Below are 140,752 nucleotides of genomic sequence, written 5' to 3' on the forward strand. Positions count from 1 at the left end.
GGACTTTCCCGAAAAGCCCAAGAGAAAAATGCATTTAGGTGTCATCTTCCAAATTTATCCGCTGAGATAGCGTGACTGTCTCTGCAAAACCCGACAAAAAGCCTTTTAATTCCTTTCATCCATTCTCGGAACCTATCAAATATTTAGGACCGTAAAGGAAATATCCTGTTCTCGAGGAAACTGCAGGCTGCGAGGGGAGCAGTGGGGCGTGGGGCTAGAGGCCTGAAGTGGGGCTGGAGGAAAGAGACAGCAAACACGTCCCCAAAACCATCCATGAGCCCTGAGGCTGCTAAGAGCACCTGCCTGACTTTGGGGACATCGACCAGGTGATGGAGATGGCCCGCCTGGCTCCACGTCCAACTGCCCATGGCCACGTGGCCACAGAGAGCCCACACCAGAGTCCCAGTGGTTGGCACACCACACAGGCAAACGCACACATGTGCAGACAGACAGGCACTGCCATCCACTGAGTGTCCCAAATTTTCCTTGGGGTTAAGTCCTAATCCCAAGTAGGCAGGGCTCTGGGAGGTGATTAGGTCACCTGAGCAGAGCCCTCGTGATGAATGAGTGCCCACCCCCTGCGCCCTGCGAGGACACAGAACCAGGACGAGGGTCCTCACCGGACACGGAGCCCCCAGCGCCTTCCAGCCTCCAGAACCGTGAGAAATAAACGTCTGCTTATGAGCTGCCCGGTGTCCGGTATTTTTTAACTGCAGCGCCACCACACACACACACACACACACACACGTGCACAAACACCTCTCACACACTTCAATCACGTACATCACAGAAACACGTGACACACGCCTGCGCACACGCGAACCACACACAGGCACACTGCACACACCCAATGTCACGCGCACACACGTGCGTGCACACTCCTGGTTTCAGACTCCCCAACCCCGCTCTGCAGCCCCAAACCTTTGAACGCCCTGCGAGCCCAGCACAGAGAAGACACCATTTCCAGGTGGCCTCGGTGCCCAAACCGCACATCCTTGGCCACAGAGCACATCCCAACGCGGGGGGCTGGAAAAATAAGGTCCCCACACACAGTGCGGGGGGAGCACGGGGTCACAGCACAGCTGCCCAGTGCAGAAACCAACTTATAATAAAACGACCTCTCTGTTTGAAGGAAACACAGCACAACGTCAGCCCTGCGTCACCTGGGGGATCGGCAGTGACCTTGATCCTCTCGATGGCATCCCTGTGTGTTCAGAATGCTCCATGTGGAGCCTCTACGTTCGTAGTCTGAAAATGGTTACTGGCGCTCCTGTCTGAGCCACGCATCAGCGGAAACGTGCTTGTCTTCCACCAAGACGACTCCTTGTGCTCCTTGTGAATCTGTGCCTACGTGGCCCTCCGGCCCCCCGTCCTCAGTCAGGAACCTGCTTCAAACCAGGAGGTGGGCGGGAGATGCCCGGTGCTCCGGGGCCCCGAGACCAGCACGAGCCGGAGATGGTGGACCCGAGGCAAACTGCCCCGGTGGAGGGGCACAGACCAGAGTCCGAGCCCTTAGAAGCTCTCTCAGCCTCAGATCTCGTCTGGTCGGGCTGGACCCAAGCCTCACGTCATGGACTGAATTGTGTCCCTTCCCTGCAAACGCACACGTTGAAGGCCTACCCCCCTCGTGGTGGTATTCGGAGGCAGGGCCCGTGGGGTGGTTAGGTTCAGGTCAGGTCACGAAGAGGGGCCCTGGTCTGATGGGATTAGCACCCTTATTAGAGGAAGGAGACACCAGAGCTCTCTCTCTCTCTCTCTCTCACGTGAGAATGTAAAGAGGAGGCCGGTCTGCAAGCCAGAGTCCTCCCCTGCAACGGAGTAGGCGGGCACCTTGACCTTGAACTCCCTGCCTTCAGAGCTGTGAGAATAAATGTTTGTTGTTTAAGCTGCCCCGCTGGGGGTACCCTGCTGTGACAGCTCGAGCTCAGACAGCCCACAGAGTGAGTTATCCGCACCGGGGGTCACCCAGCCCTGTGTGACCCACCCGCGATGGGGCCTCACTGTTTCCCCGACGCGGGTCGTCGTTTACATTCACCTAACACAGAACTAACAGTGTTACAGGGAACAATTTAGTACTTCCACAAGGTTGTGGAATCACTGTCTTTCCAGTTCCAAAAGGCTTTCATCTCCCCAGAAGGAAACCAGTGCCCACCAGCAGTCACCTCCACCCCCACCCCAGGGCCTGGCAACCTGCCGCCTGTCTCTGGGGGTTTCCCTGCTCTGTACGTTTCCCATACAAGGGATCACACAACATGCAGTTCTTGCGTCTGGCTTCTCTCACCGGCATCGTGCTTTCGAGGCCTTTTTTTGTGGCTGAAGGATACTCCATCGTGTGGAGGTGCACACTTTGTTTCTCTCTCCACCTGCGGGTGGACGTGCGGTTGTTTCACCTTTTGCACGTCGGGAATAATGCCCCAAGACTGTTCGCGTACGAGCCCCGGCGTGCCCGTTTCCAGGGCTCTGGGTGCACGTGCACAGTGGGGCTGCTGGGTCGTGGGGCCCTGCACCACACTTGTGTTGAGGACCCACCAGACCTTCCACGGCAGGGCTCCGCCGACGTCCCCCAGCCCTGCACGAGGGGCCCTGTGTCTCAGCAGCCTGGCCCACTGTCCCTGTTTTCGATGACCGCCATCCCAACATCGTATCCTCCAGGGGCAGCCCTTTGGGTCTCTGAAGGGGGTGTGCGGGTGCCTCTCGGCTGCGTCCGCCTTCCGGGCCGGGTTCCGGCCCCCTCCTCACCCTCGGGGTTGTGTTGCGTTTGAGGGTGGCCCAGGCATGCCCAGCCAAGCGGCTCCGGCCAGCGCCCACCCCACAGCTCAGCCCCTCGCCTGGCGGCCAGCGTGGCTGAGTCACGCGCTCACACGCCAGCCGGGGTGCTCACCTGCTGGGTTTCTCCGGGACCTCCGCCAACGCGCCCGCCACCACACTTGGGGATGCTGGCCCAGGGACCCAGTCGGTCACAGGCTTCCTAGGGACCGCAGGCCACGCCCTCTGTTGTCATCAGGCCCAGGAAATTGCGTCCCAGGACCACTCTGCTCGAGCCCCCACCCGGGCCCAGGCTGCCCCCACAGTGGCCCCAGGCTCCCGACCTCCCCCTTCCTGGCCGACTCAAGAGCAGGCGCAGGACAGAGGCGACCACAGAGCAGGGCTTGCAGAGCCACTTTGTCTGGTCCCAGGTGTCACTGAGGCCCCCTCCCCCCCAGCGATGACATCTCCCTTCCACTCCCCCAGCCCCGGGGATCCTTCTCCTCCCGCTGTGGGGCTGTGGGCTGTGGTGACCAACTGGGGGCTGCCGGGCCTTCCCTCCCTGCCCCCACATCAGTCCTGCCGGTGGGACAGGAGCCTCTGCGAGGAGGGAGGCCCCAGACAGGCCTCTGAGTGTGCATCGCTGCCTCTCAGGGGCCAACTGGGCAGAGGGGAGGGGCCTTCCAGGGAGAACCCCTCCCCCCCCCCCCCCCCCCCCGCAGCCACCTGCTGCCTTTGGGGAGGGTGGGGCTGAGAAGGGTTCTGCCTGGGGTGTGGGGTGAAGGCGAGCAGGGCTGGTGTAGCAGGAGAAGTGGTGCCCAGGGGAGGCCTGGCCTTACAGGCTGGACCTGCTACCCTACCTGGCACTCATGGCTGTGTGTTCTCACACGGGTTACTCACCCTCTCTGAGTCTGTTCCTACAACAGGGACAGCTATGCCTCCTGCCTCATGACGCTGAATGAGGAAACACACCTAGTGCCAGCAAGTGTCTTGCACGTAGCAGGTGCTCAGTAAGTGGAGACTGGTGTGTCGTCAGGGTGTCACCGTTGGTCCCTTCAGTCCACGCTCAGTCTGCAGTCCTGCTGGGGTGGTCAGCGCAGCGGCCCAGGGAGGGGCGGGGAGGGTCCTGGGACTGGCAGCTGGGGCTGGGCTGCAGGGGCCTCCACGTTTGGCGTGGGGCAGCCCGTGCTCCCTGCCCAGGCTGTGTCTGAGGTGCTCCTGACGGCGGCCCTGCAGTGGTGCCCACCCACCAGCTGAGTTGGCTCAGCTTTGAGGTGCACGCAGCGCCCTGGTCCGGGAAGGCTCTCCGCGTCCCCATCCTCTCTGTGCTCCTGGGCCAGATGCTGTGCGATCAGACCAGTCCTGAAGGAGGTGGACGGAGGCACCAACACCCAAATTCCTCACAATGATGGAACTGGTCCTCTGAATTCTCAAGGGCCTCTTGGATAAAAATTATCCAATTATGATGTCAAAAACGGCCTCATCGTCTCTCCCAGGAGCCTGGCGGCTTTTACAGATTTAGGAACATTTCCTCCACCTGGCCAAGCCCTCCCTCCACGTGTGGGACCCCAGACCCTGGGAGCTCAGCCCGCCTGCTGGAGATGGGAGGGAGGGAGCTGACCGCACACTCCGACCGCGGGCAGAAGGAGCAGGAACTAACCTAAGCTCACCAGGACGAAGCGAAGCAAAAGAAAAGGAACCGGAAAAGGCTCCCCAGACCCTCCAAGCGAGGGCACTTGGCACAAGGCACAGTTTCTCGGCTCAACAGGCCAGGCTCTGCCCTCGCTGCCCTCCCAGCCCGCCTGCTGCGCCTGCTTTGCTGGCACGGCGACAGGTTGCATCTCGAGAGCTGGCAGGATGGAATGGAGTTTCCCAGGATGCATCTGCTCATGGAAGCCAGGATGTAAATGACCACCAAGCTGGCGAGAAGCCAGGATGCAGGGCTGGCGTCAGGCTCCACGTGACCAAGCTGTCTCCCAGGAAGGCAGCAGGAGCCCCTCTGGGGAAACAGCAGTGATGGAGCCCCAGGGGGAGGGCCATGCAGGGGACACTTCACACAGCATTTCCGGGGGGGGTGTCGCATAGGGGAGGGGGAGCGCTGTCTGCCTCCAGCATGAGGTCACAGCATCCAGCCAGGGTGACAATCAGAGGTAATCTCCTTCATCTGAGGGGCTGGGACCCCCACACATTTCATTTTTAAGTGGCAACAGATCATATCCCCTCTTGGGTTGGGCAGGACTGGAGACAGACCACGGTGACGTGAGGTGGCCCCCAGCAGCTGTGGGGACAGGGGGCGTGGGGACAGCCAGTGGAATGAAGTCACCCTCTCAGCTCTGCCGGGAGGAGAGCCGCCTTCAGGAGCGCACGGTGATGCCCGTGTCGCAAGGTGAACGCAGCCGGGTTTCCTCCTGCATGTTGGAAAGCCAGGCACCTCCCGCATCTCCTGCGAGTTACCCCAAACGGGCACCCCGCCCAGCACATCACCCCAGGCAACCCCACAGACAGGCCCCCCGTGTCCTGCAGCCTGGGGGCCGAGAGGAGGAGGAAGGCAGCAAGGCGGCCTCCCCTTCTGTTTCTCGCAGTGCTGGTATCTGTGCCCTGCGGAGGATGTCAGGAAAGCGGGTGGGAGAGCACATCAGGCCTGGCCTCACCGAGGGGGTGGTGGGCGGGGGACGCCATGGGGCGCCTGGAAGGAAAACAGGACCTTATCCTGAGTTCCAGGGAAGAGCCCTAAACTGAAGCCTAACTGTAAACCAGAAGATTTTTATAATTTCAAATATATTCACACTTTTCATTTGGAAAAGGGCATGGCAACCGCAGGACAAGAGAACTCGGCACGCTGCCCTCGCAGGTGCACCAAGAGGGCAGAGGGGGAATTGCGAGGCTGCGGGAGCCCCAAACCCACCGGGCCGAGCCCCAAACCCGCAAGGTAAGGACACGCGCTTTGCCTCCCCTGAAGCCGCCCGCCCCGCAGAGGGGAGATGCGGAGGTGGGTCCCTGGGGAAGCACAGGCAGCGGGCCCTGCCCACAGCAGCATCGCTCCTTCTGTTTCCTGCACGGGCTGCGCCCGTCTGAGAGGTCACGGCCTCCAGCTCCCCACGCCCTGGCCGCACCCAGCTGGTGACAAGGCCAGCCTGCCCTGACGCCTCCTCCCGGGCGGCCACGCGATGAGCGAGGACCAGCTGCACCCAGGGCCACACGGGGCGGCAGCGCAGCTGAGAGCCGCCCCGCGGTTGCTCCCCGTCCCTGCGGAGGCCGAGGGCAAGGCTGGCGCTTGGGTGCTGTCTCTGAGAAGCTGGTTTGCACCGGGCATCCCAAGGAGGGCATCAGGTCAGAAGACGGAGGCTGGAGTTTATCACCCCCTCTGCCTAGGATGCACTTCGCCTCCTCATGTCGGGGGCCCTCCCCCCCACAAGCCCAGCGTCCTTACAGCCGTGTGCAGGTGGTGGTGAGGCCCTCCCTCCCCCACGGCCCGTTCCCCGGCGGGGGGAGACACGACAAGGCGCTACCTCCATCAGGGAAGGTGGACAGTGACGGGGCAAGAGGACCTCGTCCAGGGAAGACAAGGGCGGTACAACACCACACTGCTCTTCTCCCCATCACCTGCCTTCATGCTCCCTCGAGGAAAACACCTGGCTGTTCTAAAGGAACTCAGTGACCTCTCTGGGTTAAGCCTCTAAAAAAATAATTTAATACGGTAGGAAAAAGCCACAAATGCTCTCCCTTTGACAGGAACCGAAATCAGGAAAGATTCACGGAGTCTCATAAGAAGTACAGGCTGCCCCGGCGTCTCCTCCAAGAGGCCGGCAGCCATGAGGGGGCGGCTCGAGGAGATCAGTGACGCAGCTCCAGCAGCTGTGAGCCGCCGGCCTGCCACTCTCCCCGGCTGGTGTCACTGATGCCTTATTCAGTAGTGGACACAACACAGACATTCCTTGGTTTTGATATAAAAGGAATGGATTCTCTAACCCGGAGGGAAATTTGTGACAATGCAATTCTGGGCAGAGGGATGTGCCCCAGGGACGTCCCTGGCGTCCAGTGGTTGGGACTCGGCGCTTCCGCTGCCAGGGCCTGCGTTCCATCCCCGGTAGGGGAAAAAAAAAAAGGATGTTCCCTTAAAGGAAGCCACCAAACTAGCCCTGGCTGTAAAGTAACACTTTAACCAAAACACAGACGCGAACAGAGTTCATTTGTCCTGTCTCCACCTGTCACACACAGGCCAACAATTCCCACCGACAAAGTCACACTGCCGCGGGGACACAGGAGCACATACCTGCTTAATCCCACCATCCTGTGACACGTGGGGTTTTTATCATCTTTCAGATGAGGCCAAGATTTCCAGCAGAAAGAAGCAGATAACCTATTTCACAAAGGACAAGAAGCAATTCTGGATCAACAGCTTTATGGGATTTCAGTGGGGCTGCGGGATTCCGCTATTTTGCTATAATATTCTAGGTACAGTGACAGTGCCGTTAAATATGGTACAAATGAGATATACGGTCTGTGATTAGGCAATAAATGCAAAAAAACCCCACAGATTTTAATTTCTTACTGCAGTTATAATATGCCACCGGCATGAATGGGTTCTCTGCTCCAATCTGGTACGGAATGTAACCAGTAAGCACACCTGCGGCTTAGACATGTACATTCTCTTTCTCACACAGACACACACACACAGAGACACTGGCAGCAGATACAACAGGCTCACTGATAAAGGAATAATTAAACTACATCTCAGTTAAGAAGGAAAATATAGGGGTGAGGAATTAAAACAGTCTCTCTAAACTCTGAGCTTCCAAAAGATTTAATTCTCCTAAACTAAAGACTTTTCTGGTCAGATCCTCAGGGAAGGCTAAGAGCTGGTCATGCCTCAAAATCCAGTTTTTTTGTGTGCTTCACAAAATCCACAGAATAAAGAGGTACAACATGGGCCAAGGGTTTTTGACCCGGGGAAGAACTGAAATATACAGCAGTCACATCTGTCTGCTTGGCCATGAGCAATCATTACACATTTTCAGTAAGAAATGTTACTCAGGAAGAGGATCCTGTATAAAGTGCCCCCAACAGAATGCCAATGGCTCGCGTGCACTTTTTCACATTTCTGACACCCAGACCCAAGCCCAGGTTTTCAGCCCGCCCACCTTGAGCTGAAGAATGATTAAGTACACTTGTAAAATAACCTATTTGGATTTTCAGCTGTTACTGACAGTATCACATGTACATTTAAAACCAGAGATCCTATCATTCCCTGCATGCAAAAGAGGATCTACAGAGACTCTGGGGGGGCGGGGACAAACACCACCCCCGAGCACGGCTCGCGGGCAGCCCTGCACCAGCGCATCACCCACACGGCAGGTGCCGGCGGGAATCTGCCGGGAAGACAACCCCATCGCTGGTGGTCCGTCCTGTTTTCCTTTGCTAAGCGGCGACCCGGGCACTTCTGGTCTTTTCCGCACGGAGTCACTGTTGGCCATGGGGGGGGGGGGGGCCGAGATTCTCTCTCCCCTCCTCCCCAAGTGCACCCATGAGCAGGCAGAGCACGGCTGCCCACCCCTGGGCTGGGAGCTCTGAGAGAGCGCAGGGCTGGGCGCTTCAGGTGAGGCCAGGAAGGCAGGAGTTTGTGTCCCGTCTTGGCCAGGAGGGGGTTCGAGCCGGGATGAGGGTGCAGGCCCCGGGGCCCTGGTGGTGGACTGTGGCCACACGGGTGGTGCCAGCCTCTGGGACTCGGCACGTCTCCAGCCCCCCAGATGCACGCCCACATCTGCCCTCTTGCTCTTGGCGTTCAGGAGTGGGGCGGGCGGGGACGAAAGGGAACCACACGGAACCTGGTATGTGAACGTGGTTTCATCCCTGTTCCCACCAGCTTTGTGCTCAGCAGCCAGAGCTGAATGAAAACGATGTGTTTGTTCAGTTCTGTGAGCCCGGTTTCCGTTTCATGGCTGGCTGGGCGCCCATGGCGAGCCATGCATCATGAGAGCCGCGAGGCAGGGGCGGCTCCCGCTGCCAGCCCTGAGCCTGGGGCTCCAGGCCCTACCGCCAGCAGGTAGTAGAAGCGGGGGCTGAACTCAGGCTCCTGCAACTCCAGATTCAAGCCAATGCCTGGCTCCATCACTTAGGAAGCACGAAAGGTCTGGACCTGCCTGATCCACAGGAGTCCACTCAGTAGGTTCCCGGCAGTGAACAAGTCATCTTTCCCTCAGTTCGGAAAACTGACATAGAAAGTTAATCTTGCTGTGTAGTTTGGGCTTCAGCCAATGAGGGCACGTGCTCTGTTGCGTCCCTTCTCTAGTGCGGCAGCAAGAGTCCTGCCATCGACCGGGCGGCGGCGGCCTCTGCCCCTCCTGTCCCCGCCTCCTGCAGGGGCCTCGGGCCAGTGACGCTGGGGCTCAGACCCCCATGGAGCAGAGGAAGGGGTGCTTGTGGCATCGGAACCGGCAAAGGGAAGTGGAGGGGCACTCACACCCTGCCCTGCCCCCCCACCAGTGGCTGGTCAGCAAACACCCATCCTTTCAGTTCTTCTCAACCAAAAATCCTGGGACCCCCTCTTGAAGCTGCACAGGTTACACCAACCTGGGTGACCAAACGGCTCTCGTGTCTGAGAAGACAGCGCCTGGGCTGGCCAGGGCCCACGGTTGGGGGGAACTGACGCTGACCCTGTCTGCTGGGACAACGGACCCCAAAGGAAGACGAAATTGCGGGCCTTAGACGAGAGAAACCTGGCAAAACAGATCTGATTCCCCCGTTCACCCCAGCGTGGAGGCAACCAGCTGAGCTGGGATGAGTCGACAGGGAGGCTGTTCTCTTCCCGGTTATTGGGCCCCACAGTGGCCACGGACAGTCCTGACACGAAGCAGACAGAGCCCGAGCCTGGTGCTGGAGATGGAGAGGGAGGGAGCTCCAGGTGTGGCCAGGTGGACCGGGCTGCCGGGGCCCTCCGTCCTCGCTCAGGGCTCAGCAGGGGCCCGGGTGCCAGACCCATCGCCGGGGCTCCCGTCCCACCAGGGATGTGGGCAGATGTGCCCTAGGCTTTGGGGAAAGCTGACTCTGTTCCCATCTTCACCTCTGACACAGCACTTCACATCGCCGCCATCACCAGCGTTTCTGCACATTTCTGCTGCGGTCACACGCGCTGGGCACCTCTTGCATGGGGCACCTCAAAGCCAGCAACTTGACAAACAGCCTGAGGCTCGGGGACTGACCTTGGAGCTGGGCACTGAGAGGGCGTGTCAGTCTGACAACGGCTTTCCCATCGCGAGCCACTCGACAGCCACGACCCAGGTACACACACAACCGGGAACAGAGACCGCAGACCCCTCCCCTGTTCAGGGAGGGAAGGCAGACACTGTACTGTTGCTTTTCCACTCCCACCCTTAACTGTCACTGTCCAAGAATCCAGAAGCATCTTTCATGCCGTCAACTCCACTTAAAATCCCTCAAAACGTTAACTGCTGTGCACCTGGGTTTGGAATGCAGAGTTCGAGGTATTCGAGGTTGTTTAAATTCTGTAAAAATGAGAAGGGAAGCCAGGCAAACACTGGAGCTTGTGACCACTTTTGCTGAACAGTTTTGAAGATGAAAACAGAAAGGCACAGGTCACCCTGTAGACGAGGCGTCCACCGCCAGCTTCCTCTCTCCTTCTCCTGACACAGGCAAGAAGGGCCCCCACAGACAGTGGAGTTCGAGGTAAGGACACCATTCAGGTGCCCCACACATTTGAATTCTGTGCTCTATGGGCAACGGAACACCTACAAATGTTCCTTAAAAAAACAAAAACAAAAAAAACATACAGCTGTTCAACAGGAAGGTTGTTCAACAGGCAAAGAGCGGGTGATTTAACTGCATGACTCTCCCCAGCTCTGGTGCTCCACCGCGGCCTGTCTCTCAAGCTCACACGGCTGTCAGAGGAAAAGGTTTTCAGTGTCAGGAAGAACCTCTTCTTCTAACACCCACAAGGAAAACAAGACCAGAAACAAAAAATTCACCGCAGATGAAACCCCAGAAGAATCCAATTTGGAAAGAATTTAATTAACAAAATAAAACAGGGAAAATGGTCCCAGAGGGGCTCTAGAGGGAGAGGACCCCCCCTCCCAGGCTGCCGCCTGGCCCCGCCCAAGCAGGACCAGACCCGTTCCGCTCGCCGCCTCCTCGGCTGCTCCTCACGCTGCACAGGGAAGCCCAGATGCCTGCAGCTGCTGTGACGCGGCTCGCGCTCTCCTGAGCTGGGCTGGCACACGAACACATGCAAGGCAAGGAGGTTTCAGGGTTTCACCAAACAGTTAATTTTGGCAAAAAGAGAAAACCAACAAAAAGCTAAAGTTCATAAGCAGAATTAAAAGCCACTGAAGTGAAAACAATGTATTTCTCGACAGTATGGAATGCAACTACAGCTACATCTTTTTTCTTCCTTTTGAAGTCTGCCATCCTCTTCCCCAGCTCGGGTCAAAGTTCATAGCAGCACGCCGCGACGTCCTCTGTCCGCCAGTGTCCTCTGCCTCGGGGGTCTGAAGAGCTCACCGGTCACGCTCAGTCCGTCCGGAGAATCATGGGAGGGTGCTCGCTGTCCTCCTCCAGCCGCAGGGCGCTGGCCTCGTCCTCCAGGCCCGCGCCGCCCACCGCGCCCAGCTCGTCCGTGTAGGCTGCGGAGAGAGTGGGCGCTCAGGCCAGGCAGACCCCACAGGTGGGCCGACCCCACGGGCGGGCCGACCCTGTGGCCACGCCCGAGGCGGGACGTGGGCCAGCCAGGAGCTCGTGGCCCACAAGACTCGGAATTCTCGCCTCTCCCCTGACCAGCGAGCTCTCTGCAGCCTCAGGCAGCTGCAGAGGAAGCTGTTGACTTTCCAAGACCCATAAAGGTCAGAAAGGAGCCGGTGCAGTAACGGGCCGGTGGACAGGCTGCAAACTGCCCTTAGTGAGCGGGTGGGACGCTCAGAGCCTCCTCTAACTGGTTGCAAAGGCCCTCTGTCTCCAAGCGTGAAACAGAGGGCCAGTCCAGCGCAGTGAGCGCGGCTACAGCAGCGTCCAGGTGAGGTCCCGGCGAGTCTGGCGGGAGGCGGCTCACAGGGAGCCCACGCTCTCGGCGGCGTTGCACCCTCCGGCCCCACCCGGCAGGGCCTGCTTGCCAAGTGATTCCACAGGCGGCAGGGCGGAGGCCGAGGGTCTAGGGCAGCATTTTAGCTGAGAGGCGCCAAGCAGGGGACAACCACGTGCACCCGGAGCCACAAGGACTGTTTCCTTCCAAGATGAAGACAACGAACTCCGGCTCGAGGGGCCCTGAAAACCGCTCTGCACGACCGCCGGCCCGCCTGGGCGCCCAGCATCACCTGCCCTCCAGGCTCACCCGCAGCCCTTACCCAGTGCCGTTGGGGACGAAGGCACGTGAGGACCCTTGGCCACAGCCGTGCTGTATGTCTGCGTCACCAAGGGGCAGTCGTGGGACGTGGAGTCTAGGATCTCGTTGGTCGTCTCCATGCTGCCATCCAACCTGGAAGGGGAGAGGAAAACGACAATAGGGACAGTCAGGGCACGCGGACGACATGCCCCACGGGCGGGTCAGGCCAGACCTGCAGCCACAACGCGAAGGGCCCTCACGGGAGGGACGCACACGCGGTCACCGCACTGTGCAGACTGCGAGGGATTCCCCCGCGTCTGTCCACTGGGACGTCTACACACCAGGTCTGGTGAAATGAGCTGGGCCTGGCGAGGTGACCGCATCGCACTCTCGAAGGCTGACGATCGTAAACAGAACGCGCCAAACCCCCAAAGCACGCCCTACGTCCACCCTGATTACGCGAGTACTGCAGCATCACCGTTCAGGGAAAACGCGACAACAGGAAGCCGAACTGCGCTACCTCCCAATGAACTAACGTTCATCCCTTCTTTTCAAAGAGAAAGGCTGCATCTCTGAGACAGCAGGCTCTCGGAGAACGTGCCCCATGTCGTGGACGGCACCCTGGGGTCGTCCCTCCTGTGTGAGACCCTGAGCGACATCCTTAGTGGATCCGGTCCCAAGGAAGAAACCCCCGAGGCCCCCCGACAGGGAGAACAGTGGGCACCGGCCACGCCCGTCTCTGCCCGGCCACGAGCCAGACACACGCGGAGGCGTGGAGGGTGGGGTCAGCACCCACCTGGGATTCCGCCTGGCAGGGCGCAGCTCCCGCACAGCACGGGTGGCTGCGCGGGGACGCGTCCCTCCGTGTCCCTGGCTTTTGGGGAAACGAGCAAACCCACCGCAGGCGCCCGGCAGCGGCCTGACCGCTCAGAGGAGGCGTGGCTGACTCACTTGTGCTGTTTCATCAAGGTGCACTCGCCTCCCTCCTGGGGGTCCAGGTTGTACATGTATAGGTACCCGTCTGAGGCTCCCACCAGCAATCGGGGAATCTTCTGGATTCTAGTGAGGATAAAAAGCAACCAAGTTCTCGGGAAAGAACTTTCACAGAGTTCTTGTGAAACCAGCAGCCTCCCTGTTAGCCTTGCCAGAGAAGAACCCCCTGCCCCAAACAAGCAAGCTGGGTTTTGTGCGGATATTGTCTACATGTAAGAGGATAAAGACTGCACCTGCTGTGCTACCTGAGGCCGCAACACCAAGGTCAAGGGGCACCTGGTGCGAATAAACGTGGAGGCCACAGGGGAGCAGGTGGAAGCAAAATCAGCTCTGTGGTTTCCCTGATTACTAACAGCAGATATTTTCATAAACTTTTCAATGATGCCAGGTGGGTAAAAAGGATGTAGAATAATGCCACTCAGATCTACGGAATCACACAGACGCCCTGTGCGTCCTGCAGCTGACCTGGCTACGAGGGAGCCTCCAACCACATGAGGCTGATGGTGTTAGAGGCCTCAGGATAAAGTACTGCACTCGCAGAGGTGGCATCGGGCCCACGAAGCCACGGTGCACCATATGGCGCCCTCCACTGCCACGTGACTCTCGCCTAAACCAAAGGTCCAAGTGTGCAGGCTACCCCGGGCCACACCAGCCTCGGCCCCTGGTGCCCTGCGGCCCAGCTCCCAGCTGGATGCACGGCGGGGCAGAAGCAGCTCCCCTTCTACTCACGTGGCCAGCGCACAGATGTTCTTGTGGCCACAGAAAGGCAGGCGGACCGTGGCGAAGGCTCTGCCCTGGTTGAACATTTCTGTCACCTGGGAGGGCAAGTAGCTGGTGGACGCCATGAGAACTTTCCCGAAGTAGCCGGTCCAGGTGGTGGGCTCCTCCTGAGGCCTGGAAGGAGGGAATGCCATCTGACACACACGGTGGGGCCCTTTGCTGAGAACGACCACGTCCCACTCACACAGAAGAAAGAACCAGCCCCGAAACTCAAGAGGAATTTCCCAGCCTTCAGGGAAGAGGGGGTGCAGAAAACGATGACCTCCTGGGACTCTGGGGATGTTACACACCGTGTCCTTGGAGGGTCTGTAGAGAGGCCCTTCAGGCCCCTCCCTAGTGGCCACCTCAGACGACGGCAAACGCCCAGGTCCCTGCTCTGAGCTGACGTGAGAACACGAGGCCAGATCCAGGACCCGCTGCCCCGCTCCTCCTAATGGGAAGTCCCCAAGAACCTCACGAGCACAGATTTCAGCCCCTGCTCCCTCGCAGCCCATCTCCGCTGTAGTTTATCTTGTATACACACTCGTAAGTCACCCTCAACGCTCCTTAGGTAAGACACAGTGTAAATAAACAGGAGTGATCCTGGCAGGATGCTGGTCACGTCTAAGAGAAAAGGTAAGAACCACGCCCCCGGCCATGCACACCCACTGCAGTCACACAACACTTAATTCAACCACATCACAAATGGAAACCGTCTCTGTGCAGGAGGGCGGCAAGTACCCCCTCCCAGGGCAGCCGTCTCAGGCGCTGTGGGAGGAGGTGCTGAGGGGTCCACCACCCCGCCCAGCAGGCGCCCCTCCACCCGAGAACTCCATCCATCCCACTGCTGAGCCCAGACTTGGTGTCGCTCAGTCCAGAGCCAGCTCCCGGGCCGCCAGTGGCAAAAAGTGTCTACAGGCAGGACCGCGCCTGTGTGTCGCTTCCACCCAGTGGACAGCGTGCTCTGTGTTACTGACACTTTGACCATCTCTGTGACTCACTTTTCTTTCACAGTCTCGAGTTTGAAGATGTGCACAGTCTCAGTGTTGCTGGAGGCCGACAGGAACATGCTGTCCATGCTGAAGGCCAGGGAGCAGATGCTCACACACCTGGGCGACAGGGAGGGCCCGAGTCATGCTGTCGCGCAGGCACACGGCAGAGGGTGGCCAACAACCCCCCCCCGCCCCGCCAAGGGAGTCATACAAGTCACAGCGAAGGCAGCTTCCCCGACAGGTGCACGTGGGCTACTGGTACCTTTCTCATTCCTTTCTAGTCACCTTCTCAAAACATGTGTTTAAGGAAGGAGAACGTCTGAAGGGCGACGCTAAGTACGAGTCATCCTTTGACAGATCCTTACACGGCCAACTCTTCGCAATTCCAGGTAAGGAAGGGAATCAGGACTTCACTAAACTGCTTTTAGCTGAATTAGGCTGGCGTTACAGCACTACGCTTAGGAAAACCCAGTAACTGATATTACAGCAATTCTTAACATGGAAGAAGGGAGACTGGGAACCTTGACAATGCTTAAGAGCAAACTTTCAACATACTGAAACTCTACAGTTCACCTTAAAAAACACTGTAAAAATCCCAAAGCCACCAGATAAACCTGCATTTCCTCAAAACCCAAGAAATACAAGGTGCACGTAGCCCTGTCAGCAGTCATGGGCTTTATTCAACTCAGTACACATTTACGGAGCTCAAGGTGAACCCAGCTACACTAAAGCCCGGGACACCATCTTGCCTCCAGGAGCGTGGAGGCAGGTATGTGCAGGACTAACCTCGCAGCAAGCAGAGGACTAAGAAGTGAAGTGGAAGGCGCTACAGAAGCTCGGGGAGGAGGGCTACTTCCGCGCGAGATCAAGAAAGGGGGCCACCTGACAGACGCAGAGGGTTCAGGAGTTGGCAGGTCACAGCCATGACCTCCATGGGGACAGGTCCCTCTCTTGAGGAGCTGAAGTGACGGGGCAAGGGGAACAAGCCACGGCTGCAAAAGCAGAACCCAGGAGGCCTCGAAACCCAAGGCATTTCAGGGTCCGGAGCAAACCCCAAGGCAAGGGGAAGTCCCAAGACTCCAAACAGGGCAGTGCGTGCACCATACGCTCACCTTCAAAGAACAACCGGGCTCAGGTCTGAAGGATGGAACCCAGGGGCCAGGAGCAGAGACCAAGGTGAGCGCAAGGCTGGATGGTGATGAGGATTGGGGGATGGGGGGTGGGCGGGCAGCCCTGCTGCCTGATTGGGTGTGCAAGTGACAGGAAGAGGTGGCAGCAAGCCCCTCAGAGCCCCTCTGAGCACCGGGTGGAAAGCTGGGATGTTTACTGAGACAAGGTACATGCAGAATGGTGAGCAGTCAGGCCACACACTAGCCGGTGGCAGGAGTGACGTGGGAAACCTCGTCAGGCGGCCTGGGCGCACAGACGACGTGGCCGAGGGGGGTGGGCTGCACAGAGCCGGGCCGCGAGAGGCTCCAGGGCAGACACATAGATGCAGGAGGAGGACACGGAGCAGGAGCAGCAAGAGAAGAGAAACCCGGAAAAACGAGGTGTGAGGAAACGCGAAGGAGAAAAGGAAGGGAAGAGACAGGAGGCAGGCGACCGCGACGGGCTGCAGCGAGAGGCACGGAGGCCCGAGCATCGTCCGCAGGAGGGACCCGGAGGAGAGGGCGTGGGGCTCCTGCAGGAGGGCGGCTCCCGGTCCCAGGAGACAGGTACCAGATGCGGAAGTGGACGGAGCACAACACATGGCTGTGGTTTGGTGTTTCTTTTAAGAAAGGGAAAAAAGGGCCAAAGCCGTTCGCCAGAGTGACGGGGAGCTAGGGGCACTGGTTACAGGTTTCAGAGCAGAGAAGGAGGGGAGGAGCTCAGGACCCCCCAGGAGGCAGCCACTTGCCCAGCCCAGCTGGGCCAGCTCTTCCTTTCATGCCTCTAGGGGACCCAGCCACCACTCTGTGTTCAGGGGGAATCAGGGACACACAAAACCCAGTTTGCTTTTATAAAAATGCCCCTTTACCTCCCACAAGACTCCTAAACCCCACCTGACCACCCAGCTGGGCTGAAAATGCTGGTCGCTGAACTGGGATCCCTGGTGCTTGAGTTTCCATTGTTGGTCACAGAAAATATAAAACTGAAATCCAAACAGAAGCTCCAGAATCAATTTCGGAGATTCATATACTTTACCTCTTTACTCCTCTCCGGAACTCGAAGAGTTTTTGTCCTTCTGGAATGGAAAAAACCCTAATCACGGTCCCCTGTGACAGTGGAAGAAGGAAAGGAAAAGAATTTTAGCTGAGTAGAATTTCCTGCACATTAGACTTACTGGACCGAGTGATGAGAGCTGCCTTGGGCCACGTGGCCCCGGGCCCTGCACTATCAGGACACACCCTGTTCTACTGCTTACTTCACGACTGTGTGAAGTCAACTCACTTTAACTTACTACTTCCTCTAACCACTAAGAGCCTTGAAGTCAAAACCAGGATACGATAGTTCTACTTTCCTTAAGTCATCTGAGATTTAAATGATTAAAAATACATCCTTAAGGGACGTTCCTGGTGGCCATGTGGTTAAGACTCCATGCTCCCAATGCAGGGGGCCCAGGTTCGATCCCTGGTCAGGGAACTAGATTCCACACGCACACCGCAACTAGGAGCTCACATGCCACAACTAAGGGGCCCACCTGCCGCAACTAAGACCCAGTGCAACCAAATAAATAAATAAACAAATATTAAAAAAAAAATTACACTCTTAAGCATTACTTAGCATGGACCTGGACCTCACTCGGCCAGCTCAGAGCCTGGGGGCCCCTCTGATGTCCTTTCCTCCCACTTTAAGTCAAGATCAAGGGCTGATTAGCAACTGATTAGCTAGAAATGTTACTTAATTGCCTAAAAAGGAATGAAGCATTTCCTTTAGGTCTTACAAAATGGCAGACCTATATACCAAGAACATGTCTACGACTAGGACAGAAGGAAATATGCGTAAACGGCGAGCTGCGGCACATCCCAGCACAGGAGTGAAACACTGTGAAGATGTCCATCTCCCCACCCCTCCCCCAGCTTCCCGGGGCATGTGTGGATGGGGGGCAAGACCTGGGCGTCTGGGAGAGTCGACGAGACAGAACAGCCAAGTATGTGAAAATGAGTGGTACTTTCAACATCTACATGTTAAAAGAAAACTACAAGCTACAGTAGCAAACTAACAAAAAGAGACACAGTCTGACAGGGCAGAATGGAGAAACCTTAAAACAGGCAGCATTTTATTAAAATATCTATGGGGTAGGAGTTAGCTGACATTTAACTTCATACTGTACAAGTTCTAGAAGGTTCAAACTGTTAAACATAAAAACCATTAAGATTGACACATCTATAAATAGAAAGAAAAAAACCAACAAAACCCAACCTATAGACAACCCAAACAAACAACACCAGGAATTGTTTTAAATAAATTGTGGTAAATTCACAAAATGGGATACTACCCAGCCATTAGAAATTAGGCTGGAGATAAAAAGGGTCCCTTTTTGAAAATATGAATAAAGACAGTGATTCTCTGGACAGGACACCAACCAAGTTCGTAATTCTCCAGAATTAGGGGGATAACACAGTTACTGCCTTCATATCCAAAAATAACATGGCAAAGGTTTTGCCTTTGCAGCCTAAACGTTTAGGTTTAGATACAGTCCTAACGGCATACCTACTGTGCAAAGCTAATTAAGAGCTGTTGGTCACAGCTCGACTGCAGTTCTCCGAAAGCAGGATCAAGCCACACACCTCGGGAAGCCCCGGCACCTAGTGCACAGCAGAGCTGAGGAGGCCGCTGGTGGTCTAAGGCCATAAACTAAAAGTCTTCTGTTTAAACCCAAATCAAGAGTTTGCATTTTAAAGTCCAGTAAAAAAAAAAAAAAGGTTCTATTTTTACTAGCCTTGATATTCCATAAAATGCTTTAGAGCCTCTTAAGACCTAATAAAAACCATGAAGATAAGACTTTGATTAATCAAGGGATAACAGAATTTCATGGCAGTTGTGATCCTCCCAGGGAAGAAGAAAAGGACAAGGTGACACTGATCACCCAGCTCAGTGTCTGAAACAAAGTCAGGCTTGGAGTCCAGTCCCTTTGTCGCTGCCCAGCTGCGTGACCCTGGAGCACTGACTTAACCTCTCTGAGCCTTCAATATGAAGCAGGGAAGGGTCTACCTTGCCGTGGGGTTCAATGTGGTAAATGAACAGCACGGGTCTAGTGAGGGACCCTAACCAGCAGCACTGTCATCACAGGCAGCGGGTGTGAGGACAGGCAGAGGAGGAGCTGACGTTCACGTATGGCATCTGGGCGGCTGGTTCGAGGGGAGACATGACTTAGGAGGGGCTACTTCAGGTTTTCGGTGAGAAAGCATCCTAGTAAAATTAGGCAGCGGGCACGGAGAAGAGAGGAACAAGCCAGGAGAAGAGCAAGGACGCAGAGGAGGAAGAAGACGCAGCAGCTGAGCTGGGAGGGACGAGGGCCCGCCGAAGTCACGGGGCCCAGAGACGGGGCGAACGGAAGGGCTGCCCAAGCCGTCGTGTCCTACATGCTGGGAGCCTGTCCCTCTAACCCGGAAATCCTTCTCACTGGAGACTCAAGTTAATGTTTACAGGTGACCAAGGAAAGCTTAGACGTAAGACTTAAATACACTGCCTGTATTCAGGTTAGTATTATAAACACGTTTATATATCCTAAATACGAGAGACGCTACAGATGTCCCAACACTGTAGTCACTGAACGTGTTCCACTTCGGCGAGCGTGGCTGTGGGGCCCCCACTGTCTCCCCCACCCGCCCCCCCAGGCCACAGGCGGTGCCTGGCTGCCAGCTGGTCGGGACTAAAGCTGCTCTGTTAGCCTGCCTGGGTGCAGGCAGGTGAGAGTGTGTTGGAGCCTCTGACCCAGGTTTCCAAGGAGCTGCAGCCGCCTCACCTTCTCAGAAGCAGTGGCGAGCTTGGTTCCGCTGGCGTCAAAGGCCAGCGCGGCTAACGGGCTGTCGTGAGCCGGGATCATGTTCGCCGCTCTCTGCCAGGAAGCGTAAAGCAACAGGTGAGTGCTGCGCGAGGCCCGCCGGCCGTAACTGAAACACCAGCACTGAAACACCGGTGTGGTTCATACAGACGCGACCCTCCCGCCCCGACCCGATTAACCAGGGGTGGGGCTCCGAGGAAATGCGGCTCAAAACCTTTTTAAAATAAGTGAAGCCATGTCTCTGTGGAGTTTTATAGTTTTCTCCGTTCCCTCCGGCACGCGTGCTGTGGGCACTCAGCACGGCTGGAGGCGGAAAGACCCCGATGTGCCCGGACAGAGGGTGGCAGCGGGCATCGTGCCGCTGGGCCAGGAGGCGAGTGGGTCAGAGGCGCGGGGCCCTCGTGTCAGGAAGCAGGGGCTGTAAAGCACTCCCCGGGACCGAAGAACCTCACCAGGTTGATGGTGTCGAAGACCTGCACCTCCCCGATGGTGGCGCTGCCCGGGTACGCCAGGTAGCAGTTGTCGTTGTTGATGGACAGCGCACACAGGCCTGCAGCAGGGCACGGGGCAGGGCGTCAGGGCGGCCTCCCGGCGCTATCAGCTCTGGGCACTTGCCCCGCAAGAACGCAGGGATGGCGGAGCTCTGACATGACCCTGGTCGTCCCACCGCTGGGTTTTTTAAGTCCCACCCCCCCCCCCCCCCCAAACCGCCATCGTAGGTGACAGCAGGACTGTAAAAACAGACTAAAGGCCTCTGGCTGGAATGATTAGAAACCTCAAAACTGGAGGCTGACCAAACCACCGATTTACGTGGTCACAGGACCAGCGTCAGAAGGACGGCGGCCAGCTTTAAGGCCAATACTTTTAAAATCTGTGAAACCTAAAATGAGAAAAAAGCCTCTCACCGACGGCTATCTTTAAAAGGCAGAAGCAGAAGGCAGCCTGTCCTGTGCCCAGGCTCACCTGCAGGGTTCGGGGGCGTCTCCCGGATGGTGTGCAGCACCTTCATGTCCCGGATGTTGTGTATATACAGGGACTCCTCCAGGCACACGATCAGCCTCTGGAAAAGACACAGGACACGTGACACCAAACATAAGGCAGAGCCCGTGCGGCGCTCGCTCTGCTCCTCAGTTAGCGGACTCCTGCGCTAAGGTGCCGTGTTCCTTCCAGAATCCGCAGATGCACGGCTCGCGGCACTGTCTGGGCGCCTCCCGCAGCCCCGCTGCCCACGCGCCAGGGGTGTGCTCGGAGCCGGCCGCGCCCATGACTACTTCCCCTGGTTGCACCAGGACCTCTAACTGTGTGGTTTAATTCCATGTTATAGAAACTGGTCTCCAGCTGAGAAAAGTGTGATTTGCTCTTGTTTTGCTCTCGGCTCTCCCCTCACGAAAACCAGAGCCTGGGACAGGTTTGGTGAAGGTTTTCTGCTTTCAAAAACCAATGTTGAATGACACACGGCAGGATGAAAGTAAAATCTAGGGCTTTTAATAAAGTGTAAAAATTCTACACCCAGACTGTTTTGCAGCTGTCGAAGTTCTCGCTCCCTGTGGAAGAAGATGGACGTGTAGCTGGTGCACCAAGGGGATGACTCCTGTAGGAGAGACAGCTGCCCACCCTCCAGCTGCGGTCACCCAAGGGCCTCACCCAGCCACCTGCTGCTGACAGAACATGCTGAGGCCCTTAAGGACAGGGCTGTATCTTGTGAGTGAGCCAAAGCCATGTGACCATCTCGCGGAATACACTCAAGTGCCGGCCACCAGGTCCACGTTCCCGGCGAGACATTCTTGTGGGTTTTGGGGAAGATACAAAAAAGTAATAAATCCTTCACCTTAAATTAAAAGTTACATTAACAGTTAAAAAAGGGATAGGGAAGGATCTCCTTGGCGGTCTAGTGGTTAGGACTCGGCCCTTTCAACTACCGGGGCCTGGGTTCAATCCCTGGTCGGCGAATTAAGATTCCACAAGTTGCGGGGTGCAGAAACAAACAAAAAAAAAGACAAACGTGCTCATGCTCACAGGTGTCTGAAAAGCACCATCTATAAAAGCTCAAGAAGGCGCACGTCTCCAGGGATGAGGGAAGCGATCGGCAGGCGCCAGGGCATCGTCGGGAATGGGGCGTTGAGACGAGAAAACAGAGTTGAGTCTGGGCTGGGGGTGAGGTGAGCAGGTGCATGGCCAGAGGGACCAGAAAACACCACCTAAGGATGGCCGGCTGTGTCCGAGGGCCCCCACGGATACCTCGGGACACGGGCCAGAGCCCCCCACCCCCACCCCACCGCTGAGTGGCGTGAGAGCGCAGCCCACCTGCCTGTTCAGCTTCACGGCCAGGATGGTGTTGGAGTAGCTGTAGTTGCAGATCTCGGTCCCCTTCTTAAAGTGGCAAACTTTCAGCTTCCTGGGAGCTTTGAGGCTAACGATGGCCACTAAGCTGCTTGAGAACAATCTTTCCACGATGCACACATCTTCAGTATCAGCTGAAAGTAGGAAAAAACCCCCATGTGTGTGTATCCCCGTCAACAGGCACAAGGTGCTTGCGCACACGAACATGTGTCTACGGGCGGGCTTCCCACCACAAGCTCTGGGACAGGTGGACTGAGTCAAGTTCACGGCCTATGAGGCCCGGTGAAGCCACTGCCAAGTTGCCCTGCATTCCACAAGAAGGGCTTTCTCCTCAGAGGCCGCCCCCCACCCCCTATCCTGGGCAGACCCCCCCACTCCACATGTGTCACCCGTCACTGCCCCCGGGGGTCACCGCAGCCGCCCTCTGCACCTGCTCACTGCTGCTGCCTAGACGCACTGGAAGGTGAGCCCCACCCAGACAGAGGCCTCATTTTTGGGCCCACAGCTGCATCCCCGGCACCTACAACCGTACCTGTCATAGGATGGGCCCCCAAGCAGTCCCTGAGTGACTCCATCTCTGGGGGGCTTGCTTTCCTGCCTGTAAAGGGGGGTCACAGCTACCCTAGTGCGAGGAGGGACTTACAGACACCTGTGCAGTCAGCTCTCTCACCCCTTCGCTTCCTGCTCCCCACCCCCACTCAGAAGATGCTGGACTATAAACTGTGCACAGCACCCCGCACAGAAAGGAGCGGGCACAGCAGGCCCTGCACTGCTATTACTCCCCCGCCCAGGCTGCTCCCACACACCCCTCTCTCTCCTCACTCCCGCCTTGGTTTCGCTGGTAATGACCTGCGGCAATTTCAGATGCAGGAGCAGAGAGAGTTCTGGAATGTGGGAAAATCCGCGAGCCAAAAATCCAGATGATGCCCACGGGCAGCCCATCTCCACCTGCGCTACGAAGTGCGGCTGCGCCACGGGGAAGCACGGACCGCCCAGCACCCTAACAATGACCCGGGGCCGTCCTCTACCCATCGGAGCCAAGCACGAGGACTGACGCCCAGAGGGGACCCCGCCCAGGGGGCCCGCGCCCCTGTAAACATCCACACGCGAGACCAAGGACGCTCTGTCACTGAACCGAGTGGTGTAAGTTAGTTTAGAAACCAAACTCCCAAAGTGAGCAAGAAAGCTCTAAAGGTCCCTGCATCAGGACAAACTGTTTCTAGGGAAACGCACAGTATCAGTCATCTCAATATGGGCTTGATAGCTCAATGTGCTCAGCACGGGGCCTAACTACTGGGGTCAGCCAAGAGTCACAGCCAAAGCGATGTGACTCATATCTGTGGAAAAAAACTAAGATTTCACTATTAGGTAGAATGGAATAAGTGATAAAATCAAATGCATGAGTCCGAGCTCTTCGCAGCAGTCTAGTCATAGCTGCTGTCACACAAAATGGAATTCCTTCTTTGCTGCAGCTACAAACTATCCTTTCTTCAAAAAGAACACACACCAGCATCTCAGGGGAGCTGCCAGCACCTCAGGGGAGCTGCCAACCCCTTCCAGGACTGAGCCTCGACCTGAGGGCACAATCAAGCGTGGCCGCCGGCCCCGGGGGACGCGGCCTCGGCCCGTCTCACCGGCGGCAGCGTCTCCAGCACCCGCACGCACAGCGCTCCAGCAGCAGGTCACCCGGCTCCAGAGACCGCCCCGCCCCCTGGGATGCCCACGGCCTGCAGCGCAGCCCAGCTCCCTCCGGCCCAGAGCCTCACCTTCCCCATCAGCCCCTTTCCCTCAGGAAGCTGACGGGGAGGCCCGAGTGCACCCTGAGCTGGACCCGTGGACTGGGAGCAGCTGGGAGGGCCGTCTCCACGGACAGGGACGCCGGCGGCCGCTGCTCAGGCCTGTCCTGCCCACGTCTCGCCCTTCAGGCTCCAGCTTCCCAGTCACCTCACTCTCCTCTCCCCTCAAGGTGGGATGACGGTGGGGAGGCGTGCAGCCTGACGGGTCTCATCCTCCCCTTCTCATGCAGCCGCTGCCCTGTCCTCCCTGGGGACCCGGACGCCGGCTCAGCAGCGGCGACCCCGCCCCTGGCCCAGTTCCCAAAGACAGGAGTGTGCCTGCCTGGTCACACTGCCCCCCGCCAGGTCTGACGCCGGCTGGCACACGGCATCTGTAACACGGACGCCACCTGAAGACCCCGACGGGCTCTGACGGGAGGTGGAGGCGGATCGCAGTGTGCAAGGGAGGCGAGCGAGGGAGGGGACAAAGAACTCGGGCAGGCAGCAGGAGGAGCTGTGTAACGCAGAGAGGCCGAGATGGGGGAGGGGCGGAGGCCTCTGCATGCCCACGTGGTCGGTCACATGTGGGACATGCACAGTCACGTGTCGGACATGTATGGTCACGTGTGGGGTGTGCATGGTCGCGTGTTGGACATGCGTGGTCACGTGCGGGACATGCATGGTCAAAGGAAGTTTCTGTCTTGAAATAAGTGCGCTACCAAAAGGTACTGATGGAGACTGGCAATGCAGTGGAGACAGGACAACTTCTGAGAAACTGGAAGGCAGGAGACCCAGCGGGACTGGTTTCAAGAGGCAGGAATCCCCCTTCTCTCCCTCTGAAAGGAGGGAGATGAGAAGATGGAACAGATGGGGTGGGGGCCCGGTCACCGGAGGCAGGAAACAGGGAATTCCATGCGGAAAGCATCCGTTTCTCTTTGAAGCATGGGCGTGGTTATCAGCTCTGGGGGCACAGAGGTGGGAGGGTTCGGGAGTGGGGTCACCTCACAGAGGAAGCAAACAGTTCTCAGAAGAACATCGGATCATCAGCAGGCACTGGCCAGTCTCCAGCTGAGGCTGTGGTGCTCAATTCAAATCCACCAGTCAGGAAAATCACAGCCACGCAACAGATGCAGAAAAGCACGACAAAGCTCAATGCCTGCCCATGGTGAGAACTCAAAAACCTAAGGACAGGAAGAAACTCCTTCAGTCAAGAAAGGACATCTGTGAGAAACCTCACACCAGCACCACACTTCATGGTGGACTTAACACTGAACTCTTCCTTTTAGGACTGGAAACAGGGCAAGCTGCCACTTTCCTCACTCTGCACTGGAGGCTGACCCACGGTCACGGGCAAGGAGACATCAAAGGCACAAGGACCAGAAAGGAAGACGGCAAACTCTCTATCACAAGCTCATGGAACCTACTAAGCAACTATTAAAAGCAATGAATGAATTTAGCAAAGTCACAGGATACAAGGTTAGAATACAAAATCAACTGTATTTTTATACATTCGCAGCAAACAACTGGGAAGTGAAACAAAGAAATTCCATTTACAACACTCTCAGAAACCAAAACATCAGCAATAAATTTAACAAAAGATGTAAGACCTCCATGCCAAAACCCACAGAATATTACTAAGAGAAATTAAAGAAGATCTACATCAATGGAGAGATATAGCACGTTCCCAGACCGGAATACTCAATATTGTTAAGATATCAATTCTCCTCCAAATGACATCTAGGTCCAAGGCAACCCCAATCGCAATCCCAGCAGACTTTTTTGTAGGCAGTGACAAACATTTTAAAGTCAGAAAGGCAAAGCATCTAGACTATCCAAGGCTATCCTGATAAAGAACAAAGCTGAAGGGCTTACATCATGTGACTTCAACCTCAGTATATAAAGTGACAGGAAACAAGACCTGTGCTACCGACATAAAGTGTAACAAATAGATCAACAGAAGAAAATAAAGTGCAGTAACAGATCCATGTTTACAGGACTGTTTTTAGGCACCAATGCAATTCAGTGAGGGAAGAAAAATCTTTTTGACAAATGGTGGAACAGGAATTCCTAAGAAAAAAAAATTAACCTGACTCATACCTCACACCACACACCAGAATTAATTTGAGAAGGAGTCACTGAACTAAACATAAAAGTTGAAACTATAAAGCTGTCAAAGAAAACATAGGAAAAGATCTTCATGACTTGACAGTAAGCAAAGGTTTCTTAGAAAGGACACAAAAAACAAAAATCACAAATGAAAAAATAAATCAGACTTCATCAAAATTCAAAATATTTGCTCAAAAGACAAGTCAAGCCACAGGCTGGGAAAAAATATCTACAGAACATATCTGACAAAGGTCTGGTATCCAGAATATCTAAATAACTCTGACAACTTGATAATAAAAAGACAAAACAATCAAATTTTTAAAGGGACTAAAGACCTGAACAGATATTTCACAAGATATACAGATGGCCAACAAGGATATCAATGTGTCCGACATCATTAGCCATCAGGGGAACTGAGACTAAAACCACGAGACATCATTAGCCACACATCAGAATGCCCGGAGTGAAAAAGCCTGACACTGCCCCACGCCGGTGAGAACACAGAGCCGCCAGTCTGTCACACGGCACTGGTGGGACGCACAGCCATGAGCACGACCTGGTAATTTCTTACAAAAACGAAACACAGGTTCCACTGCTACTTACCTAAGACAAATGAAGACGTGTCCACAAAAAGATTTCTACAAGAATGTTCACAGCAGCTTTATTCATAATAAGCAGCTAAAAATTAGAAAAAGCCCAGATTCCCATCAACAGCAGAATGAATATACAGTCAGTCGTATATTCGTACACTGGGCAACTGAGATAGAACAATATGGACACATCTCAAACACATTCCTCTGAGAGAAAGAAATCTCACTAAGAGAGCACATGCTGCATTTATATGATGGAGAACAGGCAAAACTACACTACCGCAGAAAAACCCAGAACACTGCTTGCCTCCTGGCAGGCGGAAGGGAGCTGGGAGTGATGGGGGGAGGGGTACGAGGGAACTTTCTGGAGTGATGGTAAACCTGAGAAGAGTTCACGTTACACAGATGTCTGTGCGTTTGTCAGGACACAGTGTTGACTCAAGATCTGTGCATCCCACTGGATGTAAATTTACCTCACAAGGAAAAAAGGAAAGCAACGCTCGCTGCTAACATGCACGCGGCAGTATCTCAGGGAACTACGTGTACCGATGCCTGCAAGGTCCTGAGCAACACAGGCTCAAAAAATAGGGTGGGTGGGTGGGTGGATGGAAGGACGGATGGACGGGTAAGTGTAGTGAAGTGCTAACAACAGACCCTAAATGCTGGGTACATGGGTATTGGCTGTAAAATTTTTTTTCAACTTTTCTGTGTGTTTGAAAATTTCCATTAATAAAATAGTAGAAAAAGAAAAGCAATGTATCGTTCATTCGCTTAAACCAACTGTAGAGAAAGTAAAGAAATAATGGGTTTAGGGTGTCTGCCTATCTTTCCCACCCAACTATAAGTCTGAAAAAAAGTTTTTTTTTAAACTTTAATGAAAAAAAGCAGAAGAGAGTCCTTTTAGAATTTTAACAACAGGGGAAGTATGGTGTGGAGGCAGCAAAGCTATTTTTAGCTGCAAACATTCATAAAAGAGACATTATAATGAACCTTCATATACCCATCACCTAGATGTCATACGTGTTCTCTCTGCCATTTAGCTTCAACTATCTTTTTCACTGCTGAAGTTTCAAAGAGAGGCTCATCATCTTGACATTTCATCCCTAAATACTTCTGCTAAGTAAATAAAGACACAGGAAAAATGTCTTTTCCAGCTCATGAATAATGTGGAAAACTTCTTACATCAAAGTCAGTTGCAAGTATGGGACTTCTTGCAAGTGCGGGACTTCCCTCGTGGCACAGTGGATAAGACTCCATGCTCCGTGCTCCCACTGCCGGGGGCCTGGGTTCAATCCCTGGTCAGGGAACTATATCCCACATGCACGCCTGCCTGCTGCAACTAAGGAGCCCTGAAGCCGCGACTAAGAGGTGGTGCAACCAATAAATAAATAAATAAATAAATAAATAAATAAATAAATAAATATTTCTTTAAAAAAATCAATTGCAAGTAGACAAGTATTTAATGTAAAACACAAACCCAAAGAACCAGAAGAGAACACGAGAGAACGTCTGTGCATGCCCGGAAGAGGAAGAGCCACCCCAGTACTCAGCGGCCTGCCGAGAAGAGCCGGCTACGTCTGACGCGGACAGTCAAGACCCAGGAGGGCAGAGAGCGTAACGAGGTTAAGGAGCAAACCACCCAGGAGAAACATCAGCAACGCACACCAATGGCCGATTTGCTTTAAACCCGTCAGAGACAGACAATCCAACAGAAGAGCAGGCAACGGGGGAAAAGGCAATCAAGGAAAAGGAAAAGCAAATGACTACCAGCCGTTCCACTCCTACAGTGTCCCTCGATCCAAAGAGGAATGGAAACACATGTCCACATGGGAACACGGACGTTCACAGCAGCACTATTTCAACAGCCGAAAGGGGAAACCACCCAAGTGTCCCCTGAAAACGTGGAGCGTCCACACCCTGTAACACCACTGAGCAACAAAGGACAGGAAGGGCTCATCTACGCCAACACGCTGAGCCGCGAGAACATTCCAAGGGAACCATTTATCTGAACTGCCCAGAGTGGCACATCGACAGAGGCAGAGAGGAGATTAGCGGTTACCAATGGCGGGGGGGGGGGGGGGGCAGTCACCCTAATGGACTGGGGAGTTCTTTGGGGAGTGACAGAAATGTTCTAAAATTACATCAAGGTAGGCTGCACAACTCAGTAAATATACTGGAACCCACTGAACTGTATACTTTAAACAGGTGATTTTTATGACATCCAAATTACACCTCAAAAAAGCTATTAAAAAAAACCCCACACAGGCAGACACCTGCATAAATTTGAATTCTGGCCAACATACTGAGATCTGACATATGAAAGACAGGGCAGCAGGGTCGGGAAACATCAAGCTGTGCTCCTGTGAGCACTGAGCGATGGTGGAGGGCCCCTCTCCGGAATCCTCTCCAAGCCCACAAGGCCCTGGACCCGGGAACACACCCAGGCCTCCAGGGGTCTCTCAAACTGCCAAAGTCATATTCTAAATATGGGGTTTTCTCTGGGAAATATCTGCAACTTCCATCACATTTCCAAAGGAGACAGGAACCAGACAACCGTGAGGCTCCTGTGAAACGCAGGTGAACTGCCCGTCACCCCAGACTCGCCACATTTCTGTCACCACTTCCACAGAAAACCACCAACAGGGTTCACCCCAGAGATCCCTTGACCTCTAGGAAGCAATCGGCCTCGATCTTTTCAGGAACACACCTTTGTAAAGCAACCTACCTTTCCACGCTGCTAGTGGCTTAGGTTTGTTATGTTTCTGCTGCGCTACTTCCAGCTCTTTAATTTTATGTTCCATCTCACCCAGAGAGAACTCTTGAAAACAGGCATCCACAGAACCCATGGACCTAGATGGTCACGTCCCACTAAACCGGCGCACGCGGCTCAGCCCGGCCATGAAACACCAGGCATCAGGCAGACAACTGAGGAGCAGAGCGCCTACAGCAAAAGATGCAGGGCGGCCGGCACACAGGGCGACCGCGGAGAAAGCCTCGGTGCACAGCCCGGGGGCCTCGGTCTCTAAGGCCTTGCTGCCACAGCCCTTTGCGGTGGCTCGGTCACAGTTCCTGCCGAGCTTTCTTCCTAGAGGTTGCTCATCCAAAATTTAAGAAGCTACTTCACTTAAGAAAGAATGTTGTTTTGCTTCTGCTGGTGCTGTTCAGAGCCGGCGATGATAAAACTTTCCACAGTGGGGGTGGCGGGGGGGGGCTTTGCACAAAGCCATGAACCAACAGAGCACGCTCCCCACCTGGGCGTGTCTGCGGACGCCCGCAGCCCTGCACAGATGCACGGGTACAGACCACCCGACCTTCCCCCACAACACACTCAGGCAGAGAGGCTACTGGATTTCTCCCCTGGAAGATCCATTACTGCAAATTTCACTGAGATGAATACACCAGTCAGTCTGCAGAATCAGAACCCAGTCAGACAGGCTGCTTACGCTGAGTTTCAGAATGAATGCTTTGTGAGGTATGACTTCCTAGCTCAGAAACACAGAATGCAAAGATGACACATGATGTAGAATCTGAAAAGGCCAACTTTTCCTTCTACACATCTGTGATATTTTACAAACAGTAAATCTACAACCTTTATTTACACTGCCTAACAGGGTAGGATTTCGCTGCAGTAATGTTTCAAGGAAGAGAACCACATATTTGCACTTTATATACCTTCAAATAAATTAAAAAGGACACACAGAGAGGGTAAGAGAGAATGATAAACAGGGCAAAGCACACAGCGGAGTCCTGCTACTTGCCTTAAGTTTGAAACTATAATATAGAGAGTTGGAAAAAAAACCTTCCAATGCGTCTGGGCAAAGGTTTTTCTTGTTTGTTAAATAAATGAAACAGGACAAGCAGTTGTCATTCTTGCTTTTCCCAAGACCAGCTCTGGCTCATTCTTTCTGTAACAGCAGCAGTGACAGACAGCGAAGATCCAACGTTAGGAGGGACGGTCGAGAGTCACGAGGGGACAAGCCAACTGGGCCGGGCTAAACATGGAGGCAGTAAGTCCTCCTCAGCTCAGAACCTATGCGCAGAAAAATGCCAGAAAATGATCTTAACTCAGTAGCTAATCTGTTTTCTAAGAGATATTCTTTTATCCGCTTGATAAAAGAATATGAAAGAGGAAAGGTGGATAATGTTCTAGGAGCAAAAGAATTTAACAGCTTCAGGGTCAAGTATTAACCCTCAAAGAGTTGTCTGTCCATTCCATCACCTAATTTTAAGGCCAAAGTTCACTGAGAGGGACAAAGAAATCTATATACCACCTCACCATGCTGGCCAGTAAACACCCACTCTTTTAATGATGCGATCAAGACATCACATTTTCTTCCATCAAAAACCTTTGACAAACAAAGCGCCGACAACCACATAATAAACTTGAAGGAAATAGATGAGTCACTGCCCTGACCCAGCCGAGGAAGTGTGGAGAGCAGGCCTTGCTGCACTCACGCCCTGTCCACGCACGGCTCTCCACTCTGGATGGGGAGCCCGAGGACCCTCGGCACCCCGGCAGCCGCTTAACAGCACGAGGAAGGCACGCGTGGGGATGCAGATTTCATAACGTTTCAGCCATTCATAAAAGCCCAGTGGAATCCTGCTTCCGGAGATAAGGCTGCCCTTCTCTGAAGGAATTCCCTACAGGAGACACTCCCACGTGGGATCCAAACACCCACTCGAGACAGGCGAGCGCGCTAGTCAGAAAGACTTTATCACCCAGACCACACCTTCCCGCTACCCATGGGAGAAAGGCTTTTGAGGAGGTTTAGTAAGTAGCAGGGGGCAAGTCTGAGGGCAAAAAAAGGAGTAAATCGGCAGCAGGAGCCATGAGTCAGGGACACGTGGTAAGAATCCCGCTTCCAGCCACCTCCCTATAAAGGGCCCAAGCGCTGGCCTTTGGGGGCGGCAACAAACAGGGGGCTTGCTGGGGAAGGCCAGACACCTGCTGCTGGAGACGGGGGCAGCTGCGGGCTGACCTGGAGGGCGAGCGGGGTCTGCAGGCAGCCTGGTGAGCCTCTGACCCCTGGTGGGAGCAAGAAACGACTTTTCTCCTGGGGTCCTCGCCTTATGTGAATGGAGGTGGGGTGGGGGGTGGTATTCACGTCTGTGTTTGTGCCACATTGTGTCTCCAGCCTAACATCCGACACAAGCATATTTACTCGTTCTTTGTCTGCCTCCGTTTAAATATAAGCCTCACGAGAGCGGGAACTCCGTCACTGCGGCGTCTCCATGGCCAGAACAGGGCTGGCGCAGAGCAGGTCCTCAATACGTGTTTCCGGAGTGAATGGAACCAAGAATGAATATGAGATGTCTCTTCACATCAACTCACGGAAACAACTCCTTCTTAAGAGATATTAATAGGCAAAGAAGAATTCCAAAATGGAACACCAAACCACAGTGAAAGCAAAGTTAATAAGCGTGGAACATTCAGGAAGGAGATACTGGCATCATTAATAAGGAGAAAACCCAATTCCCACAAACTGCATGCTCACGTAGATAATTAAAATGATAAATATTAAATCTATCCTTGAATCCATTCCCCAGTGTGACTAATTACAAGAATACTGACCTCCTCAATTCTCCGCAACAAGAGTTCTTAACTGGCTCAGGCCATGGGCAGGCTTCAGGGCTATCATTACGTACAGAGAAAATATTTACAAACCACGTATATGACACAGGACTAGTACCTAGAATATGTAAAGAATTCTCAAAACTCTACACTAAAAAACCCAAACAACCCAATCAAAAGTGGGCCAAAACATGAAGACATTTCACTGAAGAGAATGGTAAACAAGCACATGAAAAGATGTTCGACATCATTAGCCATCAGGGAAATACAAGGTAAAACCACAATGAGACAGCCCTGCACAAGCCCATCAGAGAACACCAACTTCTGGCAAGGACTCCAAGGAACCGGATCACTCACACACGCCTGGTGAGAATGTGAAATGGTACAGCCGCCCTGGAAGACAGTTCAGCACACACAAAACCCTGTACACAGCAGCTATATTTTCAACAGCCCAAACCTGGAATCAGCCCAGATGTGCTTCGCCAGGTGAAGGTTAAACAGCTGGGCTGCATCTGCACTTGGAACCAGCTTCAGCAACAGAAAAGACGGCAACAAAATTCACTGGCAGCTTGGGTAAATTTCCAGGGAAAGATGTGGAACAAAAACAGGCAATCTCAAAAGGTTACATGCTTCTATTTATGTAACATTTGTGAAATGACAATATTTTACAACCAGAGGACAGATGAGTGGCTACCAGGGATTAGGGATGATTGGGGGTGGGGGTGCGGCGGAACCGGGACTGGGAGGCAGGCATGGTTACAAAAGGGCAACAGGAAGGACCCTGTGGTGACAGAACTGCCCAGTCTCTTCACTGTGGTAGACACGGGAAGCCAGATGGGTGTTCAGACTGTACAGAACTTCACACACACAGGTGGACCACATCCATGTAGCCTTCCTGGTTGTGATACTGTACTACACTTTGGCAAAATGTTACCATTGGGGGAAACTGGGAGAAAGGCACAGGGATCTGTATTATTTCTTACAACTGTTATCAATGGAAAAAAAAAAAAGGTGTGTGCAGAAAGTCACAGCTTTCCAGCCTATTCTCATTGGGAGAGGGTCTGTACCTACTACTATTTATTCAGAAAGTACTTTCTCTCTCTCACACACACACACACAAAACAAAGAAACTGAGGTCCATGAGGCAATGTATGTAAAGTCACGGCAGGTGCCTGCGCAAGGTGTCAGAGCTCATGGCCCTCCTGTGACCCCACACGCCTCTGACACACAGCTACTCAAACGCCATAAATGCCAATTGGAGAAAATAAATCATTCCTAGGAGGATATAAAATTTTCAATTTCTGGAAGCCCTGTGTGACAGAAATCTAAATGGTTTAAATGACATTAAGAGGAGAAATTAACAGAATAATGCCATTAAATAATATTTCTACATGTACATCTGTAAGAATGCAAATGCACAGAAAAAGATCTGGAAGGACACACACCAACTGTTTACAGTCACAGACGTCACCTCTCAGTAAGACAACGCTGAAAGGTTATTGGGCAAAGGGTATTTGGATTTTAGCCATAATGTTTGAATTTTAGAATGCAACCTAATTCCAGTATAACTTGTCTATTTTAAGAAGGGGGAAAAATAAAGCAAACACTTACTGCATTCATAGATCTGTTCCAGTTTATCCACAGAAGAAAGGGAGAAAAATTTATAACCGGATTTACTACCAACAGCTAGAGACCTGCAAAAAAGCCAAATTCAGAAATAAGAGCTGATGCATATGGGCAGTGATAACGCACAAACTAGCTCCACGTTACCAAACAGCCAGCACCACTCCACCCAAAATTAGCACAAACAAGTTCACGCAGTTTATACCAGGTGAGTAGTGGCAGAGCCAAAAATAGGAGAGTGGCGTGGAAGATGCCACACCTCACAGCCAGGAAACGGTGAATGTCAATAAAATAGACAATATTCTCACTGAAAATTTATAAAACTTTAAAGTTAAGTTTGACTTTTTAAACAAAAGTAATCAGCCCCAAATTAATGATCCCCTCAAAACACAGCGGGGTTTCTCATGTGACCTGATATACATGCATGGTGTATGCAAGAGTACAAAAGTTAACGCTAAAAATTTTAAACACAGACATTTACCACCTTGGTGGATGACAGTGTCTTCCCGCACTGCAGTAAGGCCAAAACGAGTGCAGCTCTGTCACTTACGTTATGCTACGGCTGGGAGCGGGATGGAAACAGAACAGACCAAAGAGCGAACTCGCAGCCTGGAATGGCCTTGTGTGTAAGATCCCACAGTCCTCACCCAACACCGCTGCTTCTGCTAAGAGGCTTGGCGGGACCTCTGTCCGAACCCTCCAGATTTCTGGCGTGGGAAAGCTGTGACACTATGTGAAGTGTCTCCTCACAGATTATCACTACGGTCCACAACGTGACTGACCAAGGTGGGGAGAAAAAAGAAGCAAGCACGGCTTCCAGAAACAGAGAGAATGAGAGAATAAAGCAGGCAGTGGGGGGCCACGCAAAGACTTGGGCCCTGGGATCGTTCTGCTATTTAATGTCTGGGAAGACATGAGAACAAGTGGAAGCAGAAGGTAAACCCAAAGCCTGGAAACAATGAGGACTGACATTTCATATGATGAGTATGTGTACTCCAAGGTAACGACCATTTCATCTATTAGAAACTTGAGATTTCCAACCTCTTTCACACTTATGTAGAAGAAATACATTCCAAGAACACAGCTGCTATAAGCACTATTAATCTTTCAAATTGCAACTGGTTCATTCTAGAAGTATAAACAGAAGCGAAACTCCTTCTACCAGCTCATGCAATTTTTTCTCTGCAAAAATACTTCACTATTTTGAATTACATCAATGAAGTAATTAGGCATTGTTACCTATAAATATTTTGAAAAGCGATAAAGGAACCAACAAAAACACAAGAATACCCAGGAAAGCTAAAAGCGAAACAAAATCTCAACAATTCATAACTTCTGGAAAATTGGTGTTCAGGAAAATGTTTTCCAGATAACTAAGGGTTGCTATTTTAAGCACCAAAACTTTTTTTCCCCACCATTTCTGATTTTTTTTTTAAAGTCATTCTTATATAGTTTTCTGCATGGGATGGCAAGTCCTCAACATTTGACTGGACTCACATCATGAAACAACTTTACTATCGTTAACAGCGGCCCTCTCAGACCCTAAGAAGGAGCTGAGGGTTCTGTACACCCGCATCAAGTGGCAGACTGTCTTGCTGGGTTATCGAGTATCTCCTGGCTTCTGTTCTGCTGGCAGTTGTCACTGTCCTCAAGCATCCTACTGGCATTAACAGCCCTCCCTCTTTCAAGTTTCCTGTTGACTTGGAAACCAAGTCACCAAACTTATTAGTTTTACATGTAAAATGAGCTTAGAGAAGCCTTCTTCCATGGGCAACATTAACGAGCTTGAATTAATGAGAACCTGGATTTTGATACACCTAGGGTTTCAGCTGTACTCCAAACAGGAAGAATTTGTTAAAACTCATCAAATAGTAGCTTTCTGATGTTCTTCCAGATATTCAGAAACTGATTCGGTCTATTAAATCCTTCGCTAGAGTTTTAATCACGTGGCTTCCCTCGTGCGCACCACAATCAGTGGAACACGTGAGCAAAAGCAGACCAGCTATTTTGGTGTGCGCACGGGGGGCAGTGAGAGCACACGCGTCATGAGAAAGGCAGATGCTGTTAAAGGATGACACGAAATACAAACAGGTCTGATATTTACATCTCAAATACCAATGCTCAGGTTCACACACCCCTCTTTGGAGATCAGCTTTTTTTATTTTTATTTTTTAATTTATTGGTTGTGTTGGGTCTCTGTTGCTGCACATGGGCTTTCTCTAGTTGCTGCGAGTGGGGGCTACTCTTCATAGCAGCGCGTGGGCTCCTCACTGTAGTGGCTTCTCTTGTCATGGAGCACGGGCTCTAGGCGCGTAGGTTTCAACAGGTGCAGCTCACGGGCTCTAGAGCACAGGCTCAATAGTTGTGGCGCACGGGCTTCGTTGCTCCGTGACATGTGGAATCTTCCCAGAGCAGGGCTCGAACCCGTGTCCCCTGCATTGGCAGGTGGATTCGTAACCACTGCGCTACCTAGGAAGTCCGAGTCAGCTTTTAATAACATCTCCTGCTTCACCTGACCATACTATGGCTGATATTCACAGGAGAGGTACAGTGCAGATAAGCGTGAGATTCCCCTAATAAATAATCTCATTCCGCGTTAAGTGTTTATGTGGTAAGGTTTCTGTTTTGTCTTTTTAAGGTAATACAGTGAGATCTTTTACTGACAAAGGGAAAAACCAGCAATAACAGAAAAAAGGATGTATTTACTTAATCCATTTCACTACCACACCCCTGCCTTCAACCGTGCCTGGTGTCGAAATTCAGAGACCATGCTGTACCCTCTGGAGACAAGGCCCAAGTCCCACACCAGGGCAGGAGACTGACTCCTTCTGAAACTTGCTGTGGGCCAGTCCTCTCAACCTTCAGCACACACAGCTTTACTCCACCGTAGAGCTCCCGAGACTGCCCGTCCTGAGCCTCTGGCAGATCCTGAGGTTTCAGGTAGGGTGGTTCTTCTTCCCCACTAGCAATGCTGGATCCACTTTCCTTTACCACTTGTGGCTTCCAAAAGTTTGCTGCTAGTGTCTCCTTTCTCATTCTCCTCATTCTATGAGTTTAAGCCTTTTTAAGTATCTTTTTGATATTTCATTGATTGACATTTTATTAGGGTTCTAAGAGGAGGCCAAAATCAATGCTTGTGTTTAATCCACCATCTTTAACTGCAAGTCTCTGCCACTGAATTTAAACTTGAGTGCTTAGTATCTAAAAGACAGGGATTTCCAATAAACAAGAAAATTAAAAAAAACAACAACACCATAAAAGCATTTTAAAAGAAAAAAATCGTTTTCTTAACTCCCTTTTCTTTACCCTCTTACCCGTGTTCAGTCCATTACCGTTCTCCCTTTTCACTATCTTCATCAAACAGCACTACTCAATGACAGGGTGACGTGGAAACAGCCCATGCCCATAAAAAGGAAGCCACGTGACGTGCTGTTGAGACCTGGCTGGCCCTGGGGCCCTACTCAGTAAGTGCATGTCCATCCCGGACCGCCACCTGGACATCCCTAAGGCCTTTCAAACTCAGTAGCATTCAAAGCAGAGTTCTTCTTTCCTCCTAAGCTGAAGCCCCCTCTGATCGCTCTCCCATAGTGTGCTGTCACTGCTCGTCTAGAACCTAGGCTGCGGACTGGGGAGTAACCTTAATGCATCACACACAGCTCATGGGTCACACCAAATACTGCCAGCTACTGCCGCTGCACAGCGACTGACTGCCCTGCCTCCTCAAACATCCTCCACACAGCAGGCAGAACGCTCCACAGCTTTAAGGTAGAAGGATCCTTACTCCCTCAATTTACTGATGAGGGAAAAGGAGAGAGGCGCCCTTCCCAGGACAGCTGCTCTAACCTAGAAGAAACCGGTTAAAGAAAGCAGTAAATTCAGACCAGTGCCTCCTTACTGTCTCTATGCCCGTAACACGCAGACACGGAACAACAACAGTGCTGCAAACAGAAGACGTGGGAAGGAAGCTCCCGCCCTTACTCTAACCCTTTTAGAAATGCAGCTTCTAAATGATGTGGACACTGTCCAATCAACAACCTCCCACAAGCTGAGTGGGGTAGCCTGCAAGTACTTAGTCCCTGATATTTCCAGTCAAGATTCAAGTGATACTCTGCACTTACTAGTTTAACTTTGATGTCAAAAAACCAAAAATTCCTCCAAAATAAGCCTTCTGAAGTGTTACTTTCAGAAACTAGGGTTGGAACTAACCAGCCAAGAAGAGGGAGATGACGGGGACCAGCTTTTCTTGATGCCTTTTTCCCAATTCTAGTTAAAAAAACAAACAAAAATGAATGGTAAAAGAAAGTAAAATAAAACTAAAACATTCACACTTTTAGGATAAGACTCCCAGAAAAAAATACTACAACATTTGAAACCATATTACCAGGACAAACAGACAGGACAGATATAGTTTGGTGTGCAAGGGATACTGCTGTTCAAGCATTACTGTATAACACAATATGTGTTCTATTAAGTGAAATGGCCTCCAGATTTTTTCACTGAATACTGTGAATGTGGATCCAATATTCTCTGCCTTGTGAAAAACTGTGTTCCTCTATTAAAGTAAATGCTGGAGATGGACAAGGGAGGGAAAACAGTAAACTAAAGCCTCTCCCCAGAAACTTTTGTGTTTCTTTCAGGTGTAGATTTAAAACAAATTAGTCACTTTACTCAATAAACTTTTAGTATAATCCTAACTTACTATTCCTTACAATTTATACTCCATACTTAAGGTCTCTTTAGCAAGTCAAAATCATGACACACAAATCTTGTCTTGAATGAATAACTTCAGGACTCACCGAGGAGTGGGAAAGCACATGATTTCCAAGTAAGAAAAGACCTTATTTCAGGCCAGAGTGGCATTCTTCTCTTATATAGGGAAACTGGCAGTTGAATGCCATTTGAAATAACAGCAAAAGAGAATGCTTTCTCATATTTGATTTCCTTTCAATATAGATGATGAGTAGTAAAAAACTGAAAGAATGGTAGAAAATGTTTTGGAACTCTTTAATTTATGCAAGACATTAAAAACAAAAGACATAGAGCTACCATTCTTACTGGTCTCAAAGTACTAAGAGCTTAAAAAAGGAATCACAGTTGGTGTGAAATGTCTCTTCCCTACCTGGATTAGTATAACATAGTCCATCTCAGTTATAACCTCCTGCAACAGGTGGTCCAAACTGTTTTTGTTGGACTGGCTTTTGGTCACACAGAACGCTAGCATTCAGTAGTTTTCATCTTTAAAGATTGCTATGGTCCGTTTTCTACATTCACTGCCCTCCATCCAGATTCTACTCTGTGGGCAGAAACAACAGGACGGCAGATTGGAGAGGACACTGGGAGAGAATTCAGGAAAGCCGCCCCCGCTCCACCATCAACTGAGAGTAAGATCCAGGTTCTGCTCTGAACCTTCCTGAACTTTGGTTTCCTCCCCTGTAGTTGGAGCAGGTGAGCTGCTCCCTTCCAAGTCTCAACAGAGGCCCCCTGTGGGGCTGCCGCACGACCTTCCCAACTTTGGAAGGTGCTACCGAGCACCCACTGCATCCCACTGACTTGGTGTCTTGCCATTCTACAACTGACTTTTAATTCTTAAAAGAACCTCATGTTCTACTTTGATGCTTCCATCCAGCCAGCAACGACTCAACCTGCTACTTAATATGAAGCCAATGCCCCACTCCTCCTCCCCTCTTGCATCACTTCCTCTTACTTCCCAAGATGGCTCTCCTCCCTTCCAGTCCCACAACGTATCCTTCCTTCTCTGGAAACCTCATCTAGTGACTATCCTCACGCGTCACCGGAGACAGCCCGCGAAGAATCGGCTGCAAACCCTTAGGGGTTTGGACGAAGAGCGTTCCAAACCCAAGGGCTGGCATCGAGGGCCTCTCTTCCCCTATGAGGATGGCCCACTCCCCGAAGCGCCAAGAACCCTCGGGGGTCTCTCTGTCACAGCCCCCTTGGCTCAGCCTCTCCCCAGGTCCGAGACCAGGACCACCGCTAAGGTTGCTTCTTGCTCGAGGAGGACGTCAAAGTTACCTGTCAAAAAGAACAGCGAGGCGGGGAGAGAGGGAGATCAAACGGACCCTGAGACCACAGGGAGACGAAGAAGGGCCCGAACAGGGGAGAGGCTGGAGCGGGAGGGCTGAGGAACCAGGGGGAGGCGGAGAATCAGGGACAACAGGTCAGGCCCCCCACCGCTGCAGAGGCGACCGGGACAACAGGTCAGGCCGCAAAGTTCTGCCCCAACTCTGTGAGACGTGAGGTCCGCAGAGACAAAGCCTCCGCGGGCCCGGGCCGAGCGCGGGGGGTCCGCAGGGAGCGCGCCCCGCCCCGCCGCCCCCCGCCCTGCTCCCGGCCTCAGGCTCGGCCCCCGCGCCCGCGCCCGCCCCCCGCCGCCCAGACCCCCGCCCGCGCCCGTCCTTACGTGACGTCCTGGTTGAAGTTGGCGAAGAGCAGCTGGCCGGCGCCGGCCTCGCCGCTCTGGCTCGCCAGGTTCATGGTGGGCGCGCGGCGGGGCCCGGCCCGGGGCTGGCGCGCGGGAGAGCAGGTCCGGGTGGGCTCAGGGTCGGCGCCGGGCCCCGCTCGCCGCCTCGCTCGCCGCCACCCGCCACTCGGACATCAACCGCCGCCTCATCCCGACCCCGCTCTTGTTTATGCTCCAGAGCCGGGGCGCCTGGCGCGCCTGCGCGGCCCCGCCTCCTCGGGCGCACGGCCTCTCACGGCGCAGGCGTACTGCGGAGGTCCCGCCCCTTCACCTCTGGCCCGGGCCCGGGTTCCGGTCGAACACGCGCAGCGTGGGGACGCGAGGGGACGCGCGGGGGCGCGGTGGGCCGGCCTTGTGGGTGCGTCAGGGGCCGCGCATGCGTTTGGGAAGAGAGGGCGCTCCGTAGGCCCCGCCCCCATCACTTTATTAGCATTAAAAGGGCCCGCCGCGCGCCAAGCGTTGTGCCAAATAGGTGCGTTCTTATTTCGTGCCTCAAGCCATCCTTTGTAGAGGATGTTGCGTTCGCCTTTTACGAATTTGAAAACTGAGGCTCAGAAATATTCACTTATTTGCTAAGTGTTAGATTTGAGAATGGAAACCCCGTTGCTTCTCCAAGGCCCACTGTTTCTGGAGCGGATTCTGCTTCACATATATTCGTTCATTCAGTAATATTTAGGGAGCGCCTTCCATGTGAGCGAAACAGGCCTTCTCCCTTCCTTCAGCGGAGTTACAGTGGGAGAGGTGCTTAAACGCAATTACAAAGCCGGGGTTCACTGAGCTCGAAATGAGGTCACTTAACCTAAACTTGAGGGACGGGGACTGTGTAGCTGGGAGGGCTTCCTGGAGGAGGTGAGGCCTGCAGTTTGAGTAACAGGTAAGCAACCTAAGGGATGGAGGCGTTCTGTATGGCAGAGGTCCACGGAGGGCAGTGTGACCTGGCTAAAGAACTCCATGCTGCGTCTCTGAGTTTGGAGTGGGACGGTAGGCACCACACAAGATTTAGCTTGAGAAACAGGAGGTGGCCGGATCAGGCAGGGTGTCGATACATTAAGGCAAGACACTGCTCTTTGTACCGAGAGCGATGAGCCACCATTGAAAATACAGAATGATGGCACCAAGTTTGTTCATTCTAGCCATGCAGTCAAGAATGCATGGAAAGTCACTGGGGAAAGTACATCCACTATACTTCAATTAAAAAAAAAAAAAGCAAAAACTTGGACTGAAAAATCATTTTTTTAATCTAAAAAAATCATCTTGGGCTGAAAAAGATTTCTTTTTTAATCTGGAAAGAAAGAAAGAAAATACAGGAAGGAGGGAAGGAGGGAAGGAAGAAAATCATTGAGGAAAGAATGGTCTTTTCCAAAAAAGACACAACCCCCCCCCACCTCATACTGTACTCAAGCATTATTTGAGATGCATCATAGACCTAAATGTTGAAAGGTAAAACAATAAAGCTGCTAGAAGAAAATATAGGAGAATGCCTTAATGTCTCAGGGGTAAACAAAGTCATCTAAGCAAGTACTTTAGAAAGTGCTAACCACAAAATAAAATATTGGTCTTGATCAAAATTAAGAACATTTATATAAAAGAATAATACTGCACAGCAATGAAAAAGACGTACACCCAGGGATAATCTCACAGCTGTAATATTGAGTAAAAAAAGCCAGACGTAAAAGAATATATACTGTATGAGTCTGTCTCTATGAAGTCAAAAACAGGCAGCATAGTGGTTACTTCTTTTTTTATAAATTTATTTATTTATTTATTTTATTGGCTGTGTTGGGTCTTTTTTGCTGTGTGCAGGCTTTCTTTTTAGTTGCGGTGAGTGGGGGCTACTCTTCGTTGTGATGCACGGGCTCCTCATTGCCGTGACTGCTCTTGTTGTGGAGCACAGGCTCTAGGCACATAGGCTTCAGTAGTTGCAGCACATGGGCTCAATAGTTGTGGCTCACGGGCTCTAAAGCGCAGGCTCAGTGGTTGTGGTGCATCGGCTTAGTTGCTCCGCGGCATGTGGGATCTTCCTGGAGCAGGGATTGAACCCCTGTCCCCTGCGTTGGCAGGCAGATTCTCAACCACTGCGCCACCTAGGAAGCCCAGTGGTTACTTCTGATGGGGAATTGCTTGGGAGGGGGCATGAGGGAGCCAGCCAGAGCCATTTGGGTGGTTGGCTGTATGGGCATATACAAATGTAAATGTATAAATATATATACACACATATATATATGTGAATGCCCATCAAGACATAGAGCAGGAGCAATGTCTTTAAGTGGTTCTGTACTAGTTGGCACGGTTTCCTTTGGACCATTATTATTGAACAGAGACACTTAAAGGCGTCCCCAAGTGAATTCCCTGGGTTCTAGACACAGTCCTTGACTTCATTTTGAAATGCCACCCAATTTCCCCCTGTTCATCAGAATCTACTAGTCCTTTTAGGATAGTAACTCCTCTTTCTACTGGTTCAGCAAGTGAAGATCCCTGAATGGCCAGGGGATTGACTGTTTCTGATTTACCAGAACTGTGACTCTATTCCCTGGAGTAATAAATGGCTGAATCTCAACATCTAGTGAACATAGGGTCGTGTGGATGGACACAAAAATTTCTTTTTTTTTTTTTTTAATTATTTATTTATTTTTGGCTGCTTTGGGTCTTCGTTGCTGTGCACAGGCTTTCTCTAGTTGTGATGAGCGGGGGCAACTCTTCGTTGTGGTGCGCAGGCTTTTCTTGTTGGGGAGCACGGGCTCTAGGCGTGTGGGCTTCAGTCGTTGTGGCACGTGGGCTCAGTAGTTGTGGCTTACGGGCTCTGAAGCACAGGCTCAGTAGTCGTGGCGCACGGGCTTAGTTGCTCCGTGGCATGCGGGATCTTCCTGGACCAGGGCTCGAACCCCTGTCCCCTGGATTGGCAGGCAGATTCTTAACCGCTGTGCCATCAGGGAAGCCCCCAAAAATTTCTTAAGTGAATAATTAGATGCAATGCATGAGAAAACACTACCACTTCCACTCCCAGTTTGCAGCCATGCACTGCGTATTATAGAATGACACCCTGACCTCACAGGGCGTGGTCTCTTAGCTGGTACCACCACCGAACCTTCAGTAAGCATTCCATCCTCTGCTGAGTAACAGGGCACATGATAAGGGTGCTGAATTCCAAGGGCTTGAGCCCATTGTCAAGCTTCCTTCACCTAAACATAAATCACTTGGGCAGACGACATGTGGTATGGACACCTGCATAATGTGATTGAAAACAGTAACTTCCACACTTCTACACATTCCTCATCTCTTTACTTGTGTGATATTTCTGTATAGCACGTGTCACGTCCAATGTGTCATAAAATGCCCCCTCCCAACTAGAACATAAGCCCCACAAAGGCAGAAATTTTGTCAGTGCTGTTCACTCCATGTTCCCATTGAACTAAATGCTAGGCCTTCATTCCTTTTTTTTTTTTAGTTTTAATTTTTATTGGAGTATAGTTGATTTACAATGCTGTGTTAATTTCTGCAAAGTGAATCAGTTATATGTATACACATATCCACTCTTTTTTTTAAACAATTAGACATTAGATTTTATTTTATTTATTTATTTATTTCGGCTGCACTTTGCAGCATGTGGGATCTTAGTTCCAGAGATTGAACCCGTGCCCCCTGCAGTGGAAGCTCGGAGTCTTAACCACTGGGCCGCCAGCGAATTCCCTATCCACTCTTTTTAAGATTCCTTTTCATATAGGTCATTACAGAGTAGAGTTCTCTGTGCTATACAGTAGGTCCTTATTAATTATCTATTTTATTCTATATATATGCGTGTGTATATGTCAATCCCAATCTACCCCCGCCCCTGCCCCCTGGCCAGGCCTCCACTCCCAGTGACTGGGATGAAAGCTGAGGGCTGCTACCCACTCACCCAGTTTTTTGTTTCACTGCTTTATTATCTGCTTGGTATTGGGAAACACTGACAAAGGTTGTTGGAGAGCAGGCTGGATTTGTGCCAGAGAGCTCGACCTGTGTGTGACTCAGTCATACACCCTCGTGTTCCAGCTCACCTGGGGACAGCATGAGTGGACATTGCTGATGGCATGTAGGGCAGGAAGGATGCTAAGGAGTTTCTATCATCACTTCAGCATTCCTCTAGGTGACCAGCCTGATGCCAGTCCCAGGGAGAAGAGCTTCCCTTCTTCTTATCAACCGTGGAACAGAACCATCATCTGAGAACATTCCTCAAGTGTTCCTCTTATGGGCAACATTGAGAGATCAGCAGTCCTCCCACAGGCAAGTTCCTAAACAAACTCATAGGATAAACAGCTGGTGTGGAGGAGGGCACAGAGGGCTGGGGTGAAGGGTGGTGGAGTGCACCTTGCATGAGTGGGAGAGGTCAGGATGTAGGGAACACTGAAATCAGACAATGGCTCGGATTCTTACCAGGTGTGTGTCCTTAGGTAAGTCACCTCACCTCTCTGGGCATCAGTTTGCTCAATAAATACAAGGGCTAAAATAACTCACCTCCTGAGAATGCTGTGAAGAAAGATTGAATGGATGGGAGACGCACTTCCGGAATAGTGGAGCGTTAATCTCTGAAAACCATTCCGCCATGAAAGCAAAGAGAACACTGACAAAAAATGGTTAAAAATCAACTTTTTCAGAACTCTGGATGTTAACTAAGGCTTACAACAATCTAAGAAGCATTTATTCAAGTAGCACAACTGAATGTCAGTAAAAAACAGTAAGCTTTTTGGCATTGTAATTTTGCCCTAATATCCTCTGTTTTTCCAAGATCTACAGTAGCCTTGAAAACCATTAGCCATGGAAATGTGATAGATGTGAAAACAAGCAGCCTAGCAGCTACTGGAGGGGGCAGGATGGCCTTGGGGCTCCCCCAAATCCCCATCCCCAGAGAATGGTCGCTGTCTAAACTGTATGGCAGTTTGCTGAAAAACTCAATTCCCGAAGCTTGTGTTTACTTGATTTGAGTCAGAGTTTACCAGTACCTGTGTGGATAGCCTGATCTCCAAGACATTTGTCTAAAACAATCAGTGGCAGTTGTTTAATAATTGCAACTGCCTGAGGTAGCATTACAAATTGGGGCTAAAAAAGAAAAGAAAAACAACAACAACTTAAGGAATAACTGGGAAATGAGATGTGTATAGGAGACTTTGAAAGGCTCCTGGGATATTCCTGAGAATCTAGAGGGTTATATGTATGTGCAGGACTGTGCTCACGCCCAAGAAAGACCAAAGAAGGTTCTAGAATCTCACCTAAGGCTGATCTAGAGGCCCTGCACAAGTAGGAAGTGAAGGCTAAGGCAGAATTGTAAAGTTTCTGTGGTGGTGTTGAAGGCATAGCCCAACATGTTCACAGAGCCCCTTGGCAAATCCTAGGAGACTTATTGATTCAAGACACTTAAAGAAATCTCTGTTCAGGACTTCCCTGGTGGCACAGTGGTTAAGAATCCGCCTGCCAATGCAGGGGACATGGGTTTGATCGCTGGTCCAGGAAGATCCCACATGCAATGGAGCAACTAAGCGCATACACCACAACTGCTGAGCCTGCGCTCTAGAGCCCGCGGGCAACTACTGAGCCCATGTGCTGCCATTGCTGAAGCCTGTGCACCTAGAGCCTGTGCTCTGCAACAAGAGAAGCTGCCACACTGACAAGCAGACACACCACCACGAAGAGTAGCCCTTGCTCACCGCAACTAGAGAAAGCCCGTGCATAGCAACAAAGATTTGATGCAGCCAAATAAATAAATAATAAAAATAAATTAAATCAACCCTTCAAAAAAAATCTCTGTTCAATTATTATCTGACCCCTAAGATAAATGAGCAGAGACTTCACTGGTTGCACACAGCAAAGAATACAGGCTTTACCAAATGAGTACAGAAAAGTCACTAAACAAACAAATAAAAACAAGAACTTGAAACCTTAGGGTGGGAAGGGGGATGTGATTTCCAGAGTTACTGTATTATTTTAAATGTCTAATTTTCAACAAAAAAACTATGAGACACAAATAAACTGGAAAGTATGGCCCCAAAATGGGGAAAAGCAATTGCCTGTGAAGAGACCCAGATGGTGTGTTTAGTGGACAAAGACTTAAAAGCGTCTGTTATAAATACTTTCAAAGAACTAAAGGAAACCATACTTACAGAATTAAGGGAAGGGTATGATGATAATGCCTCACCAAAGAGAGAACTTCAGTACAGAGGTAGAAATTATAAAAAAAACCCAATAGAAAGCTGGAGTTGAAAAGTACAATAACCAAAAGGAAAAAATCACTAGAGGAGCTCAACAGCAGATTTGAGCTGGTAGAAGAAAGGATCAGCAAACTTAGTGTTGGGTTAACTGAGAAAAATCTAGTCCGAGGAACAGAAATGAAAAAGACTGAAGAAGACTGAACAGATCCTCAGAGAACTGTGGGACATCCATCAATAATACAAACTTATGCATAATGAGATTCCCAGGAGGATAAGACAAAAAACGGGGCAGAAAAAATAATTGAAGTAAAACATGTAAATCTCCCAAATTTGATGAGAGGCATCAATCTGCACATCCAAGGAGTCCCGTGAACGCCAAGAGGAAGAAACTCAAAATGATATGCAGCTAAACACATCATAGTCAAACTGTTGAAAGTCTAAGATAAAGCGGAAATCATGAGGGCTGCAAGAATGAAAGGGACTTGGGACTTCCCTGGTGGTGCAGGGGTTAAGAATCCGCCTGCCAGTGCAGGGGACACGGGTTCGAGCCCTGATCCGAGAAGATCCCACATGCCTTGGAGCAACTAAGCCCTTGCGCCACAACTACTGAGCCTGCGCTCTAGAGCCCGTGAGCCACAACTACTGAAGCCTGCGCACTTAGAGCCCATGCTCTGTAACAAGAGAAGCCACCGCAATGAGACGCCCATGACTGCAATGAAGAGTAGCCCCCACTAGAGAAAGCCTGTGCTCAGCAACAAAGGCCCAACTCAGCCAATAAATACATAAATAAAAGAATAAAAGAAACTCATCACAAATAAGGGATTTCAATAAAACTAGCAACTGAGTTCTCATCAGAAAATATGGTCACCAGAGGACCTCAGGATGACATAGTCAAAGTGCTGGGGCGGGGGTGGGGTCGAGGAAGACTGCCAAAATTTCTATATCCAACAAAACTATTCTTCAAAAAAAGAAGTTAAGTATTGGCAGAAAAACACAAACTGAGAGAATCTGTCACTAGCAGACCTGTTCAAAAAACACTCAAGGCCAGCAGGCTAAAATGAAATGACAGAAGACAGTAACTGGAATCCACAAAGAGCTCAAGAAAATCTCCTACGTGGGCAAATATAAAGATAGTATAAATGTATTTTTGGTAACTTTTCTTCTATCTGATTTAGAAAACAATTGCATACAAAGTAATTGTAAAACTGTATGGACAGGCTTATAATGTAAAAGATGTGATGCGTATGACAACAATTGTGGAAGGGTTTTCTTGAATTTCTTTCGACAGTGTTTTATAGTTTTCAGTATGCAAGTCTTGCATTTCTTTCGTTAAATGTATTACTGAGTATTTTATTCTTTTTGATGCTACTGTAAATGGAATTGTCTTAGGCTTCCTTTCAAATTGTTCATTGTTAGTGCGTAGAAAAACAATTGATTTTTGTATACTGATCTTGCACTGTGCAACTTTGCTGAACTTGTGTATTACTTCAACAGTTTTATTTTAACAGATTCCTTATGATTTTCTTTATACAAGAGCACATTATCTGCAAATAGAGATAGTTTTACTTCTTCCTTTCTAATCTGGGTGCCTTTTATTTTTATTTTTGTATGTGATCGATTACCCTAGAGAAAACTTCAGTACAGTGTTGATAGAAGTGGCAAAAGCAGACGACGCCTTTGTCTTATTCCTTATCTTAGAGGGAAAGAAGGCGTTCAATTTCTCACTGTTAAGTTTGAGGTTAGTTGTGGGTTTCTTGTGGATGCCTTTCATCATGTTGATGAAGTTCCCTGCTGTTCCTAGTTTGTTGAGTGTCTTATCATGAAAGGATGTTGTATTTTGTCCAAAGTGATTGTGTCTATTGGAGAATCACGTGTTTTATTCTCTATTTTATTAATATAGTGTATTACATTGATTGATTTTCCTACATTGCATTCCTGGGATAAGTTCCGTTTGGTCAGGGAATATAATTTTTTAAAATAAGCTGTCAGATTCAGTTCGCTAGTATTGTTTTGTTTTGTCTGAGGATTTTGAATTGGTAAGAAATATTGATCTGTGGTTCTGTGTGTTTTTTCCTTTTGGAGTCTTTCTCTGGCTTTAGGATCAGAGTAATGCTGGCCTCATAGAATGAATTAGAAAGTGTTCCCTCCTTTTCTGTTTTTTGGAAGACTTTGAGAAGAATTGGTATTAGTTGTTCTTTAAATGTTTGGTAGAATTTTCCAGTGAAGCCTCATGCTATCCTATTTCTTTGTACGTCTCATAAACTCTCTTGAAAACTGGGCATTTTAGATAATATATTGTAGAACTTTGGCTACTCCTCTTCCCTACCCCCACCTCCCTGGGTCCTTGTCACTGTTGTTGTTTGCTTGGTCATTTGTTTATTTGTTCAGTGACTTGGCTGAACTCATTCTGAGAAGTCACTTCCACGCCCCCACCCTCCAGTCCCACAGCATGCAACCTCTGACGTCCCTGCTCAGATTTTTTCCTCTTATTTTTGCCTTTTAACCCGGCTACCTAGGGTCACCCTGGGTCAGCATAAGCCACTTATGGGTCAAAGGTTTGCAGAATCTTGGCCAGTTGGCTTTTTGCCTTTTACTGTTGTGCATGTGACATGGAAGCTGCCACCAGTTTGGAGAGTTTACTTGTTTCTGCCCCATGTTCAGCCAGAGACTAGTAGCTTGGGATTCTCTCCACGACCTCTCCTGGGAGGGCATGGGCCTGGGCACGCGAACCATCTTCCAGATGGCCAGGGCTGACCGGGATGTCATCTTAAAGCCTGGCTTCCAAGAGTGGCCACTGAGGGGGAGCCTCTTGCTGTCTGGGGGCTGTAGGTCAGGTGTTCTGGTGAACTCCATGCCAAGGAGGCTTCCACCTGTTTGCATGGGGCTGGGTGTGCGTGGGGAACACTTCCAAGTTGACCCCGCGTGTTGCTCTGAGTGGGCACAGTCTTCCCGCCTCCAGGGTTGTCTATGATCCCAGGAAGTCTTTTCTTTCTTTTTCTTTTTTAAGAACTTTTATTGAGATATAATTGACATTCGATAAACTGCATATATTTAAAGTGTACAATTTGATTTTTTTTCTTATTAGTCATGTATTTTCTTGGTTGTCTTTTCCTCTGGCTCTCTCTCTTAAACTTCTAGATGCTCTGTGCATCTTCACCAAGATGTGCAAGGTCTCCCTTTAGCTATGGCATGTTCGGCTCAGGGGTCCCCATGGGGCCAGTCCCCTCAGGCACAGCAGCCCAGCTCCTCATCCTCAAGTCTTGCCTCTTCCTCCGTGCAGAACCCTGGGCCACTTCACCTGAGCTGGGGGTGGTGACCAGACTTTCTTGGAGTGACACACATGTCACTCCAAGCTCTGCAAGTGAGCCCGGGAGGGGGGCATTGGCAGCCCCTGGTTTCCTCCATATGCACCTTTAGGGGTGGAGAGTGGACTGGGGTGGGGGCGATGGGGGCCTCAGTGTTCTCAGTGATGCCAGGCACACAGCTTCCACCTGGTGAGGCCTGGATGGAGAAGAGAGATGGGGTCCTCTAGGCTGGTCACGTCGGCCGGGACTAGAGCTTCTGCAACATGGGGTGATGAGAAACTGGGGCAGCCCTCCCCTCGTCGGGTGAAACCACAGCCCCAGATTGAGCTGGAGGGAGAGGGAGCCAGTTTTCTTGGCATCACCAGCCCTCGTTAGAGCTTCTGTAATGTGGCACTGGGGGTGGGTGATGTAGGGGTTTGCAGCTCGAAAGCCACAGACTGCTGCTTTTCCGTAGATTTAGTAGATGTTCTTGAAAGGATGCTGCTCTATTTGCTGTATGCCCCGAGGACCATTTCCGGAGATGCTGAATGATTGTTCTGGAATATTTTCACCAGTTGAATTGTTGCTTTCCCGGAGAGGGGGGTCTGCTGAGTTCCATACACCATCGTTATGGAAGTACCACCTCTACCTCTTTCTTTTCCACTTAACCATGTCCCCTGAGAACATTTCCAGGCTGCTTCAGATTGAGTGCATTGTTTTCTACAAGTTACCCGGGATCCCACTGTGTGGCTGTCCTTCTGTGTTTAAAGCAGCATTTCCGAGTTGATGGGCATCTAGGACATTTCCAGTTCGTCACTATTTCCAGATATGTCATCCCTTCTCTCGTACCATCCTGTTTTTGACTCCCAGATTTATTCCCTCTGCCCTGACAGGGACTCCGTGCCTCCCCTAGGCCTTCACCACCTCGGTCAGTGGCCCCTGCCTCTCTCTCTCACACCTGTGGGAGTGAACAAAAAAACACCCAAATGAGAACAAGCAGAAGCTATTTATGCCGCACTTGCTATAGCAAGAGAGTCGCCCACCAGCACTTGGGTTTGGCAGGGACTCAAAGGCAGGCAGAGGAAGGGAGGACTCATGGTGAAAAAGGAGAAGCTTTCAGGTGGGTCCTGCCTGGAGGCTGTCACCTGGGGAGGCTGGAGGCAGGCTCACTGCAAGTGGGGCATCCCATGTGACTGGTTAGCAGCGTGTATTTGGTTTCCTCTGGTTGGGTCTAAGTTGAAAGTGGGGACAAAAATGAGGGCCATTGTCAGCTATTGATCAAGTCCCAGTGTTTGGGGCTGATGGCTGCAGGGGTGGTTGTTTGGGGTCCTGGACTTACTGGTCTGGCTATTGTATATTTGTGTATCCAGTCTGCCACACCCTCAGTAAACAGCGCAGATTCTACTTCCAAAGTACAGTTAGAAACTAACCGCGAGCTGACCACACACCCCACAAGCCCCCTCCCTCAGCCGGTCTTTTAAGACCTTTCCTGAGAGCCATCGGGGAGTTCGGGCCTCTGCACTGAGTTACCTGGACTGCTTGCCCGTCGTCACTCTGCAGTAAAGGCTGCACTTCCCTTCCCCAAGGCCAAGTGTCAGTAGATTGGCCTTACTGTGTGGGGCGAGCGCACCCAAGTTTGGTTTTGTAACATGACCATCCCAGTCACCCAGTTCCTGTCCTGCTGTCTTCTCTGTCCCCCCGCCGCCTTTTCTTTTTTCCTTTTTTTTTAATTTATTAATTAATTTATTATTTATTTATTTATTTTATTGGCTGTGTTGGGTCTTTGTTGCTGCACACGGGCTTTCTCTATTTGTGGTGAGTGGGGGCTACTCTTCGTTGTGGTGCGCAGGCTTCTCATTGCAGTGGCCTCTCTTGTTGCGGAGCACGGGTTCTAGGCACACAAGCTTCAGTATTTGCGGAACATGGGCTCAATAGTTGTGGCTCACAGGCTTAGTTGCTCTGCGGCATGTGGTATCTTCCTGGGGCAGGGATGGAACCCGTGTCCCCTGCATTGGCAGGCGGATTCTTACCCACTGCGCCACCTAGGAAGTACCCCCCCCCCCACCTTTTCTTAAATTAAAAAAAAAATTTATTTATTTAATTTTTTGGCTGTGTTGGGTCTTCGTTGCTGTGCGTGGGCTTTTTCTACTTGCAGTGAGTGGGGGCTACTCTTTGTTGTGGTGCACGGGCTTCTCATTGCGGTGGCTTCTCTTGTTGCAGAGCATGGGCTCTAGGGCCACAGGCTTCAGTAGTTGCAGCCTGTGGGCTCGGTAGTTGTGGCTCACAGGCTTAGTTGCTCTGTGGCATGTGGGATCTTCCCAGACTAGAGATCCAACCCGTGTCCCCTGCCAGGAAATTCCTCTGTTCCCCTTTAAGCACTTAATTTTTTTTTTAAATATGGATACTTCCACATACACCAAAAGCAGAGAGGAAAGCGCAATGCCTTTCCACACACCCGTAACACAGCTTAATGACCATCAGTGTTTCAGCATCGTTTCAGCTCCACTGCCTGACATCTGGTAGGAATATTTGAGAAGTAAATCCCAGACACCATTTCATTTCACCCATAGGTAGCTTAGTATACATCTCAGAAAAAACCCTTTTTTTCTTTAACATGGCCCTGAAGTGTCTCACCTGTCTCACCTCACAAAATGAATGCTTATTCCTTAATGTCACCCGCAGGAATGTCATTCCTTAATGTCTGGGCTCCGTTTCTCCTGTCTCACAAAAGTCTATTTGCAGTGGTTTCCTTTGAACCAGGATCCAAACAGTGGCCCCGCATTACATGGGTGATGAGCCTGGAAGTCTCACTTTAATCAAAAGAGCCTCCCCTCTCCCCGTTTTTACGCCAGGGATCTGCTGAAGAGACAGGATCAGTTGTCCTGCAGGCACCCCACATTCTGGGTTCTGTGGTTTCTTTGACCTTGAGGATGAGAAGGTTCCTTTCACCTCTTTTACTGAGAACCAGAGTGAGCATGTTCTGGTGAGAAAACGTCATCTTTGATTCCCAGAGCTGGGTCAATGGGTCGAAGAGTCCGTGCGTTTTAAATTTCCACGGGTACTGCTGAGAGGGTTTCCTAATTTACCCTCCCCCTGCCATCCCTTCCCCTGCCACCCCCCAGCCCCAACCCCAGTAAGAACCAGCTCCTGTTGCCATCCTTTTTAACCTGTGATAATTCTACTTCTGGCCACAAGAGGCCAGCAAGGCCCAGGCATTGGACCCAAGGGGCCCTCCAAGGCAGGGTCCTGGGCTTTGGATCCTCCTGAGGGGCCTGGGATCAGGGGAGTCCAGTAACCAGGAGGTGGGTACGTTGGGGTGGACGGGGCAGGTGTGAATGAGGGGCTAAGCATGTCAGGGAGGTCCAGATGAGAGAAGGGCTGGCCTGACTGTCAGGGCTAGTGGTCAGCTCCTAGGAATTCAAGCACTGAGCATTTCTATCATTAAAAACGCATGTTAGGGGACTTTCCTGGTGGCACCGTGGTTAAGAATCTGCCTGCCAATGCAGGGGACATGGGTTCGATCCCTGGGCCGGGAAGATCCCACATGGCATGGAGCAACGAAGCCCGTGCACCACAACCACTGAGCCCATGTGCCACAACGACTGAAGCTTGCACACCTAGAGCCCGTGCTCAGCAAGAAGGGAAGCCACTGCAGTGAGAAGCCCGTGCACCACAACAAAGAGTAGTCCCCGCTCACCACAACTAGAGAAAGCCCACACGTGGCAACAAAGACCCAATGCAGCCAAAAATAAACCAAAAAAACCCAAAAACGTATGTTAGAGTTGATAACCATCAATTACAGCAGCAAATGGATCCAAGAGCACCACACACTTACTCTCTACCTTTACACACACACACACACACACACACACACACACACACACACATGCACACACACGCAGAGCAGGTACAAAGATGTGGCTTTGTTTTTTTTCCTGTACTATTGTATGTATTTTAGGTCTTTTCAGTCTAATTAAAGTATAATTTACATACAGCAAACTCACTCTCACGAAGTGGTCAGCTCTATGAGTTTTGACAGATTTATACAGTTGTGTAACCACCCTCATGAGTGAGATATAGAATACTTCCATCAACCCTAAAGTTCCCTCGTGTCCCTTTGTCGTCAGCTTCTGCTACCCCTGTCCCCCAGCCCCTGGAAACCACTGATGCCATTGAGTTAATTTCTGTATATGATGTGAAATATGGTTTTGCATGTGGATATCTGATTTTTTCCAGCATGGTTTGTTGAAGACATTATCCTGTATGTCCAATGAATTACCTGACATCTTTGTCAAAAATCAGAGGGTCTATTTTATCCCGTTGATCTGTTTGCTCTTTTCTTGTGTTCATAATTTCCTGAAATCACATCGCGTGATTGTTCCAACTTTGTTCTTTTGCTGTTGCTGTATTTTAACTTTACAGTTTTAGAGCTGGAATACCTCTTCTTCCTCCTGCTCCCCCTCCCCACCTACCTAGCCCTCCTCCTCCTCCTCCAAGCCCCCAGGCCATTGCAGAGCCTGGATCTAAATTTGGCTTCATCCAGTCAGAAGGTCTCTCCAGCCCTCCTGCCCTTGTTGAAAATGAGACTGGTTTCACTTGAATGGTGCCCTTGGGCACTTTGCAAATGGAGATGTGATACTGAGTCTCTCCTCCTACGGGATCTGGGCAGTAACTCCTGGGCAGGGCACTCTGTGCAGAGATAAGAGGTGTCTGGAGGACAAAGACCAGACCCATGACCAGCCCCCATACCCCTCCCCCTGCCCTGGTCTCTGCTGCTTGGGCAGTTCAGGGTGTGGATTCCCAGCTAAGTCAGGAGTGGAGCAGATGTGTTTGGAGAAGGTGGGACGCTGGGAAGAGAGTCAAAGGGACCCAGAAAGAGCTGGGTGGTTTGGAGCAGTAGGTTTCCAACCAGAGGAGGCTCTGGTCAGGAATGAGGGGCATTACCCTCCAGGCTGCCGGGCCCCTCCCGGGTTGCCTCGACCACCCCGGCCCTTCCTGCAGCTGCGCCCGAGGAGTGATGGGTGACGTGTAAAGGCCCAGCTCGCTCACTCCTGGAGGGTCTCCCAGGCTCCAAACTCCCCTCTGGACCTGCCGAAGCCACTGTCACTGCAGCCCAGCCGCCCCCTTGGCCCCTTCCTGCCTCTTCCCCCACCCCTGCTGCCCACCCCAGAAATAGTGCCTTAATAAATCCCCTCACACTAATCTCATCTCACAGCCTGCTGCCGGAGAACCCAACCAGGGAGAAGCTGGCTCCTGGGAGCTGCTCCTTCCCTTTCTGGGAGGATCTGAAGCTGGCTGGTGGGGGAGGGAGGACGATTCACCCCCCCCACGCCCCCTGCCCCCCACTGTGGCGTCGCGGGCCCAGCAGTCAGGCTCAGGGCCCCGCACGCATAGCCTGAACGGGGGGGTGGACGGTCGGAGCCCAGGTCTGGTCAATGACAGAGGACGGAGGAGCCTGGTGAGACTAATACTCCGGGAGTTACGTGCACACGTGTAAAATAAAACCCGAAACGTGTGTGTCATAACATCGGCAATATATTATAAAATCTGCGAGATAGATGTATATGTAAACCATTTTATATAGTTTCATCCATATAGATGTATATACACACGTATATATACACATACATGTATATACACACATACATATACACATGGAGACACACGGACACAATGTATGTATATACACAGACATGTACACACACATATTCGCACATACATATGTACAGATGAGGTAAGCATTGGCTGGAAGGTGGCACGGAGGGAAGAAGGAGCTGTTTTCCCAAAAGCTCTCGCAGAGCCCTCTGATCTGGGCCCGGAGGAGCAAATAGAGGCCAGCCAGGCAGACCAAGGCGGAAAGGCGTTCCAGGCAGAGGGGACCGCACTTGTGCAGCCACAGAGCGGGAGAAGGCCACGCGTGTCTGGGGGGAGGTTAGAGTCATTTACTTATTGTGATGGCGGGTGAGGCCCTTTGATCCTGATTCCACCCTGAGGACAATGGGGAGGGTGTCTTGATCTGGTTTACTAGTTTTAGAGAGGCTGCTCTGGTAGGGAGGGGTGGGCGGGAGGGAGGGGCTGTGGCCTGGTGGGGACGTTGCTGGGCCCCTGAAGCCCTGTCGGGGAGGGGCAGGTCCCGGGCCCCCTGTTTTTACCCCCTCTATACTGCTGGGGCGCTGGAGTGAGCCTCTGAATTCTGCCCCAGGAAGCTTCTGAGTCTTTCCTCCACTCTAGGGCCCGCCTAGCCCAGGGAGCGTCTAGAGTCGCCCTCCCCAGGCCTGGATCTTTCAGGGCCCTGAGGAAACAAGTGGTCAGCAGCGGTGCCCTGCTGGGGTAGGACCCAGGTGCACGGGCAGCCCCACCCTCGCCTCCAGGGCGGGTGGCGCAGAAGGGAAGCCCTGGACGCGTCCTCCCCGGGTTTGACCCCTGACGCCTCCTCTCTTTGCTGTTCAGCTTCAGGCATGTGATTTAACCTCTTTCTACCTCGGTTTCCCCCTTTGTAAAACAGGGATAAACCTACCAGGGATGCTGGAAGGAGGACATGAGAGAACATGTGCACAGCACACACCTTGCAGGTAGAAAGTGCTCAGTTCACATTGGCTTTTACTATAGCTCCCACCTTAGTCCTGAAGTCAGGATACGTCTTAACATTCGACGACCTCTTATCGGCGATAACAGCCGAACACTGGAAACAGCCCAGGCGTCAACCAGCCGTGGGACGGCGGCACTGACCCTGGTACGCCCACAGCCCGGGAAACGACTCAGAGATAAAAGGAATGAATTACTGAGCCACGAAACAACCTGGATGGATCTCAAAGGCATTATGCTGAGGATCAAAGGCTATCAAAAGACATCAAAGGCATTATGTGGAATACAGACTGTATGATTCCATTTATAGCAAGTTCTAGAACAGGCAAAACTAACCAGAAGAGTGGTTTTCTCTGGCAGTGGGGGTGGGGCTTGCTGGCACAGGGCCTGAAGGAAATTTCTGGGGTTCTATATCTCGAAAGGATTTGGCTTACACGTGTATGCATTTGTCAAATAGCGAACGTGTGCTTTCTTTTTGAAGTAGAGTTGATTTATAATGTTGTGCTAATTTCTGCTGTACAGGAGTGACTCAGTTATACACATACCTACATTCTTTTTAATATTCTTTTCCAGGGGACTTCCAGTGGTTAAGGCTCCACGCTTCTACGGCAGGGGGCGTGGGTTTGATACCTGGTTGGGGAACGAAGATCCCACATGCTGCACAGTGGGGCCAAAAAATAAATTAGAAAAAATTATTTTCCATTACGGTTTATCCCAGGATATTGGGATGGTTCCCTGTGCTCTACAGTAGGACCTTGTTGTTTATCCACTCTGTAGGTAATAGTTTGCATCTACTAACCCCAAACTCCCAGTCCATCCCTCCCCGGTTCCCCCTCTCCCTCGACAACCATCAGTCTGTTCTCTGTGTCTGTTTCATAGACAGGTTCATTTGTGTCATATTTTAGATTCCACATATAAGTGATATCATATGGTATTTGTCTTTCTCTTTTGACTTACTTCACTTAGTATGAGATATCAATGACTGTTTGCTCAAGACTTGTATTTCACTCTTCGTAGATTTCCTCCTAAAAAAGGAGCGGAAACATGTATTCGACTCTAGTTGAATAGGTATGTGTGCTAGTGTTTATTATGATGTCTCCAAGCTACTTTGAAATGCACTCAAAAAAAAAAAAAAAAGATGGAATGATGGACGGATCAAGGCATAGGTTCATGTTAGGGCCAAACGCCCGCAGATTCCAGGTGGTGTTTATGTGTGTGTTCATCATACAATTCTCTGAACTTCTCTGTGTGCCTGAAAATGTTCACAATACCATGTTGGCAAAATTAATTGCCAGCGATCTCTCTGAGTGGTATACAAAAGTGCACCTTACGGTGGATGGTGTCTCAGGCTTGATGAAACGTGGCATTGTCGTTGAGAAGCCGGGCCTCTGTTGGGAATTGGGGGGCCACCCTCAGTGACTTCCCTCCCCCCATTTCCACTTGAAGACGTGTAGATTCCGTCTCCCAGCATCTCTAGTCTCCGCTCCCTCAGCTCAGCTGGGTGTCTCTGCTCCTGCCCGAAATGGCAGCCCGTCTTCTGTGACGGGGTCTCCAACCCCCGGGACTGGCAGGGACCAGGCCTCACAGCAGGAGGTGAGTGGCAGGTGAACGAGTGAAGAGTGAAGCTTCATCTGCAGCTCCCCATCACTCCGCATCGCTCCCCATCACACCCCATCAGCCTGAACCATCCTCCACCTCCCATCCCCCATGCATGGAAAACTCGTCTTCCACCAAACCGGTCCCTGGTGCCAAAAAGGTTGCAGACCGCCGTTTTATGAGCAAAGCTTCTGTCGCGTGGAGGGTGCCGCCTGTCCCCCGCCTTGCTTGAAACCCTTTGCTTCTCCGATGCCTAGAGGTTAGAGTCCACACCCCTCACTCGGGCTGCTTCCTGCTGCCGAGCCTTTGCAGACACTGTTCGCTCTGCCTGGAAGGCGTGTCCTCCCTGCTGCCCCTTTGTCCTCCTGGCTAACTTCCAGCCCCCGTACAGCTGAGAAGCCTTCCCCGACTTCCTCCCAGCCCTGGCCCCCCAGGCAAAGCTGCTTCCCCTTCTTGTTCCCCCCACCCCCCCGCCCCCAAGACCTCACCTGCCCCTTGGTCGTTGCTTTCACCAGCCTGCCTCCCGCCTCCCCCTGTGCGCCCCAAGCAGGGAGGCTGGGATACTGAGAGAGGAATCCTGGCACCGAGCAGGGGCTTCGCTGTGAGGTCGGCCTGGGTTTGAAACCCAGCTCCATCCTTCCTGCCTGTCACCAGCCACCTCTGCAGGCCTGTCCGGCAGTGGAATGGGAATCACTGTCTGGTTGCTGAGAGGATTCACGAGATGATGTGTGTGAAGCGTCAGGCACGTGCCATTGGCTCAGACTCAGTTGAGTGATGGGCACGTGGTGTGCACCGGCCTCCTGTCCCTCCTGTCACGCCAGACCCCAGCTCTCCGTGGCCACGACTGCATCTTCTTCTAGCTCCCAGGCCCTGCTAGGCACATAGGAGGTGCCCATTTCGTACCTACTGTCGGGGACAGAAGCCACCAGGAGTTAGGAGGAGGAGGAGGAGGACCGGGGGTGTTGTGGGGTCCCAGGGAGAGAGGCAGAGGTTGGCCCCATGGTGATGTGCTCAGGGCTCCGGGAAGGGGCCAGAAGCACAGGGGGTCGGGTGGGCTCTGCCCCTCCCAAGAGCCGGGAACGCAGTAAGTACGTGATCAACGTCTGTTCCATAGTGCGGGGGCTTCACGTTTAGACAGACCTGGGTTTGATTTTCCGTCTAGCCGTGCGGCTTGCTGTGTGGCGTAGCCTGGCTGAGCCTGTGTCCTCACCGGCAAATTAGGAACGGCAATGCCTGCCATGTAGTTACAGAGAGGATTAAAGAGGAAGCAAACTTTCCATAATCATGTCAGGCCCAGGCCGCCTTTGCTCCTTGGCGATCCTGCAAGGTGGGGGCTGTTACCCCAATTTTACAAGTGAGGGGACTGAGGCTTGAGCGCTAGCACCCGACCTTGAGTCCCAGGGAGGCCACTTCTAACCACTGTCCAACTGCGCCCAGTGGGGTGATGCTGGTGCCACCTTTGGGGGCCAGGGGGCCAGAGGAGGAGCAGCAGAGGGGGAGAGGGGGTCGCCAGTAGGGTTTTGGCCGGGTGAGGTTGAGGGGCGGATCTTCTCTGCCCGTGGGCTGTCACTGTGGCAGGGCCGCAGGTCCCATCTGGAGATGACGCGTGTCATCCAGTCCCAGGAGTGGTGAAGTCACTCTGGTGACGAGGCTGGGCCGAGCCTGGGACCACGGCGCCAGCAGGAGGTGGGCTTACACCAAAGGCAGAAGCTGTTAGGAACCGCCTGCCGTGGTGAGGTGGGTCCGCTGCGAGCAGGGCTGGACTTCAGGTCTGGAGGGGGGAGGGGCAGGCCCGGGCCCCATGCAGGCCCCAAGGTCAGGGGCCTGAGCCTTGTCTACCAGCCCCTGCTGCCCCTGGAGCCCACCTGTCTTCTCTCTCACATGCAGTCCAACCCCGACGCCGGCGCAGGAGTCAGGCCCTCGGTTGCTATAACAACTGGATCCCGGCAGTAAAAATAGTAACTTATTTTTTATTCAACTTCTATTGCTCTTGGAGGAAAAGAAAATCCATTTCTAAGCTTGTGTTTCCTTTTGGGGGTCTCCTCTGGGGCCCTGATGAGCCCACAGCCAAGACCTGCTTGAAGGTTGACTGCAGGCGAGGGCCGGGAGGAGGAGAGCGGACCGCGGAGGCCCAGGCCCCGGCTGTGTGCAGCTCTGCTCGGCTTCCAGGGACGAGTGGTTACCAGCAGACACCCTGAGCCTGGCCTGGCCACCCCACAAAGTGGAAGGCTTTCACCTTTGAAAAGCCAGCAGGGGCCTTTTTTCGGGAAATTGAGGCTGAGGGCTTTGGAGGAGGTGTGGCAGGTGCCTGGGGACAGCGTGTCCTGTGCAGCTGACAGTGAGGCCGAGGGCAGGGTTTGGGGGTCAGAGCACCTGCGATGGAGGTCATGGTCAGGAAAGAAGCCATGACATGCAGGGCTTGGCCTGACCTCCCTCACTTTGACTTTGGGCTCCTGGAGGTCTGAGGACTCATGAGAACAAGAGCTCTGTGGGAGGCGATGAGCTCAGAGCATGCAGAGCTGGGCTCTGGGCAGGTCCTGCCCCCCAGGCTGTGCGAACTTGGGAGGGTCCCCTGGTCCCCCCCAGCCTCACTTTCCCTCCTCTATACGAAGGGACACGCTAGCCACCACAGCCGTGGGTGTTGCCCTTCTTAACCGTGACTCCCAGTGAGGAATAGATCTTCCATCCGAACTGGGAACCAGAGGTTTACAAACAAAAGTTCCTTGAATGTGACCTGTTCTTACTGCATCTCTTCTACTTCACTTTCTTTTTAAAAGCGGCTCACGATTCCCTAGGTTGAGTCCACGATTTTCTAGTGTCGTGCTGTCCCACTGAACTTTCCATGGTATCTGATAAGGTAGCCCCTTGAAGAATAGCTAGTGTAACCTGGGAGCTGCATTTTCTATTTTATTTCATTTTACTCAGTGTAGACTTGACTAGTATCCCGAGGCTTGTGGCTATTGTATTGGAAGTTTGCAGTATTGTACTAAAGCCCAGTAGGTCTAAATGAGCAATTGGAAACCCATGGCTCTAAGGGATCCTTCCAGCTCAGCCTGCCCAGCCCCTCCTGACCAGCTGGGCTTCCGGCCCTGCTGGACCCTCTGGCCCACACGTTCATCTCTTGGCCTTCCACTCATGACAGCCTTGACCTCAAGCTTACCTGGCCCCAAACTCATGATCTCCCCAGCCTCCCTGCTGCTCCTTCTCTGGCCTCCTCCCACTTCTGTCCCCACCCCCCCTCCCTAGGTGGCATCAGTACCCACCCGGCAGGGCCAGCCAGAAACCCGGGGGCCACCCCCCATTTCTAATCCTCCATCAAGAGGGTCTGGTGGATTTTACCTCCTAAGCATCCCTGGATCCCTTCTCTTGTCCATGCTGCCCCCAGCCCTGCAGTGGCCTCTGAACGCATCTACCTGCAACCCTCTGGTCCTCACCAGTTCCAGGTGTTTGTGCCCACTGTGTGCCCAGCATCTGGAGTGCAGAAATGAATCTGATGGAATCCCTTTGTCTCTCTCCTTCGTCTTGTTCTAGCTACCTCGGGGCAGAGGATGTGGGTGGGATTATTTTCTGACTGTGTAGTAGGATCTCAAATAAAGCTTGTTATAAAAAGTAGCAGGGAGCTGGGGCTTGGGAAGGGAAGGGAGTGGAGGGGAGGAGGGGGAGGTGTGTGCGTGGGAAGGAGGAGCCTGCCCTTCTGTTTGGGGGTCTGTCCTTCCACGACGTCGTTGAAGGCTGTCCTGCCTTCCATGAGCCCTCAGGGTGTAACCTCCTCCACTACGTGCTTTCACATAGCCCATCACCCAGGCTAAGGTCTTCTAAAGGAGAAAGCTGAATTTTGTAAAGATGGGGCGGGGTGTGTGTGTGTGGGGGGGGGAGGTGGGCAGATCCTGGGTACCTGGAATGTGGTGACCAAACGCCCAAATGCGTGTGTCCCTGTCTCCGGGTCATGAGGGTCCCCAAAGTCCCAGCCTCTGGGAGTTAGGGGGTTTCCCAGACGCTTCGGCCATCCCCGTGGGGCCGTCGCACCTTGCAGGGACGCCGAGGCGGGGGGCGCGGGCGGTGCGGGGAGCGCGAGCTACAAGGACTCGCTGAGGCCCCGCGAGGGGCTGCGGGGCGGGCGCGCGGGCAGGGTCCGCCCCGCCCCTTGCAGCTCAGCCCCCGCCGGGGGGACAGCGGGGCTCCGTCTAACAGGCCTTCTTCTCGCTGGAAAAACTGCGGGAGGAGGGGGGGCCCGGGGAGCGAGGAAGAACGGGCCGCATTCGGAAGCCCCCCGCGGCCCCCACCCCTGCCCCAGGGCCCCCTCCCCCCAGCCCGGCCGGGGAGGGGTCCGCCCCGCGCGGGGAGGGGGCCCGGGCCGCGGGGACTCCGGCGATTGGCCCGGAGCCCCCCCCCCCGCCCCGCCCGCCACCATCTGCTCGGGATTTGGCGTCGGCGGCTCCGGGCTCGGCTCCAGCTCGGCGCCGCGCGCCCCCGGCCGCCCCGCGCCCCGCGCCCCGCGCCCGCCGACCTGCGGCGCCCGCCCCGCGGCCTCTCCGAGCAGCGGCGGTCGGAGCCCCCGGCCGGAGGCGGATGGAACCGCCGCGATGCTGGCCCCGCGGCTGCTGGATTTCCAGAAGACCAAGTACGCGAGGTGAGCGGCGGGGGGCGCGGGCGCGGGCGGCGGGCGGCGGGTCCGGCTCCCCGCGCCGCCCCGCGCGTGCCGGGGGATGCAGGGACCCTGTCCGCGGCGCGAGGAAACTGGCCCCGGGACGTCGCGGTCTTCGTGCGGCTCCGCGCGCAGCTGCGCGCCCTGGACGCGGGAGGCGCGCGGCTTCCCAGCGCCTCGGACTGAGCGGGGCGCCCTGAGGCGAGCCGCTTCACGTCTCTGAACCTCAGTTTCCTGGTCTGCAGGGCGAGGATAATGAGAGTCCTCACCCCCGGGCCCCCCGCGAGGGTTAAGTAAGGTGATCCCTTGAAAGCACTTTGCACGGGCTCAACCGCTGTCCTATCCGGCGCTTTTGTTAGTAATGAAAGGCGTTGGCCCGCACCGCCCCTGCCCCCCACTCCCCGACCACCCCTGCCCACCCCACCCCCACCACCCCTGTCCGCCGCATCACCCCTGACCGCCCTCATAGCAACCGGTAGGAATGGGTAGGTGCTCTTTTCAGGTGGGGAAACTGAGGCTCAGGACCAGGACCTGTACACCTTGGCCTTTTCATAGTGTGAAGTCGGTGGTCCCTCCTGAGCCTCCGTTTCTTCTTCTCAAGTGCTGATTTCAGATTGCTGAGTGGAAGCCGAGGCCCTGTCGCTTTGATTCCCAACTAAGAGGCTGAGGGGAGGGGAGGGAATATTAAGTTTCTCTAAGATTGTTGGGGGGTGGGCCTGACCGATCGCGGAATGAAAACTCTTTTCTAGGGTTGCCCCTTCCGCCATCAGAGGTCTTGGGGTAGGATAGGCCGTTCTGGGTGTGCAGCCCTGGGCTGTGGGCTTCTACTTCCTGCCTGGGGAGGCTGCCCTGCCACGTGCTTAGCTCCCAGCCCTCGGCCTCCCGCGTCCATGGGTGGAGTGGGCAGGTGGTGATGTGCGCTGCGGTGGCATCCCTTTGCTGTCACACCTACACGGCTGGTTGTCTCTTGGCAGTTGCGGAGGGGCCCTGGTCCCGTGACGTCTCCGAAAGTTCCTGTCAGATGGGCCCTGCTTGACCCCGGAGGCCCAGGCTGAGCTCAGCCTGAGGCAGGGAAAGTGGGTGGGGGGGGGGGGAGGCAGGACTGGGTCCTTCCCCCTCAGTCTCATCTCCATTCCCTCTGGGGGGAGGGGCGTAGTGTCGCCTTCATAAAGCTGGGGGGTCCCACAGGAAAGGGGATGCTGGTGGGAAGGCCCGGAGGAACTCCTGTGGCGTTTCTTTTGGAGGGAAGGTGGGAGGGGCTGGCTATACAAATCTGTGAGGTCTCCTCTGGGGTGGGCACTCGGACTTTCAGAGGCTTGCGCTTGAAGGTCCTGTGCGCTGGTGTGAGATGTAAGTTGGTGGAGTGTTCACGCGAAGGCAGGGGAGAAGCCTGGGGCTGGAGGCTTCCGATGCGGGGAGGGAGCTCTGTCCCACACCTGCTGTGTGGCCTTGGGTAGGCGTCTCAACCTCTCTGGACCTCTACTGGTTGATCTGTAAGACAGGAGGGTTGGTGCGAATGATCTCTAGATTTAGACACTGGTGCTGTCCGCTCTGTGACCGGAATAGAGCTCTCCAGCTGGGTTGAGGGCTGGACCATGAACCCTTTCTCTCATGCTTGGGCTGATGACGTGTCTCTGGGTGATAAGTCCAGTGAGGAAATGGAATGCAGTGATTAGAACTGTTTCTGTTCCCTTCCTCTTTGTGCAGCTCTTACTCCGTCCAGTCACATAGTAGGGCCTTAATCAAGGCTTTGTGAGTGAGTGTATTTAATAGTATAACCCAGTTCTGGCCAATAGAAATATCACCCAAGCCACCAAGGTATTTTTAAATTTTCTAGTAGACATTTAGGTTAATGTGTGGCTAATTTCCCATCTCATTGTTAAAAAAAGGTGAAATGAGACAGGTGAAGTTAATTATGAAAATATAGTTTAGTTAACCCTTTATATCCAAAGGATATTCAGTATGTAATCAATATAAACAAATTATTCATAAGATATTTTGCAATTCTTTTTCAACCACAAGTCTTCAAAATCTGGTGTATTTCATACTTACAGCCCATCCCAGTTTGAACTAGCTAGATTTCAAGCGCTCAATATACACATGTGGTCAGTAATTGTCATATGGAATAGGATAAGAATATCCTCCAAGGTGTGAGATGAGTGTTTGTCTCAGTCCATTCAGACTGCCATAACAAAGTACCACAGACTGGATGCCTTATAGCAGCAGAGAATTATTCCTCACAGTTCTAGAGGCTGGAGGCCTGAGATCAAGGTGCCAGCACATGGTCAGGTCCTGGTGAGGGCCCTCTTCTGCGTTACAGACTGCCGATGTCTTGTATCCTCATAGGTTAGAAAGAGACAGAGCTCGGTCTTTGGCCTCTTCGTATAAGGGCACTGATTCCATTCATGGGGGCTTCACCGTCATGACCTAATTATGTCCCAAGTGTCCTACCTCCAAATACCATTACACTGGGAGTTAGATTTCAACATATAACTTTTTTTTTTTGGAATTGGGGGACACAAACATTCCATTCTTAACAAAGCTTCTAGTTAAATGCTGTGTGACTTTGCAAAAGATGCTTTCACTCTCTGAGCCTCTGTTTCTCAGTGGGTGGTTGGACCAGCTTATCTTTAAGGTTCTAACCTAGAGTCCTTGAGTGGTTTATCTACATCCAGAAACATACTTATAATAAAGCCATAGGAATTAAAGACAGTGTGGTGTTGGTGCAGGGCCAGGCACATTGACCAATGGGAGAGAATAGAGAGACCAGACACAGATTCATGCATATAAAGGCATTTGACTTTTGACAAAGGTGGCGTTGCTGAGCAGCCCAGGGGAGGATGGTCTGTTGAATAAAGGGTACTGAGAGAATTAGTTATCCAGGTGGAAACTACGAAACTGGAGCCCTACCTCACACCATACAGAAAAAAGCATTTCTAGATGAATTAAAGGTTTGCAGGTGAAATTAAAAAAAAAAAAAGGAAAACTTTTCGAAAATTTTAAACAATCTCTTGGACATCATGCTCAATAAAGATTTCAGAAGGCATGAAAAGTACAAACCATAGGAGATTGATAAACTCAACTGCATTAAAAATTATAAATTTTTTTTCACCCCCCCCCCCCCCCAAAATGCCAGGAAGACAAGAGAAGACAAGCCACAAACTTGAAGGACAAATTTGTAATGCATTTAACCAACAAGTAATTAATATCCAGAATCGGGAATTCCCTGGTGGTCCAGTGGTTAGAACTTGGCTCTTTCACTGCTGAGGGCCTGGATTCAATCCCGGTTGGGGAACTCAGATCCCACAAGCCGTGGGGCACAGACAAAAAAAAAAAAAAAAAAAAATCCAGAATCTATAAAGAAGTACAATAAGGAAAAGACAAACAACCCAATAGAAAATGTAGAAAGAGAGTCAGGAAGGGAGAACACAGGTGAGCTGTAAGCATGTGAAAAGCTGCTTACTTGCACTGGTGATTAAGGAAATGCCAGCTAAGAGCCCATGGGACACCATTCTCGTATGCAGTATGTGAGAAGTCTGACAACACCGTTATGAGTTCGGGAAAGAAATTCTCATGTAAACTTGGACATGGCCATTGTCTCCTGTGTGTCTACCTTAGAGAAACTCTGCACGTGTGCACTGGGGGAGATGGCCCTGAATCTTCTCAGCGGCATTGTTCCAGGGAAGCAAGGCCTGGAGTCAGCCCAGAGGTCCACGTTGGTGGAACAGTGTGTGTTCACACAGTGGAATAGGAATCCTGCAGTGAAAGCGTGTGGGTGACTCTCACAGACGTGTTGAACATCAGCAAAACACAGAAGAAAGCATGTCTCCAGTCATGTAACATTCAAAACCCCATGTACTAACTATGTTGTTTAGGAATGCAGAGAAAGGCATGGAAAAAGCGAGAAAATGATAATTACAAAATCAGGTTAGTGGTTACCTCTAAGGGAGGGAGGGGAAGATACACAGGGTGCCTCTGGGTCCTTGTAATTCTTGACCTGAGAAGAAAAATAAACTGGGTTCTACATGTCCTAGAAGGCAGCAAGGTCTCACATTCCCTGGGCGAGCCCCACGTGGCCATACCTCACTGCAAGGACAGACACATCTGTCTGTCTGTGTCCCCTGCTGCCTCCATGCCCAGGACAGCACCTGGCACCTGAATAGTTACCAGTCAACGTCTGTGGCGTGAGTACTGGCTTGTGACTTTGGGTGAGCGAATTAACCTCCGAAGACATAGGGGCCTTCTTTTGCTTAATGCAATGTGACCTTAAATGGGGGTCGTTATAAAATAACATTGTGGTTATAAATGTAGCACATGCTCCTTGGAGAAGTTTCTAAATCATGGGAAGTAGGTATAAAAATGAAAGCAGCAGACCCTTAATCCCACGGTCTCGAGATCATCACTGTTAAACGTGTTGGCTTTCCTCCCAGCCTTTTCTCGATAGATACTCTACAGCGAGCGCTGCATCCTAATTTTTAAAAATTGACCTGCCGCAATCCCGTCTCCTTTGTCTTTCATAATTACTTGCAACCTCAGTTGAACGTGGGCCTAATATTCCATCTTGTCATCACTCCCTGCTTCATTTTATTTCTCCCCACTTTTGGACACTCCGGGTGTTTTCTGGATTCCACGCTGTGCTTCACGCTGCGGGAGCACCCCTGCAGCGCACACACGGTCCGTCGTCCATGCTGGGTGTTGGCCAGGTCCCGAAGGTCACCAGGTCCATGGGAGGCTCCCCGACCGCCCAGACTACAGTGACCAGGTTGGGGAGCCCCACTGAGGTTGGCCCCCGTGGTGCAGTTCCTGCCATGGCGTTTGGAGTCGCTTCTGAGGCCAAAGATCAGGTCCCACTCCTTCCATGGCGGCGTCCTTGGGAAATACTACGGAAGGAGCCAGGAGCCTGTGCTGTGATTCTGCCTCCTCTTTGCTGTCTTCTCTTGGGCAGGGGACTTTTTCCCTGAGCCTTGCTTTCCTCCTTGTAAACGAGGCTTGTAGGTGGGGGTGCATGCGGGGCCGCTGGGAGGCCTTCTGAGGTATAGTCCCCGTCCTACTACCTGACGTCCCTTCAGAGCCTCTTAGAACAGGTCCTGCTCCAGCCGGGACTCTGAAATCCTGCAGGTCACCGGTTGTGTAAACGTTTGCGTAAACGTTTGCGGTTCTTAAGGTGATTAGGATAAGACATGAGAAGCATCTGGCGAGGTACCTGGTCTACAGTTGATGCTCCAGGGCGGTGGTTATTTATGTCATAGTTATTGGCACCCAGTCTGTCTCTTTCCAGAGAGGATTCGAGGCAGTTTGTAAAAAGCGTGTTTCTCAAGATCCGTGGGACTGTCAGAGAAATCCTTCCATCTTGGCAGAGCTTTCTGTGACTTCGGCAGGTGTCTGCGTGGCTGGAGAAGGGGCGGGTGGGGAGGTGGGGTTCATGGGCGCTTCTGTCTTGCTGGGCCACGCCAGCGCAGGGCTTCATGGAGTGGGGGGAGAGAGGTGCCCCCCCCTTCCTGTACATCATCTCCTGTGATCCTGGGCGGTCCTGGGAGTAGCTACAGTTTTTATTCCTATTTGGTTTGCCCGAGGTCATGGAGCAGTGGGTAGGGTTCACACCTGGGTCTGTCTGGACGCTGCTTTGCTCTTCTGCACAGGCCTGGGGGATAACAGTCATCATTGCCGACAGCTGCAGGGAGGTGTGTCACACGCGGCATCTCATACGATCCTCTGCTCCCCGCCGGAGTCCTCCCTGCTGCCCACACGCCTGCAGGGACTGGCAGGGCTCTCAGAACACACCATCTGTACATCTGCCCCCTTCATTCATTCACTGACAGGCCCACTCCAAATGCAGTGAGGCTGGAGCAAGGTCCCCGTGGAAGCCCACCTGCCGTTATTTCTGGATACTTCAAGTTAAAAATCAAGTTTAACAAGCTTCTCAACAAAATGCGTTCTGGCCTCCTGTCGATAACTATCCTTCTATAGTGACAGAATCGAACACTCTGTAAACAACGGTGGCTGTCATATGATGGAGGACTGACTAGTATCAAAGACAGCTGAGGGACGTCCCCCGTGGTCCAGGGGTTAAGACTCCCCACTTCCACTGCAGGGGGCATGGGTTTGATCCCTGTTCGGGGAAGTAAGATCCCGCATGCCGCCTGGCACAGCTCCCCCACCACCGAAAAAAAAGAATAGACAGCTGAGTGTAGTTAATTTTTACACGTGTCTGACATTCATTGCTGGGCAGCCTTGCTTGGATGAGTAATAAAGACATACATAGTTTATTAATTATTATGTATGTCATGTGATTTATTTTTATTGACTTAATTGCAGTGAAATCATTATTTATAGTCAAGATTTTCACTTATATTTGGGTTCTGTTAACAGTAATAATCTGAAGGTGTTCTGTCCAGGACTGTAGCCCTAGCCACCTGTGGCTATTTAAATATCTTGGGACTTCCCTGGCGGTCCAGTGGTTAAGACTCTGTGCTCCCAATGCAGGGGGCCCAGGTTCGATCCCTGGTCAGGGAACTTCGACCCCACATGCCGTGCAGCCAAAAAAACAAACAAATGAACAAAAGTAAATCTAAAGTCATTAAAGTAAATGAAAAAAACAAAAAAGCTAGTTCCTCAGTTGCACCAGCCACATTTCAAAGGCTCCGTAGTCACACGTGGCCAGCAGCTGCTGTGTGGGACAACACAGGCATTTAACATTTCCATCATTGCAGAAAGTTCTCAGAGGGAGCACTAGTCTAAAGGCTTCAAATGAAAAATGTAAGTTAAAAAAACCCACAAATGTAAATTAAAGCAAATGTGAGAAACTGAAAAAAGTTAAAATGATTTTTAATTCTAAAGTATTCAAAAATTCCTATTAAATTGAAAAGGCAAAATACAAATTAAGATGAATAAGTATAACATTTTAAAGTCAAACAGTATTTTAAGTAAAGCTGAGATATTTTTATTTGACTTTTTGGAAAACATAAACCTATCTTATGAAAATGAAACTGCTCACCTCTAGAGTTCACTGTCCACCTTGTCGCCAACATAAAGAATAGGTAGAGATCAGGCTTATGATTGCCAACGGGGCGGGGGTGGGGCGGAAGGGATGGACTGAGAATTTGGGGTTGCTAGATGCAAACTATTAACATTTAGAATGGGTAAACAACAAGGTCCTACTGTATAGCACAGGGAACTATAGCCAGTGGAAAAGAATAGTGAAAAAAGAATGTGTAAAACCGAGTCACTTTGCTGTACAGCAGAGATTGGCACAACATTGTAAATCAACTATACTGTACTTCAATTAAAAAAATAGGAATGATATCTTATGCCCGTTACCTCTAGTCCTGCACATATACAAGTTGGGGAGTGATACAAATTCATTAGTATTTCACATATTCCGCAGCTGCCATGTGCACCTGCTGGGAATTCCAAGGCAATTCATGAGTGTTTCTGAAACTTGGAACTGAAACAGAAAGAGAAACAAATTGAAATTACTTGACTGTGACCCTTTCTTGGGCATCAACCTATGGCGTTCATGCTGTCTTCAGAGGAAGGCTTTCACGGGTGAATTGCAGTCATCCGTAGGTACCCGCGGGGGCGGGGAGCGGATTACTTCCAGGACTCCTGCTAATACCAAGGTCGGAGGCTGCACAAATCCCTTATAGGTACTCCTCCGTATTCGCGGGTTGTGCATCCGCGGAGTCAGTCAGCTGCGCGTTGCGTGTTGTAGTTTCCATCCGCGGTTGGTCGAATCACTGGGATGCGGAACTGGAGGATGGGAATTGCTGACTGTAGTTAGTCTTTTCTCTTACCCAAGCCCTTCTGCTGCTCCCATCCTTCTGGTTGGCACTGCCAGCAGTGGCATCACCCACAAACCTTCACAGCATTTGGATGCAATCAGTTTTTTAAAAATTGTGGTAAAATATGCATAATGTAAAATTTACTCTTTTACCCATCTTTCAGTGGACACGTTGGTGGCATTCGGTACGTTCACCTTGTTGTGAAGCCATCACCACTGTCCATCTCCAGGACTTTTTCATCTTCACAAAGTGAGACTCTGTCCCCATTAAACACTGACTCCCCCTCCCCTCCCCCAGCCCCTGGCACCCACCCTTCTACTTCTTGTTTCTATGCACACGATTCCTCTAGGGTCCGCGTATGAGTGGAATCCTCAATAACTGTCGTTTTTACGTCTGGCTCCTTTCACTCAGCGTAGTGTCTTCAAGGTTCATCCATGTTGGAGCTGGTGTCAGAATTTTTTTTCCTTTTTTAAAATAAAATAATTTTATTGAAGTATTGTTGATTTGCAATGTGTAATTTCCGCTGTACAGCACAGTGATTCAGTTGTATCTATATACACATTCTTTTTCATATTCTTTTCCATTATGGTTTATCCCACTATATTGAGTATAGTTCTCTGTGCTTTACAGGAGGACTTTGTTGTTTATCCATTCTGTATATAATAGTTTGCATCTGCTAACCCCCAACTCCCAATCCACCCCCCCCCCCACTCTCCCCCTTGGCAACCACAGGTCTATTCTCTGTGTCTGTGAGTCTGTTTCTGTTTTGTAGATAAGCTCATTTGTGTCATAGTTTAGATTCCACACATAAGTGATGTCATATGGTAAATGATAGCATTTCTCTTTCTTTTCTCTTACTTCTCTTACTTTCTCTTAGTGTGATCATCTCTAGGTCCATCCATGTTGCTACACATGGCATTATTTCATTCTTTCTAATGGCTGAGTAATATTCCATTGTATATACGTACCGCATCTTTATTCATTCATCTGTCAATGGACATTTAGGTGGTTTCCAAGTCCTGGCTATTGTAAATAGTGCTGCTATGAACATAGGGGTGCATGTGTCTCTTTGAATTATAGTTTTGTCCAGATACATGTCCAGGAGTGGGATTGCTGGATCATATAGTAACTCCACTTTTAGTTTTGAAAGGAACCTCCGTACTGTTTTCCATGGTGGCTGCATCAACTTACATTCCCACCCACAGGGTTCTCTTTCTTCCACGCCCTCTCCAGCATTTGTTATTTGTAGCCTTTTTAATGATGGCCATTCTGACCAGTGTGAGGTGATGCCTCATTGTAGTTCCTTCCTCTTCGAGACTGGATGATGCTCCAGTGTGTGGATATGCGCCCATCTTTTGTTCCAAGGACACAGGACAGGAGATGTGGAGAAGTACTTGCCTGGTCATCGTAATGTGAGTGATGTCCAGGCTGACAGCTCACACTGCCAGCGACGAGTGCTGGATGCCCCGTGACCAAGGTGCTCAAAGTCTCCTTAACAAGTTAATTTGTCTACGTCTGTGAGAGCAGGACCTCTAACCCTGCCCCACAGCATGCTCCACAGATCCGTAACACTGGCGTCAGCTCGCACCTGTTAGAAATGCAGACACTTGGGCTCCACTCCTGACCTGTGGAATCAGAATCTTCATTTCATGAGATCCTTCAGTGATTCACATGTACGTGAAAGTTGGAGAAGCAACAGATCTAAAGGGACAGGCTTAGGGACAGAGTCCCTCTTGTTTAAGGGTGGTTCTGTTACTGTAATAGGATTATTTGGGTGGATACATAGCACACCTCCATCATCCTTCCCTTGTGCCCAGGGCAGACATCACTAGTCGATCATGGGATTCAAAATGATTGTTCCCATTGAGCAGAGGGAGGCTCAGATTCCTCAACCTGGCTCTCCTGGCCAACAGAGAAGCAAATCAAGAACACGGCCCGGTAGGTGCAGTAAGAAGTGCGGGTTGGAATTTGGGTAGACTGATTTCCAGTGTCCCGGACTGCCTCGTTGCCACCAGTTTTTTCTTGTTAATTGCCACCACAATAATGACACCCACCATTTCCCGAGCGTTTTGCATGTTCCAGACTTTGCTCCAGGTACCGTGTGCATTGATTCTAATCCATTCTGGACCCGGCAGATAAGTGTTATTAGCCCCATGTAACAGATGAGGCTGACGGGGAGGCTCGTCTGATGGCAGGTGAGAGGGACAGCCAGCTCTAAACACAGAACTGTCTGACCTCAAGTCTGAGCTTTTGCCAGTTCCTCCCTGCAGGGAACCCAGCTCTCCCTACAGGGATCATCAAGCTGCCAGAGCTCCCAGGCTGAGGTCCAGACCTCAGCAGCCCCCTCCCTGGGGGGCCCGGGGACCTGTAGCCAGATGAGTTGGAAGGGCCTCTGGAGGTGACCACAAAGTGCTGGCTCAGCTCCCAGAAAGTGTGAGTGCAGACAGTGCTCCCTGTGACTAAGTGAAGTCACTTCTTAAACAGCAGGGCACCTGAGCTCGTTACAGAGTTTAGTGCGTTTAGGGCTCCATGGGACCTGCAGCTGGAGGCCAGGTGCCCCCAGAGATGCCTCAGTGACTCTCTGGGGGCTGACCACATTCTCCGCGTTCACCATCTCCCTTCCTCACCCTCGTCTCTGTTGGTTTTCTCTGCCTCACAGTTTCTGCTTTCTCATGACTTCAATTCCTTCACCTCTGTGGCTTCCTGTCTCCATTCTGCCCCACATTTAAGAAAAAAACCTATTTATTTATTTAGGCTGCTCCGGGTCTTAGGTGTGGCATGTGGGATCTTTGTTGTGGCATGCAGGATCTTTTAGTTGCAGCATGCGGGATCTAGTTCCCTGACTAGGCATTGCATCTGGGCTTCCTGCACTGTGAGCGTGGAGTCTTAACCACTGGACCAACAAGGAAGTCCCCTGCCCCACGTTTGAATCACTACCGTGGCTGTGTCCTCATGAACCTGGGGGCGGTGGAAAGAGCAGGTGTGTCCTCTCCCTGTTACCTGGGAGTAGACTGCACATAGTAAATACAGTAAGTCCTCTGCATACGAACAATTTCTGTCCCGAGAGCACGTTTGTAAGTCCAGTTTGTTCGTTAAGTCCAACAGTCAGCCTAGGTACCCAACTAACACAATCGGCTATATGGTACTGTGCTGTAATAGGTTTATAATACTTTTCACACAAATAATACATAAAAAACACAACAAATGAAGAAAACATCTTTAATCTTACAGTACAGTACCTTGAAAAGTACAGTAGTGGAGTACAATAGCTGCATACAGGGGCCAGCACTGAGTGAACAGACAAGAAGAGTTACTGCCTGGAGGAGGGAGAGGAGGTGGGAGATGGTAGAGCTGAAGGATGGTCAGCAGTAGGAGATGGAGGGTGAGCTGCAGTGTCACTCACGCCTGACGTGGATGGCACAGGTTCTGGTTCCTTGCTGGATTCAAGTCTATCCACCCCCTTGAAAAAACGATCCAGTGATACCTGGGTAGTAGCATGTTCACATCTTTGGAAGGTCACAACCTGAATGTTCGTATGTAGGGGGCTTAACTGTACTTGAGAACTGGGAGGTAGAATTTCACCATGGGTGACTTCAGGTGTCGGACCACCAGGGTCTGGCTTGGGGCCATTCCACTTAATGGCTGTGTGATCTTGGGCATGTGACATGGCCTCTCTGGGCCTTGGTTTCCTCTTCTGAAAGATGGTAAATAATAGTCGTACTAATCTCACAGGGTTGATGGAGTCTCTGAGTCCCAGTTTCCTCATCTGTAAAATAGACAGAATAATCGACCCCCATTGCAGAGTTGCTTGGAGGACTAAAAGCCGAGCACGTCAAGTGCTTGGCCCAGAGCATGGCATGGAGCGAGTGCTCTGATGGAGTATCGTTGGTCCCGGTCCCATTGCTCCCCCACTGGGCACCCTTGGGCCGGTCATTTAGCTTCCCTAGGACTCGGGTCCTCCATTGCTGCAGGAGGGGTGGACCCGGTGCACCCACTCATCAGCGTGTGGGGTATGTCCCCCTGGCCACAGAATGGACAGTGGATAACTCTGAGTGAAGCAGAGCTATTAGGGTTACACCAAGAGAATGACTTGCCTTGGGACCAGGTCCCTGCACCTTCAGGTCCTGAGCTGCAAGAAGGTGAATGTCAGACCTGATGAGGGGGGTCTGCCCTTGAGTTCCCTTCTTCCACCTGATGGTGACGTTCCCCCTCCTCTGCAAATGTCCAACTGAACGAGTCACCAAGGGCACGAGGGCGTCCAGGCTGGGGTTGTCTGGCCGTCCCCGCGACCTTGACATGCGGATAGATCTCACCAGCCAGGCGGCGGGAGCCCTAGAGGTCAGGGGTGGGGGGCCTGAAGGGATCAGGAGCCCTGGTGATCGTGTGGCTCTGATTTTAATAATTACTGCTTGGGTTGCAGTCTTTAGTTGGAGGTGGGGTGGGGGGGGAGGGGTTGGGTCTATGCCAGCTGTGTTGTTGGACCACAGTGAGGACAACCAGGAGCACACTCCCGCCCTTGCCGTGGACTCTTGGCTGCATCGCGTAGAAACCTGTGTTTCATTTGTTCATTAATTCAGCAATAATTGCTGTGTGCTGTGATGTGCCGGGTGCCGTACTGGTGCTGGGGATACGGGGCTGACCAAGACAAGCTCCCTGACCTCATGGAGCTCACTTTCCGGTGTGACGAACAGACAGCAGACGGATAACCGTATGCTGGAACTTCAGGTGGCGACGTGGCCAGGCGAGGGTGTGAGGGGCAGGGTCGGGTGGGATGGGGCTGGGATTGTTTGGAGGAAATGCATGTAAACTGGCACGCGGGGTGGGGGGAGGTGCTGGGACAGCGGGTTTGGGGCGCTGCTGTGACGGGCGCCCAGGGGAGCTGTCCTTTCAGCACCAGCAGGTCTCTGCTGAGTGCCCTCTGCCTGGACCGCAAACCTGAGCTGACAGATGTGCAGGGAGACTTAGGAAGTGACAATTGTCCAGAAACCCCATTCCAGCAGCAGTGCAGATATGCACCTTCAGATTCATCCAGACACAGCCCACCCCTCCAGGTTTGTCCCAAGTCCCTGTCTCAAGCAGGGGAGAGTATGGCAGGTCCCGTGTCTTTGGTCACCATTCCGCAGCCAGACTGCAAGCTGCTTGGAGAAGGGGTGGGCTGGGGGCTGTTCAGACCCCCTGTGTCCCCTGAGGGGCCAGCATGGTCTGGCATGTGGCAGGCATGCCTGACTTGTCCATTGGTTGGGCACCCACAGCTGGTTAGTTGGTTCATTGATTCACTTAGAAACCTCGTTGAGAGCCGGGGCTGGGGTGCCGAAATGAATCCTGTGCAGAGCTTGCCCCCTCCCTTCCAGAAACTCATCGTTTAGGGGAGGACTCGGTCTGCTGATAACAGGCGAACAAGTGTATAATTGAGATGTCGATAAATATGCTGGAAACGTAGATATGGTTTCTGCTTGAATGCCTGGGTGAGACAGGGTTTGAGGGTAACTTTGGGATCTTCAGTTATAAGTAACTGAAGCCTCAATTTGAACTGGCTTAAAGAAAAGAGAGAGAGAAGAAGAACGAGGAGGAAGGGGCAGTGGGGGAGGGAAAAGAAGGAAATAAAGGTTGGTATTCGGAAATGAAAAGTATGTGGGTTCAGGTACAGCTGGATCCAGGGTCTCAAAGACAACCAGGCTCTCTCTCTCCTTCTCTGGGCTCTGTTTCCTCTGGTGGCTCCATTCTCAGGACTGCCCACAGCCCTTATGGATGGAGAGTTTCCTGTAGGATCCTTCAGGATCACCACAGCCCTGGAATTGAGTCTCCTTGTCCTGGCTTGGATTTCATTTCCATTCTCGGACCTGTCGCTGGGGTCAGGGGAAAGGCTATGCCAGATCTAGATCACAGCCCCTCTTTTGGAGCTTGGAGATTAGGAGTCAGGCCTGACTTGGGGTGGAGGTGGGGCGTGGCTCCACCTGAACCTGATGGAGTGAGAACAGAGATAGGATGGCCCCAAACGAAAGTGGTGCCATTGATTGCATGGGAGATAGATTCTGGAAAGGCAGAAGCCACTAGGACCCACCGTAGGACGGAAGAAGCTGCAGAGAGGTTGGGGTATTTGGATGGGTCCTTCGGGATGAATAGGAGTTCTGCAGGGAGGCAGAGGAGGTGTGGGAGAGGGAAGGACACTCCTGGAAGAAGACAGAACATGGAGAGGAATGTGCAGGGACACCCAGGGAAGAGTCAGTGAGGCTGGTGCTCAGGCCGTGCGGTGGGGAGGTTGCCAGCTCTGTTCCCCAAGGGCCCTGGGGTGCGTCCAGTAGCTGGCCTTTCTCACATGGGCTCCGTGACACCATTGAGGCTGATTTATGCTGAAAGCAGCATGATTTGGGTTCCAGAAGGGAAGGAACTCAAGGTGGGGGAGGCTACTTCAGAGACTGCCATGGCAATAAAAAGTGGGGAGCTTCCTGGGATCCCCAAGGGACTGGGCCCACTAGAGCTCACTGGGGAGGGCGGCTCCTCTCATTTGTTGGCTGCAGGAGGGTTACTTGCCCAGGTGCCCCTTTACCCCAAAGCCTTCAGTGCATACATATGTCCTTAGTCCCAGGGCACTCTCTTTTGGAATGAGATTAAAAAATTAAGTTTAGCCTTAAAAAGGAAGGGCATTCTGATACAGGCTGTAACATGGATGAAGCCTGAGGACTTTCTGCTACTCAGCATAGTACACAAAATGCTGTTGTTTCCTCCTGCTAATACGCTCACACAAAAAAAGGACAAATCTGTGTGATTCCATTTACGCGAGGTCCCTAGAGTCATCAGTTTCACGGAGACAGGAAGTAGAAGGCTGGATGCCAGGGGCTGGAGGAGGGGGAGGGGGAATCAGTGTTTAATGGAGAAGAGCCTCAGTTTGGGAGGATGGAAAGGCTCCAGAGATGGAATGCGGTGATGTTTGCACAAGTGTGAATGCGCTTAATGTCGCAAAGTGACGCCATTAAGAATGGTTAACGTGGTACATTTTGTGTTATGAGTATTTTACCACAATTAGAAAATGTATGAAAAATGAAACCTAGTCGAAAATGGTGACACAGGCAGGTCATTTATTCAGTGTGAGAGGAAACAGAGAAAAAAAAAAAAAAGGAACGTTAGCATCGATGCAGTATCATTTAATAAGAGTCCTGCAGACTTTACTGGCTGCCTCATCACTGTTCCAGTGGCCACTGCCCAGCACAGGATGACCGCCATGGTATTTTAACCTTGACCCTTGGTTCAGTTGGCATCCACCAGGTTGGTCTCTGCAAAGTCACCATTTCTTTTGCTGGTGAATAGCATGGCGGGGAGGGCAGTGTTTTGATTATAGAAATAGTCCACTCCTCCTGTTATGAAAACTTCCATTCAAAAAGTAGAGGGAGTAGTATAACGGACCCCACAGTTTAACAGTGACTAACAATTTCTAATGAACAGTTATGAACCTTTTGCCACACTTGCTTCGTCGCTGCTTTTTCCTCTCTGTTAGCGGAAGACAAATCCCAAATAATATTATTTCAGTCCTCGTCTCTAACTGGTGAGGGTTACTTCTTCTGTAACCACAAGACCCCATCGCACCTGACAGCCAGGGCAGTACTTCCTCGCGCTGTCGGGCACTTGATATGTGGCTAGCGTGGCTGAGGAACTGAATTGTACATTTTACTTAGTTTCAGTGAGTTTCCGTCGACTTAGCCACACGTGGCCAGTGGCGGCCAGAGTAGCCCGCACAGCTGTAGAGGCGTATCACACAGGCTCAACGTTCTCGGCAAGACAGGCAAGACACGCAGGCATTGCATCTCCCCGGGGGTCAGGAGACATCTGATTGTCCCGTGTCTGGTGATGCTGAGGTTGATTTTGGGGCCGACAGAATGATGCTGGGTTCCCCGGATTTGACCGTCCCGTGGCTCAGCAACCTCTCGCCCGCCTTCTCCGCATCAGTTGGTTACCCTTGTCTGAAGCAATGATTTCATTAGCGGCGGCAGTTTTGTGACTTTCAGGAGCCTCTCTTAAGGAAAAAGACCCTCACCCCAAACACCTCTACCCCTGGTGTGCCAGAGTGCTGGGGCCTTCACTATTACCTAAGACAAAACCAAGGGTTCATTTCTTCCCAAGAAGGGCCTCCGGGGGGAGGAATGGCTCCGTCCCTGTTCGTCACGGAGATGTTCTTAGGATGTGTGGGTGGTGTTTCGGGTGTGTGCCCAGTGCGTGTGGGTGCGTGTGCGTGCACATGTGTGCATTCTGCTCCGGAAAGGTGTAGGTCTCTGGGGGAATCTGTTTCTCCCTGAAGGCAGCTGCCTTGCTCCGGAGTTGATCCCCGAATCCTGGTCTCAGGGGGTGGAGTTGGTCTGGGAGCCAGTGTCGGGGGGATCCCAGCGCCCTCTGCTCCATGCTGCCCTGGGATGGCGCCCTGGCCGCTTGGCCGTGGGCGGGGCTGGGCTGTGCCAGGGCCTGTGGCTTGTGTGGGCGGGGATGGCGCATTCCCGGGCCTCTGCCGTGTTCCGTGGGCCCTGGAGCGACCCCTGCTTTCTTGGGGAATAGGACAAGTGGGGAGAAAGCAGGATTTCCTGTGATGGGATCAGCCATTCCAGGATGCCCTGTCGTTCTGGCAGGAGGATGGACCAGCCCATCTGTTGGAAAGTGGCCCCTCTCATTTCTGGAGTTAGAGCTGCTTTGGCCCCCTTACGGTGAGCCAAGGGCTAAAGGTCCTTTGGGAGTGATGGGGATGGGGTAGGGGGAGATATTTGCTCAGTTTCTTAAACTTCCTCCCAGTGGACTCCTGTGTGGGGCATGGATGTGTTCTGGGTGTGGCCCCTGCAGAGAAGGAGGGGGGGGCGGGGAGGGAGAGGAAGGTGACTGTGATCCCATCGGGGAGGGGAAGGCTGCAGACATGAGTGTGGTGGGGAGGCCACGGCGCCCCGGGTTTAGGGGCTCGTGGGCGGACAGGGTGGTAACCTGTCCCTTCCAGAGGCGGTGGAAGCCAGGGGGTGCGAATGAGCCTTGCAAACTGTGACGTGCTGTGCCGACAAGCCTCCTGGCATCAGTGACACCCTCAGCTGATCGTTCAGAAGCAATATTGCTTCTTGCCCAGAGCGTTTGCTTGTGGCTGGTATCTGCGGGGTTTTACTCTTAGCTGCAGAGCATCTGCCTTCGTGTGGGTTTCCCCAGAAGCAGACCTGGGGACAAGGATGCAACGGTGAGGGGTCCATCTGGGAGGTGACCCCGGGATACAGCAGCAGGAGAGTGCGGACGTGAGGGCAGGGCAGGGCACGCGGCCGCTGAAGGGCTTGTAAGAAGCAGGCTGCACGGTAGGCGCCAGGAGCTTAATTCCGCTTGGGAGACAGTGGGGAACGTGGCAGAGGAGCGGGGAGCACCGTCTGCTCCCCCGCGTCGCTGGCGGAGGCTGATTCCTCAGAGCGTCCGCTCTGGGGCTCCTGCAGTGGCAGCGCAGACCCGCAGGTCAGAGCTCTCGGGCTCAGGTCTGGACGCTGGGGCGGGGGCTGTCTGTCCACAGCATCGAGGCGGTGGGTCGACCCCTCAGCCTACATCCGCCCCTGGTTACAGAGACTGCAGAGGTGGAGGCCCCGCCCCTTCTGGTCAAGAAGGTCTGGGTTCCCATGTCACCTCCTCATCTGTTGTCTTCTGGGAGCTTCCAGTGAGGCAGAGAGGTTGGGGTGGTCCCCGCTTCCGAGGCGTGGACCCTCATTATGCCAGAGGGGAAGAGATGCTCCGGGGAGGCCCGGGGAGGGTGCAGGGCTGGGGTCTATGTTGGGTCAGTGCCACCAGGTGCACACCTCCAGGGAGCACTGCTCACATGGAACGCCACGTGTTCTTTGCTCCCGACCTGCCAGAGACCTGGGCCCTTCTCCCTCTTCCTCAGCTTCCTCTCCTGTTCCCGCTGTCTCCCCGCTGGGGTTTTGATCTCACAACAATCTGAGCTGGCACCAGCCCATGGTCTGTTTCTCCCCGACTCTGTTTCCCAAAGACCGAGCCAAGATGCTGTCTGCCGTCCAGTAGGAGCTGTGAATTCATGAATGGAGACAAAGAAGTAGCCCGAGACCAAGCTGGAGAAAGGGAGAGGCTCAGAGGCCCGGGGCCAGCTCTGCCCCGGGCTGCCCTGGCCTCTGTGGGGCAGACAGACCCCCCCTTTGTCTCCTGGACAAATCTCTTTAGTTCTCTGTCCTGGGGATTCAGGGCTGCCGCTGCCAGGCACTGGCCCAGCCGGAAGGGGTGGCCGCAGCAGTTTTCCTGGGCCTGAGCTCATTTGGGAGAGGAGGACTTCTTCTCTCTGGGGCCTACGGACCCCGGCCGAGCCCAGGCCAGAAGGGGAGGGAGAAATTGCAGAAGCTCTGAGCCCGGGCCTGGCCCCTCCAGCCTGGAGGCCGGGGAGCAGGAGGCATGAGGAGCAGCTGGGGTGCCCAGGCCTGGAGGGGGGCCAGGTGGTGGGGACAGGGCAGGCGGGCAGCACGCTTAGGCCCTGCCCGGGGCTGCGCCTAGAGGGCCTCAGGGCGGTAGTTTAGGAAGCACACCTTTTATAGACCTGTCCCAGACCTGGCTGGTAGGAGCCTGGGGCTACACCATCTTTTAAGCTTTTATTGAAGCACAACTACAGGAAAGTGTGTGCCTTTCCATTACGGCTGGAAAACTGAAAACACCCATGGGACCAGTGCCCAGCTCAAATCACTCAACGGCGCCAGTCTCCAGGAGCCCCGTCATGCCCCCTGGTCACTGCCTCCCTGCTTCCGAGGGTAGCCACTGATCTGGCTTTTATCCTCAAAGACTGCTGGTGCTGCTTCCTGAAGTTTATGTAAATAGAATTGGAGAGCGTGTCCTGTGTGTACCACAACCACGATGTACCTACGTTCCTGAGTGCAGGCTGTTCGCTGGTCCTCTCTGCAGTCTGGTTCCGAGTGGGACCCCCCGCAGTGTGTTTCCATCGTACCCTGGACGGGCAGTTGTGTGGTTTCCAGAACTCTCTTTGAGACCAGCCTCTCCCCTCTCCCAACTCTAATGCTGGAGGTTGGAGAATGTCTGGTCTCAAGTATTGATTTCAGACATAGACCTCGGTATTTAATTAATTAATTAATTTTGGCGGCGGGGGGGGGCGGGGCGCGGAGAACATTGTAAACTAAAGACAGAGCCTCTTGCTGCAATTCTGAATATAAGGACATAAAGGCAAGGGAAGTCAGGAAGAGGCATTGCCATAAAGGCAGTTTGGGGTGAAACACTGAGGGAACCTTTATTATATTAATTGGGAGGGTGTGTCCTGGCAGAGTGGGAAAGTGAGATTTACCATCAGTGAAGCTTCTTGCTTTAGGCATTGCCGACTATTACAAAACACTCTTTAGACCTCCGTATTGAAAACATTTTGCTTTATTAGATTTTAACAAAATTATTGAAGTAGTAAATGAACATTGTAACCAGTCAAGCAGCACAGAAATAGAAAGAAAAGAAATAACATTTCCCCTGTTCTCCCCAGGCTCTCCAGTGGGGTTTCCATTCATACCTCATGCTTTTCTAAAGCAGCAAACTGGTGCCACCCCTGGAATCGTGTGACCTTGGGTGGCTAAGATCCTGGCTGGATTAAGCCAAGTCCCTGGAGCCTGTCTATTACAAAAATTCTGAAGGTTTTATTTTATTATGATTTTTTTGGCTTCTTTGGGTTTTCGTTGCTGCGCGTGGGCTTTCTCTAGTTGTGGTGAGCAGGGGCTAATCTTTGTTGCGGTGCATGGGCTTCTCATGGCAGTGGCTTCTCCTGTTGCAGAGCACAGGCTCTAGGTGTATGGGCTTCAGTGGTTGCAGTGTGTGGGTTCAGTAGTTGTGGCTCGTGGGCTCTAGAGCACAGGCTCAGTAGTTGTGGCACATGGGCTTCGTTGCTCTGAAGCATGTGGGAATCTTCCCAGACCAGGGATTGAACCTGTGTCCCCTGCATTGGCAGGCGGATTCTTAACCCCTGTGCCACCAGGGAAGTCCCATGAAGGTTTTCTAAGACTGGGACTGTTCCTGACTCATTGCCTCAAGTCTGAATGACTGAGTAAATGCTCGGAGATGATTGATTATCTGGTTGTTTGCTGAGCATCACGTGTTGTGTGAGGCTCTGCATTGGGTCCAGGAAGACAAAGGAGAGTCAGGGCTGGTCCCCTGCTCTGCAGTCTCGGGGCCAAGGAGACCCAGAAGCACCCGAATATATATCATCTCTGCTGCAGTAGGGGTCGCAGGCAGCTGTGGGAGTCCAGAGGAAAGAGCCACTCTGTCTGCCTAGGAATGCTCCAGGAAGAGAAAAGAGGAAAGGAGATTCCAAACAGGCAACTTAAGTGGCGGCCTTGAGGTGAGAGAAGGCAGTTTACAACCCAGTCTGAATGGGGTGTGAAGGTAGGGATCGAGGAAGACTTTTCAGGGGAAGGGCCTTTTGACCTGGGCTCTAAAGGCTGCATAGGAGTTTGCCAGCTGGAGAAGAGGGAAAGGGACTTTTAAGCAGAAGGAACAGTGTGTGGAAGGCCCAGAGGCATGATGACTGTGGGCCATGGGGAGAGCTTTCTTGGGGTGAGGAGAAGTTGTAGGGACAGAGTCAGGGATAGGAAACAAAGGAAGCAGATCCCCCTGGAACACAGGGTCTCCTAGCCCCTGCAGAAGCTGCCTGGCATTTCTGTTCTTGGCCTTGGCACCGGCATTTATGCTCTGGGTCCTCCAGGGCTTTGCCTTAGCCACTGGGACCTGGGAGTCTTGGAGTGGACTGTCTAGCGTGGGAAGGATTGACAAAGCCAGGGTTTGGGGGGCTGGGGGTCATGGATAACTTGTGGCCAGGGCTGCTCTGACCACTGGCCAATGAGGTGGGGGTTTCAGGAGCTGGGAACAGGTTCTGTCCCTTCTCTTCCTTCGCCTCTAGCTCCACAGCCAGTCCTCCATCCTGAAGAGGATGATCAGGTACTTTATACTATAATGTGAAAGACTGATGGCAGAAACTTTCCCGTCAGGACCATGGACAGAGCTGAAAGGGGACGTGAGTGGACCTCTAAACCAGGAGTCAGAAGGTCTGGATTGCAGTCTTAGCTGCACCACTTCTTGCTTGTGGCTTCACTTCTCTGAATCCCTGTATAAAATGACAAGCATTGTCTCGGCCGTGCTCGGTTTACAGCGTCCTTGTGAGGCTTGGAGAGGAGGAGGGTAACTCTTACGCCCGGGTGGCTGCCTCTCGCCTGTCTGGTGCCCATGGCACACGTTGCTAACTCGTCATCTTCATTCATTCTCAGGATCCTTTCAGTGCAGCACTCCAGGCAGCCTCTTATCTGTGGGCCAGAGTTGGCACGTGAGTGGAAGCCTGTTTGCTGCCCCTGCTGAGCCCAGTGTTCAGGCTGTGGTCCTGGGGTTCGGGACATCCCTGTTGTGTGGCACCTGGCGCCATCCGGGTGGGGCCCATCATCCCATCCCTGCTGGGCTCTGCCTCCAGCCCACTGCTTCTCAGCCTTGCCTGTGCACTGGAATCACACGGCAAGTTTAAGAAATACCAATTCCTGGACCCCTCCCACCCCGGCCCCCCGGTGGTGCTGTTTAATTGTCAGGGATGTGGCCTGGGCGTCGGGAGTTTTCAGACCTCCTGGTGGTTCTTATGTGCAGCCGTGGTTGCTCTGGCCCCTTTCTCCAGCCTGCTAGGCGATGATGTCGCTGTTGTTCCGGGCGGGGCAGGACCCTGGGGAGGGGGTAACAATGCAGCGGAGACCCAGCTGGTGGCACTTCCTTGCTGGCATGTTGGCAGAGAGTCTTTGCACGTGCGTAGCTTCACCTGTGGCCTGATTTTTTTTTTTTTTTTGTAAACTATACGTAACATAAAACTTACTCTTTAAACCACTTTTAAGTGTACAAGTCAGTGGGATTAAGCACATTCATATTGCTGTGCAGCCACCACCATCAGCTCCAGGACTTTTTCATTTTCCCAAACTGACACTCTGTCCCCATTAAACACTGACTCCCCCTCCCCTCCCCCAGCCCCTGGCACCTGCCATCCTGCTTTCTGTCTCTGTGAATCTGACTCCTTCAAGGACCTCATACAAGTGGAACCCGACGGTATTTGTCCTCCTGTTGTCTGGCTTATTTCACTCAGCATCATGTCCTCAAGGTTCATCCGTGTTGTAGCAGGTGTCAGAATTTCCTTCCTTTCTGAGGCTGAATCATATTCCACTGTGTGGACGGACCACATTGTGTCTATCTGCTCAGCTGTCAGTGGACGCTTGAGGTGCCTCCACCTTTGGCTGCTGTGAGTAAGCGGCTGTGAACATGGGTGTGCACGTATCTCTTCAGATCTCTGCTTTCAGTTCTTTTGGGTGTAGAGCCAGGAGTGGCGTTGTTGCAGCTAGGGTCATTCTATGTTCAGTTCTTTGAGGCACCGCTATACTGTCTTCTACAGTGGCCGCCCCATTTTACATTCCCATCGGCAGTGCACAAGGGTTCCCCTTTCTCCACATCTTCACCAACACGCGTTTTTTGTTTGCTTTTTTTTTCTTTTAAATAATAGCTATCCTAATGGGTGTGAATGATGGGGACTGATTTTTAAAGCAAAGCTTCTTGTTTCCGTACTTACACATGTCATAGCACCTCTTCCAGAGGAGGCAGAGAGGGACCAGTGTGTATAAGTGCCTGCTGTGCACAGGGCACTTCACACATCGTGTCTCCTCCTCTGTGAGGCTCCTGGAGCCCAGGTCTTGAGGTTGGACAGTCCTGGGCTGAAATCCTGGCTCTGTCCTAGCTGTCATGCATTAGGCAGGTGATTTGACTTTTCTGGACCTCAGTTTTCTCAGCTGTAAAATGGGTTCAATAGGATGGAGGATTTATAGTAATAGAATCATCCATGTCAGTCACGTGTCCACATGTACTGAGTGCTATGCACAGATTAACCCATTTCATCCCTTTAGAATCCCCCGGGGTAGGGGGCTGATAACACCCCCATTGCTCAGATGAGAAAAGTGAGGCCCGGAAATGTTGAGTAACTTGTCCACAGACACGCAGATGGTAAATGGTGGAGCCAGGGTTGAAAGAGTAGAGACTGGAAGGGTTTTGAAGTTCGTGCCAGGGAACCGAGAAGGGGCTTTTAAAGGTAATTCTGGTGTGGACTCAGCAGTGGAAGAGAAAGCTTCCAGCTTCTCAGAGACTTTGTAACAATTGTGAGTGGAATGTTAGCAGAAATAGGGACCAGAAAGGCCAGTGTGGTGTGGTCTCAGGTGGACATGAGGAGCATGTTATTGGACAGTGGAGAGAAGATCAAACTGTGGGATCTGTAAACCCCGAGGTACAGCAGCGATGTCTTCAGGGAGTCATGGGCGTAAGCTCAAAGCTGCCAGAAAGCTTGGCTCTTCTGTACGTGGGTGACGGTGGGAAGACAGCCTGCCTCCAGATGTTTTCCTCCGACGACTTCCTTTATTCTGGGCATCCGTGTGCCAAGTTGAAGGTCAGGGTTCCCAGGGAAGAAGGGGAGAGTGGGTGCTAGCAGATGACTGTCCCTCTGCCCCTTCTGGAACGCTGGAACCTTGGGGTATGGGAATTGGGGTTACCTCGTGACCCCTGCCCCTTCCCCAGCCTCATGAGCTCCCTCCCAGGCTTGAAACACGCCTCCTTCTTCCAGCCACCAGGCTTTTCCTGATGCCCTTCTGGCTTCCAGAATTTTCCTCTCCGGTCTTCAGGGCCTCTGACCATCGTGTCTCTGGGATGCCCCGCCCTCCCCCCCCCCCTTGCCTTTTCAGGCAACGGTCATGTGCGATTAAATCTTTATATTATAGGGACTTCCCTGGTGGCGCAGTGGTTAAGAATCCGCCTGCCAATGCAGGGGGCACGGGTTGAATCCCTGGTCTGGGAAGATCCCACATGCCGCAGAGCAACCAAGCCCGTGTACCACAACCACTGAGCCTGCACTCTAGAGCCTGTGAGCCACAACTGCTGAGCCCGCGTCCTGCAACTACTGAAGCCCGTACACCTAGAGCCGGTGCTCTGCAACAAGGGAAGCCACCGCAGTGAGAAGCCCTCACACTGCAACGAAGAGTAGCCCTTGCTCGCCACAACTAGAGAAAGCCCACATGCAGCAACGAAGACCCAACGCAGCCAAAAAAAAAAAATCTTTATATTATAAAAGCATTAGCATAATGACAGGAAAAGAATCCCACCCCGAACTTTTAATTTTGAACCCCCGTACCTGTTAAACAGTTTCTCCCTGTACCCCCAGCCCTTGATAACGACTAATCTGCTGTCTGTCTCTATGGATTTGCCTGTACTGGATATTTCATATAAATGGGACCATGCAATGTGGGACCTTCTGCGTCTGGCTTCTTTCACTTAGCATCGCATGTTTGAAGTTTCTCCTCATTGCAGGAGGTATGATGGCTGAATAATATTCTACTGTATGGCTGGACTGTGTTTTGTTTATCCATCCATCCGTTTCTCCGGTGATTCTTCATGAGCAGCCAAGATTGAGAAACACTGGCCTGACCTCTTGTCGTCTTATCTTTAAATTGGAATAGTAACTGCTTTGCAGGGATGTTGTGGGCTTTCAATGGGGTGGTCTGTGTGAAGTACCTGGATGGGTCCAGTAAGAAAACGGTGCCTGGGCTCCTTAGGGGAGCTCCCTAGAGAGAGGTGAGAAGAACATTTATTCTCTGAGCACCGCTGTGTGTCAGGCACCCCCGTGTGGGCTCTTGAGCCGTATCATCTCATGGTACCTGTGGGCTAGGTAATGTTATCTCCTTTTACACACAAGGAAGCTGCAGCCCAGAGACATTAAGACATTTCGCCTAGGTCACACAGCAGCTAAGTGACCATCCAGGAATTTTCCATCCAGCTGTGCCTGCCTCCAAAGCCCTGCCCCTTCCAGGTCAGGGTGGGAGTCAACCTTCTGTCCTTGTCTCCCTGCCGTCTCAGTTTGGGAGCCCTCCACGTGGAGTTGCGCTCCGCACCCCCATCAAATGCCGTGGCCACGAGGTCATCTGAAATGGCAAGGGCTGGCCACAGAACGGGGCTTGTGTTCTCCAGAAAGGAGGCAGAAGGCCCATTTCCCTCCTTTAGTTGAACCAGCAGCAGCTTCCTAGAAATGTCAACTCTTTGAAATTTCCCACAATCTTGAAGGCTGCCTAGCTGACTGGCAGCTCTGTTCCAGAACGTTCTAAACTTTATCTCTGCATTTCAGCTGTTCACCATGACTCCCTCGTCCCTCTACGGGGGGAGTGGATAAACAAGCCGTTACCCATCCTTGAGATAGAACAGTTCTGAACAATAAAAAGGAAGGAACCATTGGCCCCAGGCAACAGCATTGGATGAATCTCACCTGCTTTAAGCTGAGGGGGCTGGGGCGGGGGGTGCGAGGAGCCAAACTCAAAAGGCTGGGGAGGAGAAAGAGGAGAAAAAAAGGCTGGAAGGGCTGAGATGATGGCCAGGAATAGTAACGTTAGGAGGGTCCACTTTCTTACCATGGAAAACAGGAGATAATAAGTAAATCCCTATTTAGCATTCAAAGCGCAGTTTCTTTTCACCTAAGAATACACTGAACTTTACGCAATCAATTCTCTTTAGACATTAAAAAATAAGGTCTGTAGGGCTTCTGTACAATCCCATTTACATGTTGTTCTGGAAAAGGCAAAGCTGTGGGGACAGAGAACAGAGCAGCGGTTGCTGGGCTGCGGGAGGGAGAGAGTACCAGGGGCAGGAGGGCTTTTGCGGGGGCGGGGGGGGGGGGAGGATGGACCTTTTATTTATCTTGATTATGGTGGCAGTTACACAACTCTCTCCATTTGCCAAAACTCATAAAAATGTGTAGCAAAAAAGGCAAATTTTACTGAATGTAAATTAAAAGAAAAATTAAAAACATAAACAATGGATTTATCGTCCTCTCCAAATGCCTGCCTAGAGGTTTAGGCCACAAGGAGTTAAAGAAAAAGTTCTTGATTCTTGAAGGCTGTGGGAACTCTATTCCTTGGGCGTTTGCCCCTGGCCCCGGTGCCCTGGCCCCCCGGCCTCTGTCTCTGTCTCTCTCTCATTCAATAGCTGCAGTGCAGGGTGAGAGACAAGGAAAGTTTTGTGGAGCCCAGAAATAAATAAATAACTGCCCATCCTGGTTGCCACGGCAACCATGACATCACCCTCAGACCCCGAGTGGCTGGCACCACGGGTGGCTTGCTGGTGTTTGTTAAAGGAGCGGGGAAGCCGGCAGCCGTGTAACAGGTGGAGGAGACTTGATTTCCCGCTCGGGAGAAAGGTGTCCACTGCACCCCTTCACGGTTCGCCTCAGACCCCCACCCTCCAGCCCTAGTGGAGGGAGCATAAATTAGCACCGCCTCTTTGGGGGGCTTTTGGGCAAAATCTATCAAAGTTAACACTGTGTGTATCTGTGTTAGTGTCTCCAGGGTTTTAGTGACAAACGAACACACACTTAGTGGCTTAAAACAAGGGAAATCTGATCTCTCTCTGTTCTGGAGGCCGGAAGTCCAAAGTCAAGGTGTCTACAGGAGTGGTTCCCTCTGGAGGCTCGAGGGAGAATCTGCTCCGGGCCTCCTTCCCAGCTTCTGTGGCAGCCAGCATCCCTGGTGTTCCTTGGTGTGAAGCTGCGTCACTCCAGCCTCTGCCTCTGACTTCATTCAGTGTTTCCTTGTCTTCTTATAAGGACACCTGTCGTATTGGATTAGGGGCTCACTACCTGCCCCCCCAGTATGACCTCATCTTAACTGATTGTATCTGCAACAGCTGTTTTCAAATAAGTCACATTCTGAGGTCCTCGGGGTTAGGACTTCAGCACAGGAATTTGGGGAGGACACAATTGAACCCACAACAATATTTTTGTTGTTATTATATTTGCTTTGTTGGCATAGATCCAGCATACAGAAGGTACTCAATAAATGCTAAGTGGACAGCCCCTAGCATGGACACAGCATACAGTGGGTGCTTTATAAATGCTCTGTGCACTGTACTGCAACGAGCCCTTTGTTCTCAACCACACACTCATTTGTTTCTCATTTGTGTGGGTCTTTCTAGTAATAATTGGGTTCCTGGGGGGAAAGTTTTTGGTGTTTTAGTGGAGTTTAACCCCACCTGGTGGATGATTCTTGGCAAAGTCCAAGGTGAACTGTCCACTTACCTGCCTCTGAGCCAGTGTGGTCCTGCGTGCTGCCCGAGAGCCAAGTGTTCAGAGATCTCATTTCCCCCACCCCCGCCGGCCTGACCTGAAGACCCCTGCAGAGAGTCCTGTCAGCCAGGGCGGCCACGTCCCGTCCCACCTGGGTGATGTCACTTCCTGACCCTGCACTGGAGCTTCCCCTCCGCAGAACAGGCCTGGTGTGGCTCCGTGGGCCGGTGGCGCTCCCGTGTGGTTCAGACGAGAGAACGGGGTAGAGGCTGTGGATGGGCTTGGAAGGTCCCCCAAAGACACCAGAACATCAGGAATGTTTATTGTCAGGAATTCCCTGGTGATCCAGTGGTTAGGACTCCATGTGTACACTGCAGGGGCACAGGTTCTATCCCTGGTCTGGGAACTAAGATCCCGCATGCTGCTAGGTGCAGCCAGAAAAAAAAAAAGTTCAAAAAAAAAAAGGAATGTTCCTTGTCAAGATAGTCACCTGGCCGTTCCACGGTGGATCTACACCCCGCAGACACGAGTGCACGTGTCCACGCCAATGGATGCTCATAGCAGAGGTACCGCGACAGCCCCAAGCTGGGACGTCTGCCTCCAGTAGACGGAACACGTAACCCGTGGTTCGCTCACACGGTGGAATACTCGACTGCAACAAAAACAACCAGTTGCTGAGGCTGACAAAAGTCACGCTGAGCCCAAGGAGCCGGACCCAGAGGATGTGTGCTGTGTGACCCCACTGATGGGAGGTTTGAGAACGGGCAAAACTAACCGGCGGTGGCCGTGTCAGAGGAGGGTGTCCTCAGGGGGCAGCACCCCAAGGAGGGGCGTAAAGGCACTTTCTAGGGTGTGGGAACGGAGCTCTGGCTCCTCTGGGTGGTGGCCGTCTGGGTGTGTGTCTATGTAGCTGCACCCGGGGGAGCTGTATGGTGTGTCCGTTACACATAAAGAAAATTAAAAACAGGAAATGGAAGAGGATGCTGCAACCCATATTCATTATTCGTTCACTTATTTGTTTAAATTAGTTAATTAATTAATTAATTTATGCCACGCTGCACAGCTTGCAGGATCTTAGCTCCCTGACCAAGAATTGACCCTGGGCCCCAGCAGTGAAAGCACCGAGTCCTAACCACTGACCGCCAGGGACTCCCCTGAAGCCTGATACGTAGCAAACACCACTTTGGGGATTAGGCACAAAATGTTGGATAGTCTGAAAAAAGTGTAATAGAGGGACTTCCTTGTTGGCGCAGTGGTTAAGACTCCACACTCCCAATGCAGGGGGCCCGGGTTCGATCCCTGGTCCGCGAACTAGATCCCACATGCATGCCACAGCTAAGAGTTTGCATGCTGCAACTAAGGAGCCCGCATGCTGCAACTAAGGAGCCTGCCAGCTACAACTAAGACCCAGTGTAATCAAATAACTAACTAAATAAATATATTTTAAAAATTAAAAAAATAAAGCATATTAAAATTTTTTTTAAAGTGTAATAGAAAGAGAGAGGGAGGGAGGGAAGGAAGGGTGAGGAGGAGGGGAGGAGAGGAGGACCATCTTCCCAGCAGCAGGGGCTGAGGTCTTCAGGCCTCCTGGGCATCTGTGACCGGGCTGCTCCCGGCCTCCTGGCTGAGCTCCCGGGAATTGTGTGTCTCCCTCCAGGTTCATGAACCACCGAGTCCCCGCCCACAAGAGGTACCAGCCCACGGAGTACGAACATGCCGCCAACTGTGCCACCCATGCTGTGAGTCTTGGGGGGCTGAGAGCTAAAAGGGGGGGTGCGGGGAGGCAGCCTCTTTGCGCTCGGAGAGATTGTGTTTCCATTCCACAGTGATGTCCCGCGTGGCCTGTTCCTCAAGTCTTCCGTGGCCCTAGGAGGAGTAAGTGGAATCTGGAGGGAAGGTCATCTGGGGAATTGGACTGTGGCACTGATGGCGCCTCTCTTTTGCTTTAAGAACCTTCAGTGGCTCCCTAGTACCTGGTACAGCATCCGGGCTCGGTAGCAAGCTCCCAGAGAGGTCTTAGCCTGTATGCTGGCCCACCTCCCACTGCCCTGATCCTGCCCCCAGGCTCCAGCGCCCTGTGCCAGCTACTGTTTCTGAAATAGAAGGCACAGCCCCGCACCTTTGCACAAGCTGTTCCCTCTGCCTGGAGTGCTTGCCACCTCCTCCCCCCGACTCGCCCCCCGCCCCTGCCTTGTCTGGGAGATCCTTGTCTGGGCAGTGGTCCTTAACCCTTTGGTGCATGGGCCCTTTTGAAGATCTGACGGAGCTGTAGACCTACGCTGTCCAGCGTGGTAGCCACGGGCCTCATGCAGCTGAAATGCAGCTTGCCTGAATGGAGATGCACTGTGAGTGTAAGATACACAGCAACTTTTGAAGACTTAGCATGAGAAATGGAATGTAAAGTATCTCCTTAATACTTTTCACATTCATTACACACTGAAATGATATTTTGGATATTGGACTAAGCAAAATATGTTATTAAAATTAATTTCACCTATTTGTTTTTTTCTTTTTAAAATGTGGCGACTAGAACATCTAAAATTACCTGTCCTGCCCCACCCCCCCCACACACACACTGTCGTTCTGTTGGCCGGGGCTGTAGAGTGTCTTTCCAGAAAAAGTGCTCTTAACACACAGCACTGAGCAAACCCTTTCAGGGATCACTTACCCCCCAGTGCTTTGGAGAGTTCTGAGACGTCTCAGAGGACATGATGGGTGAACCAATATTTAAAGAGTGAGGAGTTTTCCAGGTAGGGAGGGACAGACGTCCTCAGAGAGAACCACATGTGCAGCAGTGCAGTGGCAAGAAGCGGTGTGGCCTGACCAGAGAGCGTGAGGCTGGGGTATCAGCTGACATCGAGGGTGGGGGCAGTGGCCAGAGATGCTTCTTGGAGACAGGAGATCTTGGCTTCGTGTTTTCCTGCTGCGTTCTCTAGAGTTATGCTGTCTAATGGGGTAGCCACTGGCCCCCTGTAGCTGTTGGAATTGAAATTGAAATCAATTAAAGTGAAAACTTCAAGGCCTCCGTGGTACATGTCACCTTTCAAGTGCTTAGTAGCTACATGGGCCTAGTGGCGCCTGTACTAGAACAGGGCAGATCTAGAACCTTCCTTTCATCACAGGAACTTCTGTTGGACAGTGCAGATCTAGAACCTTCCTACCACCATGGGAAGTTCTATTGGACAGTGAAGATCTCGGACCTTCCCACCATCACAGGAGGTTCTCTTGGATGGTACAGGTCTAGAACCTTTCCTCCATCACAGGAAGTTCTGTTGGACACTGCAGGTCTAGAGCCTTCCCTCCATCGCGGGAGGGTCTGTGGGGCCGTGCGGGTCTAGAACCTTTTCTCCATCGCTGGAGGGTCTGTGGGACTGTGTGGATCTAGAGCCTTCCCTCCATCGCGGGAGGGTCTGTGGGGCCGTGCGGATCTAGAACCTTTTCTCCATCGCTGGAGGGTCTGTGGGACTGTGTGGATCTAGAGCCTTCCCTCCATCGCGGGAGGGTCTGTGGGGCCGTGCGGGTCTAGAACCTTTTCTCCATCGCTGAAGGGTCTGTGGGACTGTGTGGATCTAGAGCCTTCCCTCCATCGCGGGAGGGTCTGTGGGGCCGTGCGGGTCTAGAGCCTTCCCCCCATTGCGGGAGGGTCTGTGGGGCCGTGCCGGTCTGGAGAGAGGCTCGGGGCTGCTGGGGCTCTGTGCGTGCCCTGCCCGCCCCCGCGGCCGCCCTGACGCCCCCCCGCCCCCGCCCCAGCTCTGGATCATCCCGAGCATCCTCGGCAGCTCCAACCTCTACTTCCTGTCGGACGACGCCTGGGAGGCCATCTCTGCCTGGATTTACGGCCTCGGCCTCTGTGGGCTCTTCGTGGTGTCCACCGTCTTCCACACCATCTCCTGGAAGAAGAGCCACCTCAGGTACCTGCTGCCCAGCCCACGGGAGGGGTGTGTGCGTGGCGGGTGGCCAGGGCTGGGCCTGCGGGGGCCCAAGGGTGAGGCGGGACGGGCCCTGGGTGGGCGGCCCTGCGCTGTCCGCCTCAGGCCGGCGGGGCGGAGTCCCACCTGGGTGACCACCTCACCCTCCTGAGCCTCGTTTGCTCACCTCTGCGAGCTCAGAGGAGCAAGCCCCTGGCTCCCAGGGTCACTGTGAGGGACGCCCCTAACTGTCATAATAATCTCCCCCTCCTGGGCCCCCCCCAGGTTCTGGGCACGCTGCACATGTCGCTCTGAATCTCTCCAGTACCTGTGCAATGTAGGCATTAGAATCCTGGATTTTAGTTTCGATTTGTTTTTCATTGTTTTCAAATTGTGATAAATACACATGACCTAAAATTTACGATCTTAGCCATTTTTAAGTGTACGGTTTCGTGGCATTAAGTACATTCACTTTGTTGTGCAACCATCACCCCGTCCACTCACAATATTTTCATCTTCCCAAACCGAAACTCTGTCCTCATTAAACCCCGACTCCCGATCTGCTCCCAGCCCCTGGCGCCCACCCTTCTACTTCCGGTCTCTGAATCTGACCGCTCTCTGTACCCCACGTAAGTGGAATCAGATAGTATTGATCCTTCCGTGAGCACAGCGTCCTCAGGGTTCACCCATGTTGTAGCGGGTGCCAGAATCGCCTAGCTTCTCAAGGCTGAATCACAGTCCATTGAATGGTTGGACCACACGTTGTTTATCCATTCGTCTGTTGATGGACACGTGAGATGCTTCCACCTTTGTGACTGGCTTCTTTCACTGACTGTGATGTCCCAGGCCTCATCCACGTGGCAGCTTGTAGAATCCCTGTTTTGTGGGTGATGACACTGAATCTGGAAGGTGGCAGGACCTGCTCAAGGTCACGTGGTTGTGTCCAAGCCGGAGCTGATTCCAGGATTCCAAGGACCCCATAAAGTGAGGGGACGCTCTGGTCCATTGTAGCAGCTGCAGTGACCGCTGGTCCCCATGTCCAATGCCGCTCTTACCCCCGGAAGCCCTGTGACTCTGCTGTTTCTCACCCCCTCCTGTCCCCGTTCTTCCCTCTCTGTGGGTCCTGGTTGAACCCACTCTGTGAGCTTCCTGTGGCTGCTGTAATGGGTTACAACACACTGGGTGGCTTGAAACAACGGGAACTTAGCTTCTCATAGTTTAGGAGCCTGAGATCAAGGTGTCGGGGGCTCACGTCTCGAGGGTAGGACACTTCCCCGCCTCTTCTGGTTTCTGGTGGTTTCCACGGTTCCTCCAGTGGTGATGGCAGCATCACTCCAGTCTCTGCCTCTGTCTTCACAGGCCTTCCTCTCCGCGTGTCTCTGTGTCCAAATCTCCCTCTCCTTTTCCTTCTAAAGACACCCATTGCTGCATTTGGGCCCCACTTACCAGTGGTGTGACTGTGCTGCCCTTTGGTGTCCTCATGTGTGACGTGGTGGATGAAAAGTGTGGTCCCTACCTCCTAGGTGGGGCTAAGAGTTAACGCTCGTAAAGAGCTTAGAGCGGTGCTCTGATTATAGAATGTGCCCGGTACATACCAGCTATCGTTATTGCTTTTATTTCCAGGAAGACTTGCAGTTAGCCCAGCGTCCGATAGAAACACTGGCCACGTTGAGTGAGGGCTGCAGCTGCTAGATAGAAACACAGTTCATAGTCGTTCACTACTGCTGTAGTTAACAAATTACCCTGGATCACAGAGGGCAACCAAATAACAGTAAACCCTGACTCTCTCAAAAGCTTCAGAGAGGCAGGAATTCGGGAGCTTAGCCGTGTGGTTCTGGTTCAAGGTCGCCCGTGTAGTCTAGATGCTGCCCGGGACTGCCGTCACCTGAAGGCCGGACCTGGGCTGGAGAACCCACTTCCGAGCCGGCTCCCTCGCAGGGCTGGCGTGTCGGTGCTGGATGCTTGGAGTGCTCAGTCCTTCCCACGTGGACCTCCCCTCGGCCACACGGCTCGTTCCTCCCAAAGTTAGTTGTTCCAGAGAACGAGGTGGAGGCTGTGATATCGTCTCTGATCCAGCCTCAGAAGCCACACACCATCATCTCTGCAGCCTCCTGCCGGTTCCACACGTTTGCTGTCTTTATTGTGGGAGGCGGCTGCGTGCGGGTGTGAGGACCGGAAGGTGGGGCTCCTTGGGTACCATTTTGGAGGCTGGCTACCACACTGCTCAGACACATTGAAGACTGTAATTTGCTCTTCAAGGGGAGGTCATAACGGAAGCAGATAACGTTTATGAGCACTGCCTGTTATGCGCGCTGTGCTAAGTCCTGACCCCCTTAGTCCTCACAGTGACCCCGTGATAGGTAGCCAGTATCCTCCCTATTTTACAGATGAGGGAGCTGAGACCAGGGAGGGTAAGTAACTTGTTCAAGGTCATAGTCCCTCTGTGGTAGGGTTGGGGTTCAAACCCAGGTCTTCTGGCTCCAGAGCCTGGACCTGAACCGGAGTGCCAGAACCCAGAGGGTCTTCAAGGGGCAGCTCGGTTTGTTGGTTTTGTGCTTATTTTTTTTGAATGAAAGGAGAACAGAATAGAGCTCATAAATGTTTAATTTTCCGTGTTTTCTTCTGCTTGCTGTACTTCTATTGAATATGCATTTTTTAGTTCATTTCTTCCATTTAAAAAATCTTTATTGGATTATAATTGCTTTATAATGTTGTATTAGTTTCTGCTGTACAACAAAGTGAATCAGCTATATGTGTACATATATATATCTCCATATCCCCTCCCTCTTGAGTCCCCATCCCACTCTCCCCATCCCACCTGCTATGTTGTCACAAAGCACCAAGCTGAGCTTCCTGTGTTATCTAGCAGCTTCCCGCTAGCTATCTATTTTACAGTTGGTGGTATATATATGTCAGTGCTACTCTCTCACTTTGTCCCAGCGTCCCCTTCCCCCGCCTCATGTCCTCAAGTCCGTTCTCTACATCTCCATCTTTATTCTTGCCCTGTCACTGGATTCATCAGTACCATCTTTTTGGATTCCATATATATGAGTTAGCATATGGTATTTGTTTTTCTCTTTTTGGCTTACTTCGCTCTGTATGACAGTCTCTAGGTCCATCCACCTCATTACATAAAGCTCCATTTCATTTCTTTTTATGGCTGAGCAATATTCCGTTGTATACATGTGCCGCATCTTCTTTACCCATTCATCTGTGGATGGGCATTTAGGTTGCTTCCATGTCCTGGCTATTGTAAACAGTGCTGCAGTGAACATTATGGGACATGTTTCTTTTTGGATTATGGTGTTCTCTGGGTATATGCCCAGGAGTGGGATTGCTGGGTCATATGGTAGTTCCATTTTTAGTTTTTTAAGGAACCTCCATACTGTTCTCCATAGTGGCTGCACCAGTTTACATTCCCACCAACAGTGCAAGAGGGTCCTTTTTTCTCCATATGCTTCTATTGAGTGTGCATTTTTTAGTTCATTTTTTCCAATTTTATTTTGTTTTATTTTTTAATTGAGGTGTAGTTGATTTACAATGTTGTGTTAGTTTCAGGTGTACAGCAAAATGAGTCAGTTATACATACATATATATATGTATATGTGTGCATGTATATATACACACATGCATATATATATATATTCTTTTTCAGATTCTTTTCCTGTATAGGTTATTACAAAATATTGAGTACAGTTCCTTGTGCTATACAGTAGGTCCTTGAATTTTTTTCATTGTCTAGTTGAAGTACAGTTGATGTCCACTACTGTATACGTTACAGGCGTACAACATGGTGAGTCGCAATTTTTAAAGGTTATATTCCATTTATAGTTACTACAAAACACTGGCTATATTCCCTGTATTGTATGATACATCCTTGTAGCTTATTTTGTTTCATTTTATTTTTATTTATTTTTTTATTTGGTTGCATTGTGTGGCTTGTGGGATCTTCGTTCCCCAACCGTGGATGGAACCTGGGGCACCACGGTGAAAGCGCTGAGGCCTGACCGCTGGACCACCAGGGAATTCCCCTTGTAGCTTATTTTATACCTAACAGTTTGCGCCTCTTCATCCCCTCCCCCTTGTCTTGCTCTCCCCACAGGTAACCACTAGTTTGTTCTCTGTATCTGTGAGTCTGTGTCTTGCACTTTCTTTTAAGCTACTGAATTTTTTATCGTTTGAAATCTTTCGAAAAGCCCAGGATATAAAACACAAGGCAGAGTGGCTCGGATTAAAGTATGGGAGGAGGATGTCAGGGGGAGGAGGGTCCTTGGCGGGACCCCCCTTGGCAGGACCCCCGAGACGTCTCCATTCAGCCCGTAGGATGACAGGGAGCCTGGTTGGGAAACCACTGCTCCGGTCACTCACGGATGGGGCCGTCGAGGTGAACGCAGTGCGCCAGCCCCGAGCCCGGGCGCCCCCAGAGCCCGCTGGTCCCGGGCGGTCCCGGTAACCCGCCTTCTCTGCCGCAGGACGGTGGAGCACTGTCTGCACATGTCCGACCGCATGGTCATCTATTTCTTCATAGCGGCCTCCTACGCGCCCTGGTGAGTGTCTCTGCGGGGTCCCGGGGTGGGGGCCTGGCTTCCCCTCTTTCCTTTGTTTGAATTTCTGTTCCTGTTTGGCTAGGTGACATGTTGGCACAAAAGTGTGTAGGTAAAAAGACACCCTCCACCCACTCTCCTTCCTAGAAGCAGCTACTTAGTATCAGTTTCCTGTGTATCCTTCCAGAGTGATTTTGTGTAGAAAAGAGCAAATGTGTGTGCGCCTATGTATAGACATATTTGCATATATGCATATGTATATATGCAAACACACACATGCATATGCTTTATATGTATATATTTATACTCATCCTTTCCTACTTAAATACAAAAGGAAGGCTACTGAACCCTGCAGTTCACTTTCATTCTCTTAGTCACGGATGGGGGGACATCTTTCCATGTTAGTGCCTTGAAGATTTCCCCACTTTTTTTTTTAAATGGCAGCATAATATTCCCTTGACACCCCTATTTATAAATATTTTTGATGTTGGATCCTTCTCCCTTTGCTATAACAAACAGTGCCGCAGTGAAAGTCCCTGCTGTTGTACCATTCGGCACACGTGCTTGGTTCTGTTGGCTTGAATCACATGAAATTGCGGAGGCAACCTTTTTTATCTACAGAAACAGCAGGTTCACGTGGCCTGATCTTTGTGGGGTAAATTCAAGGCTTGGACGGCTGGGGGGCAGGAGTGGGCCTTATTCCATTGGCTAACTGTGGCCAAGTCACCCTCCAGAGCTTGTACCAGTTTAAACTCCCCCAGCAAGTGTCTCAGTGGTTTTGGAAAGTTCACAACACTCAGGTCACATGCAGAAAGCCTGGGCACCTGCCCAGCCCCTGCGAGGGGGGAAGGGCCGTTCCAGTCACATTTGTAGAACATATCTGCATGGCCGGGTGGTGCTGGGGGTCAGGATGCGGAGGTTCTGGGCAGCGGAGGGGCTCTGTGACAGGACAGTAGCAGCGCAGTGAGATGGGCCTGTGTGCACACGGCTGTGGAGCTCAGAGTAGGCACCACCCTGGCGAGGCGACCTCAGGAAGGCTTCCTGGAGGAGGTGTGCCGCTCTGAGAATCTGCACGTTGGCCTCCGAGGAGTGGGAGACATGGAAAGTTTGTTCCATTTTTGCCTGGGGAGTTCTTGTTTCGGGCTGTCATAAATGGAGAGTTCTTTTTCACTGTCTCCACTAATACACGGGTTTTGTTGGTGTGCACCAAGGTGACTGCTTTTGAAACATGCTTTGTTGAGATGTGTCCGAGGGACGTGCACAGTGAGTTCCCCGGGCACTGCAGCCGGCGCCCCAGGGGAGAAACAGCGTGTGTCCAGCCCCGCTCCCATCCGCTGACCCCATGTCCTGACACCTGCCATCATAGGGCAGTTTTACCTGATTTTTTGTTTCATGTTAATGGAATCATCGTTCTTTTGGATCTCGCTTCTTTCAGGCAACAGTATGTGGTGAGAGTCATGGAGACGCCGCCCGGTCCCCTTGCCAGACAGCGTTCGGGTTGAGTAAACCACAGGTCTCCACCCCCTGTGACAGGCGCTCGTGGGTGATTATGGTTCCACGGTCCTCTGGTCGTTGTAGTGCGCGTGTGGCTGTGAACGGGGTACAGGTGGGAGCCATTGGTCTACATCGAGGAGTGGATGGGGGTTTGAAGCAGGATATTGACTTAGTTTTATTTTTTGGACTGAAAGGTGATGCCTTGGAAACAGGGAGGTGTGAGGAGGCTGGTGCGTGGGAGAGAGATGGTGGTGGCCGGTGCCCTGGTAGTGGCCTTGGAGTCGAGAGGATGGATGGATAGATGGGTGGAAACTGAGAGTACTGAGGGACTGGGGGAGGGGGATGTGGGGGGGCATACCAGGGTTCCCGGGATCAGCTTTCCTCAGGAAATCAATGGGAGTGTTAGGAAGTCAGCCCAGCTGCTGTCAGCCTGGAGACACCGTCAAATGCAGCCCTGTGCCTAGCTGGGCTTTGTGCGAGGAGGGGACATGCCTCTCTCCTGCCAGCTGGGGTGCTTCTGGTTGTTGGATGCCAGGTGGGCAGGTGTACAGAGACTCCGAGAAAAAGTGTCCGTCCCAGGTGAGGGGCTGCTGCTGGAGTGGGTAGGTGGGAGCCACTGGAGAGCAGTGGGGAGGAGCCAGAAGCCATGGCAGGGTGCTCCGTCCACGAGGCCGCCTCCTGATGGCCTCATGTCACCCCGAGGCGCCACCTGCGGTTGCCGGGAGCTGGGTAACCTCAGGTTTCTTTTTGGATGTTGCTAATTAGAGTGAAGCTAGGTTTTGTGCTCAGCTGCAGTAACTATCCTTGACTTGGATTTCTAGAACAACCCTCGGACTGCATCCCCTCCTTGGCTGATTCAATGCTTGGGTTTCTATTCTTTATCCCTGGCTGTGACCACCTGGGCACCGGCTCTGTGCCCGTCCCATGCTGGTGTCTGAAGATACAGCTGTGAACAAAGACACAGGCCCTCTCTTCTTATGGGACTTACAGTCTCACGGAGGATGCAGACATCGTCCCGAAACTGTCACAAGGAATGAACCACACCTGTGGGCTGTGCTGTGACGGGAGATACAGGTGCTGAGGTGCAAGCTCTGTAGGAGGAAGAGTCGGCAGGACTTGGATGTGGGGGTTGAGAGGGAGAATCAGAGTGTGGTGGTGACAGTGTCCTGCCTGGACACCCGGGTGCACCGTGAAAGGGGAACATGGGACAAGGGGATAAGTTATTTGATGAGTATTTTTCTTTGCGTTGCTCTGGTTTTCAGGCTGTTTTCTGCCGAGCCCTGAGCGTCCCAGAGGACCACGGACAGGGGGTGGAGGCGTGAATGACTCTGGGTTTCCCCATCCCTGCCTCAATCAGGAAAAAACCATCTTTCGGTTTTTATTTTCATTTTTGTTAGATTGAACTTACACATAAGATTCTAGTATATATTCTTTACTTAAAGAAAGGGTATAGGACTTCCGTGGTGGCACAATGGTTAAGAATCTTCCTGCCTGGTCCAGGAAGATCCCACGTGCTGTGGAGCAACGAAGCCCGTGCGCCACAAGTACTGAGCCTGTGCTCTAGAGCCCGTGCTTCACAAGAGAAGTGACTGCACTGAGGAGCCCGCGCACCACAACGAAGAGTAGCCCCTGCTCGCAGCAACTACAGAAAGCCCGTGCACCGCAACCAAGAGCCAACGCAGCCAACAAATAAACAAATAAACAAATTTAATAAAAAAAAAGAAAAGAAAGGATGTAGAAGGTGGTAGAAAGTCTCCAGCGTTGCAGAAAGAGAATAGCTGTGGGGTCAGACAGCACGAGGCTCTGGTGCTGAATCAGCCTTTCCCGAGCGGTGAGCCCCGGGGGGAACTGCTGAGTCTCTCTGAGCCTCCGTTTCCTGACCTTTAAAACAGAGACAGTGATAGGACACCGACCCCGCCCCCCCAGCTGTCATGAAGACGGACGACAGTGACCAGCACACAGACGTCACTCCCGTGACTCACGAGGCCAGCAGGACCACGTCACAAATGACAGAAGAAACTGGCAGGATCAAGTGTGACACAGAATCGTCCTTCCCCAGTGCCTCAGCCAGCAAACACCGCAGAGTCACACGTGTTGAGGAGGGAAGAGAAGACTCCCCATCTTGGGGAGCCAGGGTCCCCTCTGCAGGAACCTGGAGCTGCACAGGCTGAAGGCGGCTGGACGGGAATGCGTGTGCAGCGGGCGGCAGGGAGGGGGCAGGGGCAGCTCCCTGGCCTGGGGCACAGGCCTGCCGTGTCCGGGGCCCCGGCTGTGCAGCTGTCACGTAAGTCAACGGCTGGAGAAAACACGCAGGCACCAAAGGCTGGAGAAGGCTGGGCCCTGCAGGCACCTGGCCCTGGAGACCCCACCTGGGCTGAGCAGTGGAGCGAAGAGCCCGCTTTCCGGGAGCCTGGGGAGAGAGTCACAGGAATGGGGGAGGAAGGCATTCCTCGGGCGAAGTCTCTGCGTCCCCCTCTACTGACAAACTTGACACCGTGCCAGCTGCAAAGGAAGAAGCAGGCCCAGCTCTGTTATCACCCAGCAGGCAGAAAGGGTGACGGCGGAACTGAGAGTCGACACCTTAGTAACCAGCACAGAGGGATACCTGCCTTATGTTCCCTTCCCCTTTTGGTGGCCAGTCTGAGTGGTTTTCAGGCTTTTCCTGCTGGGATGGATGTCCTTTTCTGTGCCCCTGTGTGCTCCCAAAACAGCGTTTCTCTGGCCAGTTCCTGGGCCTGGAGTGCCCGGGTCACTGGATATGTGCCCTTCAAAGTCAGGTAGATTCTCCAGACAGGCTTTACTTGTTCATATGCCCACTGGCTTGAGGTGCCCCTTTCCTTCATGCTTGGACATTGTCAGTTTTGCTACTTTTGCTCTAATGGTCGCGTATTGTTTCAGTTTCTCTCTCTGTCTCTCCACACATCCTCCCGTGAGAGGCCACGTCCAACACGTGGAGCCACAGGGGAGGCGGTTCTCTGGGGCCGGTGTTCCTGTGCCGGGCCGGCCGTGGAGGGCTGGGTCCTGGTGCCGCCCTCAGGCCATGCCTTCGGCTCTCCTCCCAGGCTGAACCTCCGCGAGCTGGGCCCCTGGGCCTCCCACATGCGGTGGCTGGTCTGGATCATGGCCTCCGTCGGCACCATCTACGTCTTCTTCTTCCACGAGCGGTAAGCCAGGGCTGGGGAGGGGGGTGGTTCAGGTGGGTGGGGTGCCTCCTCCCATCCCCTGGCGAGACGAGACCCCCAGGATGACCCCAGAAGCAGGAGGACACAGCTGTACCTGGCATCCCTGTGTTCAGGCCCAGGGATGGCCACCAGGTCTGTCCACAGCCCATAGGGTCAATCTGAAGAGTTAAAAAGACACTGTAGGGACTTCCTAGGTGGCGCAGTGGTAAAGAATCCGCCTGCCAATGCAGGGGACACGGGTTTGAGCCCTGCCCTGGGAAGATTCCACATGCTGTGGAGCAACTAAGCCCGTGCGCCACAGCGATTGAGCCTGTGCTCTAGAGCCCATGAGCCACAACTACTGAGCCCATGTGCCGCAACTATTGAAGCCGATGCGCCTAGGGCCCGTGCTCCACAGCAAGAGAAGCCACTACAATGAGGAGCCTGCGCACCACAATGAAGAGTAGCCCCCACTCGCAGCAACTAGAGAAAGCCCGTGTGCAGCAACGAAGACCCGACGCAGCCAACAAATAAATAAAAAAATAAAATAAAAAATAAAAAGACACTGTAGGTTCCTAGACCCACTGAACAGTGTCAGGCGTTACCTGCCTTCCCTAAGCCATGTTAGCAGATAAGGGGGAGAGGCTCTCAGGGCTGCACACTCCCTTCCTTCCTGCTGAGTGACAGGATGGGAACGATTACATTGGGGAAAGAAACAGAGCTGGATAAGCGAAAGGGAACAGCAGACTCCTGGAATCTCCAGGTACAGCGAACAGGTGTCATTGGGTGCAGCCACTCTGATGGTTGGAGCGTGGCTGCTCGGGCCTTGTGGGGAAAGGTGCTGGGATCGGATAGTAATGTCTGCCCTGGGTTGCACGTGGGGAGCGCCCATGGGCGTGCTGTACCCAGCGTTTGCAGTCCTCAAATGTCATTTCACGGGTGCAGAAACCGAGTCTCAGAGAGGGAAGGAGACCCGCCCGTGGCCACCCAACTCTGTGAGCACTTGCTGGGTGTGGCTGGGTGAAGTCTGGGCCCAGGAGTGCTGGGCAGAAGGCAGAGTCCCGCTCTCTTACTCTTCCGGCCAGGGTGCCCCCTGCTAACCCGCACGGGGAGGCTGTCCCGAGGCCAAGACGGCTTGTCTCCCCGGCAGGTACAAGCTCGTGGAGCTGCTCTGCTACGTCGTCATGGGCTTCTTCCCCGCCCTGGTCATCCTTTCCATGGTAAGTCGCCCCCACCCGGCGTGGGGCCCCCGTCTGGCTGGAGGGGACCCAGAGTGACTCTAGAGGTTGTCAGGTTGAACCTTCTCCCCTGGCAGATGGGTGAACTGAGGCCCGGGGTCAGTGTGACTTGCTGGCTGAGGCGGGAGAGTGTACGGGCCCCCCCGGGCCCCCCTTCCCGCTTCTGCGGCACCTCCTCTCTCTGCTTCACCTCCAGTGAGTTCATTAGTCCCTCGGGGCTCCAGTTCCCGCCTATTTAGGGATCAAGTAAGAAAACCCCCTGGAAAGAGATTAGAATGGTTGGAACAGAGTGAGTACCCGATCACTAAGTTAAATCTATACGAATAGCGTAGGTGGCTGTGGAGGCAGAGCCGCGTCTCAGGCTTCTGAAACCCCCCCCTCATGCTTCCACATCCTAAACCGCGTCCTGGCCCATGAAGGTTGACCTCTTTACTCCGTGTCCTGAGCCCTTGTGACGCGCTGGAGGCTCACTCACAGGACCTTCCTTCCCCGCCCCGGGCGTCCTGGAGATGGATGTGACCACCTCTGTTTTATGAACAAGGACGCTCAGGCTCCAAGAGGCAAGGTGACCAGCCCAGGGACATGCAGCCCCTGAGAGGCTGAGCTGGGATTTGGCCTTGTAACCTCTGACCCCAAGTATTGAGCTCTTTGGACTGCACCACCTTGCCCTGTGAGCGGGAGAGTCTTGCAGGGAGAGGCCTCAGGACCTCGGCCAGGGAAGAACAGAAGCTTGTGTGGCCGTGGGTGGATCCCCTCTCCTCTCTGAGCCTCAGTTGTCCCACCTGTCAAATGGGCACAGTCAACTCAGTCTGCTGGTAGCTCCCTAGGCCAGGTAACAGTTTCTTACTTTTAAGATGATTGTTGGCAGATGTTAAAAACCTATGTAGTCGAGGAGCTGCTGAACTGTGAACTTTAAAAGGGTGATTTTTATTGCTTGTCAATTACAGCTAATAAAATTACTATTAAAAAAGAAAGGACGTATGTCCTGTAGATCTTGCTGGAGGAATTTATGTTTAAAGAGATGTTCCTCTTTTTTCCCCCAAATTAAAAAATTGTTGTCTGTTTCAAATGACCAACAAATAACTTATCCTATAAATTTAAATGACATTACAGTTAAATTATATATATTAGTGGCATTGGTCTTTGTGTAAATTAATCTTTTATTCATGAGTGGTGGTTTAAAGTTGAAAATATTTTGAAGTGAAAAATTTCTGAGCGTGTTAGTATCCTACATAGCTCTTAAAGAAAATTTATTTAGTCAAATCTAGTGGGTTGTTTTTGTTTTTGTTTTTGTTTTTTTTAATTTTAGGCTTTAATACTCTGGTTTCTCTTCAGATCGTATAAATCTTTCGCCTTTTAATTTTAGGCTTTACCTTAAATGTTATGGTTAGGAAGGTCTTTCCTCTCCCAAGTTTATATAAATACTTACCTACATTTTCTCCTGTTTCTTTTACGGTTTAGCTTTTAATTTTAAACTCTGTATTCCCACCACAGTTTCTTATGTATATAGTGATTCCTCCCCAAATGCTTAGGCAGTTATTCATCTGCCATTTAAAAATGTTCCTTTATCATATGTTAGCTTCATATATATATATATATATATATATATATATATATGTGGGTCTGTTTCATAGGTTGGCCTATTTTTATACTAGTACCAACCGTTTTACTTATTCTAGCTTTTGTTGCATCTTAATACCTGGCAGGGAAATCTTGCCCCATTAGTTTTCATACTCAGTCTTTTCCCTGGGATTTGTATTCATTTTTACAGATTACCTCCCCACCCCCCAAGTTTATTTTCTTTAAATATGTCTTGGGTTGGCCAAAAAGTTTGTTGGGGTTTTTCCCAGATGTTATGGGAAACACCTGAATGAACTTTTTGGCCAACCCAATATACTTAAGTTATATCTATTAAATTATATAACATCCATCAAATTTTGTCTTACATAATTTAAATACATATATAGATAGATAGATAGTAAGCCTATGTTTAGATACATACTCACTGCAAAAAACAAGTCCTGTCTGAAAATGTATAAAAGAGCTGATGTCCCCTTCTCACCCCTCCCCAATGTGATGCCCCAGCCGCAACCACCACTGATGGTTTGTTGTGTATCTTTTACTTTTTTGTGTGTGTGTGCCATACCACGTGGCTTGCAGGACCTTAGTTCCCTGACCAGGGATGGAACCCAGGCAGTGAAAGCACTGAGCTGTAACCACTGGACTGCCAGGGAATCCCCTCCATTTTTTGTTTACAGGCAAGTCTGTGTGGATACACAGAACTGGGATCACACTGTATGTACTGTTCTACAGAATGCTTTTCTCACTTGGCGTGTTGTCACGGGCGTGTATCCGTGCCTGTCACGCAGAGTCATGCCTGCCTCGTGAGACTGTTGTGAAGATGGCATTAGACACCTCACGTAAGGCCTTGAGTACAGGGCCTGGCACGAGTAAGTGATGGGAGGTGTCCTGTGATATGTCCTTAGTGGTCAGGTATCGCCTCTGGAGAACTGGGTGCATGGCTGTACGTACGTTCAGTGAAACACTCCCCAGCCGTTGTAGGGACCCAGGTGGATCTCCCCGTGGGGATGTAGACTGATCTCCACACGACTACGTCGTGTGGTGATGTCTTAGGACGGCAGGGATGATGGAGCCTCCTTTTCTAAAGTGGTCAGTTTCTCTGCACACGTGCGTGTATATGAAGTGCAGACTGTGTATCGTGCGTGTGTAGACAATTCTGAAAGGATTCCGTCAAACCCCGTTATCGGTGGTGAGCAGTGATACCTGTGGGACGTGGGCCTGGTCTCTCCCGTTCTACCTGAGCCACCTGGGAGGGTGGGGACTGCCACTTTTTTCTTACTGTTTTTCATTTTTCTCTAAAATGTTTGGCCATGAATATATATTACTTTTTAAAATTTGTGGTAAAATATACATACAATTTATGATTTTAACCATTTTTAAGTGTACAGCTCAGGGGCATGAAGTACATTCGCCTTGCGTAACCATCACCGCCACCCGTCCACAGAACTTTCTCATCTTCCCAAACAAACTCTGTCGCCATCAAACACTAGCTCCCCATCCCCCACCCTCGTCCCCCGGTAACCACCCTTCTACTTCCTGACCATGAAGTTGACTCATCCAGGGATCAGAACCTGCAGTATCTGTCCTTTTGTGTCTGGCTTATTTCACTTTGCGTGGTGTCCTTGAGGTTCCTCTATGTTGTGTCGTGTCAGAGTGTCCTTTTTTAAGGCTGAATAATATTCCATTGTGTAAAAGAACACGAATAACATTTTGTTTATCATTCTTCTCTTGATGGACACTGGGGTTACTTCCACCTTTTAGGCTACTGTGAGTAACGCTGCTGTGAACTTGGATGTACAAGTATCTGTTTGAGTCTCTGCTTTCACTTCTTTTGGGATATACCCAGATGTAGTGCTTTTCAGAAAAGATAAAAAGCTATAAAGTGTTCGTTGAGATTTTGAGAGGAACGCGTTACACGTGCGAATGACTCTGGGGAGAACTGACAGTGTCACCGTGTTGAGACGCCCTACCTGGGACTCTGGGCGGCCTCGCCATCAGCGTGCCTTGTCGTGGTGGGTGGTGGGGGAGCGGCTGGTGGTTCGGTCTTGCTGGCTCTTCATCTGACCTGTGCTCACCCTTGCCAACAGCCCAACACCGAGGGCATCTGGGAGCTGGTGACCGGAGGGGTCTTCTACTGCTTGGGCATGGTCTTCTTCAAGAGTGACGGGAGGATCCCCTTTGCCCACGCCATCTGGCATCTCTTTGTGGCATTTGGTGCTGGTACCCACTACTATGCCATCTGGAGGTACCTGTATCTGCCCAGCACCCTGCAGGCCAAGGTGTCCAAGTGAGGTGACTCTGCCTGCCCAGGACATTGAGGCTTTTGGAGCACAGCATCACGGAAAGTGTTTCTGCGATCTTGAGCCCAGCGCCCAGCGCCCAGGCCTGCCTGCCCTCCCGTGGGTAGAGCGTTTGTTGGGTCCAAGGTTACTTCCGGTGACAGCCAGACCATCCCTTGGGTCCTAGGTGAGAAAGAAAGCATTTAGTCATTTTTACAGAGGAGAGATTAACTCTGTAATGTGTTTCTATTCTAGACAAATGTTTCCTAATACAACCAGTATTAACACTGTCAGAAAAGGGGGCAGATGTGGCCCTGGCCAGTTGAGGAGTGGTGGGCCAATACATGCTTCTGAAGGTCCTGAGAGATCTGACAGGGAGTCTGGTGGGTTATTTATACCTGGATGACCAGGGCCTACGTCTCTGCTACCAAAGTCCTAGCTGGGGAATTGTCCCCTGCTGGGGGAAAGTCACCCAGCTTGTAGATCAGGGATGGTGAATATCCGCGACCGTGACAGACATCACCAATCAACGGCAGCATGGTGTGGTATCAGAATTCTTCCCAAGACTGCTCTGGGCAGCCACTGCCAATCGACTCGGCACTCATGACTTGGCACCCTTTGCCTTGCCTGCCCTGTGTGCTCTGGGATCCTGGGCAGACCAGTTCAGCGTCTCCATGTTGGGGAGCAGGCTTATCCCCTGGAAGGGGCAGTTTGGGGCCAGGAGGGGAGACCGAGGTGCACCCAGAGCAGCCTCTGCACCACAGCTGGTTCTCAGTGCAGAGGAGTGAGCGGTTTGGGGATGGAAGAGCTGCTACTTGGCCATTTCTTTTCATGCCGAAAAATCCAGAGAAATCATGTGAGCCATCCGTGGTGGGGGGTGGAGGGGCAAGCAGATCCCAGGAACTTGTTTGCTTTGCCCCAGGTTCAGGGTTTGTGATTCAGATTCTTTTTGGGTGCCAGTCAGCCGCCCTGGAGGCTCCGCAGAGGAGCCCTAGAGGGAAGGCCTCGGCTACTTTGTAAGGATCTGGGCAGAGTGTCTGGCATACCCCAACCTCTGAAGTCCCCAGTAGCCCAAAGACAAGGCTTCCAGGGGCCTGTCCTTGGTGCCTCCCACGGCTGGGCCAGCGCTCTGTGCGTGGCACACGGACACGTGCTGGGAGGGATGCAGGCCCAGCTCTGGGGTCTGCCCTGGAACCGCAGGCCTTCTGGGCCAGGATACATCTCATTCTACGGGCTTCATCCTACGACGCCCAACCAGAGTCAGGTGGCAAAGACAAGATGCCTTATGCGTAATTCTCGTACATTCCAAGGTATTTCAGGGCTCCGGCATCTGGAATCCCACATCCAAGCCGGTATTAAATCATCTGACACAGTCCTCAGGCAGGCGGGTCCTGAGCTGGGAGAGGCCTTGGGGTTGTTTCGTCCTCTTGCCCGTGTGTGTGTGTGTGTGTGTGTGTGTGTGTGTGTGTGTGTGTGTGTCTACACTGGCACTCCCAGACCCTGGCAGCTGCCTCTGCCATTCTGCATACCTGCCCTGCCCTGTGGAGCCTACCGAGTATTTCCCATCAGTTTGGGTCAGGGTTGGACATCAGGGTGGGAGGGGAAGCTTTGCAGGGAAGGGGAGGCTTGAGGGCAGGGCTAGTCCCTAGTTGGGGGCAGGGACACTGTGACCTGACCTCTATTGGGGCCTGAGGTGGGGGAGGGGTCCTGTGGGTTCTGGGATGTTGTTTAGGAAAGCTCCCAAAGCATGGCACCATGGCAGGCCAAGGTGACAGTCCCATCATCAAGAGGTTGATGGGGACCAAAGCCCTGTGACAGGGCCAGTGCTGGGTGCTGGGGACACTGACCTGGGGCTTTCTTTACTGGTCCCCTCGCCCCTGCTGAGCTCCTCCAATACCTGTGTCTCCTCGTGCTCCTCCTCCTGGTGTTGGGTCTGGCATTTTCCCCTAGACAGCCTGCCCCTTCCTCCCCCACACCTTTTGAGGTGCCAGTTCCTCTGATGGGGCTTGGTTCACCTGTCATCCACCCAACTCACTCCTACACATCCTTCAAAGCCCCACTCGGGCATTCGTGTTGAAGAACTTCTGCCCTTCTTCTGACTTAGGGGCTCCCCTCTCTGCTTCTCAGCACCCCCTGTGCTCACCCGTGCATACACGGAGCCTGTCCTTCATCACCCTCGAACTCGCGCCTGCCCCCCAACCCAGGAGCTCCTGGAGGGAGGGACTGTGTCTTTCTAGACTTGGGACCAGTCCCGGCATCCTCCACTTTGTGAGGGCATGGGCCAATTCCATAACCTCTCTGTGCCTCAGTGTCCTCCACTGTAAGGTGAGTATCGTAAGGCTACACCTTGCAGAGTTGCTTGCAGATTCAGCAGGGTGATGAATGTAAAACACCCGGCCCGGTATCCTAGTTAGCTCCCTTAGTGGGAAAGCAGCCCCTGATTAATGATAATGAGTGGTGCCACAAAGTCTGCACTGCCCAAAGGAATGAATCACTAATGGTGGAATTTCTGACTGTGGACACGCTGGTGAGGACACTGGAGGGTGTTCTGTGCAGCCTTGACCCCACTCCCTCCCCTCGCTCCAATTCAGGACCTGCTTCCCATGAGCTGTCTCCCTTCCCCAGCATCATTCTGAGAGTGAATTTCCCGGGATTCCATTTCACCTGAGCCCAGACCCTGGACCTCCTCCAAATATATCATGAACATTGCAGGAAAGGAAAAGGTGTTCCTTAGGCCAATCCCCTTTTAGGTACGGTCCTGTCCCAGGAGCGTTCTAGGCTGTGCCCTGGGCATGTGGGGTGGGGAGGGCACAGCACTGGAAATCCAGATGCCCGCCAGCTCCTTCCTCCTGTCCGTCCTTGAGGCCATCCTGTGCCAGGATGACCCAGCAAGGTGGCTGTTGTGCCCCAAGTAGCCAGGGGAGGAGCTGGCAGCAGACCGGCCCGATGGACGTTCCGGGCACCACAGCGACTGCTCCTGAGTTAGGCGGGCACTGCCAGGGCATGGTGAGGGGCGGGAGCTGGTGAGAAGGTTAGAGAGGAAGCAGGTAGGGCGCATGCTCACGTTTCAACAGCACACCTCCCACGGCACCCCGTGCTGGCGGCCAGGCCTGCAGTTGACCACGTGCTTAGTTAGTCCGTTGGCCGTCGTCACGACAGAGCGGAGCAGGTGTGCTTGCTGGTGGAGGCCTGGCTCCCGGCCGGCGGGGTTTCCCTGAAGGGCCCAGAGCAGAGCTTGTCCAGGGCTGTCCCTACGGCCAGCAGCCCCTCAGCCCAGGGAGGGATTTAAGTCAATGTCATAGACCAGAGCTGCCTTTCTGTCTTGACTGGGGATTGCACGTATGGTGGGAGCAGGGCTGAGCGTGCTTTCCATCAGCCCCGGGCTCAGCCCGGGGAAGAATCCTGGGAAAGCACAGGTGGTGGGGTGTGGGGGGGGACAGACATGGGGCTTGCAGGTGGGCCTGCATCTGAGCTCTAAGGCCACCTGGGTCGTGGGTGGGGTGATTTGGAAGGTTGCCGTCCTGGGCTTCAGCTCACCCAGCTCTCTTTTCGGTCTGCAAAAGCTGACGTGCTCTGAATGTTTTCCTTCAGCTCTACCTGAGCCCCTGCATTTGGGTCCAGGCCTTCATCCGGAGCATGGCGGGGTGGGGGGTGGCGGTCAGGCAGCCCACAGCCCCCACACTGGCTTCAGGCAGCACAGGTGCTAAGAGGGGCAGGTGGAGCTCAGAGGCTGGAGGTGCATCCAGTGACCTGGTCAGAGGGCACCTGTCAGATGTGCCGCCACGTCCTGTGTAATCAGATGCTGAAATGCAGCGTCTGGAAATAGCGTCGTGGGGTCCGCGGGGTCCCGAAGGAGCCCGTGGAAGCCCCAGGAGCCACTTGGACGCGTGCACTCTGGCTCAGGTGAACTCACAGGTGTGGGGGGCGGCAGGTGTGAGGGGAAGGAGCAGGAAGCTGGGAGGGGGGGCAGGGGGGCCAGGGCTTATCCACAGGGCACTTCTCCTGGGGACCGGTCTCTACGCCCGTGGCTTTAGAGACGCTCTCTCCACTGAGGGACACAGTCCACCTGTGGGGTGAGGATTTCTAGCTGATCTTACAAAGTAGCACAGAGCGATTTGGTGACTTTCCCAAGGGCGCCCAGCTTCTAACCGGCAGAGCAAAGCTTTGAAGCCACGACTGTCTAACCTCCAACCCTTGTGTCCTTTGGCCGGATCTCCACTTCCCCCAAGTCTTTCCTCCACGGAGGAGAGCCAAGCTCAAAAAATTTTAATAATAATTAAAAACAAACAAACAACACTCCCGCCCCCCCCCCACCCTGGCCTGCAGCATTTGCTAATTTCCATGGTGTAAATACCCCCCCTCCCCTATGGCCACTGTCATGCTCCCAGAGTGACATCCCTGAAGATGCATCAGGAAGAGGTTCGTACAAGCCAGCCCCAGCCCACCACTGCCCCTGCTTCCCGAAGGTGCCCCTCTGGGACACTGGCCAGGGGTGCAGCTCTGAAGGGTCGTGTGGGGTCAGGCCTGTCACCAAGACACATAGAAATTCTGTCTCAGGAATCTGGAGCCGGTCCAGCCCTACGCTGGCCCACGTGCGAGACCCGCAGCCAGCCCCTCATTCTCTCTGTGCCTCAGTCCTCATCTGTGAAATGGAGCTTGTGATTGGTGCACAGAACCCCTCTGTCCTGTTAACTGCAGGGCCAAGGCCCCGTCTTTTCTGGAAGAAGTCAGAGCAGCCGTCCTCAGCCCTAGGGTTTGGCCTGAGAACCACCCGGGGGGATGCTGAACTGCAGATCCCAGGTCCCCACCCCCTCTCCGGAATGCTGAGCGTGGGTCATGGTGGAGGGGTGGTTGGGACTCTGGAGTCACCTTCCAGCAGGCTGCCGGGTGGCTTGGACTCTGGTTCCAGAAGCCCCGCTCTGGAGCTCGCCTTCTCTGAGGCCGGGCCCTGCTTGTTAGTGGTGAGGATCTCCAGGGGACAGAACTCGTGTCCAGGGGCCGGGGACATAACCACTGTTCTTGCTTTTCTCTGTCTCTTTTTCACGTGGTTTCCTAAATCCACAACCTGACACACACCCCTTCCCCAGCAGCCTGCGTTTATACACAAGCCTGTTCCTTAAGTTGGCCTCTGTCACTAACTTTTCCTGAGCTTGGTGCTAAGCCCTGTGTGATTTCCGTGGTCTTTACCGTCACGCCAAGAGGTAGGTGTGAGCCCATTTTATTGACTTGGAGACTGTGGCTCAGAGAGGTTAAGTAACTTGTGAAGGAAAAATAAAAATAAAGAATCCTGAATGGACAGAGTGATATGAGACATCATATACAGGAATGCCATCTGGTATGGTAGCTGTTAAATGCAGGAGGCTCTGTAAATTTAAGTCAATGAAAATGAAATAAAACTAAAAATTCAGTGCCTCAGTCACACTGCCCGGATTGTAAGTACACCACAGCCACATGGGGCCGGTGGCTACCATCTTGAACAGCCCAACCGCAGACCATTTCCATCACAGCACAAAGTTCTCCTGGATGATGCTGGTAGATCAGTGGTTCTGATCAGTTCTTGGAACCCCTTTGAATCCTTAAAAATCATGGAGGACACCAAAGAACTCTTGTTTATGGGCTCTATCTATGAACAGTCATCATACAGGGTGAGAAATTAAAGCTGACGGTTTTCTGAAATGCCTATGAATTCATTTAAAGATAAACTCATTACACGTTAACATAAGTAACATTTTTCTGTTAAAGATAACAATACCTTTTGCAAACAGAAGATTTAGGGAGAAGAGTGGTATCATTTTATGTTTTTGCAAATCTCTTGAATGTCTGGCTTAATGGAAGCCACTGGAGTCTTCCGTCTGCGTTTGCATTTGGCTTCTGAAGTCAGCTGTGCTGTAGGCTCTGGAGAGCTTTGCCTGTAGGAAAGTAGTGTGGTAGTATCATTATGAAAACAGTTTGACTTTGGGAACCCCCTGGAAGGGTCTTAGGGGCTGGGGGGCTCGGGGGCCCAGACCGAACGGGGTTGAGAGGCACAGATGGATCAAGTTGTCCCCTTTGTTTTGCAGCTGGTAACACTCCATCAGCGGTAGTTACCATAGACCAACGCTGTCTGATTTTAGCCCATTTCAGCTGAACCTGGAGACATGGGCGGGGCAGGGAGACAGGAGGGGTGCAAGCAGTGGTCTGGGAAACCCACTGGATGTTGAGGGCAGGCCTCTGGCCGTCGGTTGCAATGCCCAGCACCTAGCAGAGCACCCAGCGCTTAGTAGGCGCTCAGACACGTGTGTGGAAGGAACGGGTGAGCTTGGTCTGGCTTGGTCTGGCTCCTCCTGTCTGAGGCTGGGAAGGCTTGGCGAGGAGCCTTGTGGAGGTCTTGGTCCCTTTACGTCTGGGGCTGGAAGAGGCCAGTTCATTGCCGAGGTCTGCAGGGATGCGGACCGCCCTGGCCTTTACTCCTGGTGTCTCTGCACATCAGATGACACCTTGGAGCGCTCCTGGGAGGCTCCCAGGCTAGTTTTTCCAACTCGAATTTGTAGTGAGCTTTGCCTCTGCCCTGAGCGGGTCTGCAGCCCTGCAATGCCAGGAGGGAGACAGGACCCCAGGTGAAACAGACAGGGTCTGCATGTGTCAGGGTGGCCTCTGGGGAGGGGCCTTGAGACTCATTTGTGGGTGAAGTGAGTGTGTATCCAAGTGACTGGGAAGGGGGTTGTTTCCTTAAAGATGTTTTCATTATAATATTATACGCTTACTGTAAAATTTCAGAAAATGCTAGAAAGGTAGACAATTTTTGCCTGCATCTACCTCAGATAGCCACTCCTGACTTTTTTCTTTCTGTCCTCTCCATTTGATGCACACTTTTTTTTTTTTTTTTTTTTGGCTGTGCCACGCAGCTTGTGGAATTTTAGTTCCCTTTCCCGACCAGGGATTGAACCCAGGCCCTCAGCAGGGAAAGCTTGGAGTCCTAACCACTGGAACGCCAGGGAACTCCCTCAATGCATATTTTTAAACTTTGGTGTTTTCTTCTCTTGCCTTTACACCCTACTTTTTTTTTTTAACTTTCTGAGTATTTTTTCCTTATTATTTCAAGTCCTTTGTAAACATTATTTTAAAAGTCTACACTGAGCGGATGTACCACAGTTTCTTTAATCGCGTTTTCACTCAGGTGATAAACACAGCTCTACCTGTGATGAGGGTCTTTGGACATCGTTTTCCCTCGTGCTGGGCGTGCTTTCTTTAGGCCACGTGACGACGGTAGGTGAAACTTGCTTCCTGCTGTCTGGGCCACCCAGCCCTGGCCGCCACCTTCCTGCTGTCCTTGGGCTGATCGTTCCCTACCGTTGGCCACTGTCCCTGTCCTTGAGGCCGTCTGTGCGTCCAAGGACCCCCTGCCTGGGTGCTACCAGAGAGCTGGATTATCTGGGAGGTTTGGAAAAGTCAACGCTGGTGTGAGGTGTGAGCTGTGGGGGAGGGAGGGGAGCGTGTCTGTGCTACAGGTGGTCTGGTTGGCGGCACAAGAGGGAGATGGCGTGCGGGGTGTGGGGGGAGGCTGCAGGGATGCAGACCCCACCCCGTCAGACGCTGTCAGCTGCGGGTGGGAGGTGCGAAGTCGTTGAGCGTACCGGTGTGGCACCCTGGAGACCGATTATTAAGTATTCGGGCATTTGGAAAGTCCTTAAACCACGGCTAGTGTGAGACTGGCCAGGGTGGGAATGTTTACACCATGGAAATCGACAAAGGCTGCACGTCAGAGCTTAACGTGTTGGAAGCTAGTTTACCAGCAGGCCGCAGCCTACACCCCACGTACGCTTTTCTGTGTTCCATCCCCCTCATAATTGACAGGTCACACGCACACAGTTACGAACATGTGCTTATTCTCATCCATGTTCTCCTATATTTCTCCCCGCAAAGCCTGGCAAGATGAAATTACTGTTTGCATATTACACGGGGAGACTGAGGCTTCAGAGAGGCTGAGGGATTTGCCCGAGGTGGTCCAGCGGGGCAGGGCCTGGGATGCAGGTCGTGGCCCTTGGGTGTTGCCTCTTCCTCCTCCCATGGTGCTGGGCTGTCTTGCTTCCGAGGGCTGAGCTCGGGGGCAGCAGGTGAAGGCATCTTCTTAATGTCCTTCCTGGGCCTCGTTGCTCCTGGTTGGCTGCTGAGTTCCTGAATTCCGTCAGTTTTGGCTGAGACTGGGAGGTCTGAGGATGAAGCCACAGGTGCTCCCTGCTCCTGCCTCGCACCGTCTCCTACGGCGCCCATAGCCACGCAGACAGCTTTCCCCACCTGCACCCACAAGGTAAAGGCAGTAGGTGTACATGTAGTTTTAAGGATTATGGGTCCTTAATCATCCACCTGGCATGTTGGGGTGAGGATTTGGGATCTGCTGGGCAGGGCACAGCTGTGTCTGAGGAATCGACCACAGGTCCACACGGAACCTCTGCCCACACACCCTCAACCTTCTCTTTGCCACCCTGGCCTCATGATGGGCTTGCAATCCGACGTTCACCCTTGTTGTGGTATTAGGAGGGAGGTGCCTCCTCCCAGCTGCGGCCCGGCAGCCCGTATCAGGAGGAAGACCTGTGCGTCCCGGGATCTGCCTGTTGCATCATGTGAGGTCAGGCTGCAGGTTAGCTGACCGCCTCCGTCTCATTCCCAGGTGTTAGTGTTTTCCAGGCCTTCTTAACACCCATCATAAGACGTGCGGTTTACGCTGTGATTCCAGTTTATGTACCCATCCCTGAGACAGGACCTCCTGTGTGGGCCACTACCCACCTCCATCCCGCTCCCTCTTCTCCTCTTCTCTTCTGCGGCATTCGTCCAAGGTGCTGGTTGCAACCCCCTGCGTGATTTGATGACCCACAGGGGGGTCTGAGCCCGCAGGCCTGGGCGCTGCTCTTGGCGGCACAGTGGGACTGGGTGCTTCATGCCTGCTGGGCATCCGTGGCGGGGGCCGGCATGGTGCCACGCCTCAGGTGCCCGGGTGCCCCAGGGCCACGTGGGGACAGTTGAGCGGGAAAGCAGTTCGGAACCTCTGAGGAGCTAGTTCGTCACAGCCCCGACCCCACCGAGAGGAGTACAAGGCCGGGTCTGGGGGTCTCTTGTCCTGGGGATGGTCCCGTGTGCTGGGGGCCCGGGAGCTGGAGGGCCCTGGCTGTGTCAGCATCAGTTCAGGTAGGGTGGGGAGGGCAGGAGGCCGAGCGCGGTCCACTCCGCAAAGGAGCCAGACCCACTCTGCAAGAGCAGCTCTGCCTCCGTAAACCATCTCAAGTGTCAGGCGCTGACTCCGCCCGCCCGTCCCGGCGTCGCCGCCGGGTCTCTCGGGGAGCCTGTCCACATCCGTCCCTGCAGGCGTAGCTCCTGCCGCTTGCTCAGGCCTTTCTCGGCGGGGGAGGGGACAGGGGCTCTGCTGGTCTCTCCTGCTGGCTTTTATACGCCTGTCGTGTCTGCAGGGTTGAGATGGGCACTTGTGGCACGCCTTTTAAAAACCGTGCTGCTGGTATGGGACCCTTTCCGTGGTTGTGACCTTGCCGTTTTGTATTAACAAGGTGTTTGGTAAATATTTGTATTCAGAAGAATAATCCTGCTGGTGAATGTTACTGTTTCCGGTGGCGTAGAAAGAACTTAAATAAATAAAAATTCAAGATGCCTCACCCTTGCCCAGTTGTCTTTTTAAGAATAACACGGGTCAAATCTTTTTATAAAAGCCGTCACTGTTCATCGTAGGAAACGTGGACTCGTTAGGAGACTATAAGGGAAACACCCTGTATTCGCTGTCTATTGCTGTATAACACGTTATGCTAGAGTACAGTCTTGAAACAGCAAATAATCATCAGTGTCTGTCTTGGCTTCTGTCGGTCAGGAGTTCAGAAGCTGGGCTTCCGCTGGAGGGGAGAGTCATCTGAAGGCGTGGGCACACACTGGGTTGGTGACGCTGGCAGCCGGCTCCGGCCCTCACCGGGGACGTTGGCCAAACACTCTGCTTGCAAAGGTAGATTGTGTTGTTATTCAGGTATGGTGAGGCCAACAGGAGAGGACGGCCATTGAAAAGTCAGTGTGTTATTCACAGATCCCAAGAGGAGGGGCCCCATGGGGAAGCACAGTGTGGCTCAGGAGGTGGGGGATGTGGGCCAGAGCCTCGACGGTGCTCTCCCTGGGAAGGAATGGGGGAGGCAGGAGGAGCAGTCTCGGTATTGGCTAGTTTGAATCATTTCAGGGGGCCCTGGGGTGCAGGGGCGGTCTTTAGTCCTGTGGTACTTGTTACTGGGGTGATAAGGACAGGAAGCACCAGCCTGGAGTATAAAAGTCCAATAGAGAGGTGGGGAGGTGTGGTCTCCAGATGGCTTGATTTGCCTATGAAAGGTGTGCTCCCAGGTGAATTGTTTACTCGCTCTAGGGATGGTTTACTATCTCTACCCTGCGAGGGGGCAGTCTCCCCATGGTCAAAAAGGCCCCAGACGGCAAAACATCAGAAGAAAAGAGTGCTGAATACACACCCACAAGTGCCTTCCTCACGTGGCCTGGGCTTCCTTACAGCATGGTGGCGGGCATCCCTAGAACAAGAAGGAGGCGGGCAGGAGACATAACGTCTTTTGTGACTCAGCTTTGGAAGGCAGTGTCGTCCCTGCTGCCATGTTCTTTTGCTGGGCGCAGCCAAAAAGGTCCTCCCAAGACGGAGGGAAGGGATGCAGCTCCTGCCCAGCACCTGGCTGAGGGGAGGTCCGGGTACAGAGGAAGAAGAGTGTTTGGGATGAGGTGTGTACTGAGGTGGGTGTACTGACGTGGCTATCTTTGGAAACTGCCATCTGCCACAAACTCCATCACCCAGAAAAAATCACCGTGAACATTCCCTACTACCTCGCTTGCCCATGTTTTTGAATGTGATTTTTACAAGGGAGAAGTAATCTCTTGTTAATGAAATTTTATGATTTTGGACAAGTCCCTTAGCTTCTTGGCTTCTGTTCATTGTCAGTGCGGATGGTGGATTAAATTAGGGGCGCTCACACATTTCTTTCCTTGGTGCTAGAAACTCTCCAGCTGGACCAAGCTCTTTCACGCCAGATTTGAAAAATGGCCACTTATTCTCAATTCTCAGTTAAAAATAGAAGTTAATAAGTCGTATTTTCTCCATCTTAATCATTTTTTGCAAACATACATCATAAACCAAATGGTACCTTCTAAAAAATGCTTCCGGGTAGCAAATCAAGGAAACAAAAAATTAATATTCATGGAAATGTCAGACCCAATCAAGGGGTCTGACATTTGGTTCTTCAACAATGTTTTCTTGAGGCCACATTGGCTCATGTTTGTGGTTTTGTGTTTATCACATGGTCATGTGTTTGGCTAATGAAATTAATCCTAATTCCTACATGGCTTGAAATATAACTTTTCAACGTACTCCCAGTCCCAAGAGTGCTAGAGTTTCCAGAGGCTTCACCACATGAGTAGTTTCATAATCACTGGGGTAGATGATCTATTAAATCCCACCCAGCCTAAAACCATTGACAGGTAGTTCAGTGTGATTCAAGGTTCTTTACAGCAGGTGTGGTCCCCGCACCCTGTACATTGCTGTGTAGCTCTGACACCCCATCCTGAGCTAGGTTGGGACCTGGGGCCCTTTACTGCAGGGCTTGCACCTGGACAAACATCTCCTCAAACAACGGACGACAAAGAAACTAAAAGGGACTGAAAATAAGGCAGGCATGGGCAGGTGGGGCAAATTAGGAACAATAAGATACAAAAAGGCCACAAATCAACGGCCACTTATGAGGTGCTGGGAGCAAAAGCAGGGTCGCCGGTGACCCCTGCACACGGCACCACCAGGGGGGTGGGCAGACCACCTAAGCCGCTCCTCCGGGGACCCACTGACCCTCCCCGGACCCACTGACCCTCCCCCACCCTCACTGAATTGAAGGAACCAGCCCACCCTTGGAGAGTGAGCAAGGGCGCCTGTTACTTGCTTTCACTCCCTCCCTCTGCAGCCTGGCCTGAATTCCGCATCTGGCCTCATCAATTTCTGTCCATTAAAGAGTCCAAGGACCGGAGAGGGTAGGTCCTGGCATCCTGCACGTTACCAGTGCTGGGAGCCGCTCCTTGTCAACCGAAAGTTGTGCAGCACACGATGTGGGAAGGAAAATAACACTTGCAGCGCTTTTGGCTGACGAGTCTACAGGAAGGACCAGACCCGAAGCACTGCTCATCAGGGATGGACCCTGAGCCTTAAACCGCTTGTTTCCAACCCCTTGTTTCCAACCCCTTCTAGGGATGCGGATGTAGCAGTCTCTGAAAGAGAGGCCGGGATCTAGCGTCTTCCCTGTGCCTGTTGCCTCCCTCCCTTCCTCTCTCCCAGCCTCTGAGAGCCGGTCTCTGCCCCTGGGCCGGCCATCCTGTGGGAACATGCCCTTTGACCTTAACCAGGTGCTTTTCCTTTGGGCTCGTTTTTTTGGGGGGGCGTTTTCCTAGATTGAGTCCTGGGACTCTGCCACCCCCTGGTGGCCAGAGAGGGCAGCGCGCCCCTCCGTTTCTGTCTTGTGGAATTTGCAAGGACGGTTAACCTCACCATCTGAAAACTTGTTTTGCGCACCTGCCCACGGGGCAGGCGCAGGAATACAAAGGTGAATAAAATTCAGTACTTGCCCCTGAGAAGCTCCCAGTTGAGGGATGGGATGAGAGGTTGAGATGGGGGGAAATATATTCATGCCTTTGTTTATTCTTATAACAGATATTATGGAGTCTCTATTTGGTGCCAAGTGTAGCAGTAAAGAAGACAGATGAGGGGCCTGCCTGTACAGAACTCAAATCCTAGTGTGTGTTAAATGCACAAATAGTGATAAAGGCCTGTGGATTAAACGAGACAGGTTATGAGACAGCGAATGACCACGGGCTGACCACCCTGAGAGTGGTCAGGAGAGGAGGATGGCACCGAGCCAGCACAACAGGACAAGCATTTGGGGAAGAGAACACTGCAAGGGGAAAGGTTTCAGAGGAGGGAATGAGCTTAGTGTGTTTGAAAACAGACGTTCGGCGTGGCTGGAGCTGCGTGGTGGAGGGGGAGAGCGGGGGGAGTAGGGTTTTGTAAACCCTACTTTATTCTAAGTGCAAAGGAAAGTGACCAGAGGACTACGGGCCACGGAGGAGCAACATCTAATTTGCATTTAAGGAACGTGGTTCGATGCAGCATGGACTTGGTTAATAAAAAGATGAAGAATAAGAGTCTGTGGAGGGAATTCCCTGGCGGTTCAGTGGTTAGGACTTCATGCTCTCACTGCTGAGGGCCCGGGTTCAATCCCTGGTCGGGGAGCTAAGATCCCACATACAGCCTCATGGCCAAGAAAAAATAAGTCTGTGGGAGCACAGAGGAGGGGCATGTAGCCAAGTCTGGGGGTCACGGAGGCCTTTCTGGATAAGGGGTGTTCGTTTATCTCTTGCTGCATAATAAACTGCCCCAAAACTTAGTGACGCAAATCAGTGATAAACGTTTATCATCTCACATGGTTTCTGAGGGTTGGGAATTTGGAAGTAGCTTTGCTGGGTAGTTCTGGCAGAGGGTCCCTCATTAGATGCAGTCAGGATGTTGTCAGGGTTGCAGTCATCTGAAAGTTCCTGGGGCTGGGGGACCCGCATCCAGGGTGCCTTGTGTGAATGGCAGGTTGATCCTGTCTATTGGTAGGAGGCATTTTTTTTCCTGCCACGTGGACCTCTCTAGGGCTGCTTGAGTGTCCTCCCAACATGGCGGTCATCTCCCTCCAGAGTGAATGGTCCAAGGCAGAGCAAGGGTGGAAGCCACGTCTTTTATAATTTAGCTCCAGGAGTCATACTGTCACTTTGGCAATGTCTTACTGTTTACACAGGTCAGCCCTGGGAGGGGACTGCACAGGGGTGTGGAAACCAGAAGGTGTGAATCACTGGGACCCACCTTGGTTGGGGGAGGGGAACAACTACATAAGTAGCACCTAATCTCAGTCTTAAAGGATGAGTAGGAATTAGCCAGGTGATGAAGATTGGTGTTAGGGGCTGAACTGTGTTCCCTTAAAATCCATATATTGCAGATCTAACCCCCAGCATCTCAGAATGTGACTGTATTTGGAAATGGGGCCTTTAAGGAAGTGATTAAGTTAAAAGGAGGTCATGAGGGTGGGCCCTAATCCAGTCTGACTGGTGTCCTTATAAGAGGCGATTAGGACACAGACACACACATAGGAAAGGCTGTGTGAGGACGCAGGGAGGAGCTGGCCATCTACAAGCCAAGGAGAGAAGCCTCAGAAGACATCAACCTTCTCGGCACCTTGATCTTGGACTTCCAGCCTCCAGAACCGTGAGAAGATAAATTTCCACAGGTTAAGCCCCCAGTCTGTTGTTTTGCTATGGCAGCCTGAGCACTCATGTAATTGGGAAAGGTGTTCCAAGGCAGAGGGGATGGCCTGAGCAAAGACAGAGATGTGTGAAACAGCGTAGAGATAGCGGAGAGCTGGCGTTCCTAGATCCTGAAGAGCAGGGGCCCGTGAATGTTTCTGTAAAGGGCCAGAGAGTAAATATTTTAGGGTTTGGGGGCTGTAAAGTCTCTGTTGCACGAAAGCAGTTTTAGACAGTATGTAAACAAAGAGATGTGGCAGTGTTCCAATAAAACTTTATTTATAAAAACAGCAGCCCAGATTTGGCTCACAGGTGGGAGTTTGCCAACCCCTGCTGAAGAGGGGTGTGGGAAGGGGTGGGGTTTGGGACAGGATCCTGGTGAGGAATGCCTTAGGAGGAAAACACAGGTTTAAACCCAGATTCTCCTTCCAGCTCTGATACTTGCCTCTTTGGGGTCAGAGGGAGGGAGGTTGTACACGTATATGCGGAGTCCTGTCAAAGGGTGTTATTTAATCACAGGGTCCCAGGCTCAATTCTTGGCTCTGCCTCTAGCTGTTTGACCTCTCTGGGTGTAGCAACATCTGCCTCACAAGAGTTGATGTGAGCTTTAGATGAGAAGACCAACGTGAAGCCCCTGGCACAGAGTCTGCCAATAAATGTCATTTCCTCCTCCCCGCTTTCCCCTTCGTAAGATTGGGGTCATTACCATAAAGCTTTATACCCCAGTAGCTGTTAACAAAAAGATTCCCAGGATCAGAATTCTGCATCTTTTTACCCGAGGCCACGTGGATCCCCCAGGTCTAGACCGTGAGCAGCGCGGTACAAAGGGAGCTGTCTGTGAGAAGCCTTTCTCTAAGGTGAAACTCCAACCCCAGGACTGGTGCCAACGTGAGCTCTAAGGACACGAGCTTCTTTTAAAACGAGTCACCCGAGGAGGGCTTTTGGGCCGGAGCCCCGGAGCTGACCTGGCCCCGTTTTGCATCTTTTGAAGCAGAAGAGTGCCATGATCTGATTTGTCACTTAAGACTCTGGCTGCTGGGTGGGGGACAGATTGTAAGGGAGATGTCCTCTTTCCATGCTTTGGATGTTCACCTATCAGAGTCACAGCTCTGTACCGCCCCCTTCCCATCAGCGCTTGCCCAACTCTGCTTCCTCTTCTCCTTGGCCTTGTCCGCCTAGGGACTAGAAGGTGGGGACCGAACCATTTGCCAGTACCCCCCGCCTCCCTCGGCCAGCCTGAGGCCAACACGTGGCCCCGGAGCTTAGCACGGGGCCCCGCCACTCCTGCATAGGCCCCGCCCCTTGAGCTGAAGACAGGGTGCGCCGCACAGCCCCGCCTCTCCGCAGCCAACCCCGCCCTTCCCTGCCTTCGAGGCCACGCCCGCACCCATTAATTGGTCGGCAGGAAAAAAACAGGATTGATAAATTCTAAAAAAAAAAAAAAAAAAAAAAAAATTGGTCGGCAGGTGGTGCCGGCGCTCAGCCCTACCCCTCAGCGGCTCCGCCCCTCCCCTTTAGACCCCGCCCCTTCCAGGCCTTGAGCTGGTCCGTTGGGGGGGCCTCAGGAGGAGCTAAGGCCCCGCCCTTCGCTCACCCCCCACCTCCGCGGAGACCCCGCCCCCTCTCATCCGCGTCCATTGGGCCTGCGGCTCGTCCCTCGGAGGCCCCGCCCCTCCCCAGGGCCCGTCCCATCTCTATTGGGTGGCGGCGAAAGAAACCCACGCTTTCCTCCGGGCGCCGCCTGCCCCGCCCACCTCCGACCCCGCCCACCGCCGCCCCGCGGACCCGCCCCGTGCGTTGGGCGGCCGGCAGGAGGCGCGGCGCGCGGGTGCAGAGCACGGGCTCCGGCTAACGGCGGGTGTGGGAGCCGCGCGGGAACGCGGCGGCGGCGGCGGCGGCGGGCTGGGTTGGAGGTGAGTGCGGGGTGCGCGAGGAGCGGCGGCGGAGGCGGGGGTCGCTCCGTGGCGTACGGGGGTCCGGGGCGCGGGGTGGGCACGGGGCGCACTCTGGGGCAGCTGGGCCGGCACGGGGCATCTCTCCGGCCACCCAGGCCCGGCTTGCCCGGTTACCGTGGAAACAGGCGGCTCCAGGGCCCCGGCGCAGCCTCGGGGGGCGGGTCCCGCAGGCCCGCTACACAGGCGAGGGCGGCCCAGCCTGCGGATTCCAGGGCGTCCGCTGCGGCCACCGCCGCCTGCGACCCCCGGAGCCTGACACCCCAAGGGCGGGATTCCCCGGGCCTCAGACTCTCCGGTGGCCCCCTTGGAGAGGGGTCTGCAGGTGGGCACAGGGCGCAGGAGTCCGTACCCCCCCTCCCGGGTCGGGGTGACATCCCCCGCCCACAGCCCGTCAGGGCTTTCCTGTTCACACAGCGGCGCGTTCCCCACTAGTGCGCCAGCTGAAGGCATTGTCTCCCAGCTATTTCTGTACCACTCCCAGCCCCTCAGCAAAGAGTGCATCTGAGAGAACATGCGGAGCTGGGGCTCCTGGGGACCCCTGCAGAAGAAGCTGGATCATTTCCCGTTAGGGAGCCGATTGGCGGGGCCGGGCGGGGCTGCAGACCCAGACTCTCGGGCTCCGGCACCTGGTCAAGTGTTTGATTAATCTGAATTGCTGAAAAGAATTTAACGAGTCCCCGCCCACCAGTGATTACAGGTGTCTCCGGTGAGTTACAGGTGTCTCCCGTTAGCACAGGCCACCTCTCGTACATTCCAGAGAGGAGCCAGTCCTTATTAATCCCGCTGGCAGAGAAAGTCAGCCGTCTCTCAAGAGGCTAGCATGTCAGAGTTAAATCTGATTAAATTATTTTTGTACTTAAAAGCATCCCTCTGGCTGGAGTTGTTAAGACAGGATTTATGGCGGGTGGGGTAAAGCAGAGCCTTTCCCCTTCCTGCCCTGGTGGAAATTCTAATGGATCCCACATGGCAGCGTTGGAACGGCCATGTCCCTCCACCCATTTGGTCAGCCCCACACTGACCTCACTCGCTGCTGTGACTTGAGCTTGTTTTCATCAGAAATTGGACTCTTCCTTGAGAACAAGAGAAAAACATTCTCCAGGAGAGGCAACAGCAAGCGACCTACAGCTTTCGGCCCCTGTTTCCCCAAGTATTTGTGAGAGGAGAGAACTGAGCAGAAAAGGAAGAGGCAGGTCATGCTTCCAAAAAAACAGATCTGGTTACCCTGGGCGAGATCTGCTCTATAGGAAACTCCTGCACTCCTCTTACCCTTTGCAAAAACGCGTCTGTCCCGTTTTGACAAAGGGGAAATCTGTACTCTGCTTGCGGTGGTTGTGGAGGAAAGGCACGCATGGCGAGTGGCCGCCCTCCGTGGTTACTCACTGAAGGTGGGCCACAGAGGGAGTGATTGTGAGGAGAAGAGAGCCTGCTGATAAAATTGGTCAAGTAGATCAGGGTCTGTGTTCCCTGGGGCTTAGGAAGCAGTTACTGTGAGGGAGGGAGTCACAGTCTCTCCTGCATTTTCCACCCCCGTTGCGTGGTGTCGCTAACTTTGCGCTAGAAAAGGAGGGAGGGGCTCCCTTCCACGGCCCTGGGAGGGGACCTAGCAGCTGTGTATTTGTAATTTTATATTTCTTTTTTAATGAAAGCAGAATTGTATCATTTTCAGAACCTGTAAGGATCCACCCCGGGTGCAAAATAGCATTTTACTCGCATTTTACTTCTCCGTTGTACCTGGGGGCCTTTTAGATGTCTTTTCCTTTCTGACTTTTCTGCGAGTTGGGTTTCCGCTGAGACACAGCTCCCACCATTTTCAGCTCTGTACCTAAATTTACATTCAGGCATCGTCTCCAAAGGCAGAGGTTTCCCAGCCACACGCTGCCTGGTGGCAGGGGCTGCATTGGGGGCCCCTTCAGGTTTGGGTCGGGACCGTGGGGGCTGTGCCCAGAGTGGGCCAAGTGTCTGTGGAGGGGTCAGGTCCACCGAGAATGAGTGGCGGCCAGAGGCGCGTGCTGGGAGTTTCTGAGGCGGGTTGCGTGGCTGTCAGAAGGCACCGTGCTTTGAAGCTGCTGATGTGGCGTGCGAGCCGCGAGCCAGTGCCGTGTGCTTCTCACGTGAGGGCTGTGGGAAGTGCTTCTGTTGTAAGTTCCGTCCGGGCCTTGGACAGGTCCAAGGGGGGAGCCACAGCCAGCTCTGGGCTCCGTAGCCTCCGATGAGCAGACGTGTGCACTTTCCTCGGGAGAGGAGAAACAGCCTTGTGCCTAGATACTCCTTTACAGCTTGACTCCCCCAGCCCAGAGACCCTCGTGTGCTCCTCTGCGTAGGACGCTTGGCTGTTGTCGGCAGGCTGAGGCTTCAGAAAGCTGCTCCCAGTCCAGGCTCTGTGGTGGTAAGCCGTGAGCCGCAGGCTGTAGGCCCAGGAGGAGTGCCCCCCATCCCAGCCCGCACCCGTGGGGCAGACGTTAGTGTTCTGAACCCAGGTTTCGGTGCATGAAGTTGTCAGAAGCATTTTGAAGCGTGCAGGGTCCTCCGAGGATGTCTGGTGGCTGGTTCTAGAGGAACCAAAGGGCCGGGCTGCTTCTCAGCCTTCATTCACGACAGCCCTGGTGGGCGTGATGACTTCGCAGACGTGACGGAGGCCCGGGGCCAGCTGGGAAGAACCCAGTTCAGTGTCAAGGTTGAGGCCGGGACACTTGCCCTGTTGGGTCCCTCGGGGTGGCGCAGGTCCTTTGGGAGGGTTCCTGAGTCACTTCTCGTGCCCTGGGCAGTCCCCTTCCTTCCCCAAAGCCTCTCCCAGTGCCTGTGACCATGAGTGAGTCAGGGCTGAAGAGAGGACAGCAGCGGAGTTCAGTGCTGACATCCGTCACCGTGGCAGGTGTCCAGAGCTGCTCTCACCGGGTCCTGGGCCTCTGTTTCCAGAGCCTTCTAGAGAATGGGCCTTTCTTCTTTGGTCTGTCTGCCTGGAAGTGGGGCACAGAGTCAGGAGACGGGCGGTGTTCAGCCTCCACAGAGTTGCTGTGAAGCCTTAGTTTTTGCGAAGCAGGACATCTTTTACGCTGCCCGCCTGCTCCCCCAGAGCTTTGGGTGAGGGGCCCTGAGGAGCTCTCCCTCTGGAACCCTGTGCCTTTGCAGCGCTCAGCGCACCAGAGTCATGACTTTATGACACACCTCAGTGTCCCAGAGCTGTTTTCTTATTTCCCCGTCAAGGCCGCCTCTCTGCCCTGGCCCGGGCCGGAACACCAGGCTGGACACCGTGGGTGGACACATGCATTCCAGCCATGCCTCCACTGCTGCTGGAAGGGCCCTCTTGTGTCCGTGGCGGTCATGTGTCCATTCCAGTGCTGCCGTCCCAGGAAAGTGGCTCCTCCCGGCCAGGACCGGTCACCCAGGAGCAGCGTTTTTTGGGGGTTGTGTTCTGAATGCCGGGTCACTTGCGGCTCTGCCTGCGTGGCTGTGCCGTGGCCCGACGGCCTAGTTGCGTTGCTGTGGTGTGGGGGCGATGGAGTTTGGCCTCGTGCGCTTTTCTCTCGCTGCGATGGGACGGATGGGGGCTGCCTCGGAGGAGGCTGGCAGCCCTGCTGGGACTCTGGCCTGCGAGCCCGACCCGTCCCCGCGCTGGCCGGCCCTGTTTCTTGGCCACCTGCTGTGCGGAGTGCACGGTGCCCAGGCTTCTTGTGTCTTGCTTTTGGGTGACCTCACCGTGCGTCCTAGTAACGGCTTTCCTTGAAGGGCGTTGCACCCCCTTCAGACCCGCTTTGTCCCCTGTGATCTTGCCAGCTTTGGCCATATCCTCACTGTGGGACCAGGCCCAGGTGCTGTGTGAGTGGCTTCTGCTGGGGCGCCGGGCCCTGGTTGGCAGGTGCAGTCGGTTGACGTTCCCCTGAGTCTCGTGGGCCCCTGCGCTCTGCTGGTCGATGCTCACCCACCTTTGGTTTTCTCCCAGGACGTGGCCTTTTCCCCGCCGTTGGCCGGAGCCCTGGGTGCTCGCCTGTGAAGACGGGCCCGCCATGTTCTATGGGACCCACTTCATCATGTCCCCGCCCGCCAAGAGCAAGCTGAAGCGGCAGGGCCAGCTGCTGTCTGGCGTGCTGTCCCGGACGCTGAGCTACAAGTACCGCGACCTGGACGCCACCTGCTCCGGCCTGGGCGCCGGTGACGACCCCGCCGAGCTCTCCACCCAGCTCTCAGCCCCCGGGGTCCTGAAGGTGTTCGGGGACAGCGTGTGCACGGGCACCCACTACAAGAGCGTCCTGGCCACCGGCACGTCCAGCGCCCGCGAGCTGGTGAGGGAGGCCCTGGAGCGCTACGCCCTGAGCCCCGAGCGCGCCGGCCAGTACGTGCTGTGCGATGTGGTGGGCCAGGCCGGCGAGGCCGGGCGCCAGTGGCAGGCCCGGGGCTTCCGCGTGTTCGGCGACAACGAGAAGCCCCTCCTGATCCAGGAGTTATGGAAACCCCGAGAAGGCTTGTCCCGGAGGTTTGAGCTGAGAAAGAGGTCGGAGGTGGAGGAGCTGGCTGCCAGGGACGTGGACACCGTGACGGCAGGTGAGGAGGGGCGACGGGGAGGCGACGGCGGGGGCTGCTCCGGGGAGCACCCGAGAAGGCGTTTTGTCGGGAGGACGGTCGGCCTCGGTCGTGGCGTTGGAGGACTTGCTCTTCCGCTCCCCTCTCTGCGGGGCTGTCTGCGCCCTGCGGTGTGTCTACACGGCAGGGCGCCTGCTGGTGGTCATTCCTTGCTCCTGAAGTCATCTTGCAGTGTCGTGGGGTGATTCCTCCTCTGTACCAGGCGCGGTACAGAAAGCCCCCGAGGCGCGGGGGAATCTCAGGGGCAAGCAGATGCGCAGCTAGTGGAGGAAGCGGGTCTCCGGGGTGTGGTGCATTTGGGGTGCACGGGGGCCGGGGCAGCGGGGGCGCGCTGGAGGCAGGCCCAGCCCGGGAGCGGTGCGTCGCTGTGCCTGCCCTGGGCCGGAGGGCTCCGGGCCTGTGGGCTGCCGCTCTGGGCCTGGCTTTTGGTGGAAAGAAGTTGATTATCTTAATAGGTATCTTTTTCAATTGCAAAAGACTCCTTAAATGTATCTCAGGTCATATTTGACTTTTTCTTAGTTTCCTAGAGAAAATGGTGGCTTCACATGAGCAAGTGGACTGGTTTCACGAGGCTCAGAGCGGAGGACGTTCAGTGCCCTCGGGAGACTTGTCCCTCGGTTTCGCGATGCCGCGGGGTCGAGGGGCTTCAGCCTTCGCTGACATATTGTGTGTCCCAAGGTGTCACAAATGCTCATGTTCTCTGGTTCTCCTCTGGTGTGAAGCCTGCCTTGCGCCTTTGGGGTGTGGCAGGTGGATGGGCTGCCAGGGGCTGGGGTCCTGGGGCCGGATGGGGCCGTGGCGCCAGCCCCAGGGCCACCACGTTGGTGGTGGGCCCTCAGCGGCCCTTCTGGCCTCAGTCTTGTGATCTGGAGGGTCCAGCGATCCCGGGGTCGGGGCAGTGGTGTGCTCAGAGCTCCGGGCTTGGCTGTGCACCCGACCGTGACTGTCTCCTGCCTGTGGTTTGTTCTGTGTGCTCACGGCAGGGGTGGACCGAGCATGGGGTCAGGGTCCCTCCGACGGGGCGTGTTTTATCACCGATGTGCAGAGTTGCAGGCACAGGGGATACTGAAAAGCTGACCAACGCGTAGCTGATGTTACTAGGTTGTTTTTCGTTTGATTTTTTTTTTTTTTTTTTACCATTTTTTAAAACATTTAATTTTTTGAAGTGTAGTTGATTTACAGTGTTATGTTAACTTGAGGTTACCATTTTTAATTCTCCTCGGACAAGCACCCTAAACACCCCATCCGCAGGCCCGGCTGCAGGGGTTTGGATTTTGTCCTGGTGCTGCCTGCTGCGCTCCAGAGGCCCGGTCCCTTCCCCTCCTCGCCTGTAAGGGGCCGTGCTGCATGGTGGGGGGCGCTGTTGAGCTTGTGGTCACTGTCCTGCCCAGTGTTTTCTCTGCTGAACAGAGAGCAAAGAGCAGGTGGGCCGGGCCAGCCCTGTCAGTCCTGCAGATCCCTGTGCCCTGGGTGGGCCCTGGAAGGGCTGCTCTGTGTCACACGGGTGATCTCTCTGGCCGGGGGGAGGGGAGCAGGGTGACCACGGGGCTGGATGCCATCTGGGGAGCAGGGCTTTATTCTCTGTTTACCAACCCTTTTTAGACCTGTCCCTTTTATGTTCGTCCAGGCAGAAGGCCCACAGCCTATTTAACTTGGTGATGGTTTTGCAAAACCTTTCAAAGAAAGAGTGTGTTGAACCAGATGGGTCTCACTGACACACTTCTCTGGGCCGGAAGCGGGTTGTGTTACGTGCCTGGATCAGGCTTTCCGGGTCCCAGGGCGTCCGCCTTCTGGACCGGCCTCTGACCCAGGTGTGGCCCCGGGCGGTCTGTGCCTCCCGGCTGGGCCGTGCCCCTCACCCGCCACCGAGCCGCAGAGCCTGGCGCTGAGGACCCCGAGTCAGGCCTGCCCTGCCCAGCCCTGCTTCACGGGCCGCGGGCAGAGCCTCACCAGAGCCGGGACCTCTGCCCTGGGCTCAGTCTGGGGATCGTGGTGGTACACAGATGTGCCCACGTGCTCTCCCGCTCGCACACGTGCACACACTCAACTCTGCACTGTTCGCCTGTGTGAAGAACCCGACGCAGCCCCTCCAGATCTGCAGTGCCCCCCGTCCCCTAGTGCGGCCCGGGCCCCCTGCCTCCTCAGGAAGGTGGGAAGCGCGGAGAGGCTCGGAGCAGGAGCGAAGGGTGTTGTGTCCGGTGGGTGGCGGCTGCGTGAGGTGGACGAGAAGGCATCTGCCGCCCCTGCGGCCGCTCTTCTCCGGCGGCCGCTGCCTGTGTTCCTGACACCTCGGCCGCGTCTCCGGGGAAGGGGGCTCCTCGCCTCCCGGGCGGCCTGTCTGTGCTGAGCCCCGAGATGCTGCTGGTGCTCCGAGCGGCCTGCGTGTCGCCATGAGGCTGAGCGGCCTGCGTGTCGCCATGAGGCTGCGAGGTGGCATCCGCTGTGGTGAGCTCGGTGTCCAGGCACCCGATTCCCTTCCTCCTTCCCTGCTCCCTGGAAGCGTGTGTGTAAGGAAGGGACCGCCTGTGTGGGCGCGCGTGCGTGCACGCACGCGTGTGGATGTGAGCGAGTGCCGGCCTCCCCAGGCTTCCGCTTGCTGAACAGTCACAGTGCTTTTCGTTGTCCTGTGTGGTTCCCACGGCCAAAGACCGCCCCCCCCCCACCCCGTGTCGGTGAGCGGGGCTCACGGGTTGTGCTGGTTTCAGGTTAAAAGCCCACTGCGCCCCTCCTCGAGGCTCTTGGGGCTGGGGTGCTGGGAGCCCACCGCAGGCGCCCTCGGTGAACTGGGACATCCCATCAGGTCAGGTGGTGGACGCGGCTGTACCAGGCGCTTCCCGAGGGCGCTGAAGGAAGGATCCACCCAGTTCCCCAGAACCGTGGGGGCCGTTGTTTTGCGCCTGTCGTATGTAGTATGCGCTCGGGCACTTTTGGCGTTTGTTTTCCATAAACATTGCCTTTCACAGCTGCCAGCTTCCCTCTGCTTCAGAGGATCAAGATACTGGCTGTGAGCTCTGGGAGCCAGGCGGCTGGCGCGGGTGGGGCCGCCGAGCCGCGTCCGTGCGTCCCCAGGGGGCTGGCGTTTAGGGCTTGTGCCACGCCGAGAGGGCTCTGGCCTGTCCCCAAGATAAAGACAGTAGTCACGTCTGCTCACTCTGGGGAGGGTGGTGGGCCACGTGGTTTTTGTCAGCGGCTGGGTACGGGCAAGAGAGCAGGGTTTATTTGCGTTCCCAGGATGGAAGAGCGCGTGTAAACTGGGTTCTCAACCTCAGCCCCGTTGGGCCCATGGTTCTGCGCTGTGGGGGCCCGCCTCTGCCCCGTAGGATGTGTAGCCGTGTCCCAGGCCCCGCCCACCAGATGCGTGTGACACCCTACCGGTCACGACAACCACAGATGTCTCCGGGCCTTCCCGAGGGTCCTGGGGGCAAGCGCGCCCTCAGGTGGGCACCACGGATTTGGACCTGGTGGCCTGGACGCTCTGGAGGAACTCAGTCTGTTGGCCACGCCGTGCGCCTCCGACAAGAGCCAGCGGCCGTGTGCCCTGGGGACCAACAGCCCAGGCTGGCCGCATGGGGGTGCTGTCTGAGGGACCTGGGTGCCTCGAGGAGGGCAGTGCGGAGCTGCTTTCTGTGCCTGCGGACACCTCCCTGGGTGGCCTTCCCGGCCCTGGGAGGCCCTGCCTCGTTCGGACACTGGGAGGCAGGGCCTCCGTGGCTCTGGGTGGCCTCTTCTGGGGGAGGCAAGCTCAGAGGGTTCCTGAAGCCGCCGCAGCCGGAGGTTCTCTCTGCAGCGGCACCTCTGCATCCGCAGTGGGCTGGTCAGAGAGTGCCCCTCAGTGTCTGTGTGGTGTGGCATACAGCAGGTGCTGGTTAGATGCCACTGTAAGGGATGATGTAGAAGAGCAACCTCCTCTGTAAGTCTCGGCTTCAGGGTGTGTGCAGGACTCCGGGGTTGGAACTGGTTTTCTTTGCCGGGGGGCCGGAGGGGACGAGGGGAGGGGAGGTGGGGTGGGTGCAGACGGCGCGGCGGCCCACTAGTGCAGGTTGGGGCCCGAGTGAGGAGGCGTGCGCTGCGCCGGCACCGACAGCTCGACCTGCCAGCCTCCAGTCTCCTCCAAGCCCCGCTGGGGTGGCCAGTGGTGGCGGGTGCGTCACCCTAGCGCCTGACTTAGGGTGTGTGTTTGCTGTCATCCACGGGCGGGCAGGGATGTTCAGGCGCCTCGTGAAGCCTCTGCTGTCCCGTCTGCTGACTGTGCGCCGTGAGTTCTGTGCCCACGAGTCCCCTAGACCTCTCTGAGCTGTCCTCTTTTGACCTTTTTTTCTTCTACCATTAATCTGCTTTTTTTTTATAAGTTTATTTATTTATTGGCTGCGTTGGGTCTTCGTTGCTGCACACGGGCTTTCTCTAGTTGCTGTGAGTGGGGGCTACTCTTCATTGTGGTGTGTGGGCTCCTCATTGTAGTGGCTTCTCTTGTGGAGCACGGGGCCTAGGTGCGTGGGCTTCAGTAGTTGTGGCACGTGGGCTTCAGTAGTTGTGGCACATGGGCTCAGTAGTTGTGGCTCACGGGCTTTAGAGCACAGTCTCAATAGTTGTGGTGCACGAGCTTAGTTGCTCCGTGGCATGTGGAATCTTCCCAGGGCAGGGCTCGAACCCGTGTCCCCCGCATCCAGGCGGATTCTTTACCACTGTGCTACCTAGGAAGTCCTAACCTGATTTTTAATAACATTTATCTCAGGATGAACGAGGCGATCTGGATTCGCTTCTCCCTTTATTTAAGAGTAGCTGCCTCTTGGGTCTTGAGACTTCCTTTGAGCATATTCTCAGCGATGGGGTCATTGAGGGAAACGTTTATTTTACATGGTTTGGTAAAAACAAAATGATGCCCAACTTTTTCCATCAGTTGAAAACTAGGCAAGTAATTGAACTTCAAAGACATTTTTGAGGATTTTTAATTCAAAGAGAACAGAAAGTTGAATGGCTGGCTGCTAACAGCCAGTTTAGATTAAAAAAAAAATTGATAGTTTTCTGTTTTACACAGAAGTGCGGTGTCGGAAGGAGGCCCAGTGGCCCTGTTCTCCCAAGCCAGGGGGTGTCCACCTGCGGCCCAGCTGGCAGCACTCCCTCCTCCTCCGGGAGACTTCTGGCCACATTATATAAGGAGCCTCGGAAGGCTCAGTGCTAAACACAGTGGGGAGCCCAGAACCGGTGTGAGATGTTTGAAAGACACAAAACATAAGAGGAGTTGGCTAAAGGATGGCCAGGGTAGACACTGCAGGGAAGCAGAAGTAAAGTTGGATCCTTACTCCAAATGCATTAGAAACCTACAAGTCAGAGGCAAGGTTATAGAGCTAAAAGAAAGATTTTATAAATAAGACTTAAAAGATGCAACCATAGGGGAAAGGGTAGGTGGATTTGACTGTATCAAACGTTAAGCTTTCTTTTCAACTGAGGACATTATATAGCTAAGGCTTAGCTCCGCCCACGGCGCTGCATGTAAATCCAGCCCATTGCTCCTGCTTGAGGTGTAGGTTCCATCACTTGCATATACCCCGTTATCCAGTCTCATCATGGGCTCTCAGGTTGCATACAGCTTCTTCCTACTACAAACAGTGGCACGATGGCCCTCTTAAGGGCCTATGCAGAGTTCTTTGGGAGTCTTCTCTGGGGAATGGAGTTTCTGGATTATAGATATGCCTGTTTCATTTCTTTCTTTTTAAGCTCTTTATTGGAGTATAATTGCTTTACACTGTTGTGCCAGTTTCTGCTGCACAACAGAGTGAATCAGCTGTATTTATACTTATATCCCCATATCCCCTCCCTGTCCCAGCCCTCTAAGTCATCACCCATCATTGAGCTGATCTCCCTGTGTTATGCAGCAGCTTCCCACTAGCCATCTGTTTTACGTTTGGTAGTGTATATATTGTCAGTGCTACTCTCTCACTTTGCCCCAGCGTCCCCTTCACCCCCGGTTTCATTTCCGAGTAAGCATGGCATGACAGCAGCTTCTCCAGAAAGGCTGCCACGACACTGGCGTGCTTGTGTGGCCCTTCCACATCCTTAAGCATTGAGTATGAGCCCCTGGCCCTTGAAAATCTCCCCTGGAAATATGTTAAAATCAAAAGGTGCTGCAGGGTAGTGGGGTGCTGGAGTCACACAGCCCGAGAAACTGCCTGCAGCCCACTGATGTGAGCAGCCGTGAACTGAGTCGTGAAATAACGTCCCCAGAGTCACCGTGTGTGACTTCGAACTGTCCCTCTACCTAAACAAAACTCAAGATGGGTCTTATGGATACTGATTAGCCAGTGATTTGAAGGTGAAAGAATTTTCTTTGTTGTGCCCATTCATTTATTTCTTTGTCAGCAAATATTTGTCAAGTGCTACTATGTTAGGTACTTGACTAGGTACTCTATATACAGCAGTTGACAAAACAAATAGATCATGTTCTCATGGAGCTAAGAGTCTACAGTGGCAAATAACAATCATTCGAAAAACACAGAATTACAAATTGTGATACGTGCTATGAAAGATAAGTACAGGTGCTAATTTAGCGGGAAGGCTAGGGAAATTCTCTCTGAGGAGATGAAATTTAAGCCAGTCTCAAAGTTGACAACATTAAGCAGGTGAAGAGTAGTAGACAGCAAGTGCGGGCAGGAAGAGCTTCCTGGGCAGAGGGAACAATGTTGTGCAAAGACCCAGGGATGAGAGACAATGAAATGAATGCAAGGCACCAAAAGGTGATGTGGCTGGAGGGTGGGGAAATTGTGGAAGGTGAAGCTGGAGAGATGGTCAAGGTTGTTAGGTATTCTGGATTTTAGACTAAGTTTAATGGGAGGCCACTGAAGGGCTTAAAAGACCAATGTGGCTACTGGGTAGAAAATACTTTGAAAAGGTCAGTTATAGATTAATAAGATTATTGTAGGAGTCTAGGTGAAGGTTGATGGTAGCCTGGACTAGAGTTATCAGAGAAGTAGAGAGAAGTTGATGAATCCCAAATATATTCTGGAGGTAGAGTCAACAATATTTATACATGAACTGGATCTTGAAGATGAGAGCGAGGGAGGTGTCAAGAATGACTCCCAGGTTTCTGGTATGAGCAGGTGGGTAGATGGAGATGCCCTGGATCAAAGCAGTGACTACCAAGAGAGAAACACGTCATGGAAGGAAGAGTACGAGTTCTCTTTAGACTGTGTTAAGTTTGAGATAGCCAAATGGAGGTGGCAGATAGGAAGTCACATGATATGAATCTGGAGCTCAGAAGAGAGCGTATTATAAAAACTTAAATTAAGCTGTAAATAGGTGATATTTAAGCCTGCGAAAATTGATAGATGACTCAGGTAGTAAATATATATACAAGGAGAAGAGTCGAGGGCTTAATACGGAAACTGAAAGTACTCCAACTTTAAAAGCAAAGTAATAGAGGAGCAAATGAGACTGAGGGGGGCCAGAGATGTACAAGACAACACAGTGTGGTGCTGTGGAGGCCAGTGTGAGGCTACTATAGTCAAAAAAGGTGAAGACTGTTGGATCCACTGGATTGAGCACCATGGAGCTCACCAGAGACCTTACTGATCGCTGTGTTGCTGGACTATTAAGCATGCAAACCATGTAGAAATAGGTTGAGAAATTGGTACTTATATTTCTGGCAATATGTGGGATTAATTATCCTAGAAGACATCTCTATATAAGGTACCTGGAAGTGCTGGCTCAACTACAACAATTCTTTTAGATGCATAGCTGAGTACTCCCCAAAATGAATTAATCCCTAAGGGTGGAAAAAAAAAAAAACCAACAAATGAGGACCCTGAAACCTTAGACTCTTAGCTTATTATGAAGGTATAATTGCCCCGTAGGCATTTGCCAGTCTTTGTAACCAAGAAACTTAAGTTTAATCTCTGTCCAAGAAACAGACATAGAGCCTTGGGACCTTAAGAAGTAAAGAGTTGGAACTGAGACCCCCACACGTATTTGGAAACCATAAAGGGTGACACACTGAATACAAAGATAGAATAGGGAGAGTCTACTACCTGGTAAAAGGAGATGACAAAGAGTTCTCTCTCTTGATCTGGGCTGTGGGTGGGAAACCTGAATACTCTTTCCTAGAACTGAAAGTGACTCTTCCTCTCATGTGTTTGGGGTTCAAAATTGCACTACTTAAGTGATCGGGATAATCACTGGATAAGGAATTAAATTACAGTGTACATAATTTGATAGTGTACAAGGACATCAGGTAGAAACAAAATAATCCTCTTTGGAAGAACATTTACACAGGCATCCCAAGCCTGGCCAGGAATGAGCTCACAATCCAAAATTACAAGACACCTGAAGGGTGCTACTTGAGGTGAGTCAGCAGAAAACAAACTGTAGAATCCAATTCTCAAGAATTTAGGAATTGGAACCGTTAGATATAAAATATGCAGTAAGTACCTTAAAGTGTTTAATGAAATAAAAGGTAGAAAACAGGAAAGAACAGAATGTCATCCCCAAAGGCAGGGAAGATCTGGAAAAGGACACGATAATGCTTTCAATAATAAAAATGCAAGCTTGTGAACAGATACTTCAATGATGGCTTAAACAGCGGACTAAATGTAACTGAAGCCAAGTAGAGAAGTAGGTAGACCTGGCATGATACAGACAAACGTGGGTTGAGAGACACGGGGAAAAGGATGAGAAGGTCTGTCACGTCCACACGAAGAGGATCAAGAGAACGGGGGTGGGGGAGGACAGACCCCATGGACATGCCTGGGAATCCCCCGGGAGCACGGCGTGAAAAGCATCAGTGTTCCGATTCAGGACCCACTGAGTTTCCTGTGTAAGACACGCGAGAGGTCCACCCCTTGCTGCCCGGTGGTGATGCTGCAGGGCACTTCAGAGGCTTCCGCAGCCGCGCAAGAGAAAAGGCAGGGCCCAGGCTCCCCACCGTGACCCGCAGAAACCCGAGGGCAGCCGCTGGGAACCTCGGAGCTGGGGAGAGCCAGCCCGGGAACCCAGAGCGGCGCTCCTGGCCGCCCCAGGCACCGGGCCACGGCGGACGCCACGGCCGACGCCACGGAGCTCCCGCCCGCCGGCGACCCGCCGCCGCAGAGGTTCTAAAGGATGGGCCTGTGGCCAGAGGCCACCTGCGGGCGCCCTGGAGAGGAAGGAGACTCGCGATGCAGGAACCGGCGAGCAAGGAGATGGACGGTAGGTCCGGGCAGACGTCTGCGACAGTCACAGCGGCGCCGAACCGCGGGGCCGACCCCTGTCCGCCCCCACCGGCCCGACGCCGCGCCGGCGCCCCGGGGACTACAGCCCCCGTGAGGCTCTGCGCGCGCGTGCGCCGTGGCCTGCGTGGCGCGTGGTGTGCGTGGCGCGCGGCGCGTGGCGTGCGTGGGCGTTCTCGAACGCAGCGGCCGGGGCCCCGGCGCCATGTTGGGGCCGAGGGGACGGCGGAGAGGCGCTTGAAGCGGCGGGAGCGGAGCGGGAGCGGGTCGGACCTGGGCTGGTAGGAGCCCCGCCCCTCCCGCCTCAGCGGATCATGACCCGGGCGGCAGCCGCAGAGGTCGCGGTGGCGGGGGACGCGGCGTGGCGGGGCCAGCGCTAGAGATGATGCCGTTTCCGGCGACCACCCCGGGATCACCGCCGACCCCGCCGCCGCCCAAGCACTATGGCATCTCCTCCCCCATCAGTTTAGCACCCCCCAGGGAGACTGACTGCATACTCACCCAGAAATTAATTGAAACCCTGAAGCCCTTTGGGGTCTTTGAAGAGGAAGAGGAACTGCAGCGCAGGATTTTAATTTTGGAGAAATTAAATAATCTGGTAAAGGAATGGATACGAGAAATCAGTGAAAGCAAGAGTCTGCCACAAGCTGTAATTGAAAATGTTGGAGGGAAAATCTTTACATTCGGTTCTTACAGATTAGGGGTGCATACGAAAGGTGCAGATATCGATGCGTTGTGCGTGGCACCGAGACATGTTGATCGAAGTGACTTTTTCACCTCCTTCTATGATAAGTTGAAACTACATGAAGAAGTAAAGGACTTAAGGGCTGTTGAGGAGGCATTTGTACCAGTTATCAAACTGTGTTTTGATGGGATAGAGATTGATATTTTGTTTGCAAGATTAGCGCTGCAGACTATTCCAGAAGATTTGGACCTCAGAGATGACAGTCTGCTTAGAAATTTAGATATTAGGTGCATAAGAAGTCTTAACGGTTGCCGGGTAACTGACGAGATTTTACATCTAGTACCAAACATTGACAACTTCAGATTAACTCTGAGAGCTGTCAAGTTGTGGGCCAAATGCCACAATATCTATTCCAATATATTAGGTTTCCTAGGAGGTGTTTCCTGGGCCATGCTAGTAGCAAGAACTTGCCAGCTTTATCCAAATGCAATAGCATCAACTCTTGTACGTAAATTTTTCTTGGTGTTTTCTGAATGGGAATGGCCAAATCCAGTGCTGCTGAAAGAGCCTGAAGAACGGAATCTTAATTTGCCTGTCTGGGACCCCAGAGTAAATCCCAGCGATAGGTACCACCTCATGCCCATAATTACACCAGCGTACCCACAGCAGAACTCCACGTACAATGTGTCTGTGTCCACAAGGATGGTCATGATTGAGGAGTTTAAGCAAGGGCTTGCTATTACACATGAGATTTTGCTGAGTAAGGCAGAGTGGTCCAAACTTTTTGAAGCCCCCAGCTTCTTTCAAAAGTACAAGCATTATATTGTACTTTTAGCAAGTGCACCCACAGAAAAACAGCATCTAGAATGGGTGGGCTTGGTGGAATCGAAAATCCGAATCCTGGTCGGAAGCTTGGAGAAGAATGAGTTTATTACACTGGCACATGTGAATCCTCAGTCGTTTCCAGCACCCAAGGAGAATCCTGAGAAGGAAGAATTTCGTACAATGTGGGTGATTGGGTTAGTGTTAAAAAAGCCAGAAAACTCTGAAGTCCTCAGTATTGATCTCACCTATGATATCCAGTCTTTCACAGATACGGTTTATAGGCAAGCGGTAAACAGTAAGATGTTCGAGATGGACATGAAAATTGCTGCCATGCATTTGAGAAGAAAGGAGCTTCACCAGCTGTTGCCTAATCATGTGCTTCAGAAAAAGAAAACACACTCAGTGGAAGGGGTCCGATTGGCAGCTTTGGATGATGGCAGCCTCGACTTGTCTGTAGACAGTGAAAACGGCACGTCTGTGTCTTCACTTCCTGGCACTACGAAGGCTGGCCCAGTGACTGGCAGCGCCCTGGGCAGAAGCAGTCCTGCGTCGGCTGTGACAGCAACATCTGTGACCAGCGTGCAGGTTCCTGACGTTTCCTTGCAACAAGCAAATCCTAGTGACAGCCCAGGGGGCGTGTCCAATGAAAGCATCCCTCAGACTGCTCTGCAGCCAACTGTTTCTCCAGCACCGAAGCCCATGGTCACCAGAGTCGTTTCCTCAACACGTCTGGTCAGCCACCCACCCAGGCCTTCAGGGAGCGCAGCAGCAAACATAGCTAATCCTATCGTAGGCGTCTAGAGGACGCTGTCACGTCAAGAAGAAGAAGGGACCAAGGAAACCAGCACAGAAGAGGAATGGTCTCGTGAAGAGACGAGTGCGACTCAGTTGGAAACTATTCAGACAGCAGCTTCTCTGTTGGCCTCACGCAGAAGGTCCAGTGCAGACCTTCCCGGTGTCCCTACTATCCCTGCAGATCCTGTTGCCGTTCTCAAGAATTCAGTAAAACAGACTGAACTGAGAAAAACCACCTCAAGGGTCCGTGAACAGTATTCGCCAACTCAGCCTGCTGTCTGCAGATGCTAAAAGAGGAGAATGAAGGGTACCAAGCTAGATGTGGTTCAAGATAGATTTGTTAGGCTTATTTGGTGACTTCCTTTATGGGGCTAATCTCGATCAGAAGTCCAGGTTATTATGTGAAGCTGGAAGTACTGTTATTGATGTGTCAGGTTATTTGTGTGTCAGCCACAGTCGTGCGAACTATTTCAAAGGACTCCTGCCTGTACGAGGAAAACAGGAGAAAAACCCTCCAGCGGTGTTTGTGCCCGTGACTGATGTCTGGACTGGGTCAATGTCCGATGCGTTGTGGGGAAAGTTTGCAATACAGACTGGTATCAGAATTCCTTATGCTGATGATGCACTTTATGTATATTTTTATTAGAAAGTAGAACTACTTTTAGATTTTTCAGCTTGATGAATTTCAGTTTTTTCCTGAAGGGTGTTCTTCATTATTAAT

The 140,752-nt window shown here is 52.6% G+C and overlaps 4 protein-coding genes across 9 annotated transcripts in view; 3 read left to right on the top strand and 1 right to left on the bottom strand.

Annotated features, from left to right (window-relative positions):
- Window positions 1–10,749: 10,749 nt before the first annotated feature.
- WIPI2 (WD repeat domain, phosphoinositide interacting 2) lies at window positions 10,750–40,493 on the bottom strand. 6 transcript variants are annotated; one of them, XM_057748238.1, is made up of 15 exons: window positions 40,229–40,491; window positions 39,841–40,001; window positions 38,930–39,103; window positions 37,991–38,073; window positions 33,799–33,881; window positions 22,109–22,278; window positions 20,768–20,864; window positions 20,257–20,354; window positions 19,766–19,858; window positions 17,002–17,072; window positions 14,827–14,934; window positions 13,796–13,960; window positions 13,025–13,132; window positions 12,096–12,226; window positions 10,750–11,381 (listed from the first exon to the last, which is right to left on the bottom strand). In XM_057748238.1, exons 7-15 carry the CDS (start codon window positions 20,811–20,813, stop codon window positions 11,269–11,271), a joined length of 933 nt encoding a protein of 310 aa, XP_057604221.1. In that variant the 5' UTR covers window positions 20,814–20,864; window positions 22,109–22,278; window positions 33,799–33,881; window positions 37,991–38,073; window positions 38,930–39,103; window positions 39,841–40,001; window positions 40,229–40,491; the 3' UTR covers window positions 10,750–11,268. The 6 variants fall into 6 exon arrangements, with proteins under 6 accessions (XP_057604221.1, XP_057604222.1, XP_057604219.1 ...); XM_057748239.1 differs by lacking the exon at window positions 39,841–40,001; XM_057748236.1 differs by lacking the exons at window positions 38,930–39,103; window positions 39,841–40,001 and having other exon boundaries at window positions 38,017–38,073; window positions 40,229–40,493.
- Window positions 40,494–62,472: 21,979 nt separating this feature from the next.
- Window positions 62,473–107,668, top strand: MMD2 (monocyte to macrophage differentiation associated 2). Its single transcript, XM_057750586.1, has 7 exons — window positions 62,473–62,562; window positions 91,109–91,190; window positions 93,202–93,362; window positions 97,832–97,906; window positions 102,460–102,561; window positions 103,709–103,778; window positions 107,465–107,668. The coding sequence occupies exons 1-7, from the start codon at window positions 62,516–62,518 to the stop codon at window positions 107,666–107,668; spliced, it is 741 nt and encodes a 246-aa protein (XP_057606569.1). The 5' UTR covers window positions 62,473–62,515.
- Window positions 107,669–121,693: 14,025 nt separating this feature from the next.
- LOC130860545 (ras-associating and dilute domain-containing protein-like) overlaps window positions 121,694–140,752 on the top strand; it is a 45,544-nt gene continuing 26,485 nt past the window's right edge. The window contains exons 1-2 of the mRNA XM_057748882.1: window positions 121,694–121,980; window positions 127,892–128,490. Coding sequence (XP_057604865.1) covers window positions 127,956–128,490 — 535 coding nt within the window. The 5' untranslated portion in view covers window positions 121,694–121,980; window positions 127,892–127,955. The remainder of the gene's footprint in view (window positions 121,981–127,891; window positions 128,491–140,752) is intronic.
- The window catches only part of LOC130860544 (poly(A) polymerase beta), a 4,724-nt gene continuing 1,896 nt past the window's right edge, over window positions 137,925–140,752 (top strand). The window contains exon 1 of the mRNA XM_057748881.1: window positions 137,925–140,752. This exon is cut by the window's right edge and continues 1,896 nt beyond it. Within this exon, the coding sequence (XP_057604864.1) occupies window positions 138,109–140,037 (1,929 nt within the window). The 5' untranslated portion in view covers window positions 137,925–138,108 and the 3' untranslated portion in view covers window positions 140,038–140,752.

Source organism: Hippopotamus amphibius, chromosome 9 (genome assembly GCF_030028045.1).
Source record: "Hippopotamus amphibius kiboko isolate mHipAmp2 chromosome 9, mHipAmp2.hap2, whole genome shotgun sequence".
Classification (NCBI taxonomy): domain Eukaryota; kingdom Metazoa; phylum Chordata; class Mammalia; order Artiodactyla; family Hippopotamidae; genus Hippopotamus; species Hippopotamus amphibius.

Bases quoted from the DNA above. Each gene is read 5' to 3' on its own strand.
- WIPI2 (XM_057748236.1), bottom strand. From the start codon at position 40,302: ATGAACCTGGCGAGCCAGAGCGGCGAGGCCGGCGCCGGCCAGCTGCTC. The intron at 38,074-40,228 runs GTAAGGACGGGC...TTTTTTAACTAG, and splicing joins AACTTCAACCAGGACGTCAC to AATTGGGAAAAAGGCATCAA. The intron at 13,133-13,795 runs GTGAGTAGAAGG...TATCCTCACTAG, and splicing joins AACATCTGTGCGCTGGCCAC to AATCCAGAAGATTCCCCGAT.
- MMD2 (XM_057750586.1), top strand. From the start codon at position 62,516: ATGCTGGCCCCGCGGCTGCTGGATTTCCAGAAGACCAAGTACGCGAG. The intron at 62,563-91,108 runs GTGAGCGGCGGG...GTCTCCCTCCAG, and splicing joins CAGAAGACCAAGTACGCGAG to GTTCATGAACCACCGAGTCC. The intron at 102,562-103,708 runs GTAAGCCAGGGC...TCTCCCCGGCAG, and splicing joins GTCTTCTTCTTCCACGAGCG to GTACAAGCTCGTGGAGCTGC.